General features: G+C 47.4%; 6 protein-coding genes across 8 annotated transcripts; 4 read left to right on the forward strand and 2 right to left on the reverse strand.

The window, feature by feature from the left end:
* The first annotated feature begins 15,596 nt into the window (after window positions 1-15,596).
* P2RX5 (purinergic receptor P2X 5) lies at window positions 15,597-31,156 on the forward strand. 2 transcript variants are annotated; one of them, XM_044249232.1, is made up of 13 exons: window positions 15,597-15,743; window positions 19,493-19,643; window positions 20,284-20,355; window positions 20,639-20,714; window positions 20,801-20,897; window positions 21,170-21,250; window positions 21,590-21,728; window positions 22,309-22,445; window positions 22,907-23,000; window positions 23,134-23,199; window positions 25,644-25,726; window positions 26,569-26,718; window positions 27,465-31,156. In XM_044249232.1, exons 1-13 carry the CDS (start codon window positions 15,607-15,609, stop codon window positions 27,532-27,534), a joined length of 1,353 nt encoding a protein of 450 aa, XP_044105167.1. In that variant the 5' UTR covers window positions 15,597-15,606; the 3' UTR covers window positions 27,535-31,156. The 2 variants fall into 2 exon arrangements, with proteins under 2 accessions (XP_044105167.1, XP_044105168.1); XM_044249233.1 differs by lacking the exon at window positions 26,569-26,718.
* A 2,120-nt stretch (window positions 31,157-33,276) lies between these two features.
* On the reverse strand, window positions 33,277-34,136 carry EMC6 (ER membrane protein complex subunit 6). The gene is made up of 2 exons (XM_044249235.1): window positions 34,019-34,136; window positions 33,277-33,846 (listed from the first exon to the last, which is right to left on the reverse strand). Exon 2 carries the CDS (start codon window positions 33,809-33,811, stop codon window positions 33,479-33,481), a length of 333 nt encoding a protein of 110 aa, XP_044105170.1. The 5' UTR covers window positions 33,812-33,846; window positions 34,019-34,136; the 3' UTR covers window positions 33,277-33,478.
* A 166-nt stretch (window positions 34,137-34,302) lies between these two features.
* TAX1BP3 (Tax1 binding protein 3) lies at window positions 34,303-39,173 on the forward strand. The gene is made up of 4 exons (XM_044249238.1): window positions 34,303-34,448; window positions 37,411-37,530; window positions 37,854-37,931; window positions 38,253-39,173. Exons 1-4 carry the CDS (start codon window positions 34,410-34,412, stop codon window positions 38,388-38,390), a joined length of 375 nt encoding a protein of 124 aa, XP_044105173.1. The 5' UTR covers window positions 34,303-34,409; the 3' UTR covers window positions 38,391-39,173.
* A 722-nt stretch (window positions 39,174-39,895) lies between these two features.
* CTNS (cystinosin, lysosomal cystine transporter) lies at window positions 39,896-58,299 on the reverse strand. 2 transcript variants are annotated; one of them, XM_044249237.1, is made up of 12 exons: window positions 58,230-58,299; window positions 54,994-55,073; window positions 50,924-51,002; window positions 49,544-49,628; window positions 46,229-46,332; window positions 45,977-46,108; window positions 45,098-45,197; window positions 44,886-45,005; window positions 43,742-43,834; window positions 41,638-41,755; window positions 41,215-41,329; window positions 39,896-40,874 (listed from the first exon to the last, which is right to left on the reverse strand). In XM_044249237.1, exons 2-12 carry the CDS (start codon window positions 55,052-55,054, stop codon window positions 40,793-40,795), a joined length of 1,089 nt encoding a protein of 362 aa, XP_044105172.1. In that variant the 5' UTR covers window positions 55,055-55,073; window positions 58,230-58,299; the 3' UTR covers window positions 39,896-40,792. The 2 variants fall into 2 exon arrangements, with proteins under 2 accessions (XP_044105172.1, XP_044105171.1); XM_044249236.1 differs by having other exon boundaries at window positions 43,664-43,834.
* Window positions 58,300-58,780: 481 nt separating this feature from the next.
* Window positions 58,781-86,754, forward strand: SHPK (sedoheptulokinase). The gene is made up of 7 exons (XM_044249239.1): window positions 58,781-58,991; window positions 64,097-64,238; window positions 70,200-70,383; window positions 70,926-71,078; window positions 72,067-72,242; window positions 75,617-75,817; window positions 85,981-86,754. Exons 1-7 carry the CDS (start codon window positions 58,824-58,826, stop codon window positions 86,391-86,393), a joined length of 1,437 nt encoding a protein of 478 aa, XP_044105174.1. The 5' UTR covers window positions 58,781-58,823; the 3' UTR covers window positions 86,394-86,754.
* A 12,097-nt stretch (window positions 86,755-98,851) lies between these two features.
* On the forward strand, window positions 98,852-126,348 carry TRPV1 (transient receptor potential cation channel subfamily V member 1). Its single transcript, XM_044249240.1, is given in 15 exon segments — window positions 98,852-99,288; window positions 100,057-100,223; window positions 100,300-100,452; window positions 100,932-101,072; window positions 101,206-101,504; window positions 102,050-102,229; window positions 103,670-103,828; window positions 105,192-105,287; window positions 106,856-106,926; window positions 111,572-111,737; window positions 112,168-112,234; window positions 114,947-115,269; window positions 116,703-116,830; window positions 117,378-117,493; window positions 125,463-126,348. Coding segments are annotated over 15 exon segments (2,526 nt in total). The 5' UTR covers window positions 98,852-99,001; the 3' UTR covers window positions 125,636-126,348.
* The last annotated feature ends 5,453 nt before the right edge of the window (window positions 126,349-131,801 follow it).

Here is a 131,801-nt window from a genome sequence, read left to right on the forward strand (position 1 = left end):
CTTGCATAAGACTGGAAGGTGGAAAGATAGAGAAGTCTTTCTTTTGGCTGTGGCTTCCGGCAGTGGTGGCAACTTCCTGCAACTCCTGACCTCTGGGTCATACCAACTCTCCTGTTTTTATTTTCTAGCCCTCCTGACAAATTTGAAACATAACTCTATTAAATCCCTTTCTGCTTGAAATATCTAGAGTGGTTTCTGTTTTGTTGTTGACCTTGAGTCTCATTATATTATTTCCAATGAATAATAGTTCATGTCATTTATTGAAATGGTCATTAATAATGTGAAATTCTGCTGTTACTCCTTGTGAAATTCATATACATACATATCAATTTTGGAAACTTAATTTTGTTTCACTGATCTGTTTGTTCTTGTACCAGTACCACAATTGAAGGAACATTTTCTAGCATTTTGCAAATGATAAATTCAAAAGAGCACAAAGGTGTCTAAAAAAGGAAAAGTAAGTCTCCCTTTCCTCTCCACCCCCAATTTCTTTCCAAATGCAACTACTGTTAATAAATTTTTAGCTGTTCTTTTAAAAATATTCCTATGAGGGCGCCTGGGTGGCTCAGTGGGTTAAAGCCTCTGCCTTCGGCTCAGGTAATGATCCCAGAGTCCTGGGATCAAGTCCCACATTGGGCTCTCTGCTCAGCAGGGAGCCTTGTTCCCCCTGTCTCTCTCTGCCTGTCTCTCTGCCTGATTGTGATCTCTGTCTGTCAAATAAAGAAATAAAATCTTAAAAAAAAAATTCCTATGAATATACCAACATAAACTTACTTTCTCTCTTCTCTAGATATATTTAGATATGTATCTAAATATATCTAATATATCTAAATATAACTAAATATATATATCTCTCTAGACATCTATATCTATATATATAGATATAAGTATATATATCTATATATATGTTTAGAAATAGAAATATATAAATGGAATTACATTGTATGTAGTGTGTAGTGTCCCACCTCCTGCTTTTTCATCTAGTAGATTCTACATACCTTTTAATAGCAATATCTGCAGATATATCCCAATCTTTTTGTTTTGTTTTGTTTGTTTTTGTTTTTGTTTTTAACTTTATTTATTTATTTGACAGACAGAGATCACAAGTGGGCAGAGAGGCAGGCAGAGAGAGAGGGGGAAGCAGGCTCCCAGCTGAGCAGAGAGCCCGATGCGGGGCTTGATCCCAGGAACCTGGGATCATGACCTGAGCCAAAGGCAGAGGCTTTAACCCACTGAGCCACCCAGGCACCCCCAGATATACCCCAATCTTTTTAACAGTTCCATAATACAATATGTTGTATTTACTTAACAATTAAAAAACTTAAAAAAATTAAACTTAAAAAAATTTTTAAAAAGCTTAACAAAGTGGATATTTAGGTTGTTTCTGTTTCCTTTTTTTATTACAAAGAAAGGGTATGATGAACTTCTCTAAACATGTATCTGGTCTAGTTTGCTTTTCCAGTATATTGATGGGTAAGTTCCTAGCACAATTATTGGCTCAGAGATTATGTGCATTTGAAATTTCGATAGATGAAATAAGTCACAGGAATGAAAAGCACAGAATGGGGATTATAGTCAATGGTATTGTAATAGCATCATATGGTGACAGATGGTAGCTACACTTGGGGTGAGCAAAGCACAACATGTGGAGTTGTTGAATCACTATGTTGTATACCCAAAACTAATGGAACATCGTCTGTCAACCTCCAAAAAATTTTTACCAGTTTATACCTGCACTTAGAGTATATGAAGTGCCACTGTATACCTTGCCTCCACTGTATACCTTGCTATCACTTGACACCATCAAACTTTTAACTATTTTGCTAACCTGATCATTGTGAAAAATGGTATCCTGTTTTTGATACCAGTTTTAATTCATATAACTTTGCAGTAAATTTTGATACCTGATAGGACATTTTCATTCTTAAGAAAAGTTACTGATTATATTTTTTCAGATAATTCTTAGTATCTGTGAAAGATAAGATTAAAGATAAGATTAAAAGAAAGCCTTTTAATCTAAGGATTAAATTAAGGATTTTAGTTTAAATGTACAGATTAGGTTGGGAAGAATTGCTTTCTTTACATTATCCTACTCAGAAATACATTTCCCCACTTGCTGAGATTTCTTTCTTTTCTATTTTTTTTTTAAAGATTTGTCAGCATGCCTGGGTGGCTCAGTTGGTTAAGCATCTGCCTTCAGCTCATGTTACAGTCCCAGGGTTCTGGGATCAAGTCCCACATCAGTCTTTCTGCTCAACAGGGAGTCTGCTTCTTCCTCTCCCCAACCCCTCTGCTCATGCACGAGCTCTCTCTATCTCTCTCAAATAAATCAATGAAATCTTTTAAAATACATTTATTTGTCAGAGAGAGAGAGTGCGCACAAGCAGGGGGAACGGCAGGCAGAAGGAGACGCAGGCTCCTCGATAAGCAGGGAGCCTGATGTGGAACTCCATCTTAGGACTCCGAGTCGAAGGCAAGTGGTTAACCGACTGAGCCACCCAGGCGTCCCCTGAACTTTGTTTTTTTAATTGATTTTTAGTTGATTCTCTTGGATTTTTAAAGGAGAAAATCCTATCCAGTAATAATGGTGATTTGGATTCTTTTTTATATTTATACTCTTTTCACCCTTATTTCTTTGACTAGAAGTTGTAGAGCTCTGAGAAGTTAATGGGATTGCTCTGTGTACCTCCACTGCCTGCCTCACAGCCTGCCCATGACCTGACTCTCTGCTATCCTGCCTTTGGGCAGTTTCTGGGGCTTGGTTGGAAAACCCATCCACTTCTCATGGAGCCTATTATTTTACCTCTGTTAAATCACTAGGCTCTTTGGTATGATCAACTTTTCTGTTGATTTGATTCCAGCTGCTTCACTTCTTTCAGGAATTCCTTCATATTTATAGTCCCTTTATTATATCATTCTCTCTTTCCAGTGCTACAGCTCTCAATAATTTTATTTATTTATTTGACAGACAGAGATCACAAGCAGGCAGAGAGGCAGGCAGAGAGAGGGGGTGGGAAGCAGGCTCCCTGCTGAGCAGAGAGCCTGATGTGGGGCTCGATCCCAGGACCTTGAGATCATGACCTGGGCGGAAGGCAGAGGCTTAACCCACTGAACCCCCCAGATGCCCCCTTCTTTATATTTCTTGAGTTATTTCAGAGGATAAGCCTTTGAAGGCAAAAAAAGAGGTAAGTTTGTTTCAATATTTCTCTGTTGTTGGGCTTAGAAGTTTCATCCAAATTTTCTGCGTTGTAGGTGACTTAGAGCCCTTGCTTTTATACTTTTTTATTACAAATAAGACCCTACTCTCATTATAACAGTCAAGCCCGATACTGTGTACCTATGATCTAGTGACTGACAGCGGTGCTGATCTGATTGGAGTTAAACCAATGCAAGTGTAGTTAAGAGACTACATAAGGAATCAGTCTGAGAAGGGAAGAGACTTATAAGGAGACATGATTAGATTTTATAGATTCATGTACTATAGCTTGGGCCAAGGCCTTGTCTTTATTCTAAGGACAGTGGGTCATGACCACTGTCCTGACCAGATAAGGACCAACATGAGGTCAGCTTGACACCAGCATGGGGAAAATGCCCTTTGTGATTTCTCTGTTTTCATTTCCCCTATTATAGTCTTTTTTTTTAAAAGATTTTATTTATTTATTTGACAGAGAGAGATCACAAGTAGGCAGAGAGGCAGGCAGAGAGAGAGAGAGGAGGAAGCAGGCTCCCTGCTGAGCAGAGAGCCCGATGCGGGACTCGATCCCAGGACCCTGAGATCATGACCTGAGCCGAAGGCAGCGGCTTAACCCACTGAGCCACCCAGGCGCCCTCCCCTATTATAGTCTTAATGAGTACAGATTCAAGTAACCTTTTTCTCTCGTGATAACATCGGAACTTTGAATTTGGTTGTTGTAGGGATGACATCAAGCAGATGTGAAAACCTAAATCTGCCAACTCTTTATGCCTAATTAAGTTTTGAGAAAGGGATGCTTCTTTTTTTAAATAATTTTTTTTATTTTTTATAAGCATATAATATATTTTTATCCCCAGGGGTACAGGTCTGTGAATCGCCAGGTTTACACACTTCACAGCACTCACCAAAGCACATACCTTCCCCAATGTCCGTAACCCCGCCCCCCTTCTCCCAAACCCCCTCCCCCCAGCAACCCTCAGTTTGTTTTGTGAGATTAAGAGTCACTTATGGTTTGTCTCCCTCCCAATTCCATCTTGTTTCATTTATTCTTCTCCTACCCCCTTAACTCCCCATGTTGCATCTCCACTTCCTCATATCAGGGAGATCATATGATAGTTGTCTTTCTCCGATTGACTTATTTCGCTAAGCATGATACCCTCTAGTTACATCCACGTCGTCGCAAATGGCAAGATTTCATTTCTTTTAATGGATGCAGAGTATTCCATTGTGTATATACACCACATCTTCTTTATCCATTCATCTGTTGATGGACATCTAGATTCTTTCCATAGTTTGGCTATTGTAGACATTGCTGCTGTAAACATTTGGGTGCACGTGCCCCTTCGGATCACTACGTTTGTATGTTTAGGGTAAATACCCAGTAGTGCAATTGCTGAGTCATAGGGTAGCTCTGTTTTCAACATTTTGAGGAACCTCCATGCTGTTTTTCAGAGTGGTTGCACCAGTTTGCATTCCCACCAACAGTGTAGGAGGGTTCCCCTTTGAGAAAGGGATGCTTCTTTTTTTTTTTTTTTTTTTTTAAGATTGTATTTATTTATTTGACATAGACAGAGAGAGAGAGATCACAAGTAGGCAGAGAGGCAGACAGAGAGAAAGGAAGGGAAGCAGGCTCCCCGGAGAACAGAGGGCCCGATGCAGGGCTGGATCCCAGGACCCTGGGATCATGACCTGAGCCGAAGGCAGAGGCTTAACCCGCTGAGCCACCCAGGAGCCCCAAGAGTACACCAATCTTGAGGAACACTGAGAAATGCATTGAGTTATTGAATCAATATATTGTATACCTGTAAACTAATATAACATTGATTAACCATACTAGGATTAAAATTTTAAAAATAAACATTAAGCAAGAATAAAATAAAATAAAATAGTCTATATAGGAGCAATGGGTGATGAATCTTTCAGTTTACAAACACAAAGCATCAAGAAAGGGATGCTTCTTATGGCCAACCCCAGCTGCCTTACATTATCCACAAATGGTGTATGCTCTGTGTACATCTCTTCCCCTGCAAGTAGGGATATTCATTTAAGATCAGGATCTAGGTATTTTGGGGTCTCCTAGCTATAATTAGTAATGAGAAATCTTGTAATAGTGCCAGAAGTCTACCATTAATTTTGTTTTTAAGATTTTATTTTTAAGTAATCTCTATACCTAGCATGGAGCCCAAGCCACAACACTGAGATCAAGAGTTGCGTGCTCTACCAACTGAGCCAGCCAGCCCTCTCATTACTTTAAGAACGTATTTAGCAAATGGAATCCAGGGAAACATTGAATCAGTTTAGGAAGAGTAGTTCCAATATCAGAGTTCAGGAAGTAGCTGGATAATTGTCTTAATAGACAATTCCCAACTTTAGTTAACTCATTTGATTGATTAATAGAAGGATATTTTGAAAAGTACATAAATAATAAGACTGTGATAGTAAGATCAGAATAAAAAGTGAAAAATTGGGGCACCTGGGTGGCACAGTCTGTTGAGCGTCAGACTCTTGGTTTCAGCTCAGGTCGTGATCTCAGGGTTGTGAAGCCCCCCTCGGACTCTGCTCTCAGCAGTGGAATCTGCTGGAGATTTTCTCTCCGTCTCCCTCTGCTCCTCCTGCGCATGCTTCCTCTTTCTCAAATAGATAAATCTTAAAAAAAAAAAAGGTGAAAAATTGCCTTTGTCACACATGGCCCCATCCAAGCCCCTCCTCAGAAGCTGGGATGAACTGGTTTTATTCTGTGCATTTGTAAATATTCATGTATATACAGATAGTATATAGTTTTGGGGTTTTGTTTTCTTTTACATAAATAGAATAATATATTCTGCCATTTGTGACCATTTTCAAGGAACCAGTGTCAGAAAAAGTGCTGCTGCCAAATGTGGGGAAGTGGATAGGGAGAGGTGACACCTTCAGATAATGTGTCTTTGGGGGAATTAATAACTTAAATTTGCATAGCTCTTTACAGCTTTTAAAGAGGCTCTTTCAACTTCTTCCAAAAGTGCAATTAAAGACATTTTTGTAATTGCTATACAGTGCCAAAGAGATTTCCAAAAGGACTGAGCTATGTTACATGTTCAGCAGCATGGACATGTTCTGGGATCTCTTTTCATTTAACTTCTTTGGTCGATGGGTGTATAATCACAGCTTTAGTTTACTTTCTTTGCTGGCAAGACCATGTATTTTCCCATGAAGTAAGATGACTTCTTCCCCCACTCTCTGCTTTATTTTTTCTTTCTTGTCTAGTTAAAAAGTGGCCCTGGTAGTTTCTCATTAGCTCTTCTGAACTGCACCATCTTCTGGGATAGAAGTAAAAGAAGTATTTCTCCCTCTGAACTCAGAAGCCTCTGGGCGAGTAAGGGTGATTTGACTCAGAATTGGAGCAATGTGACTTCCAGAATGGGGGAACTGAGTGATACAAATTTGCTGGTGGGCGTTAGGAAGCAGTAGCCCTTACTGGTGGTCTGTCCAAAATAGAAACTCTTCCTAAGAACCACAAAGAAGCCAAGACCATGGTGCCAACCTCCAGGAGAGCCCACTGGAGACTCTACTCCTCCCTCTCCCTCTATCCTTAAAAGAGGATTCTGGGGCCCTATAGCCAGTCAAAGTCCTCAGGGCAGAGCTGGGAGGGAGGTGATTGAAGATGTGGTCCCTGGAGATGTCTCCTCTCCTGTCCAGGGCCTGGGAAAGGGGCCTGGACTCACCCTGCCTAGAGAGCTGGCAGATGTTCTCGGGCTCTTGGCCTTGGTTTCTGGGTTTGACTAGTGTCCTACTCTGGGGTAACCTTTTTTCTCTTTACAGCTGTGAGGGCAGGGATTAAGGTTGGAGCACTGGGGTGGGAGAAAACACTGCTGAACCACTTTGATCCTGCAAACCTTGGAGATTTCGTAGCCTGGGAAGAAGCTACCAGCCTAACTCCTGCACTTTACACTGGGACTTGGGGGACTTTGCACAGTGATGAACTCGCCCTGTGGATCAGCTAGCTAGTGAAGGACACTAATACCTCTAAGTCAGGGGTTTCTAAATTTTTTCTGTGTCATAGACCCCTCTGGTGAAACACAGGGACCACTTTTCAGACTTTTCCCCAACATCATACTATGAAGAGTTGAATCTAGTTTCTTCCATTAACATTTTACACTAGGCTCGCCTTATCACATATTTTCCCATCTATCCATCCATCAGCTTGTTTTTGAATATGTACAATAAAAGTTTACACATAACCAATTATATTGAAATATAATACTCAGACTATTTAAAAATTCTTACGGAGATACATGTGTTTCCGTATTAAAGTGTTAAAGCATCAGGTCTAATATCTACCCTTCTTTCAAAGTAGTGATGAGCTTACAATGTATTTTGAGATATCTGCAATAATTGTAATGTGGAGGTGGTGGGTATTATAGAGGGCACGACTTGCATGGAGCACTGGGTGTGGTGAAAAAATAATGAATACTGTTTTTCTGAAAATAAATAAATTGGAAAAAATAATAATAATTGTAATGTGGAAAGGTAGCTGTAATTTCTATTGGTGCCAAGATACAGATATTGCTAACATTGCTATGGTTTGTTGCCTACATTCATAATTAAAGGAAATGTAAAATTTCAGTTAAAGAGCAGGAACAAAATATGTAACATATTTTTCATCCAACTTCATAGACCTCCTACGTTACATGTTCTGGTCCATTTAAGAAAAGCAGTGTTTTGGGCTTTGTACATGTGCAGCTAATTTTAACGATCACTCTGTTTTAGCTCTGTTTTATGGAGGAAGAAACAACCCCACAGGTCTGGTATATAGCAGAGCTGTTGGAACAGCAGCAGATCTCCAAATCTAATGACTTTTCCCAGAATATCTTCCTGACGGACTTGGCAAGGCTACGGTGAAAGCCCTGGGTGGAGTGGTGGTTTTCAGGCTTCGCTGGGCACAAGAGGTACAGGTGGAGCTCAGCATTTCAGGTTCTTTTGTCTTGTCCACTAAAGGCTCTTGATGCTCTGGTCCAGCTTGGGCCCCAAAAATCTGCTTTTTTGGCAAGCAGTCCAGATGATTTTCATGCAAGAGTCACTCCCTGGAAGATACTAGTTGTGAGAACAGAGCTTGTTCATCTGATTATACTTTGTCCATGGATAGGCCTTAAGACAGACTTGGAATCTTGATGATGAAGAAGTTGCTTCAGGAGACAAATTTAACTTAATGCTCTGGCAGAATTATCTCTGAAATCTTCTATGAATACGCACACAAAAATAAAAGCTGAGTCACTCTATCCTCAGACACTTCAAATATTCAGGCTAATGGCCAGAGGCAGGGTGATCAGGAATCAGTCCTTCCTTCCTTCTTTCCTTCCTTCTTGTCCCCCACCCCCTCTCTTACCACTCCACAAGGCTCCATGACCACCTACTTCATGAAGCCTGTGGTATAAAGAGTGCTAAAGCCCCTTCCTCCACTCAAAATCCTATATGACAGATATATACCCAGTGGTAACTCCCTAAATTGTACAGATCCTGTCCTTCGGGAATTTAGAGAACTCAAGGGATTGATTCTGGAAGACTTCATGAAGGAGACAGACCCCTTGAAGCCATGGAGGATTGAGAGGAGACCAGCCATGGGCAAAAGCATGGAGGTTGGAAAAAGAAGGAGGCGATAAAGCATGTGAGCCAATTCGGCTGAAGCAGAGTGTGTCTAATGGAGCTTGTGAAGCTGGAGAGCAGGTGGGGATAGTAATTGCAATAAAGAATAACTTAAGGAAGAGTTGTGTATAAGGAACCGTGGGAAGACACAACTACTCACAGTACGATTTTTATGCGAGGATTTCCTGCTCATTTTCATTTTGCTACTACTTTAGTTCTGTGAATGTGTGAGTGGAGCAGAGTAGAGCGGATGGATATGAGGAATTTCATGAAGGTATGTGGGAGAAAGCACTGTAGGGAGCAGGAGGAAGAACAAGATGAGCTTGCTCTAAGACATACCGTGTTCGAGTTGGTTGACTTGAGTTCGAATCTTTGTCCTTTTCGGTGCTCAGTGGACCAACATTTGAGTCTACTCCTTTTTTTTTTTTTTAAAGATTTTATTTATTTGACACACACAGAGAGAGAGATAGAGAGAGATCACAAGTAGGCAGAGAGGCAGGCAGAGAGAGAGAGGGAAGGAAGCAGGCTCCCTGCCAAGCAGAGAGCCTGATGCGGGACTCGATCCCAGGACCTTGAGATCATGACCTGAGCCAAAGGCAGAGGCTTTATATTTTTTTTCAAAGATTTTATGTATTTATTTGACAGACAGAGATGACAAGTAGGCAGAGAGAGAGAGAGGAGGAAGCAGGCTCCCCGCCAAGCAGAGAGCCCGACGCGGGGCTCGATTCCAGGACCCTGGGATCATGACCTGAGTCGAAGGCAGAGACTTTAACCCACCAAGCAACCCAAGCGCCCCAAGTCTACTCTTTTAAGCACTTGATATCTGCACAGAGTTTTCCCCCAGGTTGCATTTTGAAAACTAAGTAATGAATAACAACGCATCAATTAAGATGGGTCATGGGAGCCACTGATGGACTCAAAAATGCTTCCCACAGAGAGGATCTTCCTTTTCCTGTTGACCATACTGAAATGACATTAATAATGCATCTGCTACTTCTTAAATGGACCAGTGATGTCTATTAACGGAATGTGTTTTTCATAGCAGGATTATCAGAGCAAGAGAAAAAATTAAAGGAGAAATTTGTGGGACCTTTTCTTTTTTTAAAGATTTATTTCTTTATTTTATTTGACAGACAGAGATCACAAGTAGGCAGAGAGGCAGGCAGGGGTCGGGGTGGGGGGAAGCAGACTTGCTGTTGAGCAGAGAGCCCAATGCAGGGCTTGATCCCAGGACCCTGGGATCATGACCTGAGCTGAAGGCAGAGGCTTTAACCCACTGAGCCACCCAGGTACCCCATGGTTTGTGGGACCTTTTGTAAAACCCTTTCCACACCATGCCTTTCCCATTCCTGTCCCTTCTGTGCCATCCAGGATACTTGGGACTCTGAAGAAAGGCCAGGTCTGCAGATGGTCCTCAAAGGCTTTTCTTACATTGCTGTGATCTCCTTTTGTGCTCCAGCATAGACTCAAATATTCTACCTTTAGGCCCTGCATGAACCTTCCTCTCCTTAGGGGTGGGAAGCAGAAACACATTCACTATGTGTAAGTAATATTTGAACCTCCAAGGACCATATTATTTTATGGAATTTGTGAGGTTTTTAATTTCTCTTTGTCTTCCTTTAATTTTGGGGAGAACATTTTCTGGGTTTGTTAGTCTCCTCAGACTAAAGGAAAAGCTCTAATACTGGGAGAAGCCCTTACTAGGGCTGGAGAGAAAAGGAGGAAACCATGAGGCTGCAGGGTGACCAAGTGATACCCCCAGGCCTATGAGGGAAACACAGTAGTGCCACATACCTGCAGCCAGCCCATGGTTTCCCTCCTAGAAACTCCTTCTCATCTCCTGCAGAATGGGTTTTTCTTGATTAAAGGGGTGGGTGATTTCCTTGCAATTCTCCTGCCTCTAAGGCTCATTCTATGGCACCATGCTTCCTCCCTTATAATCTCTAAAATTCATAGGAGAAGGAAGAGAGAATGGTATGGGGAAAAAGTTGGAATCAGAGTGAGGAGGGCCTGCTTTCCACTAAGTCAACACATTTCTTTGGGGGGACATGTGGAGGCTCTGCCTGTTTCAATTTTAACACCTGAGAATCTGCCATTTTAAAAAAAAGATTTACTTATTTATTCTCGAGAGAGAGAACATAAGTTGGGGGATGGGTAGGAACAGAGGGAGAGGGAGAGAATCCTCAACACTTCCCACTGAGCACAGAGCCTAACACAGGGCTAGATCCCAGGACCTGGAGATCATGACCTGAGCCAAAATCAAGTCAGATACTCATCCAACTGAGCCACCCAGGCACCCTGAGGATCCATCATATTTTTAACTAGAGATTATCTCAGGACACAGAACAGACCAAGATGGCCACAGAAATGGGTTCAAACCACACAGAACAATAGGTTTAAAATGTTGGCAGGTCTTAGGAGTAAATGAGATGAAAGAAAGAAATTTAGAAATTAGAAATTTTAGAAATTCATTTTATAATTCCCCATCACTTTATTGCTGGTACCTTAGGTCACTGAGCTAGACAAAGTCTTGTGAACAAGATGAGAATAGATAAATTCACTCACTGCCAAGCCTTCTTTCAAGTGGACAACACTCATAATGAAGCATCATGTAGACACCTTTGGGAGAGGAGAGGGAAGGGATGTGGTGGTGAGGCAGGGAGGGGTTTTGGCTACTCTGAAGACAGGCCATTCATCCCTAACCCCTGACAGGAAGTGAAGTTTCAAGGCACTCAGTCAGTTCTTGGCATGCCAGAGTGTTCTCTGCCCCAGCAGCAGTGGGAGCTCCCAAAGATGATGCCCATTCTCTTGAATGGCCCCTCACTCTGATATGGCATCATGAAAGAGTCTGTTGTCCTTTGAGGAGCCCTCTATGACTGGGCCTCAGTAGTGACCCCCCTCCACAGTAGCAGGGCAAATGTGTGAGCTCCACAGTGTCATTCAGAAAAGCCACGGGTTCTAGAAGACTGAGCCTTGAGTGGATGGCTGGGAGATCCAGGACTGACTATAGCTTCTCAGGTGACCTAGGACCTTGTTCCATCAAATGCATAATAGGACTGAGAGTTACCTCTCTGGCTGGGTTCACAGAGTGAGTCACATGAGTTGATGTGGAAACTGTAAAGCACTGTGCTTACGGTGACAGTGGACATCATTGCTTGGGCTGCAGAACCAGATCACCTGGATTCAAATTCTGGCTCAGATGCTTACTAGGAGACACTTCTAGCCTCTTAGGGAAATGTAAAGATAATGATTGTACCAACCACGTAGGCGTTATGGTTGTGATGACTAAATAAGCCAACAAACGGAATGCATCCAGAAGAAGGCTGAGCAAGCAGTGGGTGTTGAGACACCTTTGCTGGGGAAAATCAGTGGAACAGGGTCCTTGGGGGCTCTTAAGATTGTGGCCATGGGGTTAGGTAGAAACTGGAGAATCTGTCACTCAAAAGCAACAGGCAATTTTCTTTCAAGTGGAGAATATGTCTTAGTTTTGGAAACATCCCTGACTTAGAATTTTATAAGGGAAATGTAAAAAGCATAGGCCCCTTCTCCCACTTCAGGTGTATTGAGTGTCAAGCTGAACTTGTAGGGGTGGTGAGCCGTCCTCCCTCATGGAGGACTGCAGACCCTTGGGTTTGCAGCATTCCAGAAGCATTTCACACAGTGTTTTCACCATGACCCCAGGAAGAAATACATTCCAAGTCATATGCACACACTCATACTCCAAACAACAGTTTCATGAAACTGTGCCTACACTTGCTTCTTTAATAAGCACACTGATATTTCTCTCTCTCTCTCTCTTTCTCTCTCTCTTTCCCTTTCTCTCTTCCTCTTTTGAGCAGGGGATATGCTGTTTGTGACCCAGTAAGTGGGTATCATGACCCACTGATGGGTCTGGACCTCGTAGTCCAAGAAGCTGTGCTATGAGGGAACCCACAGGAGGGGTCTGGCCTGACCCCAAGAGTGGCCCTTTCCTTTCCAGTTCTACCGCAGGTGGCCCCTAAAGCTTTATGACAGTTCTATCAGAAACTGCAGCCTGGTCTTCGCTGAGTCATGGGGGGTTCAGGAAGAGCTGCCCATACTGCAAATAAGAGCAGAGCCCCTTCTCTAAAGCAGGAGCAGCAGTCAGGACGAACCACATACAGAGGACGGGGGGCTTTGCATTTCAGCCTTAGCAGCAGCACACAGTACGTACGTACTCAGGGAGGGGCTGAGCAAGCAAGAACAGGGGCGAGTGCCCTGCACTGGGGCTAGCTGTAAGCTCTGACCAATGACCTGGGTCCTCAGTTACCCAACCCAAGAAATGAAAGCCTGTGTCTCTGGGGGTCTCACAGTAGAATAAATAGTCCAGGCCACAAAACCTGGAAATCAGTTTGGGGAGTGGAGAGACCCATTGGGGCACCATCTTTTTTTTTTTTTTTTAAGATTTTTATTTATTTATTTGACAGAGAGAGATCACAAGTAGGCAGAGAGGCAGGCAGAGAGAGAGAGGAGGAAGCAGGCTCCCCGCTGAGCAGAGAGCCCGATGCGGGACTCGATCCCAGGACCCTGAGATCATGACCTGAGCCGAAAGCAGCAGCTTAACCCACTGAGCCACCCAGGCGCCCAGCATCGTGGCACCATCTTATATGCAGCTTATGCAAGGATAAGGGGCCCTGTGGGGTTGTTTTTCAGCCTCAAGCTCTTCTTCAAGCCAGATCTTGAGACCCTGAAAGGCTACTTTCCTCGTGGGCTCAGGTCGATAGAATCTTCACAGGTGTGATGTCACTCCATTGAGGCTGCCTCTCCCCTGAGTACTGGAGAGCCATGTGAAAGGAGCGCTGAGGAAGAGGCTGGTAGGAGAGTGAGGAAGTGAGGTCTGGTAACAATTCCCAAACCTTCCCCCAGGACGATACCAGCTTCTAAAATCCCCAGTCATGACTGGGACAGGACAGCAGCTCCAAATCCCTCCCTGTTTAAAAAATCGGAGCTGAGTTTGTTCACACACTTGACAAATATGTATTGAGTTAATAAATGGCAGATACAGCAGAGGACCTCAGACACAGAGGTCCAAAGACAAGGTCCCCATGCTCCAAGAGCTTATGGTCTTAGCAGCGGACACAGTCAATAAGTAAACAAGATCCTAGGCAAGAATGACAAGTGTTTTCAGGGAATAAGAAGGGGAAACGGGGGGTGCCTGCGTGGCTCAGTGGGTTAAGCATCTGCCTTCGGCTTGGGTCATGGTCCCGGGGTCCTGGGATCGAGTCCCACATCACGCTCTCTGCTCAGCGGGGAGCCTGCTTCTCCCTCTCCCTCTGCATGTCTCGCTGCTTGGGCTCTGTCTCTCTCTCAAATGAATAAATAAAATCTTTAAAAAAAAAAAAGAAGGGGAAACGGGGTAGAAAGTGACTGGGGTAGCGGACCACTTTTGGTGGGATGGTAATAAGAATACACCTTTTGAGGAAACGGTGTTTGAATTTGAAGGAAAGGTTTAAAGATCTGTGCTTCCCAAAAGACAGTTTGAGAGCAAAATACAGATCCCCAGGCCCCATCCTAGACTTAGGGAATGAAAATATCAGAGGCAGGGCACAGGGATTTGCATTCTGCCTCCAAATGATTCCCATGCACACTAAAACTGGACACCCACTGCCCTGTAGCCTTTACTTTTACAGAGAATCACCTTGGTGAACTTTTGAGATCCTTCCAAGCCTGTGGTTCAGGGAAGGGAAGGTGTGTGAAGGGCCAGCGCAGAGAGGAGCAGGACTGCTTCTGGTCAGATGGCAGGATGCAGAAACACCCAGGGCCTGCCTTTCTGTGGCTGTCGCATGTTCTAAAACTGATCTAAAACTCCATCCCAGTGCCCACTCCCTCTTAACTTCACCTGTTGTGAGGAGGGGTGTGGTCTTAGCACCCTAGACTAGGCCCATCTCTTGCTCAGGGAAGGGTTCAGACAGTTGGTTTGAACTCTCTCCAAGCATACTTTGTGATTCTGCCTGAATCTTGGCACCCCCAGCCCATCTGTCTGTTCTAGGTACCCTGTGAGTTCTTCATGCTGTGGGTGCTGGGACCTGCTTGGCAACTGACTCCCTGGGAGCGTCTGGTTTTAAGTAACAGCAGCTGCTCCCAGAGCAACACCCACTTAATCACAGAGGACACAGGAGCCATGGGTCAGGCAAGTCTTCAGACTCCCTCAGCCTGTGTGGTGAGAATCAGGGTCCCCCCAGAGAGCAGGAAAAATCAAACCCAGGGTGCCTGCCTGCAAATGCTCTTTACCCCCCTTCACTTCCTACGCCGTAAGTCCCTCTTCCCCTGGCCTCCGTTTCCCCATCTATTCAATCTATCCAACACCCACCCCAGGATTGCTTTGGGAGGAGAAAAAGCGGGGTTGCTGGAGAAGCAGCCCCTCCTACTCTCCTTTCCTCGCCCCTGCTCCTCCAGCGCCCGGTTTCTGCTTTCCGGCTGGGGGGCCTCACCGGCGGTCCTGTGCCTCAAGAATGCCCTCGTAGGCGTGTGTCATCGTCACGGGAGGAGGAAGAGGGAGAGGCGGCGGCAAGGTCGCCACCCTCCACCCCCCGGCCCCCGGCCCTCCGCGGCGTCTTCCGCAGCGTCGCCAGCAGCGGCCCGCGCCCCCGCGCGCTCCCCGCCCTGCCAGCCTCCGGCCCCGCGCGCCCGCCCCGGCGACCCTGCAGCTTGGAGCCGCGCCCCCGGGAGCCGCAGTGCCCAGGCGCCCGGGGCCGGCGCGGAGCAGGCGGCGAGAGGCGGCTCCCATGCGGCACCCGCGTGGCGGTGCGGGCGGCGGGCGCAGGTGACAAGGCGCCATGGGGCAGGCGGGCTTCAAGGGGCTGTCCCAGTCGCTGTTCGACTACAAGACCGAGAAGTATGTCATCGCCAAGAACAAGAAGGTGGGCCTGCTCTACCGGCTGCTGCAGGTCTCCATCCTGACCTACCTGGTGGTGTGAGTTCTCCGGGGGCTTTCGGGGAGGCTCTGGGCCCGGGAACTGGATGCGCGGTCCCTGTGCTTGGGAAGGGACTCTTGGGTGTAAGAGGGGCAGGTGAAGAGGGAGCCCACTGTTTACCCCACTGGCTCTGGAGGAGATAAGATGCGGGTAGGGACTTCAGCATTCCTTCATTTATGAGGCTCTCCGCGGGCTGCTCCTTCTGGCTGGAACTCTGGGGGTTGGGGGAGGGGGGCAAAGATGCAGGGGGCTGCGCTCCAGCTGTTGCCCAGAGAGCCTCCTTGGTGCGTTGGCCTGGTGCAGGCCCAGGGCACCGGGTGGGTTATTTATAATAACCGAGCTCATGTGCCAAGCTCCTGGCTGGGGCAACTCAGCAGCCTGGCATGTCCCGGCACTCGCTTCTGTCAACTCACCCCACCCCTGGCTGGCCTTTCTCGTGTCCAGCTAGGAGTCCTGCCCAGAGGCCTTCTACCCCGCAACCGGCTGAACGGGCTGTCTCCCCTTTTCCCCCCTCTCACCATGAGGGGAGGGGGCAACTCCTGGGAGTTGCTCAGCGGGGCACTGTTCTGAGCCCTCCCCCCAAAAGGGAGGGAACAGGTGGAGGGAGGAAATGGCACCTCTTTTACTGCCTTAGTGAATGCGGGTGAGTCCCTCCTATTTCCTGACGGGGGGAGGAGCAGATGGTGCTCCTGAGAGGGCCACCATGACCCCACAAGGAGGCCATGTGCCCATGGAGCTTCCTCCCTAAGGCACCCGAATGTCTCCCACCTGAGGACCTTTGTACATGCAGGTCCACAGCCAGGCACACCTTTACTCCTCTACTTGGCTAAAGCCCACTTGTCCTTAGACCCAGGTTCTTGAATCATTCTCCTGATATATTCCATAGGGATCGTTTGCTTGTCTGACTCCCATCCAGTTTGGGGATGCCACGAAGGCAGGCATAGCCTGGCATCATCTAACCACTTAGAAAGTAGGTGTGAAATGAATGAATGAATGCATGTTGTTCCTTGGGCATTTGCTGAATGTTTCTGTCCAGGCTGGGTCCAGTGTGTCCCTACTAAAATGGCTGGTTGGCACAGCCCTTTCAGGTTTCCCGGAGGACAGGAGAGTCTAGGGCCTAGGATGTAGCAGGTCTGCCCCAGAGATGAAGAGGGTGAGCACATCCTGGTTGGCACCAAAGAACCCTTACTGGCACTCAGAGGTGAAGGACAAACCCCACCTCCCACTTGCCACTCCTGCATGACCTCAGGCAGGCTACTTCCTGCCCTTCCCTGGCCTCCGTTTCCCCAACTTTTTCTAAAGGATTAACCTGGACAATATCTAACCTTAACAGTAAACGTCAACTCTAGGTTGGTTAGATCCCATTTTGAGTTCTTCCATGGCTCAGCCCTCACTGTGCTAAGCAATTTATATGTGCCATCTGATTAACAAAAAAATTTTTTTTTCTTTGTATTTTGACATTTTAGACTTACAGAAAAGTTACAGAAGTAGTGCAAACTTAAAAAAAAATCCTTCACCTAGATTCCCCAGATGTTAACATTTTACTACATTTGTGTTGTCCTTTCCCCTTTTTTTCTCCACATACACATGTTGTGTGTATATATATGCAGTTTTTGCTGTTGAAGAGTAAGTTGCAGGGGTGTCCATGTGGCTCAGCTGGTCAAGCGCCTGGCTCCTGATTTGGACTCCGGTGATGGTCAGCGGGTGTAAGATGGGATCATCAGGGCATCTGCTTCTCTCTCTCTCTCTGCCCTCACTTGCATGCTCTCTCTCTAATAAATAAGTGAATAAATAACTCTTTTTAAAGAAAGAGTAAGTTGTAGACATTATGCCACTTTACTACTAAAGACTTCAGTGCATTGTTTTTTTTTTAAGATTTTGTTTGTTTATTTGACACGTAGGCAGAGAGGCAGGCAGAGAGAGGAGGGGAAGCAGACTCCCTGCTGGGCTCAATCCCAGGACCCTGAGATCATGACCTGAGCTGAAGCAGAGGCTTTACCGACTGAGCCACCCAGGCGCCCCTTGAGTGCGTATTTCTTAAAACCAAGGAATTCTCTTACTTAGCCAAGTACACCTATGAAAATTAGATCATTAACACTGAAACAATATTATTTTCTAATCTATGGATCTCTTGTAAATTGCTCTTACATTCAGATATATTATCTGTATATACAGATAATATACATGATCTGTAATAGCAAAAAAAAAAAATTCTGAAAGCTTGCCTTGCATCCATTCATTTTGTCTTCTTAGTCTCCTTTAATCTGGAATTATACCTGAGACTGTCTTGTATTTCATGACATTGATGTTTTTTGAAAAGTAGAGGATTTTTATTTTATTGCAACTTTTTAGTTGAAGTAAAATTCACCTAACACGTAATTCGTGATTTTAACTATTTAAAATTATACGATTCAGTGGTTTTTAGGACATTCACAATGTTGTACAACTGTCAACCACTGTCTTATTTCAGAACATTTCCAACACCCCAAAAAGGAACCCACATCTATTAGCAGTCAGTAAGAATTTCCCCTTACCCCCAGCCCCTGGCAACCACCAATGTACTTTCTATTTCTATAGATTTACCTCTTCTGGACATTTTATATAAATCAAATCATATGACATGTGGTCTTTTTTTGGTCTGGCTTCTTCACTTAACATAGTGTTTTCCATGTTTATCCATGTGATAGCATGAATTAGTACTTCATTCCATTTATAGCTAAAAAAATACCCACATTTTGTTTGGCCTGTTTCTACTTTTTGACTCTCACGAATAACATTATGAAGGACATTCATGTGCAAGTTTGGGTGTGGATATATGTTTTCAGTTCTCTTGGATATATATTTTTGTCAGTAAGTTGCTGGGTCAACTACCAAGCTGTTTTCCACAGCAGCTGCAACCAGCTGTCAGCGAGTCCCAATTTCTCTGCATCCTCACCAACACTTGTTATTTTCCTTTTTTTTTTTTTAATTACAGCTATCTTATTTGGTGTAAAGTAGTATCTCATTGTGGTTCTGATTTTTCATTTTCTTGATGACTAACGACGTTGAGCATCTTGTCATGGGTTTATTGGCTATCTCTAGCTCTTCTGTGAAGAAATGTCTACTCAAATCCTTGGCTCATTTTAAAATTGGGTTCTTGGTCTTTTTCATGGCTGAGTTGTAAGAGTTCTTGATATATTCTGGTTACTAGATCTTGACTCTATGATTTGCAAATATTTTCTCCCATTCTGTGCGTTATCTTTTCACTTTCTTGATAGTGTCCTTTGATGTACAAAAGTTTTTAATTTGGATGAAGCTCCACTTATCTATTTTTTCCTTTATTGTGTGTGTTTTGGTTGTCAAAGAATGTAGGATTTGTACTCTCATTTTGTAGAATGCCCCTTAGTTTGAATTTGTCAGTCTCTCAGTGAACAGTTTCAGGTTATGTATCATCTTCTTTAACTGGAGGGAGGCACTGTTACCCTGTGTTAACTCCCAGAATTCATTGGCTCTCCTGAGGTCACATCACCACTGCACAGATGAGCAGGTTTTAGCCCAGGCTTCACCATCTTCAGGGCCTCAGCCCCTGAGAGTAGCCATCTCCCTTTTCTGGGATTGCTTGCCACCTCTGCTGCTTGCAGAACCAGCTTTAAGGCAGCAGTGGAAATGTGCCCCCTGCCCAGGAGCTGGTGGGAAAGGTGAAGCCCCTGCGGAAAATTCCGAGGACAGCAATGAGGCTGATGTCCACCTGTTGACCCTTTCCCTACAGTTGGGTGTTCCTGGTGAAGAAGGGTTACCAAGACACTGACACTTCCCTGCAGAGCAGCATTGTCACCAAAGTTAAGGGTGTGACCTTCACCAACACATCTGAGCTTGGGGAGCGGCTTTGGGATGTTGCTGACTACGTCATCCCACCCCAGGTCTGAGTCCCATGCAGCACTGGGGCCTGGGCTGGCAGGGCCTGGCTCGGGGTGGGTCACATAGGAGCGTGCTCAGCTATCTAGGGACTCCCTAGGCCCAGGGTAGCTGCCAGGGTTTGGGCAGCGACCCTGCCCAGCTCCTTCCCCCCGATGCCGACCCCTGTCCTCCCTGACTGTGTCTATGGGACCACTCCCTTCCCAATAAACCTGAGCCCGTAGAAACCAAATGAGGCCCCAAGAACGCTCAGTGTGAGTCAGGTGGCCTGGCAACAGAGAACCGCTTCCTTGTATTAGCCACTGACTGCCCTTGGGAATGGCTCCCTGGCCTTTTCCCAATCGGCCTGGGCCAGGGCCTTGGCCACCCTGCCTGGGCCTCTTCTCCCAGATCTGGGCTTGGATCCCAGGGACTGAGCTCAGCATAGGAATTCATGGAGGGGACAGTTTGGAATTGTGGGCCTGAAAGGGACCTATCCAAGGATGTCCACTCAGAGACTTCAAAGTCAGTGGGCAAAATCTGCTGATTTTGTGGCCCCATTGTCCTCAACACCTATGCAGATACCCAACCCCTGCCAGGAAGCCTGGGAACGAGGGTCCCCAAGAGGGAAGGAGGATGTCCCTCAACTCCTTTTTGGTTCCTCAGGGAGAGAACGTCTTCTTCGTAGTCACCAACTTGATTGTGACTCCCAACCAGCGGCAGGAAACCTGTGCTGAGGTTTGATGGGGTGCAGAAAGCTGGGGAGGGGGTAGGAGAGCTTCCAGCAGTGGTTGGGGTCCACCCATCTCCTGAAGCAGAGGTTTCTATCTCCTCCAAATGCCCCAGGGGATATGTGTGCCAGAGTATGTACCTGCATTGCTTGGGGGAAAAGCAGGTTCTCAAAGGGTGTGTAGCCCCACTCAGGGGAAGAACCCCTGTCCTAATTCCTGGGGTGGGACCTGGTTCTGAACTGGGGCCTCTTCAGGGAAACCTCTCCACCCAGTTGTCCTCTTTCTGGCAGAGTGAAAGCATTCCAGATGCCTGGTGCTACGCAGACAGTGATTGTCCTCCTGGGGAGCCTGTTGTGGCTGGAAATGGTGAGGCCTGGAATAGCTAGGTCTGGGAGCAAAGTGGGGAACGGAGCCAGGAGGCTTCGAGCATTGTCTCTGTCCCAATCCTGCAGGAGTGAAGACTGGACGCTGCCTGCGGGTGGGGAACATGCAAAGGGGCACCTGTGAGATCTTCGCCTGGTGCCCAGTGGAGACGAAGCCCAGGCCAGTGTGAGTGGCTCTAGCCTCGGGACCCTGAAGAGCATCTGGGCAGGGACTGGTTCTCAGCCTGGTGGTGGAGACACGTCTACTCTGGATCCCCTTTCTGAGGACACCCGATAAAGCCCCAGGTCCAAGGCAACATGATCAAATTAATGGCCTTTGGCAAAGGCTCCAGGGGACCCAGGGGGCAGGCAGGCCTCGGCCCTGACACAGACCTGGGGGATGTACAGAGGGAACAGGGGCAGGGCCTCCTGGACAGGCTGACCTGGCTTGGTTTTCAGGAAGCCACTCCTGGGCAAGGCTGAAGACTTCACCGTTTATATAAAGAACTTCATCCGTTTCCCCAAGTTCAACTTCTCCAAGTACGTGGGACTTGGTTACTGGGGATCTGGGGCCTGCCTCCTTGTCACTGTACATGGGGCCGTGTGCCTGGTGTATGGGTGTATGTGACATTCCTGTGTGGGTGAACCACTGAGTGATGCTGGAGCACCCCTTCCCCTTGTTGTGGGAATGGGGTTCTGTCCTTGAGTGCAGAAGTTTTTTGGGGGGGGGCTACTGAGAGGGTAGTAGTCAGGATTTGAGGCTAAAATCAGGGACTCAACCTGGGCCAGGGAAAGGCCCAGTGATGCCTGGGCCAGGCTGTCTCTGGCCTCGGAATGGCCCATTTCAGCCTCATGTCACTATATGTTCATGGCCTCCAGGACCAATGTGCTGGACACCAAGGACAGAGCCTTCCTGAAGTCCTGTCAGTTTGGCCCCAAGAACCCCTACTGCCCCATCTTCCGACTGGGGTCTGTGGTCAGCTGGACGGGGAGCAACTTCCAGGAGATAGCCCTGCAGGTAGGTGCTGTGCACCGAGGGAGCTGTGTCTGGGGGGCCCGGGGGCCCAAGAGCTCTGGGTCTGGGCTCTGTCACAAAGACGGAGACTCCTGGAGTGGGATGGACAAAGTCCATCAGAATTAGTCTTCAGACTAATTCTTCAGAAGACTAAGTCTTCAGAATTGTCTTCAGAATTAGTAGGACACACAGCCTGGCAGAACTCAGGCACTCAGTGGCAGGCACACTGAGCACCTGCTGTTTGGTTCTCAGTCCTTGGGGCATCCGTGGAAACTGAGCCAGAAGAAGCCTCACTTGGCACTCCTGGCTCTTGGGTGCCCATTGTAGGTTCTCACTCATGGAAGCACGAGACAGGAGAGATCTGGGGTTGGGTACTCTAGGCAGTGTGCTTTTCTCGGCCGCTCCAAAAGTGGGGCTAGGACCCTGGAACTTCCACCTTCTTCCTGGAAGGACGCTCCAGTGGGCCTGACCCTTGGCCCGAGTACTTTCCCGGTCTTGTCCAGCTCCCTGTGAGGAGCTGGTCGGTGTCTTCTGTCCGCTTCCATAAAGTTCTGTGCACTGATTCTTGTCTCTTCTTTGTTAGGGTGGTGTGATAGGAATTCAGATTGAATGGGACTGTGATCTTGATAAAGCGCCTTCTGAGTGCAACCCTCACTATTCTTTTAGCCGTCTGGACAACAAATTTTCAGAAAACTCAATCTCCTCCGGGTACAACTTCAGGTAAGTGGGGCAGAATTGTTGTCTTGTTACCCTGTTCACATTTTGTCCTCTTCTGGATGTCAGCACTCTGACACCCCTTACTGGGCATGGGTATTTGAGTGGGAAGTAGAGGGAGAAAGAGCTGAGGCGAGATGAGGGATAGCAGGTAGGGGCATCAGTGGGAGAGGAGAGAAGTTTCTGTCCCCCTCTGGGCTCACTGGGAAGCTGAGGTTTGGCTTCTTAGCTGGGTCACCTTCCTCAGTGCTTTGGTGGCCCTGGGTTGGCCCAGCATTTAATGGGAAAGCCCTTGCCTCTTAGAGAATGTCTGTAAGGATTTCAAGTGTCTGGATGAATCTTTACCACAGTTTTAGCACGAGGATCCATAACCTCCCCCATGGCTGCTAAGAGCAGGGGCTTGGGGGTGCTTATAAATCTCCAAAGCAGCCAAGTACGCATTGCCAAGCAGGGAAGGTCTCCGCTAGGTTCGCCAAATATTACCGAGATGGAGCTGGAGTGGAGTTCCGCACGCTGATGAAAGCCTATGGGATCCGCTTTGATGTGATGGTCAATGGCAAGGTGTGTGCGGTGATCTCCCATCCTGAGGCTGGGCAGGTCTGGAGTGGGGCATGCTGGAGTCCCTAGGGAGCCTACTGTCTCCCCTCCATGCCCCCGCCCCATGTTCAGCCTGCTTTGTTTCTCTGTGCTCCAGGCAGGGAAGTTCAGCATCATCCCCACGATCATCAACATTGGCTCCGGGGTGGCGCTCATGGGTGCTGTGAGTACTCCCCCTCTTCACCTAAACCCTCTGAGCACTGGCCGGGGAGGGGGGAAGCTGCTCGAGAGGTGCCGGGATGCAGGTCAGGCTTTCTGGGACCCGACACCTGCCAGCAGCCCCCAGGTGGCAGTGACTGCCGGGAGTTTCTACTTCGAGAGCTAGAGAAGCACCTGCCTGTGGCTCGAGCTCAGGGCGGGGCTGGGCTCCTCTGGGATCCTGGGCCAGTCCCTGAACTTCCGAAGCCTCATCTCCACTGCTGCTAAAAAGAGGCAGGACCCAGCTATATACAGGGCTTCTCAGCTGTGGCCTTGCTGACATTTTGGGCCAGATAATTCTTTTTTGTGGAGGGCCCTCTGTGCACTGGAGGATGGTTAACAACATTGCACTAGGTACCTCTACTCGCTAGATGCCAGCAGTGCTTTCTTCCCCAGTTGGGACAACCAAAAACGTCTCCAGAAATTGCTTGCCTCTTGGGGAGCAAAATCCCCCCCCCACCCCGTTGAACATCACAGGACTGAAAGGGGAGCAGCAGGGAAGTCAGGCTGTAGTCCTTCCTCAGATCCGTTCCTTCAGCCAGGCCCCAGAGGGGCTCACAGGAGAGGAAGCAGTGGCTGGGGAGTAGGCAAAGGTTTCCTCCGAATCTCTTGTCATGTCCCCATGTTGTTCTGGAAGTTTTTTTAAAAGACATGGGAGCTGTCCGTGAGTGACTCATGCCCATCCCAGCTCCAAGCTCCTTGCCAGCGTTTCTGCAGCCTCGTCCTGTCTGCCCTCTCTGCCCTGTTAGAGGCTTCGGGCAGGACTGAGGATGGACTTTTTATTAAGACTGGGGAACTGTGTAACGGTATCAACGAGTAACAGTCTTCAACGAGGCCATTCTCCTGAGATGTGGTCGATGAAAGTGAGCCCCAAATGATTCCTCCTGACTGCAAAGAGCCACTGTTGGGAGTCTTGCGTGTTTGCTTATGTGACTTTCTTAAGCCGGGCCACTGTCAGTGATTACTTCCCTATGTTGTGGGTAAGTCAGAACACAAGGGCATGGGGTACGTACCTGTGAAATAAAGGTAACAGGGAAAGGGGGGTGCCTGGGTGGCTCAGTGGGTTAAAGCCTCTGCCTTCAGCTCAGGGATCAAGCCCCTCATCCGGCTCTCTGCTCAGTGGGGAGCCTGCTTCCTTCCCTCTCTGCCTGCCTCTCTGCCTATTTGTGATCTCTGTGAAATAAATAAATAAAATCTTAAAAAAAAAGAAAAGGTAACAGGAAAAGGGGGATAGATGCCAGGTCAGGTGGAAAAGTGTTCTTTGTGGAACAAGTGATAACATTTTCGACATCTCGGTGGGGCAGGGTTGGGGGAGAGTCACGCAGTACCCAGAGTCAGAGGCCCGGGTTCACCTGTGAGCCCATCTCTCAGCCCCCAATCCCCCTCACCCTCTTCTCAGCCCTGCAGAACACACACACCCCTTCCCCTGGGGGCTGTTGGGGGAGTGGCCCTCTGTGGCATTTACACCATGCACTCTGCTCCGAGGCCCCTGTGAACAGTGTGGGTGTGTTCCCGCTGAATGAGCTCTGTCCTCTTCCATCTTTCCTTGACCACCCCTGTTGGCCTTGCTCTTCAGATCCCCTCTGACCCATCTCTCACAGTGAGAGATGGGTACCGAAGGGACCAACCTAAATTTCTAAAATGCCACAATTCTGACTGCTTTGAGCCCCTGTTCAAGGCTCTTTATTTGTCTTCCCCTAAGGGATTAGGACCAAAGTTTCAAAGGCATTGTAAGAAAATTGACCAGCTCTTCCCCATCCCACCTCTCCAGAAGTGTCTCTCACTTTTGCAACAGGCCCTGTGGAATTGCCTTTGCTACCTGTACAGTGCCCTTCCTGGGTGGGCTTTTTTTTTTCTTTTTCCTTTTTTCTTTTTCTCTTTTCCTTCTTTCTTTCTTTTTTCTTTTTTTGCCTTGTATAAACTCCATTCAACCCTCAAGATTCAGCCCAGATAACCGTCCCCAGGCTGAGTAAAGTCCTGTCTTCTGCTTCCTTGTTCGGGTCCTTATCATAGGCTTTGTCACTGTCATCATTTACATACTTGTCTCCTGCACCCAAGGGACGGTCCCCACAGGGTCTCATTGTCTTAATCCTCCTGCATTCCAGCGCAGCGCCAGTCTCCTGGTGACTGCCCAGCAGACGTTCACTGAAGACATGACTGAATGGGGTCAGGGCAGTGCAGGGGGTGCTTGCCCTGATAGAACAGGCCTACGCTCTACCATGGACCGGCTTTGTGGCCTTTGACAAAGGTGCCTCTTGCTAAGCCCTTGTTTCCTCATCTGTTAACTGGGGACAATGATGTCTCTTAGGGGTTGGTGCAAGATCAGATGGGATGTACTATGTGTCATGTGCAGGGCACTTTCTGGAAGTCTAGGATTCTGAGTCAGGAACCTCAACTCTTTTGCTGCAGGGAGCTTTCTTCTGTGACCTGGTACTTATCTACTTCATCAAGAAGAGCCATTTTTACCGGGACAAGAAGTACGAGGAAGTGAGGTCAGTGACGCTTCCTCCCCAGCAGTGTGAGGGGACCCTTGTGGAGCCCCCTTGACCAGCCTCCCCCTCCCCAGCCTAGAGACTTTACACTGGTTGGATGGTGGCACTTGGGGTGTGGAGGGAGGCAGGGCTGAACTTCTGGGAGGGAGCTCCCTTGGAAGGGCTGCAGAAGGTGGGATGTTTTGAGAACATGCTTTCCAGAACCTGGCTGCCTGCGAGTGGCTAGTAGGAAACAAACAGGCCATGGGCAAGTCATCTGCCACTGTCTACCATGTGGTTTCAGACAAGTCCCAGCCTTTCTTGGGCCTCAGGTTCTCTCTCTGTGAGCCTTCTAGCACTTAAATTTTAGTATTCTTGGACATGGTTGTCCTGGTGGGCAGGGATTAAGGGAAGCTGGAGTGGTAAGGGAAGAAAAAGATGGATTTCATGTTTTGTACTGTGGAGTTCTATTTCCAGGCTCTCTGGGGCCCCGAACTTGGTGGTGTGTATTCATAGCTGCAGAACATAGTATAAGTGGGAAATTCTGATGTCTTTGGGAAGATTGGAAGGAGAAAGGGACTCTGGCCCAGCCATTCTGGAGGAGTTGGGATCAAAAGGGGAATTGCAGATTATGGGCTCCAGATAGGCACCTGGGCACCCCCTGTACCTCACCACATGTCATTCCCCAGACTGAACCAGCCCTGAGTCAGGCTGAGCCCTTGGCCCTGACCCTGACAGAACCCTCAAAGCTCTGCCACCACCCACCCCCACCCCACTGCTGTGAGCTTCTGGAGGAAGAGGGGTGCCTCCCAAACCCCGCTGGGCTGTGCAGGCCAGGTTTAACTGGGTCCTGTCCCGCCCAGAATCCTACGGGTCCCCCCGGGGCTTGCAGAGTCCTCGCAGCAGGGCGGGACCCCAAAGGCAGAGGAGGCCGAGCAGCCTGAGGTGCACCACGGAGGCGGCAGCCAGAAGGGGAATGGCTGCCCATGCCAGCAGCTCCTTGAGCCCGTCAGGTGAGGGGCTGTGGGGCAGAGGCCCCAGGAATGAGCCTTGCAGAGTTGGCTGGGCCCTCTCCTCTGCTCCCTGCTCCCAGGAGAGCCCATCCACGCTGGACTTTGTGGGGAGGTGGTGCTTTAGCTCTTCCATTTTGCCCGTTATTTCCTCCATGCCCTTAAGTCCCCACAGAGCAGCCTGCTTGCTGTGCTCTCCCAGCATTAGGATCATAGCAGTACCACTGTCTACTCGGCTCACTCTGCCTGCCACTTCTCTGAGCTCTTCGTATGTATGAACTCGTTTCAGCAATTTAGGGAGGTGGACACCTATAGTCCCTATTCTCCTAATGAGGAAATGGAAGCAAGAAAGGTTAAGTAACTTGCTCAAGTCACAAAGCTGATAAATGGCAGAGCTGGGATTTGAAACGGCCAGTACATCTCTAGAATCCAGTTCTTCTCCATCAGGTCTTTCTGCCTTATCAAGCCCTCCATTCCCCTGCTCCTCATCAGATGCCTTCCTTGCCTGTCGCTATGGGAGGCTCTGGGTGCCCCCCACGTACCAGCATGGTGGCTGCTGCTCATTTTGCCGGTACAGCTCCGGAGACTCTGAGCACCTGTGCGTGTCTGGGCGGTGGCCAGGGACTCGCTCTGTCTGCTGGGCTGTCCATGAGAGGCTGCTGTGGGTGGGGTCTGCCTTTAGGGTGGCCGTCTCCATTCACAGGGTCCCCAATTGTCCTCTGTGTGCCCCCTCACCCATCCACACACAGGTCTGGCCACCTGGGAAATGGAAAGGTCAATGCGGAGCAGCTACAGAACCTGCAGACAGTGGAGGCCTAGCCAGAGGTATCCGCTGAGAGCAGATTTGCTGAAGATGTTGGGCCCAAGGCACCTGCAGCCCTGAACTGAAAATTGTCTTTGTGTCTGCATGGGACAGGTGCTTCCAGGCACGGCCATCTCTTCTGCTCTTTGGGATCTTGCTATGGAGCTTTTTGTTATGTGTGTTGGGTGTGTGGCAGGGGTGAGGCAGCCTCCTAGTGGCCAGAGTGCCTCAGATCTACAAAAGGAGGCCTGGAAGAAGCAAGTGGGGGAAGGTCAGGGGCCTGGGTGGTACTAGAGTTCTTTTATTTTTCTGAAATGAAAAATGTTCATGCATTTATTCATGCATTTGTCTGATACATATTATTTGCTCTGGGCTGTGCCCTATCCAAGAGATGCTTAAATGAGATGCTGACCTGGCCCTCAGGGAGGGGAGCACACATGTAATTCCCTCCAGAGCCAGCAGACCTCACAGCCAGTCTCAGCCACCCTGGCCTTCCTCCAGCCTCTGGTTCAGACTTTCACAAACCCCTGTTGAGAATGGTGGCTCCTTGGAGAAAGACTCTGGCTAACATCCAAGGGGACATTTGGCCTTGCCCTCAGGGAAAAAATTTAAAGGTGGCCAAGGAGGCAACCAGGAAAGGACTGGACGTGTGTAAGGAGGCAACTGGCCCTTGGGGGAGAGGCAGCCTCTGAGGGTTTCCAGCTAAGGTGAGGAAGCAGAGGCAGGGAGGCCTCTGCTCCACTCTATCCACCCAGTCTCTGGAAGCTTTGGGCATTGTGTCTCACCCAAATAGGAAAGCATCTGTCTGTCTCTTGCAGTTCTGTGCAGCTGGGTGTCCCGACCTAGCCTCCCTCCGTTTCTCCTCCAAGGCTGGGTCTGAAGGGGTAAGGAGATACAATAGGTGGAGCTCACTTGGCCCGGAAGCAACTGTTAATAGGGCGGCCCTAACCCCTCACCCCAGCCTCTCCTTCCCCATCCTGCTCCATCCCATCTCCACCCTGCAGACCCAAGCTGCTTCCCTCCTAGTGGCTGTAAAGCCTCACTACTTCAAGTGTGGCCTGTAGACCAGCATCAGCCTCCCCTGGGAGGTTGTTGGAGATGGCAGTTGCTGGCCCCTCCCTTGTCCTCCATCAGAACCTGTGTTTCAGCAAGATTCCTAGGTGATTCGTGTGAACATTTTTGGTTGAGAGCACTGGTTAAAGAGATATGCCAAGACCGGGTCCAAGGCAGGAAAAGGCTGGCTTTGACAGGTGCTGCCTATTTCTAGGTCAGACTGATACACGTTGTACTTGGAGAGCAATAGAATTCCACCCCACCCCAGGAAAGTGGCAAGCTCCGTGTATTTCAATTAAAATATTTTGACTAGATAATACTTACATGATTCAAAAACTAAAAGGTACAAAAGATTATAGAGAATGAAAAGCTTCCCTCCCACGAGGCGACCTGTGTTACCCATTCCAAGACGCTCTCCTGTTTTGTGGAGTATCTACTCAGTGGTTCCTTGTGCCCTCACACAGGAAATGAACTTTGCCTGATGCTTGCAAGATCAGACCAAGTCTCCTCTGTCAGAAAGGGACATGATGGAGGACACTTTAAGTACTGGGCTGGGGAGTCTGCTAGCTCATTTCTCCCTCTTCCAGTATCTGAGGAGTCCCTGTGTAAACCCCAAGGGAGAGACCCAGAACTCATCGCTCACTGTTGTGTGATGGCCCAGGAGCAAAGGCCTATGGTGCTGCCTCTGGCCAGGCAAGCTCCGGGGCTTTGTTTGCACAGTTACCCGGACGGATGCTAGGCAGTGTCCTCTTTGGAAGTGCTCTCTCTGGGCCTCCCTCAAGTCACCAGGGTTTGGTTTTTCCCTGCACACAGAGGAGGACGGAAGCATCCTTCCACTGCGGGCCTTTGGAGAAGATCAGAGGGACCTGCAAGAAGGCTGTGCCCCTGGGGCAAAGAAGCATGGTCCCCCAAATAGCTCCGTTCTCTACAAGGAGCAAGCAGGTCCCTCGTTCTGGGCTGGTAACCTGTCAACAAGCCCCTTGCTCTCTGAATCGAAAGTGAATAATCCGGGTGATCCACTATGGTGTTCAATTCCTAAGGCAAACCCTAGGATTTGATAATCTAGCATGTTACTTTTAGGTTTGGGAGGAAGTAAAAAGGCAGGCATCATGGCTGCTTAGGAGTTAATCTAGTTTCTTTGAACCTATTGTTAGAATTGCTTTGGAGCAGCCACATAACTTGGCTGTACTATTTGTCTTACATGGAAGGAAGTGGCTCCCTACAGTATTCATTCAATTAGTAAATATTTATTGGGTACCTGTTGACAGGTGTGGGACTAAATCTGAAAACACAGTTGTGAGAAACACTAAAACCGTCCCTGAACAAGTGCTTACAGTCTGGGAGGAAGTGAGCCTTCATCAGTGGTCATGCCAGTGATCACAAACTGAATTTTCAGTAAGCGATAGCCAGAGGTTTCCCCAAGGATCGTACATATAAGCTGAAAAATGAAAGCAGTCTAACTAGGTGATGGGGAAGCATTCCAGATAAGGGAACCACACGTGTATGAACACCTCGATATGAAAAGGAGTAACTGAGGAACTGGATGGAGACAGTGTGACTGAATCTGGTTTTATGAGGCTATCTTAACATTTTCTGACTGATTTTAAGGGTCGCCCCATTAAACTTCACTGTCACAGAGGACTTAGCTTCCAGTCCAGCCAAGCTTTCCAGGTGACCTCCCCTACACTTCATGGGTTCTGTGGTCGGAAAAGCCAGTGATCCCATTCCAGCTTCTGGTTGGTGTTGCACACTGCATTTCCTTGCTTTTGCACAGCAACCCCCCCCGCCCCTTTTTATGTAATCTTGGTACATGAGTGGAAAGTTCATGAATCTTACAGAAACTGGCTTTGAAATGGGAAGTGAAGTGGGAACCCAAGCCCCACTGGGAAAGCCCCTTTCCTTCAGGGCATCAGTTGCTCTTAGGAAGATGAGCATGCCAACCTCTCCAGAGCTCCCTTCCATGCTGACATTACAGGCTCACCCAAACCATCTATTCTACCTTCAGGCCCTGGCCTAAAGCCATCAACCTGGTATTTTCCTAATGATTAATGTCATGCCTTGGGAGTGTCATCCTGCTGGCCAATGGGATTTGTAAATTGGGTGCTGGTCAAGGGGACCAGCCATTAGAGTGTAATGTCCTCTACTCCTGATATAGGGGTCACTAGGACTGACCAGTCATGGCTGCCTTTTTGCTCCCACCACCCCATCAGTTCTTCCTTTCTCAGAGCTGTAAAGGGGAACATGACTTCCTCCAGGAATCAGAGCACCCCAGCTAAAGACTACAGTGTCCTGCAGAGTCCCTAGATCATCCACTTGGAATGGCATCTTGCATGTCTGAAAAAGAGTTCTACTTGATTGTGATCCACCCTCCCCCACCCAAGTAATGCAGCTTTCCTCAAAGCACTCTCCAGTGTACCCTAGAGTACTGTCTGTTCAAAAGGCGCACCTTCTGGCTGTTTGTTTTCCCATAGGCCAGTGCACAGAATTAAAGGAGGAACGATGGCAACCATTGTCTGGGACCTGCCCGGTAAATGTATTCTGATATTTTTATTTGGTTATAAAACAATAAAAGGTTTTAACTTTAAATGTATCTTGATTTTTTCCCCTTTCATATCTTTTTGGTCACTGTAATTTAGAAGAAAATTTAAGGAGAAAGTGACACCAAGAGGCAGACACTGGAACAATCAGTGAGCAACAGATTATGTCCCTATTACTTGCAAAGAAATTCAAATGGAAGGAAGAAAACTCTTTCAATGAGCAAACATTAAAAGGCTAGGAAGGGACCATAAAACTGGTACTTTTTCATTCAATGAGTGTAATTTGATAAAACTCTGGAAAGCATTTGTAATCAAGCTTTTAATCTTGTTTTAGTTTATTAAGTTCCTCAAAATGATATAAAGACATTCTCTGCAATAGTTTTTTTATAATAGTGAACATTTCAAATAACTTTACTGCCTAGTGATAGAGAAATGGTTAAATCAGTTTATTCCACACTGCCCCCTGCCCCCCACCGCACCAACCTCCCAATCCAGTAGGACTGCCTCTTTACTCCACATCAGGAATAAACTTTCCCTTTCCATGCAGAGAAAAGCCCTGAGAGGACAGGGAGGTTGAGAAGGGTGAGTATGTGTGTGAGTCTCTTCAGTGGTGTTCTGAGATAGGGTTCAGAGGTCATTGAGTGAGGGAGGCAAAGCTGTGGCCTCATCTGTTTCTTTCCTTCGTGTGCAAGGATGTGGTCCAGAACCCCGAAGGATTCATGAGGCCTGGGTCCCAGATCAATTTCTGTTATTGGCCATGGGACACACAACTGTCTATAAAAGGGGACTTGGATTCAAGTCCAGATATTCTTCTGATTCTTTTGAAAAAATCCAAATGTGATCACATCATTTCTGGCTAAAACTTCCAAAGGCTTCCTCCAATTGCTCTAAGGATCAAGGCCAAAATCTCCACTGTAGCCTTCCATGATCTGGTCCAAGTCCTGGTCCTGGCCTCTTAACTCTCCAGATACAGGCCAAACTCCTTCCTGCCCAGTGGTCCTCACATGTGTGCTTTCTTGTGAAAGTAGCCTCTTTTTCATACTATTATTCAACTTTGAGGTCTCAAATATAATTTCCTCAAAGAAGACTTTTTTAAAAAGATTTATATATTTTGAGAGAGAGAGAGAGAGAGACAGACAGACAGCATGAGCGCATGTGCAAGGGAGGGGAGCAGGGAGAGGAGAGAAGCAGACTTCCTGTCGAGCTCCTAGCCTGAATGTCCATCCAGCGACCCCTGAGATCATGACCTGAGCCAAATCAAGAGTCAGACACTTAACAGACTGAGCCACCCAGGCACCCCTCAAAGACTTTATTGATCCCCACTCCCCAACCTGGGCTCAGTTTGGGACAATGTTCTGTCTTCCCAGCTTACCCTAATTTAAATATTTGTGAAATTAGGTAACACTGGTCTTCCCAGTTAGACTACAAATTCCACAAGCAACAAGTTGACTACTGTAACTGTAATACAATACGCATTTCTCAAATGTCTGTACTTTATTCTAGGATACTCCCGACAAGAAGAGATCACGGGTTAGCATATAGACAGAAGCATTACACTACAGTCTAAACATGCCCAAAGTTTAGCTTAAATGTCTTCTATTTAATCTCCATTAGACATATTCTAGAAAAGAGCTTGACCGTATTTAAAATGGAAATAACAGTTAACTGTAACTAGATGAAATGGAACTGTAATTCATAGCTGAAAGCAGCGGTTACTGAGAAGGACAGCTTGGATCTGAAAAGGTACACTCAGCAAGGACAGCAAGAGCAATGAAAAGGCCTGTATTTCAAACTTGGGTCTCTTTCTAGCTGTGCCTCTTACGGCAGAGGTATAGTTAACCTGGGCCTCTAATTCATTAATGAGGGATAATAATTATATCTACCCCATAGGATATTGCTAGAATTAAATGAGATAATGGGAGTAAAAGGTACAAGGCACAATGCTTGGCATATAAGAAACGCTTAATATTAACTGTTACTAGTTCTTGGGATGTTAACAGTAACTTCTCTTTCCCTGGGCCACAGTGGCCCTCTCTGGATGTCCTATGTGTAAATGCGAGGAAATTACAGAAGGCTAAGACCCAGCCCAACCTCTCTAGGAGTCAAAACTCAGCCTTCTGCACCCACGGCAGACATGGGGTATGAGTTAAGCGAGGAAAATACTCCACGGAGTGTCTCACGCTTCATTTAATCTGAAGAATATTACAGGCTCTTCGTCTTCAGATATAAATTATAACGTTACAGAACAAGCAGCGAATTCAACAACTTAAAAACTAAGTTTACACGGTGTTAATTTCTGGCGACAGTCCTCCCAATCTGTGTGTGTGTGTGTGTGTGTGGTTTTTTTTTAAAAAGTCATCCCTGCCCCCATTCAGTAGACGTGCACCATGCCATAGAGGAACGTCCAGAACAGGACGTAGGTGAAGAGGCCTCCGATGAGACCTCCTGTAAAGAGGGGTCTTCGTGATTTAAAGTATTTGTTCCACCTCCTTCCCGCTTTGAGAATTAAGAGCAGGGAGAGCAGGATGGAGGCAAGCAAGTAGAAGATGAAGCCGTAGAGGCCGGTGAGGCCGAGGATGCCGGCCGTGGCCCCCGACAGCGCTGACACTGAGGTCCGGCAGTAATCCAGGACGGCGGCGTTGCCTCGCACAGCTGCCTCGCTGATGAACGGCGGCCCTTCTCGCTTGGCCACCACAGCGGCCATCGCATTCGCCGGGCTCAGCCTGTTTTTTCGCGGAGCTGCGGAGGAAACCAAGTTACAAGTGAACCCCCAGAGCCTGGCGAGTTACGTTCACGGCGCCCCTCCCCCCGGGACTGCCAAGACCTCACACAACTCCTGGATCTCGGACCTTCAAAAGACCCAGAGAAGATTTGAGGGCTCGGGCCGGCCCACCCAGGCTCACCCAGTTACCTGCAACACGACGGCGGACACAGACACTTGGCGTTCCTTCAGACGGCCAGCGGCAGAGAGTCGGTCAGCGCCATCTTGCGCTGGAGGTTGCTGGGAGGATCTACGCTGCGCATGCGCCAAAGCCTCGCTCTCGCCCCCTGACGCGTACGCCGCCGGTACCCACCCCTCCCCCGCCTTTCTACGCTCCCTCCCCTCCCCGCCTTTCTACGCACGCACTGGGACTTCCGAAAGCCGAACAGCGCTCCGACCCGTGACTGGCTGGGACTTTGTTAACTATTCATGAAGGGGCGGCCCGAATCGGGGTGCCTTTGTTAACCGGGGAGGGCGCGGCTGCCGGGATTTTCGCTGCGGGCTTCACTGAGTTGGGCTTGGTCTCCAGATTGGGGTCGAGATGTCCTACGTCCCGGGCCAGCCGGTCACCGCCGTGGTGGTGAGTGCGCTCGCGGGCTTCTCTTGGTCTTGGCTTGCCCCCACTTTCCAGTTAGGAAAACTGACATCCCAAACAGGTTGACAAAGCGTTGAACCCAGAGCTGTTGCAAACCTGCGGCCAGGGTTCCGGTCCCGGCTCTGTCCCAGCGGGACCGCGGTCTTCCCCACCCAGGCAATAGAAATGGCTGGGACCCAAGCGCCCCGAACAGCCTGAATCGCGATCAGATCCCGCGCACTACCGCCACCTCGTTGGACTTCATCCAGCCCGCAGGGGCGGGAAGGACTGAGGAGAAAGTCCCCAACTGTGGGAGTATCGGGAGAGCGCCCCCTTCCCGACCCGAGTCCCCAGCTGGGTAGCTGCGGGGGGCGGGCGCCAGCCGCGACATCCGTGAGTCGAAGCCTCTGGAATGAGGAAATGCTTCCTCCCCTGCAGGAGACACCGCCGCCGCCGCCGCCCAGAGGGAGATTTGTGGGGTTGGAGGTGGCCGGGGCCTGACTAGCAGTCCCTTATCCCTCCCGTCCAGCCTTGCTTGCTTGGACCCCGCGCCGCCCGCTCCAGAGTGGAGGCGCCGCAACTGGCTCGCTACTGCTCCAAACTTTCCCTGCCTCCCCAGCCCCTGGGACAATATCCAGGTTCCCCGCCTGGCACTGAGGAGACCAGACATTTTGGGGGCTAGCTCAGGCCCCTGGCTCTCCCCACTGGCTTGTCTCGGGTGCCAAATGCTATTAGAAAAGGTAAGGGGAAGAAGAGACTGGGACATTAGATTCAGACACCAGTGCCAAAGCTGAATGGGGCCGGGAGGCAAACTCCGAGGCGGAGGTGGGGAAACTGAGTTCCGGAAAGAGGTCTGTTCACGTTCAGCCCAAAAGGAAGCCCTCAAGAAGAACCCAGATCTGAGAAGAGATGCCTGCTGGGTAGGCACTGTGTCATATGGAAGTCCCAGTCCTGAAGCCACGGGACAGACTGCAGTTATCTCAGATGGGTGTGCAGGGTAGTCAGGCGGTGACAGGGTGTGAAGCCACTGATTAGAGTGTCCTGTGAGGTTGACCTTAGAGAACCAGCTCTAGCCTTAGCTAGTAAGAAACATTTCTGCACCTGCAGACAGCTGTCCTACGCTTCACCCTGACTGCACCAACCTTGCTTTTCAAGATCCCTAGCTGCCTCAAAGAGGGTCAGGTTTGCTTCTTAGATTGGGGGTGGGTGGGCGTGGGAAAGGCAGTGTAGGGGAAGCACAAGAAAGGGGCAGTTACCTGCCTGATAATCACCTAGTAAGTCTGGGAGAGGGCCCTGTCTTCCAGCCTAAGGGCCTGTACTCCCCTCTAATCTTGAGGGTGGGGCAAAGGTGTGCAAAGATGTGTGTTGGAGGTGGAGCAGTCCTGGAGGAGTTCACACTTGGGCAAATGGACCTAAGTTTAGTGGGCTTCCGGAGTCACACTTCCTGCTGCCCCTCTCTCCTGTCCTGGCAGGTCATTTGGCCTTCCTCAGAACTCTAAGACCATGCCCACCCAATTCTTGTTAACACTAGGAATATGTCTGAAAGTGGTGGGTGGGGTCTGGCCTCTCTCTCTGGTGTTTTGGATTGGGGATGGGGTAGGGGTGGCCTCCTCCCTAGTCCCTGCCTAATCCCATGTGATAAAAGGTGATACCCACATTTTGAGAATGTTAAAACCATTTTGGCTTCTCTGAACTGTGGCTTCATAGGTCCATTTGCCTTCTGGACACTTGCCTGGGTAGCTCCTGGCACTCCAAAATGCTTCTCCTTGTGTCCCTAGCTGAGAGTTGTGTTCAGCCAGGCCACTTGGCTGGGTGCTCCCCTTGATTCCTCTCCACCACAAGCAGTCCTCAAGTCTGTTGATCTCACTTTCCAAGTAATCATGTCCCATGTCCTCCACATCCCAAGGCTGGAAGATATCCATTTCCTCCTGAGTGCCCAACTGGTCGATTGTTCTAGCATCAAACCTGACCATGACCAATCTTATCCCGGGACTCCTGAGAGCCCTAGTAGGCCCAGAATCAAAGTTAGGTGTCCAAACTCTTGTCATTCCTTTCAATGTCTGGTTGGTACAGGTCAAGTCACTTCGGGTATTTTTTTTCTTCCTGTTAAAACTCAACTTTTGGGGTGGGGTGATCTGGTCTAGCTCCTATACTCTGGTGATTGGAGGACTTCTGCTGAGGGCTTTGAAAGGAGCCTAGCAGTTTGGGGACCACAGCTGTAGAGTATGGTGGGAGAGCTCTAGAACCCTTTTCTGCCTCCTACATGCATAAGAGCAGGGTCTGGGCTTACAGAGAAACCCCCTCCCTCTTGCGTGTGTACTCCACAGCCTTTCTAATCCAGCCTCAGCCTCAACCTCACCTCACCTCCCAGTTCTAGTCCTGTAGGGTACACTCATTTCATGAACGTGTATCCATAGCACCTTCAAGCCTCTGCTCTTGTCCCTTGGCCAGGACTGTACTTCCTTTTCTTTCTGTGCAAGTTTGAACTTCTCTGCTTTTCTGGAGCATCTTTAGTCTTGCCCTTGACAGGGTTGGCTCAGCAATGAGCTGCCTCAACAAGGAGTACCTGCATTTTTTTTTTTTTTTTCAGGGCCTGACCCCTTCTGCCCTGTGTGGTCCCTCCCTGGGACACAGGCACCCATCTACAGCAGCCACAGCCTCCTGGCTCTTGGACCAGGAGCTTAGAGTATATGTTGACTGAAGCTGGTGCCTGAGACTAACAGGAAGGTCACAGAGGCTAGGACAGAAGGTTACGTAGGTCAGTTGTTGTGGCTGAGTTCTGAGTCTCAACCTTACTCCGCCCCAGTCTCCCAGTGTGGTGACCAGCTGAAATTCTGTAGATGGCTTTGGGCTCCACCCCATTGGCATGGCTCTGAGCTGGGCCAGCAGCCTGAGGCTGCTGCTGGACATAGACCAGATTCATTGTCCACATACCCACCTGCCCCCACCCTGTTTTTTCCTTTGCCAGCAAAGAGTTGAAATTCACAAGCTGCGTCAAGGTGAGAACTTAATACTGGGCTTCAGCATTGGAGGTGGAATTGACCAGGATCCCTCCCAAAATCCGTTCTCAGAAGACAAGACAGACAAGGTGAGGGGGACCAGGGTCCACCGGGGACAAAGGCCTGAGATGGTGGGTCTCTGCTTCCTGGGCCTTCATGGAAGGCGCAGAGCTCTGTCTTTCAAACGGTCCTAAGAAGGTTTAAGAAATGATAAGTAGGGATGAGGGTGGGAGATGGGACCTCCCAGCCCAGGAGGAACAGCAGCAGGGGCCAGAGCATGGTGGGGCAGCTTTGTCTTGGCACAGCCTGTGCTAGGGGCAGACTTGGTGCTGAATCAGTTGGATGGCTGGGAGTCTGCCGTGCTGGGCTTTGCTCTCTGGACTGGGGCTGGACCGGGGCTGCTTTTTTCCAGGGCATTTACGTCACACGAGTATCTGAAGGAGGCCCTGCTGAAATTGCTGGGCTGCAGATTGGAGATAAGATTATGCAGGTAACACATGTCCCAGAGGAGGAAACCAAGGCTTGGGCCAGAGGCTCTGGGGTGCCAGAAGCACTAGGGGTCAGGGGCTACCTTTGCCTCCTGGGGAACCTGGGAAGCTCACTGAAGCACTTTGGAGCACATGCTGGAGTTGCCCCCAGAAGGGAGCAGTCTTTCTCCTCTGTGTGCCTCCATTGTGGCGCTTGGGATCCCCCAGCCCAGAAACATCAGCTTGGGAGACTGTTTGGGTGGGCCAGGACCCCAAAGCCCAACCTGCTTCCAGATCCCAGAGGGCAGAGAGCTGAAGTAGGCTGTCTTTTCTCCTTGGGCCAGGTGAATGGCTGGGACATGACCATGGTCACGCACGACCAAGCCCGGAAGCGGCTCACCAAGCGCTCGGAGGAGGTGGTGCGCCTGCTGGTGACACGGCAGTCACTGCAGAAGGCAGTGCAGCAGTCCATGCTGTCCTAGCAGCCTGCCGTGGTCCCGGACTCGGGCCTGCCTGCCTACAGTGACCATGTCCACGCTCTGTCAGCACCTCATCCTGGCTTCTGCTAAGTACTGGCCCCTGGCTTGGAAGGGCCAGAGCTGGTCCCAGAGGCCTGTCCCTGGGACCTGACCCAGCCTTCTTTCCCCACCTCCCACCACTGGCCCCAGGCTCTGGGACCAGCTCTCATCCTCAGAACTATCAGGCTTTTGGCCTCCCCAGACCCTGGGGCTGTCTGGCCTTAGCAGTGCCCAGATGGGCAGGAGGCTGGGGAATGCTGGGTGGGGCCAGCCTTTCCCACACTGAGCCCTGGCTCCAGGGCTTGACCTTGCCCTGAAGTCTCAGCTCTGCAATGACTATACCCCATGTTTTTTTCCTGCTTTCCCCAGCAGGGACTTGACACACAGCCAGAGACACTACAGAAGTTCATCTGAACGGAAGCCAGGCAGGCTCACAGTTTACCCCATGGCTTCCCCAGGGTTCACCTGCTTCAAAGATTTAGATGAAGTCCAAGGCTGACATTTCAGGGCAGTTCTCAGGACTGCCAGTTCTTTCTATACCTGTGGGTTTAACTTTATATTTTTTTAATCACAACTTTGATACAGAAGCATTTTTACCTTACTATTTGGAGATGCCAATTCTACTTTTGAATTTAGCTTACTAAATCACATATGGGAACAGCGTTGCTTTGGTTCCTGTGGAAATGGGGTAGTATGAAATTGCCCCTGCCTGACATCTTGGGCCCAAATAAACAGTGCTGGAATTTACAAGAGGTTTTTGCTGAGGCATGGGGTAGGGACGTCTAGGGGTGGATGGCAGCTACTCCAAGTAGTCCAGTAATCCAAGCTTCGGTGGTAGGGCTGACCAGCTTGGCCCCCAACCACTTCTGAGATGAAACCCAGCTGATGCCAGGCCTGCCAGTTGCTGTGTGGCCAGGGCCACATCTGTAGGAACATCTGGGAGCCGCTGCACTGGAAGTGGGGTGGGGAACTCTTCACTTCCCCTAGCTTGTGCTCCATTTGGGGCGATAAGGGGTTCATGGGAGAAAATACCTGTCCTGTACGACTCTTGAGAGCATACAGTTTACCACAGACAGGAGTGCAGCTGCACATTTCCAGAGGCTGTGATCAGATGAGATGTGGGTAAGTTGGGAGATTACCAGGGCTTCTGCCTGGCCTAGCACAAATGCCCCCCCCCCGCCCCCGCCGGCACTGCGAGAGTGCCTGTAACCCATCCAACCCATGCTCACAACCCCAGCTTGAGCAACATGCCCTGTACAGACATGGTACCCACACGACCTACCTGGCCCTGAGCAGGCAGGCATCTTGCACTACCCGAGAGGCTTCTCTGATGAAGTGCCCCATCAGCATGCAGCCAGCTCGCCATCACTGTGTAACCCATGCGTTTCCCTACCCGAATTCTCCCCAAGTCCCAAAGATTGGTTCTTAAGCCAACACACCTGCCTCCCACATCTGGCAAATGCTCAGTGTGCAGAAAGGAAACAAACCAGGTTTTAATTAAGGATACAGGCACCTCATGTTAATCTTGCAGTAGGAAGTCTGAGAGTGAAGTGACAAGGCACATCCTGGGACCCTCCCCTCCTGCCACAGGAAGGACAGATGCCTGGGAGAAGAGGGAAGGAGGTTTGGAATAAGGGCTGGGCCCATGAGGTGTGTGTGAAGTGGTGTCAAGTTCTTAAGGGAGGCTCCTGAGTAGCCAAAAAATTGGTGAGTCTCAGGTAGGTGTCTGGGGTAAGTGAAGGAAGGGTCCAACCCCTCCCCGACATGGGAACTACTCTCACCATTTGGCAGGTCTTACTGGCCTCTAAGGCACAGACTGGTATGTGTGTGCACACACAGACGTGTCCTATACTCAGACACAAGATAAGGAGCAATTGAAGGGGTTTACATAGGGTCCCTGACTCTGGGGAAGTAGAGGTAGGCAGAAGGTGAAGAAATTTAGCCACTCACTTCAAAACATCCCTCCAAAAAATCCCAAAGGGGGTAGTATGGTAAAGATCCAGAGGGTCTGGGCGTAAGCCTAGCTCAGAACCAATCTGTTGGGCACCTCAAGGCTCCGAAATCTAGTTTCTTTACCAGACCCTAACCTGGGCCGCCTGTGATGTGGTTGTGCATGTTGAATTATGTAGAATGATGTCAGGAAGGTGGATGCTCAGAGCATGTGGCCTTCAGAGAAGGGACACCCCCCCCCCCCAAGGCCTAATCCCAAAAGTCCTGTCCCTCTGCCACCAGCACCAGCACCTCTGAGTCCATTGGCCACACCACCTGGCTGCTTGGGTCTCTGTGAACACACCAGTGGCAGCAAAGCACCCTTGGCTCACAACTGCGGGATCAGTCCTTCAAGCTGCTCCCAGAAACACTGGTCACTAGGTCAAGGCCTTCGGCTCCAAGCTCAGCACCCAATCCTGCCTGGGACGGCTGTCAGAACCCGTGTGTGCTGCCTGAAGCCTTAAAGAAAATAGAGACGGCGGCATCAAGATGCAGGAGGGCCAGACGCCTGGCCGGCGAGGCCTGGCAGGGGCCGTCAGTGGTGTGGTTTTCCATCTCAAAGCAGAGTCAGCCATCTGTCTCAGAGGGAGGCTCCTCCCAGCCTGGCCTGGGACAGTTCTGGCTGAGGGCAGGCTGGTTTGTGTGTCAGGTGTTTGGCCTTGAGGAAGAGAGCACTTGCAACACTGTCAGCACACTGAGCCAGCCCTGCGATCCAGGCTCTGCCCCAACCTTCCTGGTGGGCACAGGACCCGGGGCCATTTATGCTGGGGTCCCTGGGTGCTAGTTCAGTTGGTCATACCCTGGTTTATTTCTGTATAAGCAGAAGTGCTGAATGAAGAAGACCACGTCGAAGAAGATTGAGAAGATGCCGAGTCCAAACTTGGTTGGGTCTCCGAAGATCAGTGTCCACTGGTCTGTTAACAGCCATAGGGGACAGAGTTTGGTTTTAAGTTGGCAGCTCCCGAAGCAGCTGGATGGAGGATGTGGGGGCTGCGGGGTGATGGCAGGGGGCGGGGAGGAAGGTGTCCTCATCTGCCCAGGAAACCACAAATCCTCCCACTGTAAAGCCCCTTAGGCGAGTCTCACCTTAAGTGCTGAGATTGGATCAGATTCCTAGGCTGGAGGGCGGGGTGGATGGGGTGGAGAAGTATCCCAGGAAGCCTGGCCCCCACCCTGTGCCTTCAGCCCACCAGATGGGAAGGCAGTCTGCTGGCTGACTCACCATTGTTGTAGGACTGGAGGAACATCTGGAGGAGGCTGAAGCTGCCCCCAGTGAAGTCCAGAAGCACGTTACCAATGCTCCAGCCCTCGGTGCTTTTGTAGTAAAAGTTCATGTACGCCTGGGTCAGACAGAGGACGGCAGTGAGGGGGCTGGGTGGCCGCCTCTTAGACCTTGTGACCACCACTCCAAACAAGAACAGCTCTAATTCCTCCCACTCATGTGCTCAGGCCTCAGCATCAAGGAACACAGTGACCTTTGGGCTCTGACAAGTCCGCCAGCAGACGGAACAGTATGGGCGGGTCCCTGTGTCTCATGTTGGCACATAGCAAACAGCTCTCCTCCTCTCACCCCTGCACCTCACAACTGCAAGGAGGGGGAGATGTTGCTTCTCCATCTTTATCCTTCCCTGTTCTGGGATGAGACCCTATCCTGGTTTTCTAGCAATTGATTTTTCTTCTCATTTCCAGTGAAGGTGAAACCCAGCCTGGACTTCATGTTGTGCTTATGAATATGGGCTGGGGGTCAACTGCCTGGTCTGGGATCCCGGCTCCACCACTGGAGGGAGGTTATCTTGGGAATGTTATCTTGGGAAGTTTAACCTCAGTTTTTTTCCATCCGTAGAGTGGACTTGACTACCACCTCAGCTCTGGCTGGGCTCTGGAGACTGCATCTCAGGCTTCCTAGGTCTAGTTGAGGAGGTCCACTTGGACATCCGGCCACTTTCTACTGCCACTGCCCCACATCCTTCCTCCAACGCCAGAACCCTCTGGACTTCTCTGACTGGGGCAACTTCCCTATCACACAAGAGGAAAGGTGTGGCCTCCACAGTGGGTCTTCTCCCGGGTTTTCTCTACCTATTAAGTCCCCTTCTTCATCCTCTTCCATCCTCTTTCATGCTTGTGGCCACCTCTCCAGTCTTGGGACAATTCCAGACATCTCCAAATGGGGCTCCTGCCTCCTGGGTTGACTTGGCCCAAGCCTTCCCACACTCAGGGACTGTGGCCCTACTTCCCTCAAGACCAACCCCCCAACCCCAACCATTCTGAAGCCTTCTTCCTTAGCCCCCTAAGGCCTGTCCCTACCTTCTTTATATTTTAGAATACACTTTTTCTGGCCCTACCTTTTCAGCTTCAACAGTGCTTCTTGCTGCCTCCCGTACTTCTCTGCCCATGCTGCTGTGCAGGTTACCCCTGGCCTAAAATCCCCCTCCTTTCTTGCCCATAAAATTAAGTCCTGCTCATCCTTCAGAGCCTGGATCTGTTTCCATGCCCTCCAAGAGACATGCCTTGGCTCTTGGAGGGCGTGGATGGATGCTCTCTTTCCTGAACCCACGACATACAAGGTTCTCTGTACTGGGGATACTGAGAAGGAGGCTCCTCCAAGGGTAATGGGGTGAGTTACAGGAGGCCCTAGATTCAGGGGCGGAGCCCGCCACTGGCAGCTACTTCACACCTCCCCCTGTCCTGGGCCATTTGGGCTAAGGGGGAAATCATGTTGGACTCTTAGATCTCCGAATCTGAATAGGACCCAGTACTTGAGGGAGCATGCTGAGGGTCCTTAAGGTGTATCCTGGATGAGACCCCTAAGGAAAACCTCTCTGGATAGGATGCTGGGCTGCCTCCTCTCACTGGCTCTTTCCCAAGTCTCCTGCCACTGCTTGTCAGGGTTATCAGTTGTAGCAACGGCGGGCAAGGGTGGTGGTGGTGGGGGGGGTGGGGGGGGAAGAACTGATGTCCTTAGGAAAGATGGGGATGGAGAAACAAGGGACCTGAACAACCTGACTCTCAGAGCTGTGCAGGGGCTCAGAGAAGTCTCTACTGAGACTTTTGGCCCCAGGGAAGGGAGCAGTGCTTACTGCCAGCTTTCTGCTAGGCCCTGCTCTGGCTGGGCTCAGGACTTCCACTGCAACTTTCCATTCACATCTCCACACCCCAGCTACAAGCTGCCCCATGGGGGCAGAACCTGCACCCTGTCGTGCCTCCCACACTATTGGCCATGTGAAGAGTAAGGAAGGCCCTGGAGGCACCTGCGGAAAATACTTGACCAGCGTCACTGCGAGCTTGATGTAGGAGAAGCAGAAGAGAAACTGCAGCCATGTGATTACCCCAACTGCAGCCAAAATCATGGTGACGAGCACGAAGACCCATGAGAGCACCAGGAAGCTGATGGTAGGCCAGGACACATGCTGGTTGCCTTGCTGAGGATGACAGAGAGAAGCAAAGGGAGTAATGGTAGGGGCTGGGGTGGGGCATAAAGAGTCCAGTACCAGTCACACCCTTGTCACTCTCAGGGTCCATTTCAGTCCTTTTTAGGTTTTCCAGAGCTCATTTTCTTCTTGTTCCCACACTGCAGAGCTGGGTGCCTCTCGGAGGCCACCAGGAGCTGGGAATGTGGCCTGCAACACACGAGAGGCCTGTGCCTTATTCCATGATCCAGGTGGAGTCTGATCACTTCTGGAACCCATCCCTCACCCTATCTCGCCCCAAATCAGGCCTTCACCCAGCTTCACAGCAAAGGGTAAGAAAACCTAGAAAGTTCGTGAAGGCAAGAGCCAAGCAGTTCCTAGCTGACCTTGCAGGTGCAGAAGGAGCTCCCCGAAGGAAGCAATGTATCCACAGGCAAGTGAGACAAAACATACCTATTGGTGATCCCCTGAAAATTGCCCTAATGGTGCCTTTCCCTGCTGACTCACCTTCCAGCAATACAGCCCTCCAGGCAAAGTTTCTTCAGCATGGCAAGCAGACCCCTCAGGAGCCTGTCCCCTCTCTGGGACCCCGAGCCCCAGCCATACCCATTTGCTCATAGTGGCTCTCATTGCCCCTTGGTCTTCAGTTTCGCCCTCCAGCTGGGGCTGCCCCACCCTGGCCTCTTCCCCATCACCATGGCAACATCACTTAAATACTATGGACCACAACTCCACCCCACTTCCATGCTGCCCTCCTTCCCTGCTCCTCCCTGGCCCTGTCAGGGCCTCCAGGAGCCACCTGTGTCCTCCCCTCCTGCTCAGCTCTCCATCTGATAGGTCATGACCGCCTCTCTGTGTCCCTCACCCCAGACCTGGGGTCCTGAAGGCTCAGGTTCATGGGTGTCCCCGGTACACAGCACAAGGCCAGCTCTATTATCTCCATCTCAGTGAGTAGACACTGAGTTTCTACATCTTCTGTAAAACGGGAGGAGTGGGGAGCAGGTGGTGGGGGGTGTTGGCCTAGGCAGCCCGAGGTGGGGTGGGCACCGGATTCATCTCTCACCTCATAGAGGAAACACTGCACCATTACAACCAGGGTCAGGGCGACTGCATGCAGACTGAAGAAGACATCATTATTGTCCACAGGGTTCACTCCATTGGGATATTTGAGGAAAAACTGCTCCTGGTTGAGGGGTTGGGAGAAGCTTGGGGGTGAGGTGCAGCCCGGCTACCCACCAGCTTGGGCCGGGCTGCAGTGGGCAGGCAGTGCCATACCTTAATGGAGGGTACCCAGAGGAGACCAATGTTGAACACGCTGTAGGCCACAAAGCCTGTCAGGTTCAGGGCCACGAAGTCAAAGCTTAGACCAACGACACTGTGGCATAGGAGCAATGAAGAGAAATCAGGGCAAAGGGTGAGACTGGAGGGAAGAGAGGAGACAGAGCTTCCAGCACGAGGGGAGGAGGGCCCAGGTCTCCCAAGGACAGCACCGCCCTCAGGTCCCTCTGCATACCCCAGTCAATGCCACCCAATCTTGCCCTCTTGGGAAGCAATTTCCTTCCTCCCTCCCGCCCTCCCTCGTCTCCTGCCTCTTCAAGTCCTGGCCCCACAGGGAAAGTCTTGGAGGCCTCCTCCGGAGAGGAAGCATCTTCTTTCCTGGCTCCCAGCTCAACAGCCCCCTACGAGGCCCATCTGGTAGAGGTGACTCAAGAGAGCTTGGGTCCTTCCTGCGCAGAGACACAACTCTAGGCCCACTGTGTCTTTAAGGTCAGGGTGGGGCGGCTTCACCTCCAAGGCTGAAGGACCCAGCCTGGCCCTGCTGCAAGACTTGACACTAATTCCTCCAGGGCTGGGTGGACCAAGAACAGAGCAGATGTGATGGACTCCCCCCAACCCTGCCCATTCTCCCCTTCCTGAATAGCCCCATTTTGTTGCTTTCACACAGAGGAGCTGAACTGGGTCACAGACAAATGCCCAGAGCTTCAAGTCCTGCCACAAGCTCTTAGAGCTTTCACACTGGACACTTTCTAAAAAAAGGGCAAGAAGAGAGAAGAGCAGAGGAGGAAGTCTGAGCCCATGCCGCCTACAGCCTCTCTGGAATGCCCTCCCATCTTACTAGCCTCTAGTGACTTCACATCAAGCTTAGCAGGTTACCTTTTCCGCCTCCAGTTGGTGATCACCTGCGGGTAGAAGGAGATGGACCAAGCCACAAAGTAAATCCAGCCAATCACCTGGTTTATGGTGCTAATGATGTCACTGTGGATGACCAGGAAGCGGATCCTCGGGCTAGAAAGAGTTTAGGATTGAGATGAGCTGAGGCTGGGCTTGAAGGAAACATCCCTGTTCTTAACACTGCCAGCCTCCCGTCTCATTGCTTAAGGCCCACTTGGGCTAAGGTCAGCCTACCCAGTCTGGTTGGAATGATTTCCGTGTAGATAAACAGTAACTTGTCCAACATTTTGAGATGTCACTTGAAAAGAGGTATTTGTCACTCCAGGAGGCACCACAACCTGTTAAGAAAACTGAATTCAATTTGGTGCTACAGTTACTAGGACTTCAATGTCCAGCTCTAGGAATGATGAGACAGACCACACACAGTCCCTGCCTTCTAAGAGCTTACCAGTAAGAGGGAGAAACACTGGACCAACTACCTGCATGTTCCCCCCGCCAATACCTGTGTGTTAAGAGGGCCCTCAGGCCCCAACTACCAGGGAAGGTAGGATAGCTCTTCTCCTCTTCCTAACCATTAGATCTCAGGCAAGTTATTCAAGCTCTGACCTCAGTTTGCTCACCTGTACATGGGGATGAAGGGTCTACCTTACAAGGCTGCTATGAATGGCAGAATGTCCATAAATACTATGACTGCTATTACTTCCACTTCTTTTATAATGGAAGGCTCCTCAATGCCCACAAATGATGTCTGCCCCATGCCCAGTGCAGCTGCCAAGTGTTAAAACAGAAGAGATGCACCTTCAGGGAGAGAGAACGTTTTCCCCTCCTTTCTGACCAATACTTATCAAAAGCTCTCCTCTGAGAAACAGTACTTGGAGGTGCTTGCAATATCTGATCTCCCAGTCACCACCACCAACCCCCGACATTCTCAAATCTCTCAAGTGTAGCAGGGAGCAGAATGATACACCTTCCCTGAACCTTCTCCCCCACTTTGTTCCTTGGATATTGCTCTGGGCCCCAACCTCCACCCATACCACAGGCACTGTGAAGATGCAGCCATTAGAATTCAGTGGCTTTTTTATGAGGATCCTGGAAGGTGTTTTTAGCACTGGAAATCAGGGGGCTTTGGCAGAACAAGTGAAATGGTATAAGTGGCTGCCGCAAAGCCCAGAGTCCGATTCGTGGCCTGCCTCGTGCAAGCTACATCCTCATGCCATGTACTACTCTTGGCTACTTTTTCTTATTTTTTTTTAAAGATTTTATTTATTTATTTGACAGAGAGAGATCACAAGTAGGCAGAAAGGCAGGCAGAGAGAGAGAGAGAGAGAGAGGAGGAAGCAGGCTCCCTGCTGAGCAGAGAGCCTGATGCGGGGCTCGATCCCAGGATCCTGAGATCATGACCTGAGCAGAAGGCAGCGGCTTAACCCACTGAGCCACCCAGGCGCCCCTACTTTTTCTTATTTTTAACAAGTTTTTTGGGTAATGTTTGCATATTTGTTAAGTTGTCACTAAGTCCCTTTAGGAACTAGGCAGGAAGAAAACCAGTCAACTAAAAATCAACAGATACAAGATAGAAGGAAATAGTAACTATCACTATCTTTTTTTTTAATTAGTAAGCTTTATTTTTAATTAATTTTTTTAGAGAGAGCGAGAAAGAGCATGCGCGTGCCAAGTGGGGAGGGGCAGAGGGAGAAGGAGAGAAAGAATCTTAAGCAGGCTCCATACTCAGCATGGAGCTTGACACAGGGCTTGATCTTAAGACCTTGAGATCATGACCTGAGCTGAAATCAAAAGTCAGGCACTTAGCCGACTGAGCCACCCAGGCACCCCAAGAAACTTTATCTTAAGAACAGTTTTAGGTCTACAGCAAAATTTATCACTATTTTTTACTGAGTGCTTTCTTTCTACATGCCAGATACAATTCTAGAAATTTTATACTTGCTTTTACTCTTCCCAACCCCGTCAAGTAGACATGACTAATGTTACAATTATGTCTACAAATGAGGACTTGGCGCTGTATTGGGTGGATTACCTTATCTGAGATTCCTAGACTGCCTGACCCCCAAATTCTATCTAGTGGTTTCCAAAGGCACAGGGAGTAGATAGGAGTGCTTGAACTTGATGGGGGGCAGGGGGCGTACAGGTTGGCCCCTGGAAAGTGGGTTGGCGCCCATACAGATCATTCTGTAACTGGATTTGATTCCCACTATATAATTTTTAAAAAAAATTATAGTTGACATACAATGTTATCAACCATTAAAGTTACATAGAAATGAATCATAACATATGTGCAGAAAAGTACACACATCACAGCTTGATAAAGTGACAACCACAAACCAAGATCAAACACGCAGGTCAAGAAATGGAACACTTCCAGCACTCCAGAAGCCCTCTTCTACTCCTTTCCAGACTCACCTGATCCTCAGGGGAAACTGCTGTGCTGACCAACACTACAGATTGGTCTTGGCTGTGTGTGTACTTTAGGCACAAGGAAGCACACAGTGTGGGCTTCTCTGTGCCAGGCTTTCCTTGCTTAAGATTACGTTTGATTTTTACTGGCCCTAAACTAGGTGACTGCATCATTCCTCAGACTCTAAATTTGATCTGTGGATCAAACCAAACCTCAGCTGGGTGCCACAATCTGCTGTGAGAACCAATGGCTTTTCTTACCCTACAGCAGGCTTCGTGCCCCACGGCAGGGGAAAGTTGAGAGAAATGGCTCTAATGAGGTGTGCTGTTCACTAGAGGGTGAGACAGAACTGCCCTCCCACACAAGTCCCTTCTGGGTTGACGTCCTTTATTTGACCACATGCTTCAGTACTATTTTCATGCTAAGGGCCTCAGAGCCAACCCGTAGCCCATCTCTGCAACCACACAGGTCCTCATGACGAGCTATGTAGTTATCCCTGCATCTATCTTGTCTATTTTTTTTTAAACTCTTGTTTTTTCTCTACATTGCTCCCTTCCCTACTGATATTTTTAATCTAGTCAGTTAGTAATTGGCTCAAATGTTGGTAAGGTAGGAGCAATGTGTATATTAACAGATGAATACATAAGGGCTATGAACAGTTATCGTTAGCATTTGGCCTGTTTTTGGAAATAACTTTCAACCAGTAGAATCTCAGAAGAGTGCTCTGCAAACTTCAGTGTGGGCCTAAATCATCTGGAGATCTTGCTTATATGCAGGTTTTGAATTAGCAGGTTTGGGATGGGGCCCACAATTCTGCATTGCTCATAGATTTTCAAGCAGGGATAGTACTGCTCTTCTGCCAATGCCCTCTAAGCAGCCAAGTTTTAAGAAAGTCATCTTATTAAGAATTTCTTCTACATTCCCAGAACCATTTTTGCCTCAAATTTCTTGCTACCACCCTCCTCATTCCAACTACATGGCATAAAATGCCCATCCTCAAAGACAAACAAAGCCCAAATCAGAGATTTTGAGAATTATGGAACAGGAGCAGCCCACGGCATAAAAACAAAGTGGCCTATTTTGAAAAGCACTTACTTAAAAACTATTTTGTTACCCAGCAGTTAAAATTCATTACTTACTTCATCGGGGAGCTCAAGGATAGTAACATTTTTTGAACGAAATGTGATTTGAAAAGTGATCACCAAGGTTGCATTTAGCGGATGCCTGTGGAGGATAAAAGGCTGATTACTGCTGAGAAGTTGGACACTGTGAGATCTCAACCAATCCTCTGAACTTCACATCGGGCGTGTCACTGCTCAAGCAATTAGAGATTTTGGGTCTGTCCCTTCTCAAGCAATTACAGTTCAGTGCTCTGTGCTAGGCCCTGAGTGGTCGTGGTGGGGTTCTTGCTCCTAGGAGCTTTCCATCGGTATCGGGAGACAAGAGGCCCACAGGGGCCAGGTGAGAGCATGAGAAGGTGGGGAACGGGTTGTGACTGCCAAATGAAGTGTCCAGAGGCCAACAGGACCATGCCATCTGTTCTGATAGAGAAGGCTTTCAAGGGCTTGGGTCTGAACAGAGACCAGTGTGTCTCCAGAAAGCCAGGAGACATGTATGATGGGAGTAGCTGGTGGTGTCCTCAAGTGTGAATGTACAGACCTGGGGTTCATTTGGAAGGCCATGGAAAGCCACCTGAGGATTCTGGAGAGGGGTGATGTGGTGAGGGGATGGCTTTTCAGATTTATAAGGTTTCCATGTAAAGGGGTGGCAGGAGCTGGGACAGAATCCAGGTTCCTATCAAAGCTCTGGCTGGAGATCAGACTTCCCAGAAGAGGTGAAAAAAGGGGATAAGGGTAAAGAGAAAAGGACAGGGTTCTAGATCTCGGGGAATCCTCATGGCTGGGAGGCAAGAGGAGGGTGTAGCAGTGAAGGACAGGGAGGAGACAGGTTCTCTAGCAGTCTGTACTAGGTCGGTACCTCACAACTGAACCAGCAGATGTTAGCCAGTAAGACTCTCAGACAAGGCCAGGTGGGAGTGTTGCCATGAATGGGGTCTACCCAAAAAGGTCACTCCTGCTGATCTTAGAACAGCTCAGCTCCTTGACCCCTGACCTTCAGGGCTCTGAGCAAATTCTCAGAGCCTTGGAAGGGACCACTCTGAAGCATCAAATGCTGATCACTCAAGGTCACCTCAGCCAAGGAAAAGGTTCCTGAAACAAGGATTCATTGGCCGGGAGTGGAGAGACTCTAGGACATGAGTCTGCAGATCACCTGCTATCATACTATCACCTTCCTCTGGCTTTTTTTTTTTTTTTAAAGCTTATTTTATTTTTCTCAGGACAGAAGGGACTTGATGACCCCATACAGAATATCCACTGGCCCTCTGGTTCTCTGGCTTGTCTTAAAGGAAAGGGGCAAAGGTATCACACTTAAAATATGAACAGAGCCAGGGGTCAGCCTTGACCCAGCCATGGGGTGAATGAACTGGCTGATGACAAGAGTTAGGCCCAGGGACTTACTGAAGGGTGATGCTGATGTTGGCTGAGCTCCCATTTTCCAGCTTCACAGTGGGAGGAACAGTGAGGTCGACTGTCGACTCTAGAAGGACTCAAACCAATGACAAATCATTAGGTCAGAGAACTTAGACTCACAAGGAAGAACTGGGATGAGGATCCCCAATATCTGAACTCATGAGCTCTGACTCGGGACAACCCCCATCTTCTAGGAGAAGACATGGAGGTCCTGAGAGGGTGGGTGCTGGGCCTGGAAACCTGAGCCTTCGTTATGCTCTTTCTCCTTCTGCTGCCAGAGAGAGGCAGACATAGGCCCAAGCAGGAAACATTGTAGCTTCTTCTTCCCCACACTGAGAGGCTCTGAGGCTGAGTGACCCAGAGTTTTAGAATACTGGAGCCCAAAAATTGTCACACAGGAATTCAAGCATCAATCTGGGACTGAAAAATGTAGACTTGAACCCCCTCTTCAGATGGGAAAGCACTGGGATTTCCTCTGTTCATGGAGCTAAAATGGCCCTTTAGAACTGGTCCAGGCCTTTTCTGTCCTCTCAGAGATACACAGGGCCCAGCTACCTTGTTTCCAAAGATCCCCTTTGGACTCCGTACTAACTAAGCCATTCACTGATCCCCTTCCTGAGGCTGACTATACTGGGGAGTGGGGGGAAAATGGTGACTACCATGGTCTCACTATCAGTGATTTCTTTTTGGCACTAATTTGGCACTGTTGATGCAGGATAAGGTAGGCAAACAGGCCTTGGGAGTGACGGAGAAAGCAGGTTTAGGAGGCCAAATACCCTAGAGCAAATTGGCCATAGAACCCGAGTGATTTAGCCTCTCCCTGGCCTCTTCCTGTGTTCTTTGGGCAGCCCACACTCCCACCCCACCTTACTCCCAGGTGTACTCAAAGCCCCAGTCACCTGTCCACCTCACCTCCCTTACCTAAGGGCCTTCAGGGTTACACAAGGAATAAGGAGTGGTCATGAAGCTAGACTGGGCAGGAAGGGAGCCCATGGGAAAGGAGCTCAACTTGATTAAGATACTCCTTGTAGGGGGAACGGCTGTAGGCAGGGCCCAGGTTTCTCTCCTCCCGGTTCCCTCCAGACAGAAGATCAAGAACTGAGATCATAAGTTTTAGGTGTTCAGGTTGGAAGCGAACTTAAAAGTTCCGGATAAAACCTCTACTGTCTGATCCCCCTTTTTCATTATTCCTACCTGGAAGTTGCTCTTCCTCTGCCTGAACATTTCTAAGAACAGTAACCTCATCTCCTGCCAAGGAATCAGCCAGTCTGGAACTTTGTACTTCTGGGCCTGGCTCTGCTACCTGGGGCCTTGGAGGGCTCCCTTCCCCGCGACAACCCTGCACCATGAATGTGGACAGACGCAGGCTCTGTCATGTGCACTTGCAAGCCCTCAATAGGGAGAATCCCACAGTCTGAGGTCTCTAGTCTCGGCACTCTCCTCACATCTGCCTGGCTGGGCCCCACTGAGTGGGTATGTTCCCATGCTGGTCCTGGCAGAGGCCAAGCCTCTCAGAGCTGAGTGGGACAACCCCTCCTTCATGTGTAGCCTCAGGGCCTGGAGGCAGCTTTGGCAAGTCTGACCCTTCTTTTTCACACTCTTGATAGTAATGTTGAGGCTTTGTTCTGGGCTTGCACAGCTGGGAGGTGGTAGGACTTAAGGTCCCTGTTGTTATTTTCTACCTAGAGTTGAGGACCACACCAGATAAGCAAAACCACTGACAAGACAGTGCCCAGGACAGACAGTGATGCCAGGCAGCCCCCACATCTCTGGGGTAACCCATAATGGGCCCAAAGGTTCTACGGGGCTGTGGTCATGGCAAGCTAGAGATCCGCGTGGCCTTACTCTTCCATATTCTTAGCATTTTACAAGAAGAGGCTGTGAGCTCCTGAGAACCAGATCATGGACTCTTTGCTTTCCCCTCACTGAGAGTCCCTGGAGACAGCAGCACTCAGCAGCAGAGAGACTGGGCTCGGAAGTCACACAGTCTATCTGCCTTTGTCACTCCCCTGCTTCCTTCCTTCCTTGTTTATAACCTTATGTGGGCCTCTTTCTTCACCTATAAGGTGGAGGGAACTGCACTACGTACTTCACATGGCGCTGTGAAGATACAGTGTGATAGAGTTTGTGACACATTTCCTATGGGGCCTGAGTGACAAATAATTGCTGGTGACTGTTCTCATCAGGTCAACACAGCAGGACATTTTCAAGTTCAAGATGGCAGGCAGTTAAGAAACAGGCATCATATCCAGGGAAAGTGCATTCTAAAGTTTGCCCTGGGGCAACAGGTTCTGAAAACCATAAGAATCACCAAACAAGGCTTCATTAAATCACCCAAAGTTTCCCCTGAGGCAGGGTATTTTTAAAATTTTTTCTGAAGGAATACTTATTGGCACCTCACACTGTGCTTCCCATCCTACCCACTCTGCCACACTGCTAACCCATTCTCTAATTATTGTAACAGTGAGAGGTGGGTACTATCATTCCCAATTTGGATATAAGGAAACAGAAACCCCACAGGGAAAGTGTCTTGCCCACACAGCTCAGAAATGGAGAGGCAGAATTCAAACCCAGGCCTGTTGGGCCTGAGGCTGAGCTTATGACCACTAGGTGGCAGTGCCTCAAGATTCCACCCAGAGAAGTCAGAGACTCCTCTGCAGTCCTCGATGACCAACCCTCAGAGCAAATAGAAAACAAGCAGAGTAAGATTAGAACCCCAATTCTAGTCACTTGATTTTATGGTGTTTACATCATTCTTTTTCAATGACATTCAGGAAGGATGCAAAGAAATAAAACGGAGCAAGGATCTTGTGCAGGTCCCACCTTTGGGGATGACTTTTACCCTCTCCTGGGCCAAAGTTTCCCCTCTGTATAACTCAGGTGGTGGTGGCCAGACGCGCTCTTCCTTCCTGGGCTTTATGTAAAGCCTGACAGTGCAGGTGTGACACACACCTGAGCCTCAGGCCCAGAGAATATGAACCAGCAGGTCTGGAGTGGGGCTCTGGAATTCATGTTGAGAAACACCAGGCTTCATGGTACTACCTTTCCTTTCTTGGAAATTGTTTATCCACAAGCCGTGACTGCAAAGTAACATGGCTGACTATTTAACAAATCTGGAAGAGCCGTCAAGAGGCCACATGCACAGTATCGCCACTGTGCACGGCTCTCAGGAAGCTTCTGCAGGATTTGTATTGTGTGTACAAGGGTCATTTGAAATATTTAGTCAGGGATTTTAAGATATATTTGATTTTTTAAAAAAGATTTTATTCACTCGATAGAGAGGGAGAGAGGGCCCAAGCAAAGGGAGTGGAGAGGGAGAGGAAGAAGGAGGCTTCCAGGCACTCTGAGATATATTTTATTTTTGACAATAGCTAAGTTGATGATCAAAATAACTGGCCTGCCATCCTAGGAGTGTAAATACTTTCCATCCTTTTCATTGTTTTTCAGCAATGTTTTTGGCAGTGGGAGAACTGACAGAATGATACAGGCCTCTAATCTAAGGGCCCTGCTGCTCTCACAAACCTCATAAAGATGCCCAAACCCCAAGGTATTTTTTGACAACCAGCCTGTGTTACATGAGGCCCTTGCTGCACTTGGGCTGCTGCACCCTGTTTCTCAGTTTCTCACTAAGAGAAGGTTTTTTCATCTTACAAGAGGATGCTGGGAAGACTCCTTATCTGAGCCTGACAGAAGAACCAGGTGCAACAAGGTGGTGACTTCATTTGCTTCTGCAGCATCTCCTAGGACCTAGAATTCCTTCTGTGAGGTCCACAGAGTACAGAGTTGTTGGAGCGCCTCAGTTGGACTTTGGTGGTACGGGAAAGGTAACAGGGACCTCATGGAAAAAGGCCAATTATTTGCAGAATCATCTGGATCCTTGTGAAAGTCCTGAACCCCATACCTGCATCTGTTCCACCACCCAGTGGTCATTTGGTCAAGGAGCCGCAGACACATGCAGGCCGGACAATCCTAAACCCTTGGCTATGAACCGGTCTGGTGACTTACTGTGTTGCACCATCTCCCTCTTTACGAAGCTGATGACCCATTTCTAAACTCACCACACTTCTCTATGAGCTTCACGGGAAGAAGGATAAAAATAATCAGCCAACTCCTTATCATGTTCCTCAATTTCAAAGAACTAGGAAGAAAAACAAACAGCAAGAGTTCAGGTTAAGTTTGGAGCAACTCAGTAACAAATGGACAATATGCCAGCTGGAATCAAGGCACATAAAGGACATTCACCTCACGCTTGTGACCTCATCATGCGCTTTGCATCCCCAACTCAGAGGTGACTGGGGGGGCGAGGGGGGTGTGGAACACAGCTTTCTTTGATATGTGGAGCCATGGGCTCAGAAAGGCTAAGTGTGTTGTGTAAGGTTCCACTCTGAGGAAGTAGACAACTACTGATTTTTTCTCTCTTCACCTGCTTCTTGTAACTAGTTAACAAAAAGAAAGAATGCAGTTTCATTGCCCGTTTTTTTTTTTTATGTTTGTTTGTTTTCAAAAAGTTATCCAAACTGTGGTCAGATATTTGACTTGGTGAACCTACAAACCCCAAGGAAAAGAATTGCATTCCTTGTCCCGGGACAAAAGCAAAAGGGGCTAATGCCACCCAAGGACACCAGGTTAAGACTTTTTCATTTAACAAATGTCACCTCGCCAGGACTGGCAGGGATCACACATGATAGGAACCCAGTGAGGGATGAGTCCCAGATTAGTCCAGGGGAAACTCATTGGTTAAGTGAGGGAGATGCACTACGTAACACCTATAGCCCAGTGTACAGCAGATGAACCACAGGTCAAGATGGGGCAAGTCAGCATGGATGTCTCTAACTTGTCTGTACCTGCTACCTTAGCATGCAGAGCCTAGACCCTCCCACCTGACAGCCTCTGGGGATTCCCGCAGGCACAGCTAGGAGAGGGCTGTGTGGAAACACCTCTCTGGTTTGTTTTCCCAAAAGGCCTCAAGGTACCTCTTGATACACCCCTCCCTTCAAAGACGTCTTCCCAAGGGCTCCAGCCTGCCTGATCTATGCCTGTCCCTGTCTCCTCCAGGGGTCTGTCTTGTCTCAGGAGCTTTCACACCTGCTGGCACAGACCTCCTCTGTCTCTGGCCTCCTCTGGAGTCCTTGCCTTTGATGCTATATCTCTATGCTCTCTACCACCCACTTTCTTTCTTTTTTTTTATTTCTTTTCAGCGTAACAGTACTCATTGTTTTTGCACCACACCCAGTGCTCCATGCAATCCGTGCCCTCTCCAATACCCACCGCCTGGTTCCCCCAACCTCCTACCCCCCGCCCCTTCAAACCCCTCAGATTGTTTTTCAGAGTCCATAGTGTCTCATGGCTCACCTCCCCTTCCAATTTCCCTCTACTCCCTTCTCCTCTCCATCTCCCCTTGTCCTCCATGCTATTTGTTATGCTCCACAAATAAGTGAAACCATATGATAATTGACTCTCTCTGCTTGACTTATTTCACTCAGCATAATCTCTTCCAGTCCCATCCATGTTGCTACAAAAGTTGGGTATTCGTCCTTTCTGATAGAGGCCAATACTCCATAGTGTATATGGACCACATCTTACCACCCACTTTCTGTACCCTGACCTGCAGGGAATTGCTCTCTTTTTTTTTTAGATTTTATTTTATTTATTTGAGAGAGAGAGAATGAGCGAGGAGAAGGTCAGAGAGCGAAGCAGACTCCCCATGGAGCTGGGAGCCTGATGTGGGACTCGATCCCGGGACTGCAGGATCACGCCCTGAGCCGGAGGCAGTTGTCCAACCAACTGCGCCACCCAGGCGTCCCAGGGAATTGCTCTCTTGTGTCTGTGGAATGACCACAGGTCTGCCATTCACTCTTACCACTCTCTGCTCCTCACACCTCCCTGTGTCCCTGTCTCATAAGTTCAGAATTCAGAATGTCCCTCAGGGTAAAGTCTGGGTTTTCCTCCAGAAATCAGGTATGAATCAAGCCTAACCGGCTCCTCTCTCATCCTGCAGGAGTGGAATGTGGACCGAGAAACTTCAATGTTTGGTCAGGAAAAGTCCCCCAGCCCCAGGGGCTGAGATACCTTGGAGGAAAGACACCAGGACAGATAGACATTGAGAGGTAAGTTGATTAAAATGTCAGAAAAAGGTCAGAGTGATATGTATACACTAAAACTATGTCTTGTGAATGCTACAAGGTAGAAATGGGAGAATTTCATGACCATGGGCTCTGTCAGCATGGCCCTCTTCCTCTGTAAGTTCTATCTTCCAGGCTTTACTCAGATACCATTTTAAGAAGTCTCCCATTCTCAAACCACAAGTCCCAGGAGCAACGTGGGGTCACGGGTTTCCCGCTGCTGTCAAGTATCTCACTTAATCATGTCAACTGTTTTACAACCTGCAAGTCCTTGAGTCTCCTTCTCTTGTGAAACACAGAAAGTGGCAGAAATGTGTGCCCTGCAGACAGACTGCATAGGTTTGAATCTGGGCTCCCCAAATGTTAATTAGGGGTGCTACTTAACCTCCTCAATCTTCAATTTCCTACTGTAAAATAAGGGCAGTGAGACTACATCATGGGACTTAAATGAAATGAAATGCAAAACATGGCTTGACGTTCTCCAAAGGCGGACAGTACATAAACTGATTAACTCAATGTTATTAAAATTTCATGATGGTGGGAAGGAGTTCATTAGAAAAAAAAAGTTGAGAAGCAATGTTGTAAAATGATCATTACCGTTGCCTTGGGCACCTAGCAAGCTCTCATAAAGCACAGGTAATTATTTTTCTCAATTCTTTGAAAAGGGTAGGGCCCAGGCAGTTGTCCTCCTTTCCCCAAGCCTGAAAGCCCCTGAATGCAGGGCGGAGTCTCATTCTACCCAGTTCCCCAGAACGCAGACCGGCGCTCAGCACACCAACGCGGGTTCGTGGAATGGGCTTTCCAACATCGTCTCCGTCCAAAGTAATCTGCAAACTCTGCGACCCATATTCAGGTCGCAACTAACCCAAAGGCGGGAGGGGGCTTCGGACTTGCACTAGGGTAGAGCCACCCACACCACCGCGGCAGCCCCGTGTCCCTTGCCTCCGCTCACCACCACGCGGGCCTTTCAATCTGGAGTTTGTCTGGTGTCTCGAGGCCGGGATTCCTGGTAGGTGATGGAACCCTGGCGCGGCTGGAGGGGGAATTTGCGCGGCTGGAGGGGGATTAGACGCGCCGCAAGATCCTCAACCGACTTACAGTGCCGGTCTTTCACCCTCTGGGGTTCGGCTGGGTAAATGGAGGGAGGCTGTTGGGGCCGCGCCGATTCTCACCTGAGATCCTCTAGGATCAGGGAACCGACCACAACGGACGCTGGATCCGTTTCGGACTGTACCCGCTTCCTCCGGCAGTCTGACTTTGGGTGAGGGCGGGGCAGAAGTCACCTGACTCCAGCCACCTGATTCTCGGCGATGCACTCTGGGAACTGTAGTTTAGTCTTAGGTCGACAATTGGGCAGGATTGGGGCTTAGCAGAGGGGCCTAGGCGCCTTGGCAGGGATGGGGGCTCGGGTGAGTGGGTGGCTTAAACCACTTTTGGGGACACAGAGGCTCTTGGAGCCCCGAGTGCCTGTCGGAGAACCCTGCGCCACTGCGATGAGCGAGGCCGGGGAGCGAGGCCACTGTTCTAGAACGGCTGTCATGGGGAACAGGGCCCTCTAGATCCTGCCTTCCGCCGCCTCTCCGCCTATTGCCGGGGCTCGCCGCGAGGGTAGGCGGGGATGCGCCTTCTTCGACCAATGGGAAGGTGAGAAGCCTCAATGTTGGGTGTGGCTGAAGGCTTGGCCCCGCCTTGGCGCCTAGAACCAGTGTGGAGCGCGCAGGAGGGGGCGCCAGTATCCCATACGTCAGCTGCGCGACTCTAAGGCAATGGCTACGCGGGTGGTCACTCTGGGTATCGACCTAGGTACTACGTCTGTGAAGACGGCTTTGGTGGAGGCCGTGCCCCGCGACCCGTCCGGGTTTGTGGTACTGGCGAGCTGTGCCCGGGCTACGCGAGCTGAGGCGGCGGCCCAGAGTGCGGCGGCAGGGCACCAGGTGAGGCAGCGTCCCGGAGCTGCGCCGCCTCGGGGAGCCACTCTCGCTCCTCAAAGGAGGCCTCCTCGACACCCCTCTTCTTCAAAGAAGTCTCCCTGATTTTTCCAGCCTGTCCGACCTCTTCCTGCCTGCTGCAGCTCCCGGTGATCCGTTACTCTTCCTCCCAGGAGCTTTTCCCACCTGCTGACACCGTCTGGCTCTCTGGCCTCTGGGAGTATTGCTCATGGCGCTCTATCCCGGTGCTCTCTGCCCTCCACTTTCTGTACTTTGATCTGGGGGAATTGCGCTCCCCGTGTAACCTCAGGCCTCCCTCTTGTTCTTGACCACCTCACACCTGCCGGCATCCGGTATCTTCAAGTTCAGGATTCATTTTGTTCCCCAGGGCAGAATATAGGTTTTCCTCAGGAACTAAGATTGTAGAATCAGGGCGTAAGTGGCTTTTCTCATTCCTCAGGGATGGAATGTGGACTGGGGAATTGAAACACTTGGTCAGCAAAAGACACCAGGATCCAAAGGCTGAGACACTTGGAGGAAGGACTGAGCAGACACAGACAGGAGAGAGAAGCTAATTTAAATGTCAGGAAAAGATCGGATGGATCATTATATATTAAAACTAGTGTTTTGTGAAAGCTACGGGGTAGAAATGGAGAATTTCACCAGAGTGGGATCTGTTTGGAGATGTGGGTTCAGAAAGATCATCAGTTCTTAGAGCTGGATTCTGTTCCCTGAAAAAGGTAGCTCTATGTTCAGTTAATTGACAATAGAAATTAATATCCAGGAACTTTCTGTGAAACCTTAGGACTTTTTTTTTTCTTTCTGGATCTTTGCTTGTTCTCCCAGTTGAAATAGGTGACCTCTAAGGCCCTTTCCAGCCACGAACAAGCCTCATTCCCTAGAGCTTGTTTTTCACAATCTTTTGGCACTTATCTAAGTTCTTTAGGGTTCAGAGTCCATCTTGCTCAGAAACATTTCAGGGATAGAGAGTTCAGGAGCACTTTGCATTTTCATAGACTCCAAATTACTTTGGTTGGGGCATCAGGGTATTTGAAAATGCTTATTTCACTACATGGACTATGAAATAGAGCCATCTTCAGCTCTTACCCTGTGGGGATGAGCAGCAGAGTTGGGATTACAGGGAGTGGAGTTAGGTACTGCCCTTTTCTCTTGAAATAGATCCAGTCTTTTTTTTTTTTCCTTTTTCCCAAGTAGGCTTCCCACCCAGCATGGGAAAGCTGAACTCACAACCCTAAGATGAAGACCTGGTCTGAGATGAAGAATTGGACGCTTAACCAGCTGAGCCACCCAGGGGCCCTGAAATAGGGTCACTTCTTGAAAACTGCTTTCTAGGCTTCCCACAGCATGCAGCAGGCTGTTCTGTGTTTACAGGCACACAGTGTGCCACACCTGCCTAATGACAGTTTTAGGAGAGGCCAGGAATAGCCCCCTTGCATCCTCCACATCTGTGTTGTGCTCTGGGACAAACAGTATTGCTGTAATTTCATCTACAGCAGAATTTCTCAACCTTGGCACTGTTGATACTTTGGATTAGATGATTCTTTTTGTGGGGAGCTGTCCTGTGCATTGTAGGATATTCAGCAGTATCCCTGGCCCTAAGTACTACATGCCAGTAGATCCTTCTACCCAGTTGTGGCAACCCAAAATGTCCCCATCCTGACAAATACATCCTTGGGGACAAACATTACCCCTGAGGTGAGGACCACTGAGCTACAGAAATGCCTGATGACTCTGTCCTTTCCTTATGTCCGTACTTTTTACTCTTAGGAAGTATTGTATACACCAAAGTCAAGCTTGGTAGCTTTTAAGTATTTGTGACTTTAAAATACCTGATGTTTGTGGGAATTTCTGTCACCCTTTCTGAGTTACTACTTTCCCCTTTCCAGGCCTCAGTTTCCTCATTTGTAAAGAGGGGTTGGTGGGTAGGAGGGTTGAATGAGTTTCTGCGTTCTTCCTCAGATCTGAAGTTTTCGGATTTGATTTGGTTGTAGAGCGATGGATATTTTGAACCAAGGAAAGGGGGCAGCACCAATCCTGTTACATTGTGGGTATGCCCATTGTCAAAGAGCTACTCACTGATCACACGCACTATTGAAACTCGAACTAATTGCTGAGCACTGACTCCCCCCTTGTCTTCACTGCCGCCTGGCCCATTTCCCTCCTCCACCATCCCCACCCACACGACTCACCCACCCTGGGCCCGTTTTAAACAGTGGCTACTCTGTCTTGGGTTGATACACCTTCCAAGATCCTGTGGGAATTCTTTAGCACTATCCAAAAGAAATTCTAACCACAAATGTGATGCACACCTGTAATTTGCAGTTTTCTAGTACTAAAAGTAAAAAGTAACATTTGAAATTAATTTTAATTGCATATTTAATTTAGTCCAATGTATCCAATGTACTATCATTTCAATATATAATAATTAATATAAAATTATTAATAAGATAAATTGTGTGTTTTTTCATATTAAATCTGAAGTCTGGTATGTATTTTTATACTCCCAACACATCTCAGTTCAGGTGCACAGCCATGCAACTCCTCTCTGTTGGTCTCTCACTGCCTAGTCAGTTCTGCCATAGAGTCTTGTTAAAATTTGGGGCTGCAGCCTCAGGGAAATGATTTGTGCTCGCTTAGCACTCCTTCCCCCATCCCACCCAACCTCACCTTCCTTTTCTTCTGCTCCTTTGTTCAGGCTTGTTTGGATTCTTAGAACTGCCCCTGCCCAAGGCCAGCAGGCTGACGGGCAAGTGAGGGGTTTGTCTTAAGGAGGAGAAGGCTGCGTTCTGCCCTGGGTAGGGTATCTTGGGGCTTGTGGTCTTTAGATGCTTTTCCAAGACTGTGCGCTTTTTAGTTCTCCAGAGACCAGACATTTATTAAGAGCTGAGCCACATTTCTCTTCTGAGTTTTCCATGGGTCCTTCTAGTTATTAAGTATAAATTTATTTTGTGCCTTGAGATAATTTTTGTGTGCCAGAACATTTTACTTTGGTTGAAATAAAAACAAGTATTCAACTTATTAAATTCAGAACCCTAGTTCTTAAGTTTTTAAATTTAGCTCATAAAGCTGGTTCCATTTGTAAGTCAAAAAATGTAACTATCATTTTTGAGGACCTTTGAATAATAACACCATCTCAGTTAAGTACCTTAGTTATACATTTTATATAAATATATAATATAAAATATAACATTACACAATATTCTATTTAAGTATATAAGGTACTCTAGTTGCCTGACCCAAAGCTTTTCAGAATACCTAAATAATTCTTATAAATCTAATAAGTTGAATGGATAACGATGTATACTTTAAATGTTTTATATGTTTAAAATCCTTTTATAAATATACAGTAGTGAGATTTGAAGTTACAATTGCAAATCTACATCAGTTACTCAATTACAAAGGTAACCTAGGCCAAATTTTCTTAAACATGTAAATTTATCTAAAATACCAATTACTCTTAAGTTTCCTTAAAATGTTAATCAGATAGGCATAACTCTTTTAAACATGCATGTTTAATTCTTGATGATGGGACCCCTCGGTGGCTCGGGTGGCTAAGTGTTCAACTCTTGATCTCAGCTCAGGTCTTGATGTCAAGGTCATGAATTCAAGTCCCATACTAGGCTCCACACTGGGTGTGGAGTCTCTTAAAATCTACTTAATCATTGAGAAAACAATTACGTCATCTGGGTTGCTTTTCCAAGTGCATATTTTGTGGTGGCCTCCTTAGCTTTTTGAAACTTCTTACTGAATGGAGACATCTCCTGGGATTGATGGGTTCTTGGAGTCTGATTTCTAGTCTTTAACAGGGACTTCATAATTTAAAAGAAGAGATGGTCATGGAACCTACCTAAATTTTTTTGGTGTGAGTCACCTACTTTTAAAGTTATATTAGTCTGTACCTCCCACCCATTTGGATACACTGCTTAATTGGTTTTGGCATTTTGGTATCTCTAAGATACATAAATGTGCTTTTGCTTCTGACTCCAGAGACCTTTAACTTTTTTCAAATCCTGCATTCTATTCACATATTTGTCGCAAAGACCATTTGCTTCATAGATATTAGTATGCTGTTTGTTTACAGCTTCTTATTTCTCATGACTTTGGTTTTCAAGGTTATTCTGCCTTGAGAAGTTCTTAAGGAGGCAGCAGATCAGAAAAAAGGCAAATCAGGAAAGGATGGTCCTGACGTTCTTGAATCTCATTTCCACCCCCCACCTCCCCAAATCTCTCTATACTACCAGTCTCTCTCTGGGTAGCTTATACCATTGCCTAATTAACCTTCTGATGATGATACTGTCCTATTCAGAAAGCCCAAGGGGAGGGCTTTAGGAGGAGCCTCTCACCCTGGGTCTTGAGGTCCCCCACTGGGCTCAGCCTCTCTTCTTTTATAGCTTCATCTCCCACCAGCCCCTCATATGGACCATCTCCCTGGGGCTCTGCCCAGGTATTCTTGGGGTTATCTCCTTGCCTACCTTGCCTAGTGGGTGTTTTGTTTCCAAGTCTAAGGTCTGGCTCTAAAGGCACTAAGGAAATGTTTGCCATGTGGATGAACTAAAGTCCACATGGAAGAAAATGCTAGAGCTTGTCCTAAAGTGCTTAAGTCCATTAGGCCTTTCCTGACTACAACTTTCCTCCAGGTTCCTCCTGGCTATATTCCATCCTTCCCTTATCCTGAACCTCTGTGTCCCTTGTGATAGACCCTTAACTTCTACTTACATTATGGTCTTTCTTGTGTTTTCCTATCCTTCCTGTGAGACTGTCCACTCTTACAGGGCAGATACAATGCTTTCCTCAGCTCAGACTCACCTACAGCAGAGGCCAGAGCCTTGGCCATTTCTGAATCTAATTTGCGGCAGTACCTCACCTGTGCGGGGAGGGAGTAGCTTGCCCACCACATTCCTGCTCCAGGCCTTGCTGAAGGTGGTAGAGAACCCTCAGTCCCACATGTCCTCCCTGAGGCCAGTGAGCAGTCCTGGAAGTGACCCCAGTGGAATTAGCTCGGCAGATAGTACCCAGGAAATTCCTTGAGGCCTCTGCCCTCTTCCCCCTGTCTGTGTGCCCCTGCCCAATGTGTCCTGTTCTGTTTACAGGGGCAGGAGCAGGATGTGAGCAGAATCATCCAAGCCCTAAATGAGTGCCTTGCTGCTCTTCCTCGGCAGCTGCTCCAGGAAGTTTGTGGCATTGGAGTGTCAGGACAAATGCATGGAGTCATGTTTTGGAAAACAGGCCAAGGTATGCTGGGCTCTGGGGGTGATCATGTGCTCCTAGCAATCACTGTGGGATAGCAGAGTGCTGCGGAGGGCTCTCCTCTGAAGTAACAGGTCACCCTGCAGTGTGAACAAAATGGCTTATGCTGCCTCTTGCATTTTGTGTGTACCCTTTCTTGTACAAATGTGTAATGAGTAAGCGAACTCTCCACTCACGCTCTGTCCATAAACAGGGTGAGGGAAGAGTGAGTTCTCTCTGATTCTCTGTAGGATTCAGCAGAGTGGATTTTCCACAGCTTTCTCTTTATTTCTGTCGGTGTCTCAGAGCATCAGCGCAGACAACTAAATATTAGTGTAGTTGTGGGAGATGCCAAGACACAGGGGACACTTGAATTTGGGCATAATTTTTGTTGTTTGCCATAATCACGGAAGTTTGTGATTTTTAAATTTCAGGGCATCCTTATTATGGGCTCAGGTGCTGAGTATTTAGTTGGTCCTCTTCTATCAGGTCTCCCATAGTGCAGAGGTCAGTGACCTGTTCTGTTTGGCCTCCAGGAGGAGACTTATTAAGCTAGCAAAATAAAAATGCTTCCATGCTTGGTAAGGGTGTTATCTATATGATCTCATTGAACTTTCCCAACATCTTTATGAGGTAGGTTACATTAATGGCCCCATTGTACAGATGAAAAGTGGAGGTTCAGAGAGGTTCATAGGCTCAGGGTCATATGGCAGCAAGTGGTGACTCCAGCTTTTGAACCCAGGTTGGTCTGATTTTAGACACTGAGCTCTTAAAGGCCTCTAGAAGGACCAGTGTTGCAGGATGGTGCAGTTGCTCAGTGAAGAGAGGAACTTCCCAAAAGAATGTCCAACTTCCTTGAATGTTATGTGTTCCTTATAGCTAGCATTAAAAATCCTTTTTTAGGGCACCTGGGTGGCTCAGTTGGTTAAGCAACTGCTTTTGGCTTAGGTCATGATCCTGGAGTCCCGGGATTGAGTCCCACATCAGGCTCCCTGCTCAACAGGGAGTCTGCTTCTCCCTCTGACCTCTCCCTTCTCATGCTCTCTCTCTCTCTCTCTCAAATAAATAAATAAAATCTTAAAAAAAAGCCATTTTTAAACTATAAAAATTCTATATAGACATAAAAGTAGGGAGAATATTATTATGAACAGACACATACCCATCACCCAGCTTCAAAGCTGCCAACATTTTACTGCAGGTGTTTTAAGTACAGGATGGGTGGCTACTTTGGGGGCTGTAGTAAAGGGGATTTTTTTCACTACTTTTTGCCTGGAGAGTTAGTGATTCCAGTTCTCCTGGGCCAAGTGAGTGGTGACCTGCCTCTCAGCAATGTGACAGGTGTCTACTGAAGCATCCTTTGATCAGTCCCCAAGAGGGCCTGGGTGACTATAGAAGCCAGTGCAGTAGCTCTTGCCCCTTTCCTCCTCCTTATCTGCTTGTTGTCAGACTGTTTGGAAACACAGGAACTGCTTGGCTCTAATCAGTAGTTTGTGGAGAAGGCCGATTAGGGTGTTAGAGCTGGCCTCTCTGTGGGAATCTAGAAAAAGAATCTAGAAAAAGCTTGTAAAAGCTTTTTAAACTCCTTAATTTTGCATTAATGAGATAAATGTCCTTTTAATACTAAAACCCTTCCCAAAAAGGACAACAGAGATCTAAAGATTGTGGTCTGGTCATATACCTCCCTTTCTGCCCGTTTCCTGGACTCTGTAACAACCACACAAACCATTGCCCACATTGTTGGAGAGAGCTGCTTAATATTTCATTGAGACAACCCACATGCCTCCTTGTTTTGTTTTCTGCTTCTGGGAAGGAGGGAAGCCACTCTTTGACAATGGTAATACTTGCTTAGCAGAGTTGAGTGAATCATACTTGGGAGCAAGTCACTGTGTTTTAATGGTGGCCATAGATGTGTTTGGCTTCAGTACCTACAATATATAAGGCTCCATGCTAGACCTCATTGGAGACATAGAAACGAGCAGACAAAGCCCTCACTCTCTAGGGCACACTCAAGGCCGTCAACACAGACAGGCACCAGTTTGCTGAGCAGAGAGCTAATTGCTTCCACGAGGGCACAGGCCAGCCAGCGGGCGGAGAGGAAAGGCAGTGAGAGTGTCTTCTGAGAGGCCTGTGGTTATTATGCCTGTAGACTCCATTTCCAGGCTCGGTAATAGCAGGAGAGAAATGGGGATCGTAAAACCAAGCTAAAAGGCAAGCAGCCGACTAGGAGAAACGTTTGCTTGTGTGAATACGGGTGCATACTAAAAAACCAAGAACAAAGAAAGGACAGATGGCTCTGTGGAAAATGGGCAAAGGATACTGAGAAGGGCAGTTCCTAGAAGAGGAAATACAAGTGGCTAATAAGCATATGAAGAGATGCTCAATGTCATTAGTACTTAGGGTAGCACAGACGAAAACTACAAGAGAAATTACTTTCCACCCACTGGATTATAAGAAATCAAAGTCTGAAAATGCCAAGAGTTGGCAAATGGAATGGAAGATTGGTTCTTTTAAATATGACTCGTGGTAGTGTCAATTAGCGTAGCCATTTGGAGGGCAGTTTGGTGGGGCCTGTTAAAAATAAGGGAACTGCTATGACTCAGCAGCTCTGCTACTTGGAATCTGCTCAGGAAAATCACTTTCATATGGATGTGCATAAGGATGGTCATTCATGGTCGTTCTTTGCCCCCTTGTCATGCTAGTGGAGACTGGCATGGAGAAATAAATGTTGGCGTGCCCATGCTGCAGAAGGATATGCAGTAGTTAGCAAGAAGGAGGTACGTTCACATATCCTGACATGGAAGGAAGTCCAGAACATTTGTTGGATGATAAAAACAATGCCTAGAAAAAGAAATACAGTGTAGTGCTATTTGTTTTTAAAAAATAGACAAAAACAAAATGAAGTCAATGAAAGCAAACCAAATATGTTGTGTCAGTGTAAACATTTTATTTGGATGGTTACCCACAAGGGCTAACTAGGACAGGAAGAGGACTGGGACCCAAGCCTTTGGCTTTATGTGTAATATCTGAACATCTTATACTGAAAATCCTGGTTCTACCACTTAGTATCTATGTGACCTTTGACAATTTTTTTTAACTTTTCTGTGCTTCATTTTTCTCGTATAAAGGGGATAATTATCATACCTATGTGATAAGGCTACTATGTAGATTCAATGAATCAATATTTTTCAGGTGCTTTGAACAATACCTGTACATGGTAAGAACTCCACATTTATTTTATAATACAAACAAAATAAACAATAGTCCAAATTTGTTTTTGAAAAAGGATCAGAGTTTTGGAAGCAGATAAAGGTGTTGAAAAAAAGCTGCAGAGACTCAACTTTAGAGCTGAGATAATAATGCAGCTCGAAGTTTAAGTACAGATGTAGTATACAGTTGTGGGGGTACACTGCTTTGAGGAGCCCTTCACCCCATGTGAAACTGAGTGTGGTTTAGATGCATGGCTCTTTTGGCTACTGGCCGGGGATACCAAGCAGAGACTGACAAGATCCTCTAGATCCTTTGCTCTGACCCATCTACCTGCAGTATGTGTCCTTAGACATTCTTCTGGATCACTTCCTTACTCCATTCACATCCCTCCTCAAATGTCACCTCAGAGAGGACTTCCCTGATCACCCTCCAAATATCTGTCACTGCTGTATATTTCTTGACAGCAATTAAAAGTATCTGGTACTACATATTTGCTTGTTTATATTCTGTATCTCTAGCATATAAGCTTTCTGAAGGTAGTGACTTTTCCTTGTTCTTTGCTGTATTCTCAGGGACTAGAACCAGTGCCCAATACATATTAGATATTTAATATACATTTCATTCAATCATACATGTATAAGTGAGTGAATGAATGGATGTTTCATGGCCTGGAACTCAGGGGGAGGGGCAGTTAGGTCTCTTTCTTTGGTTCTTAATGAACATACTCAAGGCAATGAACATAATCAAGGCAGTGGAGAAAAGTGGGAGTCTTTCCCCTAATCACAGGGCTGGTGACCTATAATCTAAGGATCCTCAAAACATTGTTTCATCCTGGGAGCAGACTGGAAGCCCTGACCTGAGGAGATGTTTTTCAGGATGGGATGGGTTCGCTGTGGATTCACCCCAGGTCTCATCCATCCTCCCCAGACCTTTAGAGTGGACAGTCTAAGAATTTAAAATTAGCCTGTCATACATACTAAAATATGTGAAAGGTGAATATTAGCAAAAAAACAATAAGAAGAAAACATAAAAAGAACCAAGCAGAAACATTAGGCATAAAAAATATAATGGTTGAAATAAAGAGTGTAATAGTTGGGATTAATAGCAGAATGGATAGAACTTCAGAACAAATTAGAGAGTGAAAGATGCAACTTTAGGAAGAAGAGAAGGACAAAGAAGTAGAAAATATTAAAAAAAGAGAGATATTGAAAATACAAATAGAAGCACTAGCATCTGAATACTAGGAGATATAGAAAAGGAAAAATAAAAGCGGTAGAGGAGGAGGTGTGTGGAGAACTAATGGAGAAAATTTACCATAAGTGACAAAATAAGATGTAACAGTCTGGATCAAAGGGGCCCATGGAATGTCAATGGAGGGAGAGAAGGAAAACCTTACAGCTGGATATATTAGAGCAAACTTTTAAGGATTTCAAAGACAAAGAAAACTCCAAAAGCTTACAGAGTGAAAGACCAGGTGCTATATAAAAGAATAGAAGCAGATTGACTAGATAGTTTTCAATAGCAACATTCTATGTAAAAATGCAATAGAATCACATTTGGGTTTTCTATTGTTGCATAACAAACTACCTCCAAAACTCAGTGACTTAGAACAGCAACCATTTTATCATACCTTATATGAACTACTTCTGTGTATCAGATTGAGCTGCTCTATGTGGGTTTGACAGGTTGCTTGGGAGTATTCATCTAGTGGACAGACTTGTCTGGAGGGCTCAAGGGTGGTTCTGCCTGATGCTTTGGTGGGGAAAGCTGGAAGGCTAGACTCAGCTGACAGTGGCCTGCTAGATGCCTGCATGTGTCTTCTCCACCTAGTTTCTTCACCATGGTGGCCTCAGGGTAGTGGGACTTCTTACATGGTGGCTGGCTTCCTCCAGAGTGAGTGCTCCAGGAATCTCTGGTGGGAGCTGCAAATCTTATGACCTGACCTTGGCAGTCCTAGGATATCATTCCCCCCACATTCTCTTGCTCTCACAAATCATCAAGGCCAGCCTAGATTTAAGGAGAGAGGATTTGAACGCTACCCCTTAATGGGAGTAGTAGCAAGGAAATTGTGGCAATCTATCACAAGTCTACAAAGTATTTTTAAGTATTGAAGAAAGGGAACTTAGAACCTAGACTGTTACAACTGTCCTTCAAATATGAGGGTATGAAAAAATATTCTGAGCCATATAGGCCTCTAGATGCTTTGCCACAGGATGAACTTTGCTGGAACTAATTTGGGGTAAAATATTTAAATAAGAGCAGAGGGAAAAAAATCCAGATTTCAAGAGATAAATGAGATAAATTAAGTAAAGATGGCCAGATTCCCGAGTAAAGTTTGATGTCTAAAAATCAATTAGCTAAGACCAAGGGAAAAGAGAAAATATATCCATCATCATCCAGAATCAAGTCTAGATAATATTATCATGATAAGGGGTGGAAGGACAGAGACTAGGGGACTTGAGAGTGTGCTAAATTTGTTTTCTTACAGGGAGGGGGAGGGGTTATGCCATCAGTTTTAAAAAATGAATTAAGGGGAACGTAGAGGAAGTGGGATAAATGGAGGGAGTAGGTGACTTGGTGAGGGTCATGCAACCCTTGGTGGTGGAGCCAGGTGTTAAACCCAGGTGCTCTGATAGCAGAACCCACGTGCATATGTGAAGCATTATCATGCTGTGATCTCACTAGCAGAGTGGTCTTGAGGACATGCTGCTGCCGGTCAGTTGTTCTTTTCTCTGTTTTTGGTAATTTCCTTTGTTCCAGGCTGTGAATGGACAGAGGGAGGGCCCTCTCCTGTGTTTGAGCCCGGAGCTGTGAGCCCCCTGGTCACATGGCAGGACGGCCGGTGTAGCAGTGGGTTCCTGGCTTCTTTGCCCCAACCAGAGTCCCATCTCAGTGTGGCCTCGGGGTTTGGCTGTGCAACCATCTTCTGGTTTTTGAAGAACAGGTATGGACAACTGATTTTTGAATCGGGTGCTGGATTTCCAGGGACACGAGAACAGCTAGGAGTCTATCTCCAGCCGGTTGGTATCGTTCCACCTGCTGGAGCATCCCTCAGTGAGGTGGCCTGGCACAGGGGTGGTCACAAGACCTAGACTTTGTCTAGAACTGCTTCATTTCTCAGAGGGCTCCTTGTTGGTTATCTGATTCTAAACCAGAGTGGGGAAGAAAAAGGCAGAGAGGGCAAGGGACTTGCCAAGGGTTGCGTGGTAAGTTCATGGTGGGGTCAGGGCTGCTGATGTGCTGCTTTCTCAAGCATGGCATATTCTCCCTTGAAACCACTCCCTGAAGGCCAGTTCCAGCCAGCGTTGCCTTGAGTGGCTGGGAGAGCCTCCCCCTGGGAGGTTCGGCCATCAGGGAGCCACAGCATGTGGGATGCCTGCTGCCACCCAGCTATGCCATGTCTAGTCCGCTGCCTGCAGCTAGGTGAAGCACATGCTTTCAAGTTGCTATTAGACTATGTTGAACTGTTTTTGGTATGAAAACTAGCCCAGAGTTCCTGAAGTCCTACGATGCTGCTGGTACCATCCATGACTATGTGGTTGCCATGCTGTGTGGCTTGCCAAGATCCCTGATGTGTGACCAGAATGCTGCTAGCTGGGGCTATTTCAACACTCAGAGCCAAAGCTGGAACTTGGAGATGTGAGTATATCTTTGCAAGCTGGCTCCAGGGTAAAGGCCAGAATCTTGAATGCAAGCAATTTAGTGGGGCTTTCCCATTTGGGAACAATAGTGGAGGATTCCAAGAACCCAGGAATCAGGTTCCAAAGACCCTCAGCCTGTTCCAGTCACCAGGCAAGGGTGGGCCAGGCTGTGAGTGAACCCTTGGAGGGGGGGTACCCCATACACCATGCTGTCCTGCTCCCCCACAGTTGTCCAGACCTAGGTTGGGCTCCCTTGTTCTCTGTGACTCAGACCTAGCCTGCGGATTTCAAAGAACAACTGTCAGTGTAACAAATTCTTAAATAAGGTTAAGAAATGAAAGTAATAGTCTTGAGGGATGTCTTTCAAAAGTTCATTTTAAGGAATCATTTGCCTTTTCAGATCCAGAAATCCAGTGCCCTCTAAGTTCACTTCCTTCAGGGTCTAAATTCTGAGCTCTGTAAAAAAACAAAAAGCACCTGGTAGTTCAGGTAAAGGACTTTCTAGCATGTTCTGTAAAATTGATAGCCCCCTGTTTACTAACCCTGAGTGATGAATGCAGTTGGTGTTTAGGAGACTGTTGGGTTTGACTTTGGTATGGCCTGTGCTAACTGACTGTGACTGTGTGCTGAAATGCTGTCTCCCTTTGCAGAGTGTTTGTGTTAGGTTCAAAACACAGAAGGCTGGATGGCGATGATATCTGGCTCTTATCTAACTCTTCCTGATCACCCCCTGCTTAAACTGGTTGTTTTCTCCCCTGGACGGCCAATCCCCAGACTTTTGAAAGCCAGTGTTCTTTTTTTAAAAAATGCAAGTCTATTTTTAATGGTTTATAAAAAGCCGAAAAGGCCCTCTGTGAAAACACTGGATTCTACCCTCCCTTCTTGTGTGTGTATCCTGTAGTGTTTTCCTTCATTAAGTTTCCTGGAAACAACAAAGACCAAAAATCCAGCTCCGGGTGAATACATTGTCTGTTTTTGGATTGCAGATTGAGGGCCTCAGGCTTTCCTGTCCATCTTCTCCCAGACATCGCGGAGGCTGGCAGTGTGGCAGGCAGAACTTCCCATGCCTGGTTTGAAATCCCAAAGGGGACACAGGTGGGCGTGGCCTTGGGTGACCTACAGGCCTCCGTCTATTCCTGTATGGCCAAAAGGACAGATGCAGGTAAGTCTTTCTTTTATTGGCTCTTTAGACTTCTTCTAGTACCTCCTAAGCTCCAGCTCTGTGTGAGGGCCCAAGGGGCGCACATAACCAGCAGCCTTGGCATCCTGTCTATCGTTATGCTGTAAACATGAAAAACAGCCTCCTTCCTATAGGTGAAACCTCTCCTCTGGGAGCTTACAATCCAGCCAGCCAAGTTCTGTCCCTGACCACAGTCTGCGCTTTTCCTCTTTAGGGCCAGGTAAGGGAACTGTTGTTGGGAACTCTAGTTGGCTGATTTCTGTATAACTCCATGACCAAAAAAATAGATTAGTAGGTTTTCGGGTTTTGTGTTATTATGTGTTGTCAGTGGAAGTTCCATCCAATCTGATTAGGAGTGCTGTCTTTCTGTATTCAGTGTAAAAGAGTCACAGTAAGGTGGAGGCAGTCCACAGTCTAGGGCAGGGCTTGGTGAACTTTTTTTTGTAAAGGGACAGATAGTAAATATTTTAGACTTTGCAGGCCATATAGTTTCTGTCCTAACAACTCAGCTCTGCTGAAGCACGGAAGCAGCTATAGCCAATGCATAAATTTATAGGGGTATAGCTGTATTTCAGTAAAACTTCACTTATAGACACTAAAGTGTGAATTTCATGGAATTTTCATGTGTCATGAAATTTTCTTCTCCTTTTGACTTCTCAGCCATTTAAAGTATGGGAGCATGCTACTGGATAGTAAAATGCTGCAGCCCCTTTGGAAAATAGTCTGGCAGTTCCTCAAAAGTGAAATAGGGAGTTATTACACAGTTCTACTCCCAGGTACAGACCCAAGAGATCTGGAAACACATGCCCACACAAATACTTCAAACAGATGTTCTTAGCAGCATTATTCATGATAAGTCATAATTCCAAAAAGTAGAACCAATCCAAATGCCCACCAACTGATAAGTGGGTTTTAAAAATGCGATATATCCACATAGCTTAAATGCCACACATGGGAGTGAAAGAGAGGAATGAAAGAAGCCAGTTCCAAACGGCCACATGCTGTCTGGTTCCATTCCTAAGAAAAGTCCAGAACAGGCAAATCTGTAGAGACAGAAAGCACATGAATGGTTGCCAGGGGCTGGGCGGAGCCCCGAGTGCTAACAGGTGCAAGGTTTCTTTTTGGAGTGATGAAAATGTTCTAAAATTAGATTGTGGTGATGGCTGTACAACTGTGAGTATACTGAAAACCAGTGAATTATACCCTTTAAAAGGTTGCTGTTTATGGTGAATTATGCAAATTATATCTCAATAAATCTGTTATTTCAAACAAAATGTAAATGCTGGTCTTATCTCCTAGACCACACAAGAATACATGGTAGGGTGGATATGGCCTGTGGGCTATTGTTTGCGCCTCCCTGGACAAGGGGAGAATTGGGGCTGCCTGCCCAAACAGGATGGTTGCAAGATGGGAGTTTCATTTGATCTTCATCGCAGGCTGGCTGAGTGAGTCCACTCTGGGAGTCCCTTCCTTGTTATCAAGGGGAATGGAGAATTCATTCATCTTACCTGAATTCTCTTTGTTACCACATCTTTTTTCTTCCATCAGTTAGAACTATTACAATTCAACCCTAAGTTTAAAAATTCTGACCAGCTTTCTGCTCTATGCAGTTTGTTCCTATTTCATGACAGTCTTAAGAAATAACATTTCAAGGACTGTTTTTATGTTGTTTTGGGTAGTAATTCCTCTTAATGCAAAATTATCTGAAAGAGAAAAGGGAAATTCTGCCAATTTTGTTTGCACGTATTTTATGGAAAAAAGTCTTCTAAAGTCAAAAGTTGTTCAAAACCTTTTCTCCCAAATTTTCAACTAAAATCAATTCTTCAGGAAAATGTGCTGAATTTATTCTGTGACACTTAGTTATCCCAATACACCATCTCAGAGTGTAAATGTCAGGGAGCTCACATGGTCTTTGGAGTCCAGCCTACTGGCCTGGGTGAGAATTTAGCCCATCTTCTCCTTCTGGTGTCACCTTGTACAGGTTGCTTTTCTTCCTGAGCCCTTGTCCCCATCCAAAATGAGGGCAATGATATGTTTCTCGTGGGGCAGTTGTGACACACTGGAATGGTGCCTCTAAAGAGCCTGGCTCTTTCTACACTGGTGGTTTTCTAATCAAAGGCTATTCCCTTAACAACGGACTATCTTGTGCCTGGATGTAAATGTGCCTTTTCTATAGTAATTGAAGGGCTAGTCAGATGGGAAGAAAGTAGGTATTAGGTTCCCTCTTCACTGAGCTGGTTGTAGTCTCTGGTTCCAGATTGGGGCTGCTGGCTGTGCTCACTTGTTCTGTGTGCATGGTCAAAGTTGGTTGGCCTCCATCCTTGATACCTCCACTTGAAGGGACAGGTGGAGGACATGTTGCTTCTGGTAAAGGGTCATGGTGAAAGACTTGATATGGCAGAAAGTAAAGGTTATTGGTTTTCTAAGATTATTTTTAGTCTTCTTGCTTCCAAGCTCCCAGTAGGTAGGAAGGTTACACACTGACCTCCGTTATTTCAGATCCCAACAGACTGAGAAGAACAGGCTTTTTGGCCAGATCTTGTGAGACATGGAAGAAAAGAGATTTCTAGGATCATCCACAGGCCTTGGCCTCGATCAGGAAATCATCCTCTCTATGCTGAGTCTGTGAGCTTTTCCCCTGCTGGTGGAGGGAGGTTAAAAACACCGTGGATATAAGGAAGAGGTGGCACTTGCTGAGAAATGAATGACACCTCCACAGAGAGTCAAATACTTGGACTGAGTGAGGTCTTACTCTCTATATGTCATTGTCTATTGTTGTGTAACAAATCACCCCAGTGCTTAATAGCCTCCAGCAGCAAACATTTATTATTTCTCATAGTTTTTGAGAGTCCGGAATCTGGATGTGTCTGGATGGTCTGGTTTAAGGTCTCTCATGGAACTGCAATCAAGGTGTTGCTTAGCTGGGTCTACAGTCATCCAAAGGCTTGGCTAGGCCTGGTGGATCTACTTCTTAGCTCATTCACGTAGCTTTTTGGCAGGAGGCCTCAGTTTTTTGCCACATGGACCTCTCCACAGGGCTGCTTATGACATGGTGCCTGCCTTTCCCCAGAGCAAGTGATCCAAGACAGAAGCTGCAGTGCCTTTTTATGACCCTATATGACCCTTTTTATGGCACAGGATCCCTTCTGCTTATTTTCTCAATTAGAAGCCAGTCCCCCAAGTCCCACCCACATTCACAGGGTAGGGGAAATTAGGCCCTACCTTCCAAAAAGGAGGAGTCTCAAAGAATTTGAAGACGTATTTTTTTAAACCAGAATACTCTCCCCTTGCCCTGTTGTGACCTGTGCCCTCTGAGTCAGCCAACAGGCCTAACTTCTGCTTTCCTTGGATCCCAGTTCTCAACATCAGCACCTCAGTTCAGTTGGCAACCTCCATGCCTTCAGGATTCCAGCCAGCGCAGACTCCAGACCCTGCAACTCCAGTCACCTACTTTCCGTACTTTGACAGGACCTACCTGGCCGTGGCAGCATCACTCAATGGGGGCAATGTGCTGGCCACATTTGTCCACATGCTGGTACAGTGGATGACGGATCTAGGTAAGGTATTCCCACACAGTGATGTGTTCCCTGCTTGTCCTTGTGATGTGGCAGTATCTTGGTGCTGCCTGTGTTATTTAAGCTTCTAGATTCCTGTGTCAGATCCTGCCCAGATCCAGCACATTCCTTCCTTCTTTGGGGATCTGGGCCTGCAGGCTTTTTTCTTCTCATCTTCTGAGCTGCCGTCACTTAATTTTTTCTGAGGGAGCTCTTTCTCCTCTAACACTGACTAGTCCCCTGGCTTTCCTCTGCCCCCTGGTTGCTTTGTTAGTAGGTCACTGTCCCTTTCTGATGACTACAGACAGCTGAAAATAAAATGATCAAACATGGATGAGTGAAGAGTGTCTTGGTATTTTATATTATTATAAAATCCTTATAGCACTTATTCCTGGCAAGTGGTTCCTGACTCCCTTTCTTGGAACGGATCCCTGAGAACTCTGATGCCCTCCTGCTTTCGTCAGGATAGAGTAGATTGGGCCTTTCTCTGCTCTTCATTTGCAGAGAAACATGTAACCTCCTTCCAGGAGAGGTTCCCTTTCTAAGCACTTGAGGTAGAGGTGAAATTTCTGGTCAGCCATGCAGGTATAGGGAGATCACTAGTCCACGTTGGAGCTCTGAATCCGGTCACTCTGGGAAGCTTTCAGCATAGTAACAAGGTGAGACACAGGTAGTAGGGAGCACATGGGAAGGTCATACTGCTTGTGCAGACAGGTGTTGCTGACATGTCCTTTCCGGCTGGCTAGGGATGTCAGGATTTTAGGGGAATTCTGCCCCCTTGGCTGAGGTCCCCTCAGGAATGTGTCATTAAAAGAACAGAACTCTGATTTTATTTTGCCTGTGTCAGAAAAGGTTTTCAAGATGCAGAACCAGTTATCAGAATCTTTAGGCAAGCCCTATATTTACTGGTTGGCTCTATGAATCGTTGACTGAGTTGACTGGTATTTTCTTTACTCAGAAGTGACTTGTTATTTTTACCCCTGAAAGAGACGGTAATATTTAATTTCTCTGTAAGATCCTTTGAAAATGAAAAGTTTTTTGCATTGTAATGGTTCTTATTTTGGTGAAACTGAGGACTTTGAAGGCTAGTATTGGATGTAACTTAACCTTTTAAGAAATGTCTACAATTACGTCATTTGATTAAAAAATATATAGATACAGGGGTACCTGGGTGGCTCACTTTTTTTTTTTTTTTCCCAATTTATTTATTTTCAGAAAAACAGTATTCATTATTTTTTCACCACACCCAGTGCTCCATGCAAGCTGTGCCCTCTATAATACCCACCACCTGGTACCCCAACCTCCCACCCCCCCCGCCACTTCAGACCCCTCAGACTGTTTTTCAGAGTCCATAGTCTCTCATGGTTCACCTCCCCTTCCAATTTACCCAAATTCCCTACTACTCTCTAACGCCCCTTGTCCTCCATGCTATTGGTTATGCTCCACAAATGAGTGAAACCATATGATAATTGACTCTCTCTGCTTGACTGATTTCACTCAGCATAATCTCTTCCAGTCCCGTCCATGTTGCTACAAAAGTTGGATATTCGTCCTTTCTGATGGAGGCATAATACTCCATAGTGTATATGGACCACATCTTCCTTATCCATTCATCCGTTGAAGGGCATCTTGGTTCTTTCCATAGTTTGGCGACTGTGGCCATTGCTGCTATAAACATTGGGGTACAGATGGCCCTTCTTTTCACGACATCTGTATCTTTGGGGTAAATACCCAGGGGTGCAATTGCAGGGTCATAGGGAAGCTCTATTTTTAATTTCTTGAGGAATCTCCACACTGTTCTCCAAAGAGGCTGCACCAACTTGCATTCCCACCAACAGTGTAAGAGGGTTCCCCTTTCTCCACATCCTCTCCAACACATGTTGTTTCCTGTTTTGTTAATTTTGGCCATTCTAACTGGTGTAAGGTGATATCTCAATGTGGTTTTAATTTGAATCTCCCTGAGGGCTAATGATGATGAGCATTTTTTCATGTGTCTGATAGCCATTTGTATTTCTTGATTGGAGAAGTGTCTGTTCATATCTTCTGCCCATTTTTTGATGTGTTTGTCTGTTTCGTGTGGGTTGAGTTTGAGGAGTTCATTATAGATCCTGGATATCAACCTTTTGTCTGTACTGTCATTTGCAAATATCTTCTCCCATTCCGTGGGTTGCCTCTTTGTTTTTTTGACTGTTTCCTTTGCTGTGCAGAAGCTTTTGATTTTGATGAAGTCCCAGAAGTCTATTTTCGCTTTTGTTTCCTTTGCCTTTGGAGACGTATCTTGAAAGAAGTTGCTGTGGCTGATATCGAAGAGATTACTGCCTATGTTCTCCTCTAAGATTCTGATAGATTCCTGTCTCACGTTGAGGTCTTTTATCCATTTTGAGTTGATCTTTGTGTACGGTGTAAGAGAATGGTCGAGTTTCATTCTTCTACATATAGCTGTCCAGCTTTCCCAGCACCATTTATTGAAGAGACTGTCTTTTTTCCACTGTATATTTTTTCCTGTTTTGTCGAAGATTAATTGACCATAGAGTTGAGGGTCCATATCAGGGCTCTCTACTCTGTTCCACTGGTCTATGTGTCTGTTTTTATGCCAGTACCATGCTGTCTTGGTGATCACAGCTTTGTAATAAAGCTTGAAATCAGGTAAGGTGATGCCGCCAGCTTTATTTTTGTTTTTCAACGTTTCCTTAGCGATTCGGGGTCTCTTCTGATTCCATACAAATTTTTGGATTATTTGCTCCAGCTCTTTGAAGAATGCCGGTGGAATTTTGATCGGAATGGCATTAAAAGTATAGATTGCTCTAGGCAGTATAGACATTTTAACGATGTTTATTCTTCCGATCCAAGAGCATGGAATGGTCTTCCATCTTTTTGTGTCTTCTTCAATTTCTTTCATGAGTGTTCTATAGTTCCTCAAGTATAGATCCTTTACCTCTTTAGTTAGGTTTATTCCCAGGTATCTTATGGTTCTTGGTGCTATAGTAAATGGAATCGATTCTCTAATTTCCCTTTCTGTATTTTCCTTGTTAGTGTATAAGAAAGCCACTGATTTCTGCACATTGACTTTGTATCCTGCCACGCTGCTGAATTGCTGTATGAGTTCTAGTAGTTTGGGGGTGGAGTCTTTTGGGTTTTCCATATAAAGAATCATGTCATCTGCGAAGAGAGAGAGTTTGACTTCTTCATTACCAATTTGGATACCTTTTATTTCTCTCTGTTGTCTGATTGCTGTTGCTAGGACTTCTAATACTATGTTGAACAAGAGTGGTGAAAGTGGGCATCCTTGTCTTGTTCCTGATCTCAACGGGAAGGCTGCAAGCTTTTTCCCATTGAGGATGATATTTGCTGTGGGTCTTTCATAGATAGATTTGATGAGGTTCAGGAATGTTCCCTCTATCCCTATACTTTGAAGCGTTTTCATCAGGAACGGATGTTGGATTTTGTCAAATGCTTTTTCTGCATCAATTGAGAGGACCATGTGGTTCTTCTCTCTTCTCCTATTAATTTGTTGTATCACATTGATTGATTTACGAATGTTGAACCATCCTTGTAGCCCAGGGATGAATCCCACCTGATCATGGTGGATAATCTTTTTAATGTGTTGTTGGATCCTGTTGGCTAGGATCTTGTTGAGAATCTTAGCATCCATATTCATCAGTGATATTGGTCTGAAATTCTCCTTTTTGGTATGGTCCTTGCCTGGTTTGGGGATCAGGGTAATGCTGGCTTCATGGAAAGAGTCTGGAAGTTTTCCTTCTGCTTCAATTTTTTGAAACAGCTTCAGGAGAATAGGTGTTATTTCTTCTTGGAAGGTTTGGTAGAATTCCCCAGGGAATCCGTCAGGTCCTGGGCTCTTGTTTTTTGGGAGATTTTTGATCACTGCTTCAATCTCGTTATTAGATATCGGTCTATTCAGGTTGTCGATTTCTTCCTGGTTCAATTTTGGTAGTTTATATTTTTCCAGGAATGCATCCATTTCATCTAGGTTGCTAAGCTTATTGGCATATAACTGTTCGTAGTAACTTCTGATGATTGTTTCTACTTCCTTGGTGTTAGTTGTGATCTCTCCCCTTTCATTCATAATTTTATGAATTTGGGATTTCTCTCTTTTCTTTTGGATTAGTGTAGCCAGTGGCTTATCGATCTTATTGATTCTTTCAAAAAACCAGCTTCTAGTTTCATTGATACGTTCTACTGTATCTCTGGTTTCTCCCTCATTGATCTCAGCTCTAATCTTGATGATTTCCCTTCTTATGTGTGGAGTTGGTTTGATTTGTTGTTGATCCTCCAGTTCTTTAAGGTGTAGAGACAGCTGGTGTGTTCTGGATTTTTCAATTTTTTTGAGCAAGGCTTGGATGGCTATATATTTTCCCCTTAGGACCGCCTTTGCTGTATCCCATAGGTTTTGGACCGAAGTGTCTTCATTCTCATTGGTTTCCATGAATTGTTTCAATTCTTCTTTGATCTCCTGGTTGATCCAAGCATTCTTAAGCAAGGTGGTCTTTAGCTTCCAGGTGTTTGAGTTCCTTCGGAACTTTTCCTTGTGATTGAGCTCCAGTTTCAAAGCATTGTGATCTGAGAATATGCAGGGAATAATCTCAGTCTTTTGGTATCGGCTGAGTCCTGATTTGTGACCCAGTATGTGGTCTATTCTGGAGAAGGTTCCGTGTGCACTTGAGAAGAATGAGTATTCTGCTGTTTTAGGGTGGAATGTTCTGTATATATCTATGAGGTCCATCTGGTCCAATGTGTCGTTCAATGCTCTTGTTCCTTTATTGATTTTCTGCTTCGATGATCTGTCTAATTCTGAAAGAGGCGTGTTAAGATCACCTACGATTAGTGTATTCATATCAATATGACTCTTTATCTTGATTAACAGTTTTCTTAAGTAATTGGCTGCTCCCATATTGGGAGCATAGATATTTACAATTGTTAGATCATCTTGGTGGATAGTCCCTTTAAGGATTATGTAGTGTCCTTCTGTATCTCTGACTACAGTCTTTAGTTTGAAGTCTAATTTATCTGATATGAGAATCGCTACCCCAGCCTTCTTTTGAGTCCCATTGGCATGAAAGATGCTTCTCCACCCCTTCACTTTCAGTCTGCGTGTATCTTTAGGTTCGAAATGGGTCTCTTGTAGACAGCATATGGATGGGTCCTGTCGTTTTATCCAATCTGCAACCCTGTGCCGTTTTATGGGTGCATTTAGGCCATTCACATTGAGAGTGATTATTGATAGATACGTTTTTATTGACATCGAGTTACCTTTGAAGTCTTTCTTTCTGTAGACTGTCTCTATATTTCTGTTCAATGCTATTCTTGGGATTTTTCCTCTTTTATAGAACCCCCCTTAATATTTCCTGCAGTATCGGCTTGGTGGTTGCATAGTCTTTTAAGTCTTGCCGGTCTTGGAAACTCTTTATCTCTCCATCCATTTTGAATGTCAGTCTTGCTGGATAAAGTATTCTTGGCTGCATGTTCTTCTCATTTAGTGCCCTGAATATATCTTGCCAGCCTCTTCTGGCTTGCCAGGTCTCTGTGGACAGGTCTGACGTTATTCTGATGGGCTTCCCTCTGTAAGTAAGGAGCCTCTTTGCCCTGGCAGCTTTCAAGAGATTATACCTACAATTATAATTTCTCAATTTGACTATCAGGTGTCGTGATGTTTTTTTGGAGTGTATAATCTTGGGTGGAGACCGTTCAGCCTCTAGTACATGAACGCTGGTTTCATTCGCGAGACTCGGAAAGTTTTCATGAAGGACTTGTTCCACGACATCTTCTAGACTTCTTTCTTTCTCCTCCCCTTCAGGAATTCCAATAATTCTGACGTTGGAACACTTCATGGCATCACTTATTTCCCTAATTCTGCTTTCGTGGGATCTAAGCTGTTTGTTCCAGGCTTCCTCCTGATCCTTTCTCTCTATCTGTTTGTCTTCCAGATCACTAATTCTATCTTCTGTCTCAGTTACCCTAGCTTTGAGAGAGTTTAGATTGGATTGGAACTCATTGAGAGCATTGTGGACCTCCTCCCTGGTAGCTTTAAGCTCCGCCCTAACATTGTGAACATCCTGTCTGGTCGCTTTCAGTTCGGCTCTAATCAATTCTGTTTGGTCATCCATGGCTTTCTCCAACCTAGCTATTGCCTGGATAATTGTTAGCCTGAATTCTCTTTCCGACATATTGTCTATGTTGATAGCCGTTAGCTCTGTTGCGGAAGGTCCATCCTCTGTATTTTTCTTCTGTTGGGCATTCCTCCTCCTAGTCATTTTGGTGGGAGAAGACTGAACAGATGTAGCTGGATGTATCAACTCTGGTGCAGTCAAGGTGCACCCTGGAACACTTCCTGATCTCCGTCTCAGAAGCCTCAGTCTGGGTGCAGAAGCTGAATAAATTCCCCCTTGGACGCTGGCAGTGCAGGTTCCAAGTTAAAGACCCTGGGGGCGCAGGATCTTTTGCTCGTCCCCAAAGCCAAGGCAGTGGCGGCTGTCTGGGAGCTCCTGACCGCCAGAGAGGTTCCAAGCAGCGATCGCACACTGAGATTTTGCCGCTGGCCAGGGCTGGGAGTGCCCGGCTTGCGCGCACCTCTTTTCAGAGGCGGCTGTGGGTCGGGCGCGCGTCTGGGGCACTGAGAACGGGGCGCTGGTCCATAAGCCGCAGGCTGGGCTTTTGCGTGCCTCTGTCCGGGGAAGAGTTTCGCGGGCGCGCGGCTTAGACTTTGAAACAATGGCCCGGGTCAAGAAGCGCCCCAGGGCCTTAGAAACCCAGGAGAGCTGGAGCGACGTGCACGCGCATCTCAAGCTTTGTGGTAGGGCTAGCGCGCGTTCTGCAGACCGGCTCCCATCCCCTCACAGGAGCCGGAACCCCGCGCTCTGGGGCACGCTGGCGGCTTAGGGACCAGGAGCCGGTTTCTCCGCCGCACTCTCTCTGCCTCCGCGCCGGGGAGGCCGTCTGGGACCGGGGACTCAAGCCCCTGTCCCTAGCCGCCCCGATTCCCACAATTTGCCCCCGCGATCCTTTGCTCTTTTGGAGTGCTTTCAACCAGTCTCCGAGTTAATGCTGGTCCCCAGACGCAGGGCACTCTCGCTCGTATCGGGGTATTACTTTTGCACCTGTTGCCTCTGGTGGCTCCCTCCCCCTTTTGTTTATCTTCCGATATCAGTCCGCTGTTCCCATTCCGCTTTACCTGCTCACTGGCGTCTTCTGCCCCTGTAGAGATCCAGACGTGTATAATTCTGATCTCAGGCTGATTTCATGGGTGATCAGAGTTCTTTGGTAGGTAATCAGCTCACTTTGGGGTACCAGCTGAAAAGACGCCTCTTCCTAGTACCCCGCCATCTTGTCCCCCCCTGGGTGGCTCACTTAATTAAGCATCTGACTCTTGATTTGGGCTCAGGTCATGATCTTGGGGTCCCAGGATCAAGCCCCACATAGGACTCTGCGCTCCACATGGAGTCTGTTTGAGGATTCTCTCTCTCTCTCCCTCTGCCCCTGCTCATGTGCAGTCTCTTCCTCTCTCTAAAATAAATAAATAGGGGTGCCTGGGTGGCTCAGTTGGTTGTCTGACTCTGGATTTTTGGCTCAGGTCATGCTCTCAGGGCTGTGGGATCAAGCCCAGCATCGGGCTCTGTGCTTAGCAGGGGGTATGCTCAGGATTCTCTTTCTGTTTCCCCCTCTGCTCCTCCTCTCCTCTCTAAAATAAATAAACAAATAAATAATAAGAAATATATAGATACAAATACAGTAGGTTGTTGAGATAAGAGACATTATACTTATTAACCAGATATGGAAATATTAAAGCACAAGATATAAAAATAAAACTCTCTCTCTATTTAGAATACCCTAGATTTGCATTATCTTACAGAAGTTAAAAAACATGAGTTCCACCCTCATGTGGCTTAGAGCAGGGACTCTGAAGCCAGGTGGTCTGCGTTTGAATCCGGGCCCTGCCACTTTCCTGTGCTTTAGGGAAGGTTACTAAAACCCTCTGTTCTTCACTTTCCTCATCTGAAAAGGGATTATCCCAGATCTACCCTGAAGGACTGTGAGGATCCAATGAGTTATATTGCAAAGCACTTAGAATGATGTGTAGCCCATAACAAGTGTGATATAACTGCTTGTTAAATAAGCATCGTGTGGTGGTGCGACCTAGGAGAGTGGCATCAGTTCTCTGTTCTGTCAAGTTATTACGTGGCCTTGGCAAGTCCCTTCCCTTCTGTGTTTTTTCAGCTCTGATCGTCTGTGATTCTAAGCCTTTGATGTGAATATTTGGTAACTCAGCATTTGATCCCCCCCAGTAGATTTGAATAAGGTGGTAAGCCAAGGAATGGAGAGACAGGTCTAGAAACCAGGTCTCTTGGGCCTTCAGCTAATCTGTTCCTTCCTTCAGGTGCCTCTCATGGCCCAGATGTTTCCCAGTGAGGAAGAACACTTTATTTTAACATTTCTTTAGCATTCTTCAGGGAATTTTTATTAAGGACATGCAAGCACATGGCTCATTGTTTTCTGCTTTTAACTATAGACTTTCTTTGGGTTTTGGCAATTTTCCACTGATGTCGTTTTTCTGTTTCAGGATCCAATTCAGGATACCACATTGCATTTAATCATCATATCTCCTTAGTCCCTCTGCTTTCTATTTTTTAAAGTTTTTATTTATTTAAGTAATCTCTACACCCAATGTGGGGTTTGAACTTGACCTTAAGATCAAGAGTCAAACACTCTCCTGACTGAGCCAGCCAGGTAGCTTTTCTATTTGAAAGCTTTCTATTTGATTGATCGTTTTTTTTTTCTTTCTTTTTCATCTCCTTTCCCTTTTTTCCCACTAGTTTCATGGTTTTATATTATTTTTTTATTCTTTTCGAAGTTTTCAGTGCACTGTGTTTCCTATGATATGGAGAGATAATCCTTTTCTACATTCAGTAGTAGTGTAAATTGGTCCAACTTCTAAGGGAAGAGTATGATGTGCATATCTTTTGAACAGATTCTCCAAGGACTCAGTCCTACAGATTTGTATACTTGTACACATGTGCTAGGTTATTCATCAAGCATGTGATTTTTCTTAGATTTTAGTAGAATTTCTAGAGGGAGGTGAAAGACAGTAATATTCATTCTGGCATTTTTTTTTTTTTTTAAGTAGGCTCCATGCCCAACATGGGACTTGAATTCACAACCCTGAGATCAAGAGTCACATACTCTACTGACCAAGTCAGCCAGGTGCCCTGATTTTGGCATGTTGAACCAGAGTTCTGCTGATCACATTTTGACTATGATATTTAAATTATTTCTCCCTCTTTCTCTCTCTGTCTCATTCCCAAGTGTATGTAGTTGAGTTTGTATGAGTTAAATGTGCTGCTGAGGAGACTTTCATGGTCACACTGGGGTGGTGGCTTTCAGCATTGGCTGCACACTGGATACACTTGAGGAGTTTAAAACATTGTGGAAACAATGTTGATGTCCTAGTCCTGCCTGCAGAAAGCTGATGATTTGGCCACAAGGTGGGGTGGGGTAAGCATTTTATAAAAACTCCTCATGTGATTGTTACGCCCTTAAGTGTCAGTAAGCACCGGTCTAGAACCTTCTACCTCAAAAGTGTAGTTTTGGGGCCAGCAGCACTGGCTTCCTCTAGGAGTGGGTAACAACTGCAGAATCTTAGGGCTCCCCCAAGGGATACTGAATCAGAAACTACATTTTAATAAGATCCCTAATTGATTCATATACATATTCAAATGTGAAATGCATTGGTCTAGACTGGTGGTTCTCAGCCTCTGCTGAGTGCTGGGCTAGACTGTGATCAGCACTGTGGTCCTGGGTTTTTTTGGACTCTGCTGATAAGTCTAATAGTAGCTGTGATGATGCTTTTTTGATCAGTGAATGCATTTGCCTCCCTTGGGAGCATAGTTATGGGATGCTTAGTTGTTGGATGCTTCGTGTTCACAGCAGCACCTACAAGATCTCTCCCTGAAGTCTGGGCTGAGGTCTGCAGTGAGAGAGCCAGCTGGTGTGTGGAGCAGAGCATAGCTAGCTGCATGAGTCACTGAGCCAGGAAACAGCCAGCCAAGTGAGGGTGAACAACAAGTAGATCTACCCCTGCTCACTGGGAATTCTATACTGTCTCAGCCTACAGCAAGGGTGCATGAACTCACACAGGTCTTTTCTGTTCTTGGAAGGTCTAGAGGTCGAAGAATCCACTGTGTATTCATGCATGATCCAGGCAGCTGCACAGCAGAGAGACACCCGCCTAACTATCACTCCAACGGTGTTGGGCGAGAGGCATCTGCCGGACCAGCTGGCCTCAGTGACCAGAATCTCCTCCTCTGACCTCTCCCTGGGACATGTGACCCGGGCTCTGTGCCGGGGCATTGTTCAAAACCTGCACTCCATGCTTCCATTTCAACAGCTCAAGGATTGGGGTGTGAAACGGGTGATTGGCAGTGGGAGTGCACTGTCCAGGAATGAGGTGCTAAAGCAGGAGGTGCAGAGGGCTTTCCCCTTCCCAGTGTCCTTTGGGCAGGATGTGGATGCAGCTGTGGGGGCAGCGCTGGTCATGCTCCAGAGAAATCTTAACCAGAGGGAGTCTTAGTGCATTTTTTGGCCAAAAGACTATTGCAGATTTTATCTAACTAACATTCATGACATGACCTTGGGGTCATCCTTGAACTGGACAGTTTTGTGGGCAGCTTTTAAGCAAAGCTCATTTTCGGGGAGCCATCTTGACCAAGTACCTATCTTCATACTCTAAAAATGCAGGCAGGACTCATCAGCTGGATCTCCAATCAGTGCTTCCCAAGAGACTCACTTGAGAATTCGTTGCAAATGTACATGTGGAGAAAAGAGGGAAAAAGAAAGAAAAGGAACAGTAGCCCAGCATAATGGTCAGCAGACTCTTCTGTGATTCACCTGTAGACAAAGAGAAAATAAATGTGAACTTCAGACACCAAAAAGTCTCCAATTAAGAAAAGAAGACCTCCCCACCCTGCCCCCAGCTCCAGCTTTTGGAATGATTGTTTTTTGGGACATGAAGGCCAGACTTGGGTCATATGCATTGTTGGAAAAGTCCTTTCCTACTGGATTATACCACGTGTTCCTAAGGCCCCTCTTCCATTCTTGTTCTCCCTTGGCCAGAGCTGGTTAGCTGAGGCAGGGCGTGGCCCAAGATAGTAAAGCAGACTGGCTGAGATGGAGATGCATGGCGCATGTGCATGTATGTGCATGGTGTGTGTGGTGATGGGCTTCTCCTTCCAAGTAGAGCCTTCTGTACTGGAGCTGCTCCAGATCTTTAACACAACTCGCTTGAAGTCACAGAGCACGGAAGTAAAGGCGGGTGGCATGACTAGCAAGGGAGATGGCTGCTGTGTGGCCCCATCAGTCAGGCATATTTTTCCCAAGAGTCTGGGACCCTTTTTCAGAGGTGTGTCTGGGCAGCAGTGTGTTTTTGTCCCTGTACAATCTTGGGAATCTTTCCAAGGGAAGGGATGTGGCTGGGCATGCTCCTACCAGAGCGGCCAATTTGATCAGAGAGAACCTCTTTATCCTGCGGGTACAGGCCTTGGTGGGCCAGTGTGTTCCTGGCTTGCAGAAACATCCCCCTGGACTCAGCTTCCCTGCAGGGATCCCAGAGCATCTAGGAGAAAGCTGTCATTGCTGCATCTAACTCCAGACTCCCAAGAGTGATTCTAAGGCTCAGGCAGGCCTGACTCTGAGGCACCTGGGCAACTATGAGTCTGGTTAACAGTCATGTTGCCTCTTTGTAAATGTCACAGTTATGTGATTGTCTGAAGCTCTTAGATTAATCTGCCTGGCCATGCTGATTGGATTTTACATACTAAAGCTCACTCTTCCAGAGGCTTGCACCTTTAATAAGACATACCTATCTTCTTTGGGATTGTTGTAATTTATGGCACAGCTGCAGAGGGAGGGTGGACATAGCCCTGAGGTTGTGCTGTAGAAAACCCCTGCCTGTTGCACAGTTCTACCAGGACAAGTGGCTGAAGATCACTCAGGAAAGTCATGTGAGTTTTCTCTCAGCTAGAATGAGTTGACCCCATTACTTTGGAGCCCCTGTGGAAGGCCGATGAGAGAGAAGTCACCGCGGGATAGGCTGAAGGGTAACAGCCCTGTCTGCTGGGAGGAATCGGCCCTCTGACTTCAGGAAGGCAGCCTGTCTTGCCTTCTCAGAGCGCTGTGGATGGAGTCTGTAAATGTCGGATTAGGACCTGGATGCAAGGCCCGGAAGCCCAGCCCAGTGCCCAGTATGGTGCTGGAACTTTGTTCACTTCCCACATGTCCACTCTATCTCCGAGGGCTGAGCTTTGCCCTGTCCAAGCTCGTCAGCTCAGAGCTCTGCTGCTGTTTTTATTGCACATGGCCTAGAGCCTCTGCAGGGGGTGGGTTGAGGATGGCTCCCAGGGCCTCATTTCTTCAGCCTGAAGTCACAAACCACTCACTGCTTTTGCTGTCATTCCCAGAAGGTACCAGGAAGGGTTTGATACAAGCATGATCCCGATATGAGCCACTGGCCTTTAGGACTGTTTGCCTGTGTCCCGATCTTATAGGCACATGGTCGGCTTGCATTCTCCCACCTGATTTGCTTTCACCAGTAAAAGGTGATGAGAAGAGTGTCCCTTGTTCTGTGCCTTCAGGCCAGTTTGTGTAGCCTTTAGGAGCTAGTGCGTGATTTGTCACATTCCCTTCCTTTTGCCACCAGTGACTGGTAATGTCCCAGAGAAAGGTTCTGTCAGCGTGGGTTCCATGTTAGGACAGTATGGCGTAGAACCCTCACCAAAGAATGAGCAACATGCAGTATGATTGAGAAATAAACCCCTGAGGTTTGGAGGTTGTTTGTTACCGCAGCATAACTAGGTGTATCCTGACCACCGCAGCCACAGTAGAGACCAGACCTAGGAAGCCTCAGCTGCACCCAGCACTGACCCAGACATTTGTTGTCACCCACTAGGAGCTGAGTTTACTGTTAACACAATGATAGTTGCTGAATTTCTATCACTAGGGAATGAAATTAACACTAGCACAGATTTATGTGTGTGCAGAAGGAGCAACAATTCATTCTTTATGTAAGTGACATTGAGCTAAACCTTGAGAGTTTCAGTCCATCAATACCAACAACAAAGAGTTAACATTTTTTGAGTACCTGCTTTGTACTAGGAGCTAATCTAAGCTCCACTTGTTTGGACCTGTTGATCTTTACGGTGATCCTAAAAGATAGGTACTATTATCTTCATTGCTCAGATGACGAAACTGAGACACAAAAACGGTAAGTAACCTACCTAAGGTCACAGCTCTAGGATTCAACCCCAGAGCCCACTTCTTTTGGCGTTCTAGGCTGAGAGAGCAAATGTATTAACATGAAAGACTGCCATGAGCAGGCTGTGAGGAATTGTCTGGTGTTACTTGGTCATAGGGCATATGAAAGTGTATGTTAGGACTTGTGACTGGAAATGTTGGCCAAACTGTGAAGGATCTTGGATGCCAGATGGAGGGGTTTGGACTTTCTCCTATGGGCAGTGGAATGGAGGACAGGCTTCCTGGGGGCTTTAGGAGTATAACTGCCAGTGGGCAGACTCTAGATTGGAGAATGGGTGTTGCAGAAGGCAGGAGCCTAACTGGAGGGGCCTAGAAAGCAGCCCATGAGAGAAGGTGGCCCGAACCAACCTGGAGGCAGAGACTGCCACACATACCCTTCTTTTGGCTCTTGACTGTGACTAGATCCATATTATGCTTATACGGTTTTCATGTTCTCTATTTTTCTTCTCAACTGCACTGAAAGCTGTTTGAGGGAAGGGTTCCTTTTAATCTGTTCTCTTCCCTGTCCTCCTCCTTCATCTTAGGCTGATGCCAATGTTTGGAATGTTCTCCTTCTAGGGCAGAACATTATACCTTGTCCAAGGCCCAGCTCAAATGCTATCTTCCTGCTACAGTCTCCCTGGCTCCATATTTGTCCCTGGATTATAATTGCAGCTGGCATCCAGGACAGCTCTCAGTGTTTGCTGATGGCATGGCCTGTTGGCCTCTGGCTTGTGCCTATTACAGGGCTCCCCACCAAGTAAAGCATCAGAGAGAGCCTAGCAGGTCTTCCTCCTCATGCACCCTGGCCTCCTTTAGGGCAGAGACCATCTTATTCACCCTACTCAATTGCTGTGGGTTTGCTAGTGCCCAGTGGTCTCAGGAAAGAGGGCAGTTTGCCTCTGACCTCTTGTCTCAGCCACAGTTAGATGGACAGATCACGTCTTTGAAATTGAGAGATTCTGGGTTTAGAGATACTCACTGTGTGAGTCATGAAACATTAAGCAAATCTTGTTCTTTTTTCATTAAAAAACAATTAGTCAGAACCTCGAGCTAATGGCCGGATATAGCTCAACAGTCAGCAGATGCGGTTCTCATTTGAAATAATGAGGATGAGAACCATAATCCCCCATGCCTGTCCAGAGCTTTACCAGCCCACAGAGACTATTCACGCCCAGTATCCTTATTAATCCTCAGAAAAGCCCTGTAAAGCAGGTAGGGCAGATGCTTTTGCCCATTTTGTGGATGGAGGAAGCAGGCCCAGAGCTTCAGCTGTCAGCCCAAATTTATGCAGTGGGCATCTAGGACAACTGGACCTCCTCTCCCACCTCCATTCTCTGCCCATGCTCCCGACCCTCCCTTCTCTTCTCCCTTTTGTTCCCAGTCCCCATCCTGGGTCCCAGCTCTACAGAGCAGGGCACTGAGTGGATGCCTTATCCCGCCCTGGCTTAGGTGGCTGCTCCACCCACTTCTGGAGTACGCTGACCCCCCTCAAAGAGCTGTGCCCTCCTCAGAAACTGACTCACATGGGTACCCGGTGATGCTAATACACAGACCAAAGGCAGAAAGGAAAGTCATTTTCTTCCAGGCTTGCTGTTTGCCATCTGCATCTGGGATCTCTGAAGCCATTTAAAATCTGGGAGGCGGGGCGCCTGAGAGGCTCAGTGGGTTAAGCCTCTGCTTTTGGGCTCAGGTCATGATCTCAGGGTCCTGGGATCGAGCCCTGCATCAGGCTCTCTGCTCTGCTTCCCCCTCTTTCTCTACCTGCCTCTCTGCCTACTTGTGATTTCTCCGTCTCTCTCTGTCAAATAAATAAATAAAATCTTAAAAAAATAAAAATAAAATCTGGGAGGCAAGACACAAAGATCAGGGAAGTGAAATGTCAACACAAAATTTAGAAAGCTCAAGACAAGACAAGACTAGTAGAGTTGGCACTGTCCTTGGGTGGGGTATAGGTACAGGTTCCCACCTGGTTCCTCCCAGAAATGCCAGGCTGACAGTTTTGGTAATCAGGCTTTTTCAGCACAGGAGAGTGTGCTGGTCTCTAGCTGTACCAGTAAGTCTGGCTTCAAATCCAGGACCCAGATGGATGAAGAAAAGAAATGAGGATTCTCTCATCAGAGTCAAGGGCGCAGTTTAAATCAATGTGCCCCCTGGTGGTAACTCTAGAAGAACAACCATTGCGACGTGGGTTCCAGCTGACTAGGCCCACACTGGCTGGTGTATCCTTTAGTACTTTCCTCGACTGCTCTATCATCATCAGACCTGAGCTTGGAGTAGGTGCCCCCTCCCCAAATGCATCATTTAGACATGATCTACTTAGAAAGAATTTTAATGGGTACATCATTACATAGATCCAAGAACACTGGATCTGAATTATGGAAGCTGGGGGGAGGGGAGTGTTGTTGCCCATTATGACCCAGAAAACTAGGCTGATGACCACAGTGCTCACCTCTAAGGCGGTGTCTGTGCCACCATTTCATGAGTTTTACTAGACCCACTCAGTGCAGATTTTGCTCAGATAAAACAATGCTAATAAATACAGTGTGCTACCCTGGGTAAGGCATGGAACTAGGCTTAGAGAAGGAAAATTGAGGGGAAAATTGAGGGGGCGAGAGCCCTGTCATCCTGAAGCCATTAAAGTCTGTGAAATAAGACACAAATATCAGAGATGTTCAAACTCAATACAAGCTCTAGGAAACTTCAGACAAGACTGGTATGGTTGTCCCTGTCCTTGGGCAGGTTACACAGCCTGTCTACACTTCATTTCCTGATCCATAAACTGGGGACAAAATCACACTTTCCTCCTGAAACTGTGAGAGTCTGATGAGTTAATGCTCAAAGTGCTTACCCCATGCACACTGCATGGGCTCAATAAGGATCTCCTGCTGTTATTGTCATTGTGATCACAAGCTCCAGTTTTACAGGAAGGCATATGCTGAGATTTCTGTAAGAGTTTAGAGGTGAGTACTTAGACTGGGCCCTTGATAGGCTTTTTGGAGGATGTGGGAGTTGAATGATAGTCTCAGTAATCACAGGTCTCACCTGACACCTGGGCCTTAAAGACGTGTTAAGTGGATGCACAGTGCATATTGGGCCAAAGAAGGGCAGGGGAAGAGCATGGAGGCAGGTACAGTTGGTGTGACTAAGGAGGAGATATGTCCGGGTGACAGGAGAGGCTGGGCTGCAGTGGGAGAGGGGACCGGGGCTGTGGGCTCAGGGTGTCAGGCTGAAGGATAAGGCCTTGTTACGTACAGTCAGGAGGATGTTCCAGGACTGGGATTGGGATGTGGTAAGTCGGGGTGCTTGGCCAGGGAAGGAAGGTATCTCTGGAGCCTTAGGTGAGAGGAAGTAGCTGCTAGTTACAGAGAAGGATAGATGTGAGCTATGGAAATGTAGCCCAGATAGGACAGAGAAGGAGAGGCTTGAGATGACAGAGTATATCAGGCTTGGTGACCACAAGAAAGTTGGTGTCTCTATAGGCAGGAACATTAGGAGGGGGGACTGTGAAGGGCAGAGGAGTCGGCTTGGATGTGCTGAGTAGAAGGGATTTGTGGTCTTCATCTGGAGATTTCAGGAGGTAGGGATGGAGCTCAGGGGTGAGGGGAGGGCTGAACCCCTGCATGAGGGAGTCCCTGGCTTGGGAAAGTCAGATGGGTCCTTGGAGGAGTGGAGTCTCAGAAAGGGGTAAGAGGTTGGAAGTGTCAGTCATGAGGAGGTCCTGTGTGTTGAGAAAAAGCAGTCAGAGAAGGATGAGAAGGGCCACGATTTCCCCTGTAGCCCTCACAGTATGCAGGGTACCATGCAGACTCTGGGAGATGTTGTCAGCACCCAATGGCTCTGTTACAAGGGGACACATTTAGTGATGTATATTGTCCTCATCGGAGGCAGAAATCACCTCAGTCAAGGGGACGGTTCTGGTGGAGAAGTGCAACCTGCCCCTTTCTTGGACTTTGCCCCTGAGCTAGCCGGTTGTCTTGGTGCCTTTCTCAGATGTCTCCCACCTGTTCCCCAGGGCTGCCTATGTCTGAGACCTGGCCCTGGTGAGCCCGAGCCTGTCCCTAAGATAGCATAGGCCTGTCTCCATACCAAGGGGTTCCCCGCAGCACCTCTGGCCCACACATTTGGTTAGAAGGAACAGTGACTCAGAGAACTTGTAGGCTGGGGTCACTACTGGGGAGTTTTTCATATATAGGTAACAGTTACGTATGATGAAGGATGAATTTCATGATCCAGCAATCTCACTTCTGGAATTGAAACCTAAAAGAATTGGAGGCTGTGACTCAAAGAGGTATTTGTACACCCCTGTTCACAGCAGCATAGTTCATCCAACAGTTAAAGGTTGGAAGCAATCGAAGTGTCCATTGAGAGATGAATGGCTAAATAAAATGCAGTATAAACATATGATGGATTATTATTCAGCCTTACAAAGGGAGGAAATCTGCGATTTGCTACAACAGGGATGAATCTTGAGAATGTTATGGTAAGTGAAATAAGCCAGTCACAAGAAGATAAATACACTCTGATTCCACTTACATGACAATTTTAGAGTAATCCAGTTCATACACAGAATGTAGACTGGTTTCCAGAGGCTGTGGGAGGGGAGAGGTTGGGATTTAGTGTTTAATGGGTATAGAGATTCAGCTTTGCAAGGTGAAAACAGTTTTGGAAATGGATGGTGGTAATGGCTGCCCCACATTTTGAATATACTTCATGCTCCTGAATTGTATGCTTAAAATGGTTAAAATGATATTTTTCCTGTTATATGGATTTTATGAAAATTTCAGAAAAGGGATGAATTCAAAGGTTCATTTTAATTGCAGCTAAAGTGGCATATATGGAAAGGCACACAGCTAAGAAGGTGTCCAAGCAGGGGGCATGGTATGGCGTGCTGAGATGGGCCTGGCTTCCATACCCAGACCAACAGCATGACCTGGGCAGTCAGCTAACTGCATGGACTTCTCACATGTGGAATAAGTCTGGCCATCTCTGCCCTGCCACTGCCCAGGGTGTTGGGGGGCCTGGGAGAATGAGTTTGCACAGCCTCTCTCTAAACTGTCCAATGGCATCCAAAGTCCTCTCAAGGCTCAACCTTGTGAGCTACTCCAAGTAGGGCTATGATGGGGCTTTTGGCATGTGGCTGCTCATTTCAGGCTTGTGGGGCCTGTGGTTTGTGGAGGTATGTAAGGTTCCTATGGGCAGCTGCCAGGTTGGGTTCTGCAGGACATTTTGGGCTGCAGACTGAATGCATACTCAGAAGGACCTGGCAGCTTTTCTCAGTCATATTCTGGGAGGGAATTAAGCCTTACTGTATTAACTTTTCTCCTGCGCAGTTAGGATCATACGTAGAGAAACAAGGAAGTAGACAAAATAATTTCCTGTGTTCTGTGGTTCCATGAGGAATCCCAGCTGAATGAAGCTGGGACCTGGCAGACCCAGAAGCGTCCCACCTCAATCCCTACACCATGGTTCCATAGGGGATGAGAGGCCTGAGAGAGGCAAGGACCCATCCAAGGTCACACACAGCTGGTGGCAAAGATGGCATTCAAAACTAGGTCCATAGATGTCAAGCCGGGACTGTATGATGGGTGACATGATCATTTCCATTCCTCTACATGGTGCTGGGTTTGACATTTCTGGTTGTAAAAGTGAATTCGTGTCCCCCCCCCCCCCCGGACCATGCTGTCTGTAAGGGTAGTGGGTTTGGGAGGCCTGAGCAGTGCCCTTCTCTTCCTTGTGAGCTGAGGTCACAGCTCTGGCTGGTTCTGGGCTGTGTTGTGGCTAAGTGCACTGCAGCCCCTGGCATGGTGGGAGGCGGGGCAGCAGCTAAGTGGTTTCTGAAAAAGGGCAAAAATGATGGGAAAAGCTCTGGGATCCTCTGGGAATCAGCCACGGCAACAGCAGCTGCTGCCATTGCTGGAAACGTTTTCCTTGAGTGCCAGAGCGTACCCACAGCTCATCCTGACCCGCGCAGAGCAACCGCGACCTGGGGAGGGGCCAAGGACCCTTACAGAGTCAGGGAGGCAGCTTTCCTTCCCACACCATTCCAGCTCTCCCTTCAATTAACAATAGCCTCGGAGCTTCCTGGTATCTGCTGTGTCTGGGCTGTGCCTGCATCTAGCTGGTGAGTCCTTCTTGTTGTTTGATGGCCAGTGTCGATGTTAGTTTTTAGAATGGCATAGTGAGCTGTCAGAAGCCAGGCTTTACCTCTGTCCGGCTGTGTGATTATAAGTAGTTCAACTAGCCTCTTGGCACCTCAGTTACCCCATCTGAACATGGGATAACCACAGTGACTGCCTCAAAGGTCGTGCGGGTGTGTTAAGTGATGTGTGGGGATGCATATAGAGCATTTACTGTGACTAATTATAAACACTTGGCAGGTGATAGGGGAGGTTGCCATGGTCAATGTGTATTATTTGTACCTGAGTCATCCTGGACCCTCATCCTGGAGCAAAGAGGCCATGGGTCCTGCAGAGGCCAGTGGTTTGTGGGTGGAGGTTTCAGCACATTGCCCTCTCTGTGCTAAGAGGGTGTTGGGCTGGGAGAAAGGAGCTCTGGGTTCTTGTCCAGGCTCCAGTCACTCTCTGTTTTGGGTAGAGTTCCTCTGGCTCTTCATCCATAGGTTGGGTAGCCCCTCAGGTCTGCATTCCTCTTTAGGAAATGCTCAGATAGGCCAAGAGGGCAAGAAAGGTATGGGCTGGGTCCTGGGCCAGCTCCTAAGAGCCTGCGGGGAGGCCAGAGACAGACATACTTTGAGCAGAGAGGGAGCAGAAGAGCTGCACCTCAGTATGTCTCATCTAGATTGGGAAGAAAAGGGAGGCTTCTCCTAGGTGGTGGCCAGTGTCCTCCTTGGCTCTGGAGTTGAGGAAGGCCCAGAGGCCAAGCTAAGTTTTTGCTGAGCAGGGTCATTTTTTCCAAGACTATCCTTTAGTCCAGACTGGTTTTGTGAATCTTGTAGAGATCAGAACCACTGTCTCCATCAAACACCCCAAGTAATGGTTGGAAACACCCCATCATTGCAGAACATTCAACTGTGGCAGGTGCATTGCCATGGGACTCATGTACTAGACACACCCAGGCCTGGCAGTGGCAGGCTTTCCTGTCTCTGTCTACCCCACAGCCCAAAACAAATAGCTTCTTAGTCCCTGTCCTTCCCTCTGCTCTTGAAGAAGCTTGGCTTCTGGTAGGGAATCAGGTGTGGGGCATGTGGGGCAGACTTGGGGTTTCTTGACCTACTGAATGATGTTACTGTGTAGGCTGCTTCATGTTTATTGGGTTTGATTAGATTTGGACCAGTCAGAGGAAGAGGCAAAAAGAAACATTGCAGAACGATTTTGTGGATGCTCCTGCTAATGGGTGCTCTTATTGGGCTGTTAAGAGCTGTGAGTCAGGAAGTAGGTTTATTCTTGGTTTTGTTGCCAGGCCTATCCAAGGGGATAGCCCTGGGAGAGCCACGCCTGGCATATGGCCTGGATCTTAATCATACTTCATTTTGGGCTTTGAGTTTCCTGGGATACTTGTTTGAGCAGGAAGGTTGTACAGTTTGGGGCTTCTGATGGGAAGGGTGTTGTCCCTGCCTGATTGGCCCCAGGGCTGGGAAACCCTGATCTGATCAGCCCCCCACTCTGGGATGAGATCTGGGGCTGAGTCTGATGCCTGAGAAGGGCCCCGAGCCTTCAGAGAGGTGGTGGAGTGCTGGAGACGCTTGAGAGTCAGGCTGCTGCATATCAGATCCAGCTCCCTCCTCTGCCTATGTGGCTTCAGGGAACCACTGTGTGTGCATCTCCTCATCTGTCACATGCTTACTTCTCAGACAAGTGAAAATGAAGTGAGTGCATGTGAGGTGTTCAAACAGCACCCACCTTTGCATAGCACATGCTCAAGCATGTCAGTTATTCTCATTCTTCCTAGCCTCCTGTGCCTTTTAAAGGTGACAGGCTCCCCACAGTATGAACAGTCCTGAACAGGAAGTTACCTTTTGAAAGTATAGAAGAATGCCAGTCTTCATGCTTCTGAAGCTTCTTGTGGCTTCCTACCATCCACACAATAATGTCCACATCCTGTTCCTTGACATCCAAGGACAGCAGCCATCTGGTTCTGACCCTGCTGCCTGCCTTCCAGTCCCACTGGCTTCCTCTCTTTCAGCTAGTCTGGGGTCTGTATCGTCTCCCCCAGTTCCAGACCAACCCTGCTCTTCTTCAGGGCCCAGATCCTCAGTCACTTCCTCCCTGAAGCCTCCTTCAGTACCCTGGCCTCTCCTGCGATAGCCCTGCCCCAGCCAGCACCTAGGTTCTGTCTCACTTGGGGCCTGAGCACTCTCTGTGCCCCCAGCAGGGACCTGGGTTCCCACTGGGATTCCGTACATAGGTGTTGAGTGATGGAATGAACAAATGGGTGAGTGGTCAGGAGTGGGATTCTCTGGCTGGGACACTTCCTGCTGCAGGGTTTCCATTTAATGGATGACACAGAGAAAGACTCGGTCCCTCCTAAAGGGGGAACAACAGGCAGGAGGGAAAATGGATCTGTCTTACAGGATGCAGAGAGGTGAGGCAACCTCATTTTCTTCCTCCAAGGATCTGGGCATCAGATGGTAGCTGATTTATTGCCAAGGCCCAGCCATGTGCTCTGAGTGTTCACTGTCTGAACTTGCACTTGAAAATGCAGGCCTAGGGGGCACCTCCCTTTCCTTCAGTGGCTATTTTCTGTAATCCAGCCACTGCTGGAACATGAATCTCAATTCTATGCAAACGGGAACAAAAAGGGCTGTAACTGATCTCTTTCATGTCCTCCACAGAGACCAGCCCAGCGTTTTTTCATAAGGGGGTGGGGGATCAGGCAAGCTCCCTGCTCAAGAGGAGGTCACAGGTTATGGGGGAGATAAGGCAGTACCAGATAGAAATTGCTAGACTGAAGGATGATAGACCACCAACTGGGCCACTCTGGAGCGGGGAGGGGTGCATGACCAGCACAGAGCTTGGGGGTGTGGCGGAGGCAGCATCCATGCTGGACGCCAAGGGGAGTTGGCATCTTAAAGGTGGTAGGATTTGGGCAAGAGGAGGAGAAGGGAAAAAGCACCCCAGGTGGAGGCCCTGAGATATGGGAGAGCCCTGGGTATTAGACAGTGGGGATTTCCTGCTTGGATGGAGCAAAGCATGGGAGAGGAGATTAGAGAGTGAATGGAAAGCAGTATCAAAACAAGTTCACAGCCATATGTGCCAGAAGGCCTGAACCAGCCCTGAATCATTTAAAATTTCCAAGTTCAGGGATGCTTGAAATATGCCAATTTCACAGAAATGACCAAAAGTGCAAAAAATCTACAAACTCAACAGTTGCGGCCAACCAGGTCAAAGAGCAAAGGCCCAGGAGTATATGGCTGGTGACAGGGACACGCCGCTCACCTTGTTCGTGAAGATACAGCCTGCCCTGCTTTTCAGGGTTGAGCCATCCCCAGCACTTTGTTCTCTCCTGAATGCGCAGTCAATAACAGCTACTCCCATCGTTCCCTTACTTTGATCTTGGAGGGAGGCAGAGCAGTGGTTAACATTCTACTTTGCAGAAGAGGCACCTGAGGTCCAGAGAGGAGAGCAATACATTCAAGACCTTCAGAGCCTGATGACTCCAAGCTAGGCGACCCATTCACCCCTGAGCCCCATGCCCATGGGTCTACTAGGCCAGCTCACGCCTGGGGTAGCAGGTACAGCACCTCTGGAAGCTTCAGTTCTAGGGGGCTAGTGCCGACAGCTATTGGACCTCTGGGGTGTGCTGCTTCATAGGGGCTTTTGCAAGGAGGGCAGATATGGGCTAGAATCATGCTGTCTTTGAGCTGGGAACAAATCTCATCTTGGTGGCTGCCTGCAGGCTGTCTCTTAGGCCACAAAGGATCTGGCAAGGATGAAGAAATGGGGGAGCTCAGATTCAGGGCAGGCCGAGGACCCATCCCAAGAGGACTCCTGCCCAGACCCCCTGGATGAAGACCCTAATTCCAGGTCAGCTCCAGCCAAGCCCCACTTCTTCCCCACGGCTAAGAGCCGCAGCCGGCTTTTTGGGAAGTGTGACTCAGAGGAGGCTTCACCTATGGATTGCTCTTATGAAGAAGGCCAGCTAGCCTCTTGCCCAGCCATCACAGTCAACCCTGTTGTCATCATCCAGAGGCACGAGGATGGCCCCACATGTGCCAGGTAAGCTGTACCTGGAGCATGGACCCCCTTCTTCACCAGGAGCTGAGCTGGCTCCTCTGGCTGAGGCCCCAGCTATGGAGATACCACGTGGTGCTCTAGCTTCTGGGCCGTGGGTCACAGAGCCAGGGAGCTGGGGACCCTTCAGAAGTCATATGGTCCAACATCTGCCCTCAGCAGCTTTGGGAAACATGGTCATGGATGCTGGTGTATATGCTTATCTTAGCTGCCGGCGGATTTCCAGGTGTCCAGTCCTCAGTGCTCATCAGCCCCAAAGATTTAGACTTTAAGTTGAAAAGCTCAAAGCCGGGAGGCTTTCAGACAAAGAAGGCAGAACCATTCTAGTGAGGAGCCCACCAAGTATGTCCACCAATGCAGGTCAGGGAGGGCTCATAGACTAGCTAACCCCCAGGCCAGTATAGGGACATTTTTTACTTGGCAGTGGCCATCCAAACCCTTCAAACCCCCGTCTCCAGCCCCCTCCAGGACACTGCCCCTAGAGCCCCAGCTCCTGAGCAAGCGGAGAAGTGAGTGGCTTGGGTATTGGAAGTGGTGGCAGTAAAGACTTTCCAGAGGGTGCCTACTGGTGGGCTGGGGATGGAATGAGGGCACTTGCACCCCCACAGTTCCTTGTTACATCAGTTTCCTGGACAGTCACCTAGACTAAAGCATGGGTTTTGTATCACGTATTTTTTCCCTTTTGGTTTGCCTTGGGCTTCTATTGTGCTCCCTGGTCAGAATAGTTCGATGAAGGGGTTTTCTGGCCCCCAGGCAGCCGTCCCAGGATTCTGTCACTGCTGGATCTGAGAAGAGCCTCAAGCTCTACGATCGCAGGAAGATCTTTGAAGCCGTCGCTCAGAATAACTGTGAGGAGCTGCAGAGCCTGCTGCTCTTCCTGCAGAGGAGCAAGAAGCACCTGATGGACAGCGAGTTCAAAGGTGGCCCTGGGGAGCCGGCTTCCTGGAAGGGGCCCCGGCCACTGTGCCCAGCTCTGATCCTCCCTTTGTCTTGCAGACCCAGAGACAGGGAAGACCTGTCTGCTGAAAGCCATGCTCAACCTGCACGAGGGGCAGAATGACACCATCCCACTGCTCTTGGAGATTGCCCGGCAGACAGACAGCCTGAAGGAGTTGGTCAATGCCAGCTACACAGACAGCTACTACAAGGGTGAGGAGGGGGACGGGGTCTGGCATGGCTCTGTCCACCAGCACATTTGGAGCCAGCAGGCATTGTTGTGCCTGGGCAAGCCTCTCGGCTCCTTGCTCCCTATACCAGCCACTGAGGTGGCATCTTCCGAGCCCAGGGGGTCCTTGCCTCCCCTGCCTGCTGGACTTGATTTTTCCTGATGCTGACAGTCCCCTCCTTCCCTCTGTGGACTTGGTGTTCTTTGCCTCCAGAAGCCATGACTACTGTCTCTGCTACTGTTCCTTGATGTTGGGCAGCTTTGACGACTCTAGTTCCCAGTCTGGTATTCCCCTGTGGGTCTCTGCTTCTGCCAAGGAGACTCCCTGGGTCCCCTTTGGGCATTCTGTCCAGCTCTCCTGTTTTGCAGGGGAGTCATCTGGCATTTTCTGCCCAAGTCTTCCCCTTGTACCTGCCCAAGCACAGGACTGTGAGTACAAACCCAACAGCACCCATCTCCACAGGCCAGACGGCCCTGCACATTGCCATCGAGAGGCGGAACATGGCACTAGTGACCCTCCTGGTGGAGAATGGGGCAGATGTCCAGGCTGCAGCCAACGGGGACTTCTTTAAGAAAACCAAAGGGCGGCCTGGCTTCTACTTTGGTAGGGACATGTGGCTTTTTGACAATTGCTAAGGGGAGGTTTGGGGTGGAGACAGAGGGATTTGGAGGCTGGGTGGTCCAGAGACCATGCTACTCTATTCCTGAGGCCCATCATATGCCTGTGTTGGCCACAGGTGAGCTGCCCCTCTCTTTGGCTGCATGCACCAACCAGTTGGGCATCGTGAAGTTCCTGCTGCAGAACTCTTGGCAGCCAGCAGACATCAGCGCCAGGGACTCCGTGGGCAACACAGTGCTGCATGCGCTGGTAGAGGTGGCCGACAACACAGCAGACAACACCAAGTTTGTGACAAGCATGTACAATGAGATTCTGATCCTGGGGGCCAAGCTCCACCCGACGCTGAAGCTGGAGGAGCTCACCAACAAGAAGGGGCTGACACCACTGGCTCTGGCTGCCAGGACTGGGAAAATTGGGGTAGGGGGCAGGCTTCATGGCTGAGCTGGGCTATGACTTTCAAGGGTGCTGTGGGAGGGAAGTGCCTACATTGCTGCATACCTGGGATCACCACCCTGCAGAGCCCTGCTGCCGTGGCACTAGGGGCTATTAGAGGAAACCAGAGGAAGTGTGAGATGCTAAGCAGAAGCCAGGCACCACACCTGTCCTTTTCTGATTTCCACTTCTGAGCAGCACCAACCAAACATGGAGTTGGAGTGAGGTGCTGGCACCTGGGCATGGGGGTAGGTTGAGCCAAGGGTGAAATGGATGTGACCAGGTGTGGTCCTCCAAGTGTGATCAGGCCACCATGGGTCTGATGTGGCTGCAGCTGACGTCTGAGTAAGTGGGCAGGTTGGTCAGGAGGCTGCTTGGATAGAAGTGAGCGCTTTCCTGGGGCTGGGTTTGGTCTCCAATGGGGCTAGGAAGCAGACTTATCATTGAGGTAGAGCTGGGGGCGTAGTGGGGATGTGCCTGGTGGGGGGCTCCAGGCTGGTCTCTCACAAGCTCTTATATCCCTGTGGCAGGTCTTGGCCTATATTCTCCAGAGGGAGATCCAGGAGCCCGAGTGCAGGCATCTGTCCAGGAAGTTCACGGAATGGGCGTATGGGCCCGTGCACTCCTCGCTCTACGACCTGTCCTGCATTGACACTTGTGAGAAGAACTCAGTGCTGGAGGTGATTGCCTACAGCAGCAGTGAGACCCCTGTGAGTGGGCCTGGGTGGGGCCTGGGCAGGGCGGGCTTCTGGCCCCAGCCCTTGTCCTAGCTCCCATCCAGCTTTGCCTGGAAAACCCACTGCTTGGGGCCTAAGCCCTGATGCTTCATCTCCCCATTTATTCTCACTGGATGTTTTCCTTCATCATACAAATAATGTAAGCTAATTTTCCCATAAAAAATATTTCACATAAACAACAAGAGTCCTCTTTTTTTTGAAGATTTTATTTATTTATTTGACAGACAGAGATCACAAGTGCGCTTGAGAGAGGCAGGCAGAGAGAGAGGGGGGGAAGCAGGCTCCCTGCCGAGCAGAGATCCCAATGTGGGGCTCTATCCCAGGACCCCGAGACCATGACCCAAGCCAAAGGCAGAGGCTCAAACCACTGAGCCACCCAGGTGCCCCAAGAATCCTCTTTTTATACCATATAAAAATGTGTGCCTTCTAACTTCATATAAGGCATAATTTGCTTGTAAGTTTTTTATTTTGAGAGTCAGATTAGTCTTTTTCCTTTATAGCTTCGTGTGACCTGTGTCTTGCTTTGCAAGGTCTTTCCCATTTCAAGATTATACACATATCCTTTAGTACTTTTGTTTCACTCCTTTGTAGGTATTTTATGTTTGGCTTCTTAATTTACCTAGAATTTATTTTTGTGTAGGTATGAAGTAGGCATCTTACTTAATTATTTTGTTTCCGAATGAGCATCCCAGGGCCACTTAATGAAGTTAAGTGCTTTGTTAACTACTTTGAAAGGCCACCTCTCCTGTCCATTCTTTCTAAGGTGATACCAGTCTCTGAGGCAGACCTAGGGGGTGGGTCTGTGCTGTCAGTGAGGAGGGCCTGCCCCAGTATCTCATGAGACAGGGGCAAAATTCAGGGGAGAGAGCAGCCTAGCCTGCTTTGCTCTGCCCTATTAGCCTCTGTCTGGGCTGCCATGATGATTCAGGGCCTAGACTCAGAATCCCAGAGGGCTGGCCCATGTAGGAAATGTCTCCAAAAATGTTGGGGTGTTAGATCTAGAGAGGAGAGGGCTATGAGGGCATGGCTGGCATTTTCTTGTCTCCAAAGGCTCTCTTGGGCAGAAATTCAGTACTGGAGTCCCTAGGTGCAGAACAGGGACAACTGGTAGAAAGTAGAGAAGACCAACTTAACTCCAGAGGATAGATCTTCCTGACAGTATTTCTCCCCAGGTTGCGTGAGGCCAGGAGATTCCTATCTCCAAAGGTATTGAAGAAGACATTGAACAGGGACCTTGTTGAGGGAGCTTAAGCTTGGACTGGGGGTGGGGCTTGATGGCCAGCAAAGGTTATGATGATCTGATTTTGGCTCATCCATCTTAGGGATAGTGGAACTTTAAAATAGATCTCTTGGATATGAGATTCTGTGGTTTCTGGCTGGGGAGTGAGTCTTACCTCTCTCTGCTCCCTTTAGAATCGCCACGACATGCTTTTGGTGGAACCGCTGAACCGACTCCTGCAGGACAAATGGGACAGATTTGTCAAGCGCATCTTCTACTTCAACTTCTTCGTCTACTGCTTGTATATGATCATATTCACCACAGCAGCCTACTACAGGCCTGTGGATGGCTTGGTGCGGACTGGGGTTCAGCCTCACGACAGGGAAGTGGGGAGAGGAATGGGCATTCTTATAAGATCGTGGACTCCTTCCCAGTGTGCTGAAGAGATGAAAGGGTTCTGGGATCATGACCTGAGCTGAAAGCAGACACTTAACTGACTCAAGGTGCCCCTTGAGCACATCTTCTATGCCAGGCCCTGGGCCATCCTTCAAATCAGCTTAAGACCAGACTTCTTCCTCTGCCAGGAGCTTTCGACTCCTTTGAGTTACTGAATTGAATCCTTTCCATTTGCTACCCAAGCACTTCCTTTGTTGCCTTTATTTCCAGGGTACCTTGCTTATAAATTTGATATAAAATTCCACCTCCGGGGCACCTGGGTGGCTCAGATGGTTAAGTGTCTGCCTTCAGCTCAGGTCATGATCTCTGGTCCTGGGATTGGTCCCCACTTCAGCTCCCAGCTCAGCAGGGAGCCTGCTTCTCCCTCTCCCTCTCCCTCTCCTCCTGCTTGTGCTCTCTCTCTTTTCCCCAAATGAATAAATAAAATCTTTAAAAAATGAAAAAAATAAACTTCTACTTCTGAGTTAGGTAAAAACCTGGCTTCTATCCACTTAATAAGCCATTTAATAATTTCATTTTATGACAAAAGAGAAACATGCTAGTGAGACAAGTAGTAAAGCAGTATTTTACATACCATTGATGACATGCAGAAAGGAAACCCACAGGAAAGGGTCTGACACACAAGGATGACACACGTGTGTGGAATGTCTCACCTTCCACCAACCATGGAAAACCTTGATGGGTTCACCATGGCCATAAGAGCAGCAGGAAGCATATGGCATTGAGTCTATAGGAGCGTTTCCACATATGCCATCACCCTTCTCCCAGCAGAGCTCTGTGCTGGGACAGCACAGCACTGTAAGGATACTCTGCTTGGCACCTAGAGTCTGCCCCCTTGGGAATCAGGTCCTGCAGAGGGGCCTCCTTGCAAGTGTCCCCAATAATGCACTGTCTTTAATTATGCCTCTCTCTCTCTTTCTCTCTTTTAAAGATTTTATTTATTTATTAGAGAAAGAGAGAGACAGACAGACAGACAGAGCCAGAGATAGCAAGAGAGAACACAACAGGGAGGAGAGGGAGAAGCAGACTCCCTACTGAGCAGGAAACCTGACTTGGGGCTTGATCCCAGGACCCTGGGGATCATGACCTGAGCCAAAGGTAGATGTTTAACCAACTGAGCCACCCAGACGCCCCTATGCCTTTCTATCAGTAGAGGCTGAGCCTTTTGGGCAGGGGTGGCTCTTAAACACAGGGCTTGGAAAATGTTTGTTGAATGAGTGAATAAGTGAATGGAGTCACTAACTTCTCTGCACCTTGCAGCCTCCCTATAAGCTGAAACACACCATTGGGGACTATTTCCGAGTCACTGGCGAGATTCTTTCTGTATCAGGGGGAGTCTACTTCTTTTTCCGAGGGGTAAGCATTCCTTCCCACACTGTGAGTCTCCATTATCACCAAAACAAAAAGCCAAGAGACTCACCCAGTGCTCACTCACTCTTTAATTCATGGGAGAGATATACAGGTGAAGAAGAGAGCTCTCCAGACATTCATGACTGGGGGTTGAGGGTCTGCCCCATGGGTTCCTGTGGACCCAGGATAGTTACATTCAAGGACAGTCAGGACTGAAAGTACAGTTGACCCTAGAATACTACAGGGATTAGGTGCACCAACTGCCCCCACAATCAAAAGTCTACATGCTTACACTTTTGTTTTGTTTTGTTTTTTATTAGTTTCAGGGGATGAACTTAGTGGTTCATCAGTTGAATATAACACCCAGTGCTCATTTTGACTTTTGACTTCCCTCAATTTAACTACTAATAGCCCACTATTGACAGGCAGACTTACCAATAACATAAACAGTCAATTAACATGTATTCTGGATGATATATGTATTGTATACTATATTCTTACAGTAAAGTAAGCTAGAGAAAATAAAATGTTACTAAGAACATCATAAGGAAGAGAAAATACATTTACAGTACTATCTCGTGTTTATAAAAAGAACCACCCAAGTCCCTGCATGAGTGGTCCCTCACAGTTCAAAACCATGCTGCTCAAGGATCAACTGTAATATTTAATTCCAGAAATAGAATGGATCATGACTGTTGTTCATTTGATCCAAACATTCTGTTAAAGTTCAAAATAATGAAAGAAATGTACACATATACTGGCATCATTTTATTTTACCTGAAAATACATGCATCTTACTTGGTACTTCTTCTAACATATGAACAGTCTTTTCTTTGAAGTTTGGACCAATGTTACATGTTACACTGTTACAAATATTTGGAGATTGTTTATGATTTTTCCCCTTAATCTTTTTGATCTAAGCTACACCCAGTATTTCTTAGTGACTCACCATTAAGGAGTCTTTCCAAATTGTTGGACTTTGTCTTTACAGAAGCGACTGTCTTTATTTTGTACTCATATTTTAAATTATAATAAAAGACAAAGCCACAGTAGCAAGTGCAGTGGGCAAAAAGCACTCTCAGCAACCAGGATTCACCAGTGGGAGGGAGTGGAGGGTGTGGGTGTCTGAGACAGGATCTCCTAGCCACCAGCACTCACTGTGGGCATTGGTCAGAATATTTTCAGGGAATGGAGAGCACTGGCTAATCTGGTGACTTTGTTCAGTGGAGGCTGATTAAAGAATTTTTACTAGAATGCACAGTTATTAAAGAAAACTAGGGGAAAATGCACATAGTAGGAAGAAGGAAAAAACTCTCCATCTCATCATTCAAATACAGCAATTAGTAATATTTTGATGATTTTCCTTCCTGTCTTTACTTCTAGGTATTGTTAAAATTCCACTCTCTATTTTAAAAAATCTCTCCTGACCTAGTTACCTGTTAGCCTCACTGTTCTACCCTCGTCGTAATCTGCTTTGATCCCCTCCTGTGTTCCATTTTAGGCCATTTAGAAAACATTGCAAGTGCTCACCATTTAGCCTTTCCTGGGAGCTTACTCTCTCTGTTTGCTTACAGATTCAATATTTCCTGCAGAGGCGGCCATCACTGAAGACCTTGTTTGTGGACAGCTACAGTGAAATGCTTTTGTAAGTGACATTTTGATTCTTATGCCTCCATAACAGACAGCATCTGTTGGCCCAGTCCTAAGATTATAGCCATCCTTCTCACCCACCCTTTCACTCGTGCTGGGCTTGGAACACAGTAGGACCTCACAAGCATGTTGAATGAATGGTGGAAGGCCCTCAGGAAATGTGTGTCGAATGAGCAGATGCCGAGGCTCTACTCTGTCAGAGATGCACCAGGTGCTAGGGAATGACAAAGGTGGGCTCATGGGGCTTAAAGTCTGAGTTACAGTCTGAATACTCTTGTTCATTTTTTTCACAAGTTTGTCCGGCCATTTGGCATCCAGTGAACTGGCACTGGGATACTGAGATGAAACAGATATGATTCCTATCTTCAAGGAATTTCCAGTTTTTAGGGCAGGGCTTCTCAGCCTTGGCACTGTGGACATTTTGGACTGGATGATTCTTAGCTGAGGATTCTAACCTGGAACCTTAGGAAGTTTCCTTGCAGGACCCAGGTTATAAAGGGGGCCTTCAGATGGCAATGTGTTCTTCTCCTGGGATCTCTTCCTTGGACTTTACTCTGATCTACAGGTTTCCCTTATTCCTGAGGCCTCTCTCTCTATTCCTGGCAAATGCAAGGAGCTGATTCTCATCCAGTTGTAGCTAGCTTTTCCCTAGGACTCACAAACCCGACGCTTTTACTATAATCTTGAGATGCTTACACTTTTGTTTTATTTTGTTTTGTTTTTTATTCGTCTCAGGGGATGAATTTAGTGGTTCATCAGTTGAATATAACACCCAGTGCTCATTACATCAATTGACTTCCTTAATGCCCAACACCCAACTAATTACCCTTTCCCCCCACTCACCTCCCCTCCAGCCACCCTCAGTTTGTTCCCTAGAGTTCAGCATTTCTTACGGTTTGCCTCCCTCTCAATTTTCATCTTATTTTATTTAGGAGTCCTATGTTCACCTGTTTTGTTTCTTAAATTTTACATATGAGTGAAATCATATGGTATTTGTCTTTCTCTGAGATACTTAAACTTTAACTTCAAAGAGCAAGATCTGTAGGGTTAGTGCAATGCTGGTTTGCTTTACTAAGAGAAGCAATATTTTCCTACATAGCATTGTGCCAATAGAACTTGGTTCTATTTCTAGGAAGACCCATTGTAGGCAGGTTAGAAATTTATTTTATTTTAAACTACCCATGCACATATGGAAACATTGATGAGTACCAAAAAGCTTATAACCAGTATATGAGTTCCTCATCTTAACCCTTCCCAGTCCTTGCATTCCTCCTTCCCAGGGACAATCACTTTTCATTCTCAAAACTTTTCTTCTGATATTTACTCACCCAGTAGATGAGGATTTAGCATCTTTCTTTCCTTTCTGCTTCCACTTCTCTAGCCTTCTAATATGGTTCATAGTAGTTTTTATTTTACTGGATATTGAGTAATTTACATTCTTTTTTTTTAAGATTTATTTATTTAATTTGACGGATCACAAGAAGGCAGAGAGGCAGGTGGGTCGAGGGTGGGGGAAGTAGGCTCCCTGCTGAGCAGAGAGCCCGATGCGGGGCTCGATCCCAGGACCCTGGGATCATGACCTGAGCCGAAGGCAGAGGTTTTAACCCACTGAGCCACCCAGGTGCCCCAGTAATTTACATTCTTATGTCTCTATAAGTAGTATTCACAGTTAAGCTGCAAAATATACTCTATGTCATTTTTCCCTCTTTCTCCTAAAGTTAGTAATTGTCTTGTTTTTATTTGTTTAGTTTTCTTTGTATCCACTGTTAACTCATCCCACATATCTTGAAACCCCTCAGTACAATTTTTCTCAAACTCAGTCACCTAAATTATATGATTGGAATCCCCTGCTCCTTTTTCTTTTCTGGAGGGGTTTCCTCCTAGAGTGCTGTCCTCTCTTCTAACTGAGCTCTTTGCTCTCTGGGCCTCCTGCTTAGCTGTCCTCCTGGGACTCTTCTTTGCTGCCAGCCTTGGGACGCTCACTGCTTTCCTCTTGGGTTAGACTTACTATCTCTTTCATGGTTTTACTCCTTGTTTTACTTGGGCACATCCTTCAGTATTATCATCTGGTGAAAAGGATGAGCTCATGGTGGAGAGAACACAGTGATGACAGCTCTCACCATACCTGGTTCTTGAATTTCATTGCTGCCACATACACATCCAATGTGTTATCCCTTCACTAGCACCTTGGAGATCCCTTTCACTTCTCTCCTGATTTGGATCCTTTATTTTCTTAACCTTCTGTCTTTCTCTTTACTGATTCCCCTGTTTGGGGAGAAGGCATCCTTTAGCCAAAGAGAGAAGACACATAGTAGGGCAAGGGGGAATAAAATGTATTTCAAATCTGGCATGTCTGAAAATATTCTGCTATACCTTCAAGTTTGGTTAATAGCTTGGTTGGGTATATAGTTCTTCTAAGAACTTGAAGATATTTCTCCATTGTTTCCTTGCTTCCAGTATTATAGACAACAAGTGCAAAACCATTCAGACTCTGGATCCTCCTTTAAGACCTGGTTTGTTTTTTCTCTTTGTAAATCTGTAGTATCTTCTATTTGTTCCTAGTGTTCTGAAACTTAATGATGTGTCTTGATGTGGATGTGTTTTTATCCAATGTCCTGGGCACTTAGGGGGCTCTTTCAATCTGGAAATTTATATATTTTATTTCTTGATTTCTCTTCTGGAACCCTGTGGTATGTATATTGAACTTCTTGACCTAGTCTGAACCAGTTCTTATATTTTCTCACTTGTGTTTTATCTTTTTATCTTTGGCTCTTCTTTCTGGGAGATTCAAATCAACTATAATTTCCAACCCTCCTATTGAGTTTATTATTTTTTATAATTTCCAAGTTATAATTTTTAACTTCTAAATTAATTTTTAATTTCTAAATACTCTCTTTAATTTCTAAATACTATTCAAAATTCTTTGTTCCTTCTTTACGGCATTCTATTCTTGTTTCATTGATACAATCTTCTTTTGCCTCTCTGAGACTGCTAAGAGTTTTTGGTAAATTTTTCTTCTTTTTGTATAGATTTTATTTTCTCCAAGTTGCTGTTTCCCATTTTCTTGTTTTGGTCTATCTTTCATGTTAAAGGATACTTGGAATTTTTTTATATCTGCTAATGAATAAGAGTGGAGGACTGAAAAACTGGTTGGAGGCTCTTTTTAAAATTAAAAATAATTTTTATTTGACAGAGAATGGGAGAGAGAACAAGAGAAAGCACAAGCAGGGGAAGCAGCAAAGGGAGAGGGAGGAGCAAGCTCCTAGCTGAGCAGGGAGCCTGGGCTTGATCCCAGGACACCAGGATCATGACCTGAGCTGCAGGCAGATGCTTAATTGACTGAGCCACCCAGGTGCCCCTAGAAGCTCTTAATGCATGAATAGGGCTTATCAATTTTGAGCTTCACTATAAACTAGTCTATGTAAGCTATTTATTGGAGAATATACAAAGTTAGTCAATTGCATCTTTTCAATCTTCTACCTGAAGGGAAAAAGTCTGGATGCGATATTTCTGAGAATTGAGTGGAAAAGAGGGATTTCTGTAATCTGTATTATATAAAAATCCTGTAGTCTCCTGCTTTCACGTTGTTTGATGAAAGAGGATCCAAAGATCCTCTGTTTCATCTTCTTCAGAGACAAAACCTCCACTCTTCTTTATTTTAGATCTCTTCATCTCTCCTCCAGAGGTCCCTAAGCCTTTTGAGACTCCTTGATTAAATGAAATGGCTCTCAGCTCTCCCCCCACTACAGATTGGAATACGGTTTTGTTGCATCTGCTAAGTCCATTTCCATTTGTCCACCGCTTCCCAGATTCATATGTGAGGCCTCCATTTGCCACCCAACTGGTGTTTTTACCTATCTCAACTGGTGTCAGTTCTTATTTTGGCTAAAGTTCTGCAAATACAGAGGAACAGTTTTTCTTTGCAGTGGAATTCCAATTGATGAGCCAGTCTACTGATGTTAATTTACAGTAGGCTCACATTAGCACAATGGTAATTTTTTGCTGGATTCTCTCATACAAATGGGGTTGTCAGTGTGGTCCATAGTGCAAAGGTAGCTGGGGGACTTTCAGGAGGAGGCCATGATGACAAGGAGACCTGGGATGAATATGTAAAGAAGGGACCACTGGACAGACTCTGACATAGGATTATCAGACTTATTCTACCTTATCCATGGATCCTACTTGGGTAGTCCCCAGCAGGCCAAGTTGCTGAGGGACGTCTTCCCTGGCTCTGCTTCTGAGTTTGAGGGTGTGACCAGCAGACGCCACCTGTGATTTTTCAGGAGTGCATGGCCTGCTCCTCCTTACTGCTTAAGCAGTGTTTCCCAGCCCTTTTTCTTTTATGCCTTTTTAGATGTTTTCTCCCTAATTGCCCCTTCCATTATCTAGTATCACAAATACACTGTATAGTTGTCTGTGTACTGTATTAATATTTGTACTTTCTATAGAGAAAAAGATTTTGTACCCCCCTAACCAACGTTTGCCCTCTTGGGGTCGCTCTTGCTCACACTGAGTATCACGGGTGAAAAGAGGCATGACAGCCAACCCTAGCTCCTACCACAGCTATGGTCTGTACTTCTGAGAGGGTGGCAGGTCTCCTGGGTGCTCACAGACAGAGCTTGCTATCCCTCCACCTCCAGTTTTGTGCAGTCACTCTTCATGCTGGGGACCGTGGTGCTGTACTTCTGCCACCACAAGGAGTACGTGGCCTCCATGGTGTTCTCCCTGGCCATGGGCTGGACCAACATGCTCTACTACACCCGTGGCTTCCAGCAGATGGGCATCTATGCTGTTATGATTGAGAAGGTGGGTGTCAATGTCCAAGTAGGTTCTCCATAGAGCCTGTCTATACCGTGGGCATGTGGGACATGGTCTACAAACTCTGTCCATCCTCTGCAATGTCTGGGAGGCGCTTGTTTAGATCAGGACCCACTTTCCCAGCGTATTCCTCAAGAATCAGGCTATCAGACCCTGACCCAGGCTTGGGGACTCCCCTAAAACTGGGCCCTTCTACATACCAGGCCCCCCTCTCCCACCAGAACCAAGACCAAGGGTGGGAACTATGGATGAATTCCTCATGACCCCAGAACTGAAAGTCACAAAACCAAATCCTCCTGCATGTTCTCCAGCTCTACTTGGGCTCAAAAGTAACTCCTAGGTTGACAATAGTCCTGACCCCTCCCTTGGCCTCACCTGGGACTGGACTTGGTTCTGACAGGCCTGCTCTCTCCTGCAGATGATCCTGAGGGACCTGTGTCGCTTCATGTTTGTCTACCTTGTTTTCTTGTTCGGGTTTTCCACAGGTAATGGGCTTGCTCAGGGCTGGTGGTGGGCAGAGAACCTGCTCACCTCAGCTTCCTGAGGACTCTGCAGGGGCAGGGTGGGGAGAGGCCCACTGGGGTATGTCTGTAGGTGAGAGAGTTGGAAAATAAAGAACACAAGAAATGAGCAGGTGAACATGGAAATGTAATTCATAGAACATTGTAAGCAATTTTAGAGGTATAGCTCCATTTGGCTTAGATTTTTTTTTTACATTTTTACTTTTAATTTTTAAATTAATTAATTAGATTAATTAATTCAGTAAGAGAGAGAGAAAGAAAGAGAGAAAGCAGGAGAGGAGCTGAGGGAATGGGGGAGAGAGAATCTTAAGCAGCCTCCATCCCCAGGGCAAAGCCTGACCTCACAACCCTGAGATCATGACTTGAGCTAAAATCAGGAATTGGCACTTAACTGACTAAGCCACCCAGGTGCCCCTTTTTAAATTTTAATTTTGACATTATTTCAGATTTTCAGAAAACTTGTAAGAATAATGCAAATAACTTTACTTATTACCCCGAATCCCCAAATTTTACCACATTTAAAAATCACATTCTGCTACACACACTCACACACGCACCCACACACGCACGCACACACACACGTGCATGCACACCACCACGACCACCATACTAAAAAAAATAGTAAGCTGCAGACATGATCAGCCCTTTACCACTGGATAAAGTCTGCATTTCCTAAAAACAAGAATATTTTTCTTACATAAAACAGTGTATAATGATCAAAATAAGGAAATAAAACACTGATACAGTGCTACTAGCTAATCTACCAGCCTTATTCAGATTTCACCAGTTGTCCTAATAATGTCCTTTACAGAAATGAAAATCCCAGATCATGTAGTTGTCAAGTCTCTTTAGTTTCTTTAATCTGGAGTGATTCCTCAGTCTTTCCTTGTCTTTTAACCTTAGCATTTTTAATGAATAAAGGCTGGTTTTTACAATGTCTCTCAGTTTGGGTTTGTTTGATGTTTCCTCACTATTAGATTCAGGTATGTATTTTTTTAAATCAGAATATCAAGGAAGTAATGTGTGTCTTCCTCAGTCCATTGTATCAGGAGTCCCACAATGTTCGTTTAGCCCATTTCTAGTGATGTTAACTTTAATTACTTGGTTTTGATGGGTCTGCAAGTAATTATCTTTCCTTTTGGAATCAGTAAGTCAGTAAGTAATTTGTGAGGAGATGCTTTGAGACTAGGTAAATATCCCATTTCTCATCAAACTTAAAACAGATGATTCTCACTTGAATCACTTAATCCTAATAGTTGCCAGATGATGATTTTTTAACTCTGTCATTCCTTCTACATTTATTAGCTGGCGTTCTATTGTAGGGAGGAGCTTTCCATTCTCCTGCATTCATTTATTATTTACATCATCGTGGCCTCACAGATTCTCTTCTGGTTTTTCTTTTTCTTTTTTTTGTTTCATTTTCATGGATTCTCACTTTGTTAAATGAGTCATAATCTTAACTATTACCATCTATCTTGATGCTGAGATTGTCTGAGCAATCATCTTTGGGAGCTTCTCCAAGCTGGTTCCTGAGCTCTTGACACATCTGCAGCATTTCTGGGCATCTGGTTCTGCTTTGATCCTCATCTGAGTCCTGCATTTACATGGCTCACATGCACACCATCCTCTGTCCCCATCCCAGAGCCTGTTTTGGAATCTCTGTCTCAGAGTTATGGACAGTTTTGCCTGGGAGCTTTGCCTGATAGGGATGGGTGTGGGCTCCAGCACCTGGTCTGAAGGCCCTGGTCTGTCGGTACCCATGGGAAGGGATTTGGCCAAGTGGGTTCATGGCTACCAGCTATGCAGGAACCATGGGGCACAACTGTTATGGAAGCTGTCAGACTTCAGATTATTTTTCCCAAAGAAAGGTGTAGTGTGCTACAAGAGGCTATTCTGCTCTGAGCTGCTTAGTCCCTATCATTCTGGAATGAGTTAGCTCTGGGTCACTGACTAAGGTACACAGGCAGACAGAGTGTGATTGAGAAGCTGGGTGTGGATTCAGAACTGATATGTAAAGTTAGGCAGGTTGTGTGCTGTACAAAGGTGATTATATTCACATTGTATATATAGATTTGCATATTTATTTTAACAGTTTTTTTTTCCTAGAAGATGATGATAAAACTCTTAGTGTAACAAAATAGTATACAGTTGACCCTTGGACAACAGGGGGATTAGGAACACCAACTCCCTGCACAGCTAAAAATCTGCAAATAACTTTTGACTCCCCCAAAACTTTAATAATAGCTGACTGCTGATTGAAAGTCTTACCAATAACATAAACAGTTGATTAACACATATTTCATATGTTATATACATACATATATATAAAACATGCTGTATTCTTATAATAAAGTAAGCTAGAGAAAAGAAAAAGTTATTAATAAAATCATACAGAAAATACATTTACAGTACTATACTGTATTTATTGAAAAAAATCTGTGTATAAGTAGACTCATGAAGTTCCAATCCATGCTGTTCAAGGATCAGCTATACTACAATAGTTGGCTGATAGTTCTAAAGAAACAGGTGGTTTTTCTGTGTTTAAGTTCATAAAGAAGTGTTCCATGGCCAAGCAGCATTCCTGCTGCAGACCCGTCCTGGGATATGGGGTGTGTCTGTTGGTGGTTCTGTCTTGGCTTCCATTCAGCTGCACCTGTTCCTCCCTGTGCCCTGTAGCGGTGGTGACGCTGATTGAGGATGGGAAGAATAACTCTGTGCCAGCTGAGTCCACATTGCACAGGTGGAGAGGGCCAGGCTGCCGGCCTCCTGACAGCTCCTACAACAGCCTTTACTCCACGTGTCTGGAGCTTTTCAAGTTCACCATTGGTATGGGTGATCTGGAGTTCACAGAGAACTATGACTTCAAGGCTGTCTTCATCATCTTGTTGCTGGCCTACGTGATTCTCACCTATATTCTTCTGCTGAACATGCTCATTGCCCTCATGGGTGAGACTGTCAACAAGATTGCGCAGGAGAGCAAGAATATCTGGAAGCTACAGGTGGGTCAGTGGGTGGGCTGTGTCCAGCAGGAGGATGTCTGCTGCTCTCTTTGCTGCTTAGCATAGTTAGGTGTGTGACCCCTTGCAGGGTTTGGGGAAGGGCAGAGACCCCAGGCAGCCCTGGGGAATCAAGCAAGAGCATCTCCCCCAGTCGACTCCCTGCTGGCCCCTCCTTCTGGGGTTCACTCCCAAGCATCACCAACTGGTGTTCACAGACACTGTGGTTAGACAGTCCCCAGGGGCAGGAGATGGAGGGCTCATCCCCAGGGGGTGCCCACCTCACAGAAGCTTGGTCTAGGGTGGGCATCAGAGACCATACTTGGGGGGAGCAGCTAGAATGGGGGGAGCTCTAATAACTGCGTTTTTGAGGCACCTGATCCATATCTACTTTCCCGCCTAATAATAAACTGTCATTCTTATTAAGTAGCATTGACTCTATACCAGGTATTGTTTTAAGTGTTTTACATGCTTTCATTTAATTCTCACAACAATGCTATCAAGTGGCTACCATTATCGTTCCCATTTTTGGATAAAGGCACTGAGGCATAGAGAAGTTGGGTATCTGTGTCCAAGATAACTACAGATCTTCCTCAATTTACAATGGGGTTACCTTCCAATAAGCCACCATAATTTAAATATGCATTTAATGCACCCAACCTACTGAACATCATAGCTTAGCCCAGCCTACCTTAAGTGTGCTTAGAGCACTTAACTTCAGCCTACAGTTAGGCAAAATCATCTAACACAAAGCCTATTTTATAATAAAATGTTGGATGTCTCATGAAATTTTTTGACTACTATAATAAAAGTGAGAAGTAGAATGGTTATATGGGTACAGAGTGGTTGTAAGTATACTGGTTGTTGACCCTTGTGATCGCGTGGCTGACTGGGAACTCCCAGCCTCACGAGAAAGGATTGTACTATCCTTTGCTTGCCTGGGAAAAGATCCACGTCCAAAACTTGAAGTATGGTTTCTGCCAAATACATACTGCTTTTGTATCATTGTGAAGTTGAAAGTCATTAAGTTGAACCATTGTAAGTCGGGGTCTATCTGTAATAAGTAGCATAGTCAGTATTCGACCCAAGCAGCCCCATCTTGTGGCCCTGCTCTTAACTACTACACTATGTGCCCCTTTGTGAGCACTTCAGGGAAGAGTCTGGGGCTGGACACTCTACCTCACTTATGGGAGGCCCTGCCCCGACTGGACCTGGCAGGCAGCAGCCGTCCCTGGGCAGGTCTGGGCTGGAGGGGCTGAGCTTGGAGTGTGCACCTGCCAAGCTACAAAAACAAGCTTGACGTAGAAGGCACTAGAGGTCCCGTTCAGGGGCACTGGGACTGGGACTGGAGAGGCTGAGCTTGGAAGCCCCACTGACAGCCAGGGGAAGCCCTGGGATAAGCCCTTTGCCCCTCTGTTCTCTGTGTCTTCTCACAGAGAGCTATTACCATCCTGGACACGGAGAAGAGCTTCCTTAAATGCATGAGGAAGGCCTTCCGCTCAGGCAAGCTGTTGCAAGTGGGGTACACACCTGATGGCAAGGATGACTACAGGTGGTGTTTCAGGTAATGCCCAGGCAGGAAATCAAACTTAGGGAGCTCAGGGGCTTAGCTATAGATATCAGGGATCTACCCAGAGCCAGCTATGGGTACAGAGGACATTTTGGGGCTTTGTGGGCATAAGGGACTCATCTGGAGCCAGCTGTGGATACAGAAACCTGCCTCAGGCTTCCTGGGACCAGTCATGAACATAGGGGACTCTCCCAAGGCCAGCTATCGGTAGGTATGTGGGCTACCCCAAGGCTCAGCTGTGGGCATTAGGAGACCTACAGGAAAATGAAGTGTCCAAAGGGGTCATCCAGTGATCAGGGTCAGAACCAGGAATCCAGCATTTAAAGTCCCTGGGCCTCATGATGTGGTCAAGAGAACAGAGCTTTGGGGGTGGTGTCTAAAAAGCAGGCCCCTCTCAGCCCTCCCACGTACCAGCTATGTCTCCCCATCCTGGTCGATGGGCTTCTTGGGATTGGCCTGTGGTACTAAGCCCTCAACCTGGGAAGCTAGGCATGGTTTTTAGGCCATAAGCTCCTAGCTCTCTTGTCTCCTTGCCCTACAGGGTGGATGAGGTCAACTGGACCACCTGGAACACCAATGTAGGTATCATCAATGAAGACCCGGGCAACTGTGAGGGCATCAAGCGCACCCTGAGCTTCTCCCTGCGGTCAGGCAGAGGTGAGGCATGAGGGAAGTATGCTGTGACATGGAGGGAGCCTGATGTTGGGCAAGTGAAGCCTTGGGGTTCCTTGCTGGCCTTCTTCACCCCACAGCCTGGATTCTGGAACAGCCCCAAGGGTCAAGCACCTGCATACGCTCTGTCACAGGCACTCTTCTGTACTCTCACGCATTCCCACACAGCTGACTGTGCCACATGCCCATGCTCATCAGGTTTGCCAGTACCCTGCCCCAGGCATCTGTCCTCAAGTGCCCCAGTGGAAGCACTTGATCCCACATACAGCCATCTGGGACAGCAGGCCTTGTGGGCTGCCCTGTCTCCTCTTCTTGATCCTCACACCCAGTGTCTATGTTCAGCTGTGTGACTCTTAGGGACACGAGCAGGTACAGGCAAAAATTCACCTTGCATGAACACAACCAGGGAGGCAGAGGAAGAATGGGAAGACTAAAGGGTATATACACCTTGAGCAGAAATGCTCTGCAGAAAGTCACTACCAGGAAAAAAAAAAAGTCCTTTTAACAGTTAATGGTAAACATTGAATAGTACTTGTTAAATTATAGGTCTAATTGAGGACATTTATTTAAAAATGAAGCAAACGTGGTTTGTACTGAACAGATTTTGAGTTATAATTGTGCACTAATTCTTCGTTTTTAGCTTTTAGGAAATTGTGGTAAAATATGTGTAATACAAAAGTTGCCATTTTAACCATTTTTAAGTATATAATTCATGGGTGTTAATTGTGTCCACAATGTAATGAAATCTTCACCGCTTTCTATTTCCAGAACATTTTCATTATTTCAAACAGGAAATCTGTATGAGTTCCTGTTTGAAATAATGAAAATGTTCTGGAAATATAAAGCTATTTCTACCTATTGATTACTCCTATTTCTTCCTTCCCTCACCCCCTGGTAACCTCTATTCTGCTTTCTGTCTCTGTCTCTTTTGTCTCTGTCTCTGTCTCTTTTGCCTAGGGTAGGTACCTGGTATAAGTGGAACACACCTTTTGTGTCTAGATCAATAATATTCCATTGTAGGTATATACCACATTTTATTTATCCATTCATCTTTTCAATCAACATCAGGATTGTGTCCACTTTTTGGCTATTGTGACCATTGGTGGACATAATTCTGTTTGACTTCTGGCTTTCAGGTGTTTTATTAATTAATTAATTAATTAATTAATTAATAGAGAGGCAGAAAGGGGGTGTGGGGCAGAGGAAGAGAGAAAATCTTTTTTTTTTTCAGGCTTCTCATGAATTTTTTTAGTCTATTCTGTAAAAAAATATGTCTTACAGTTTATTGCTGAAATTTAGGAACATGAAGATTCCCAGTCCATAGTTTTAAACCTAACAACTATGAGAGAGAATCTTAAGCATACTCCACACCCATTGTGGATATGGGGCTCAGTCTCATGACTCTGAGGTCAAGACCTGAGCTGAAATCAAGAGTCAGATGCTTCAGTTCTTTGGATAGAAATGAAACTGCTGGATCCTATGGTAATTCTGTGTTTAACTTTTTTAAGGAACTGCCAGAATGTTTTCTAAAGTGGCTGTGTTTCTGTACACTCCCACCAGCAAAACATGAGGGTTCCACATCCTCACCAACACTTGCTGTTTCGTGGGTTTTTGTTGTGGTGGTGGTGGTTGTCGCCATCCTAATGGATATGCAGTTGTATCTTATTGTGGTTTTGATTTGCATTTCCCTAATGACTAATTATTTTGAATATCTTTCCAAATGCTCATTTGTCATTATAGGTACTCTTTGGAGAAATGGTTATTCAAGCAACCTGCCCATTTAAAAATTTGTTTTGTTGTTGTTGAGTTATAGAAGTTCTTTATACATTTTGGATATTAATCCTTTGTCAGGTATACCATCTGCCAGTGTTTTCTTCTATTCTCTGAGTTGTCCTTTGATATAAAAGTTTTTTTTTTTGATGAAGCCCAGTTTATCTATTCTTTTCTTTTATTGCCTATTCTTTTGGTGTAATATGTAAGAAATTATTGCCAAATCCAATGTCTTGAAGATTTTTCCCTACTTTTTTTTATAAGAGTTCTATAGTTTTAGTTCCCAACCATTTCCATGTTGATTTTTTAATTGATTCACGATTTTCTTTTTTGCTATAAACCTTGGACTGTTTCCCAGAGTTGTGACAATATTGGTTCCAAAGTTTCTGTTTGTTTTTTTGTTTGTTTGTTTGTTTTTTGATATTGTGGGGGTCTAGGTTTTGGGAACTACCTACTTTACCATTTTGCTGGTAATTCTTGAACAAAGAATGAACCAGATGTTGACTGTTCGGGGTTTTTCTTTGGCAGGGTGGGAGAAAGGGCACTATTTTCAGATCAGCTTGCCTGATAGAATGATACTGCATATTTCATATTTGATATTGCTTCATAGACTCTTTTTTTTATTTTAAAAATTTAAAATCAACTTTATTGAGATATAATTTACATGCAGTAAAATGCACACATTTTAAATGTATAGTTTGGTAAGTTTCAGGAAATATCTACTCAGGGAACCACCACCCACTCAACATACAGAACATTTCCATCATGCCAGGAAGTACCGTAATGCCTCTTTGTAATCAGTTTTGACCTCCCCATCCCAGGTAACTACTTGTCTAATTTCTATCCCTGTCAATTAGTTTGATATCAGCTTTTGTTTACTTGAAAATGTGAATTTCATTCTCATGTTTGAAGGATATTTTCACTGGATAGAGAATTCTGGGTTAACAGATTTTTTTTCCTCTTTTTAAAAAAAATTTCCAACATTAACTTTTTCTCCACTGTTTCTGGCCTCCATTGTTTCTGATGAGAAGTTGCTCATTATTTGCATTCCTGTATGTAATTTGTCTTTTTCTTTTTGGCTGCTTTCAAAATATTCTCTTCATCTTAGGTTTTCAGCAGTTTGAGTAAAACGTGCTTTGGTTTATCCTGTTTTTTGCTCTATCCTGTTTAAGATTCACCTGCAATTCTTGGATCTGTACATCAGAGTCTCTACATATATTTTGCTTCATTGTCCCTATCTACTTTGGGGGGGACTCCAATAACATATATTTTATTTTATTTAACTTTATTTATTTGAGAGAGAAAGAGAGAGGGAAGGAGAGAGTAGGGGGAGGGACAAAAGGAGCAAGAGAAAGAGAACCTCAAGCAGACTCCCTGCTGAGTGCAGAGCCTGACACAGGACTCTATCCCAGGACCCCAAGATCATGACATGAGTTGAAATCTGAGCTACCCAGGTGCCCCACAAGTATTTTAATTTTTTAGATTTTATTTATTTATTTGACACACAGAGAGAGATCACAAGTAGGCAGAGAGGCAGGCAGAGAGCCTGATGCAGGGCTCAATCCTAGGACCCTGAGACCATGACCTGAGCTGAAGGCAGAGGCTTAACCCACTGAGCCACCCAGGTACCCCACCCCTACATGTATTTTATTTTATTTATTTATTTTTTAAAAAACTTTTTATTTTTTATAAACATATATTTTTATCCCCAGGGGTACAGGTCTATGAATCACCAGGTTTACACACTTCACAGCACTCACCAAAGCACATACCCTCCGCAATGTCCATAACCCCACCCCCCTTCTCCCAAACCCCCTCCCCCCAGCAACCCTGTTTGTTTTGTGAGATTAAGAGTCACTTATGGTTTGTCTCCCTCCCAATCCCATCTTGTTTCATTTATTCTTCTCCTACCCACTTAAGCCCCCATGTTGCATCACCACTTCCTCATATCAGGGAGATCATATGATAGTTGTCTTTCTCTGCTTGACTTATTTCACTAAGCATGATACGCTCTAGTTCCATCCATGTGGTCGCAAATGGCAAGATTTCATTTCTTTTGATGGCTGCATAGTATTCCATTGTGTATATATACCACATCTTCTTTATCCATTCATCTGTTGATGGACATCTAGGTTCTTTCATAGTTTGGCTATTGTGGACATTGTTGCTATAAACATTCAGGTGCACGTGCCCCTTCGGATCACTACGTTTGTATCTTTAGGGTAAATATCCACTAGTGCAATTGCTGGGCCATAGGGCAGTTCTATTTTCAACATTTTGAGGAACCTCCATGCTGTTTTCCAGAGTGGTTGCACCAGCTTGCATTCCCACCAACAGTGTAGGAGGGTTCCCCTTTCTCCACATCCTCGCCAGCATCTGTCATTTCCTGACTTGTTGATTTTAGCCATTCTGACTGGTGTGAGGTGCTATCTCATTGTGGTTTTGATTTGTATTTCCCTGATGCCGAGTGATATGGAGCACTTTTTCATGTGTCTGTTGGCCATCTGGATGTCTTCTTTGCAGAAATGTCTGTTCATGTCCTCTGCCCATTTCTTGATTGCATTATTTGTTCTTTGGGTGTTGAGTTTGCTAAGTTTTTTATAGATTTTGGACACTAGTCCTTTATCTGATATGTCGTTTGCAAATATCTTCTCCCATTCTGTCGGTTGTCTTTTGATTTTGTTAACTGTTTCCTTTGCTGTGCAAAAGCTTTTGATCTTGATGAAATCCCAATAGTTCATTTTTGCCCTTGCTTCCCTTGCCTTTGGCGATGTTCCTAGGAAGATGTTGCTGCGGCTGAGGTTGAAGAGGTTGCTGCCTGTGTTCTCCTCAAGGATTTTGATGGATTCCTTTCTCACATTGAGGTCCTTCATCCATTTTGAGTCTATTTTTGTCTGTGGTGTAAGGAAATGGTCCAATTTCATTTTTCTGCATGTGGCTGTCCAATTTTCCCAACACCATTTATTGAAGAGGCTGTCTTTTTTCCATTGGACATTCTTTCCTGCTTTGTCTAAGATTAGTTGACCATAGACTTGAGGGTCTATTTCTGGGCTCTCTATTCTGTTCCATTCCTACATGTATTTTAGATCGTTTGATATTGTCCCACAGGTTTCTGAGGCTTTATTTTTACTTGATTTTTTTTCTATTTCTCAAATTTGAGAATTTTATTGTTCTGTCTTCAAGTTCAGCCATCTGCAAACTATGATTAAGCTCATCCAGTGACTATTATATTTCAAGTATTATGCTATTTGGTTTTCAAGTTTCTATTTTTTTTTTTTTTTACGGTTTTCATTTCTTTCCTAAGATTCTCTAGCTGGTCTGTCACCAAGATCCTATTTTCCTTTTTTTTTTAAATTTTTTTAAACATATAAATAATAGTTAATTTAAATTCTCTGCCAACTACATCTGGGCCATCTTTTTTAAAAAATATTTTATTTATTTATTTGACACAGAGAGAGAGAGAGATCACAAGTAGGCAGAGCATCAGGCAGAGAGAGAGGGGGAAGCAGGCTCCTTGCAGAGTAGAGAGCCTGATGTGGGACTCGATCCCAGGACCCTGAGACCATGATCTCAGCCGAAGGCAGCAGCTTAACCCACTGAGCCACCCAGGCGCCCTGAGTGCCAATCCAATCTTATCTTGGAGACAGTTTCCATTTTCTCCCTCCTTACTGTGAGTCACATTTCCCTGTCTCTTTGCATGTCTAGTAACTTTTAATTATCACCTGGGCATTGTGGATAATATATTTTAGAGGCCCTTGATTGAATTTTTGTTTTAGTTGGCAGTTCAGTTATTGAGCAAATCACCCTGAACTTGTATAGGCTTAGTTTTAAACTTTATAATGATAGATCTGTGAAATGCCAAGGTATTTTCCAATTCCATCAAACTTGTGGGACTCAACCTCCAAACTGTTTCCACTGAAGTTCTTGCCAGGACTTGGTTTTAGGCTTTGATAGGGTGGGTCTTGGGTAGACCTTACTCTAGGGCATGTAGAGTAAGTAGGGCATTTCTGTGTTTTAACTTGATCCTCAGAGTAGAAAAAAGGTATTAAGGAGGTCTCCCCACTGAGTACTGGTCAGCTTCCAGTGTTTCTATCCCACTGTCAGCCCTATAGTGGCCCCCGTCTGGTAGGCCTTATGCAGTCTCACATTGTGCGGGTACACTCCAGCCCTCAGCCCAGAGACTTCTAGACCTCCACCATTACATTTCTCTTTTTCCTCTTCTTCTGTGCCCTGTCTCACAGATTCTAGCTGCTTCAGCTGTCCAAAACCCCAATCTCTTCTTCCTTAGTTCAGAGGTACTGCCATGGTCTGCTTAGACTCCAGCTCACTACACCACAGTCAGAGAAATTGTCCCTATGCAAACCATCAGGGAAATCATGGGGCTCAGTTTGTGGATTTCACTTTTTCTCAGCAACTGCAGTTTTCAGTCTGTATCCTATGCCTGAAAACATTTACTGCAAATACATTTTCATGCTTTATGGTTGTTTACAGCAGTGTGGGTAGCTCAGCACTACATACTCCATCAGGGCTAGAAGTAGAAATCTTTTTTATCAAGAGCTTTCTTCAATCCTGTAATTTTCCCACTAGTTTCATTAGAAGCACTTCCTGTGTCATGCCATAGTACTTACTGATTATCTCTACAATTTTTATTGATCTAACTTTACCACAGAGCCATTCAAAGATGATTTTGCCTATAATTTGAGCAGTCTTCCAATATCAATCTTATTGACTTCATGAAATCTCCCATCTTTTAAAGATTTGCTATTGTACTTTGTGGTTAATTTGCATTGTGTTTGCATGACATTGTTGGCTGTTTATAACATTGCACATTCACTGTGTATTAACAAAGATATTGTTGAAGTAGCAGGGATATACACATTCTTGTTACTTGGATTGGGGTAGGAGATGGTTAGAGGTTCCCTGATTTCACATTTATAATGAATTAGTGAATATTTCCTGAGGATTTTGATTTTTTTGTACAACTTTGTAGCAGTGTACACTTTAGTAATGAATAGTCATACAATTCAGATAACATGGGAACTTTCCTACCTACAAAGTGTATATGATTGGGAAGGGGCAAAGGAATACATTAGAGAAAGGCCAGGGAGGAAATCAGGTAATAGCTGAGCTGGGGAGAACACTTCAGAGAGTCTTGGCATCAGGGCTGTGGGAAGCGGGCATGGAGAACCCTGTGCCTCCTTTCAGGGCTTTTGAGCTAGGGCTGGGCCAAGCAGTCTCTGAGGCTGCATGTTGCCAACACTGAGCCAGCTAGAAGATTGTGTCTCAGTGAGACCTGGCCTATATCCCCATGAAGTCCTGCTTCAATGCCTGGGTTCTTATTTAGCAGGTGATGCTTGGGAGCAGGCCAACATCAGCCTGCAGGCCTGGGGTAAACACCAAGACCTGGAGAATTTGGCTGGAGTGGTCATGGTGGGCCTAGCTTCCCATATTCCTGATGCCTTTGACATGTGGTCAGTGTTAGACACCAGCAGAGGAACCCGAATTACGGCCTGGGGGTTAGAGGTATAGAAGGTATAATCGAGGCTGGTTTTCTACAGAGATTAGATCCAGGGTGGCCAACCAGAGGGCTTCGCTGTGGGAGGGGAACATGTACAGCTTTCCCTCTTGGTTGTCAGTTTGCCTAGGTGGCTGGGAAGCTGGAGGGGCCTAGGGAGTGAAAGCTGGATTCTTTTTAGGAGCTCCCTGTGGACACAGTAGAGCCCCATTTAAGACCTAATGTCTCCATGTTTTCTTTGGCATTGTTCGCAATATGCTATGCTCTGGTGGGTCCTGGTCCCCAGATCCTGATTCTCTGGCTGGTTCATCAGCCTACAGCTGACCTGATGTGGAGCCACCATGGGCAGACCACAGTGTTGCTCTGTGGAGATCTGTCCTCCCTCCCATGTGGGCAGGGAGGAGATGGAGACTGGGAAAGGCAAGCAATAGACTCTGATGAGGTCGCTGCAAGTCAGGGTGAGGGGAAGGAAGAGGATTTAGGATTTTCCAGAGTGGAAGAAGCTCCTTAAGCAGGCAAGGGAAGAGGAAATGGCAGCTATCCCTATGTCTCAGGAAGGACCAAAATGTCTGGGTCTCCTTTAAGAGAACTACAAGTTGGTAAGGCCAACAAATAAGTGTTCATTTCTGCGTGCTGCATCCAAGGCAGTAATGATGTTTTACCCTTTAGTTTCAGGAAGAAACTGGAAGAACTTTGCCCTGGTTCCCCTTTTAAGAGATGCAAGTACACGAGAAAGGCCCTCTGCTCAACCAGAGGAAGTTCATCTGAGACACTTTGCAGGGTCCCTCAAGCCAGAAGATGCTGAGGTCTTCAAGGATCCTGTTGCTTGAGGGGAAAAGTGAGGGACCCCTCTAGGGTACTTCTAACACTGTTGGGCCTCAGAATATCTCACTGTGGAGGGAACAACAGGGCCCTCTCAGCAGCCTGGCTTGGCCTGTGCCTGTCCAGGCACTTTCCTCACCTGCTCTGCACAAGCTACGGGAAGCATTGTTGGGTGCATGGGGAGAGCTAGTCATCCAGCCTCACTGTCCCCAAGGGAGTCTTCCACCAGGAAATTATTTTGCTCTCATATTTTTACTAACTTTGTTAGGTATCATGAATGATGAATCTTGTGTGGACATATGTGATGCCATTGTTTTATTTTATATGACTAGAAGTGAATGTAAATGAGGCCCAGGAAAACACCTCTTGGACCAAAACAAAACATGTCCTTTGATGTAAACTGCTGCAGCTGTTCTCTGTGTTGTGTTTAATACCTCCTCCGAAACAGAGTGGGCTGGGGGGGGGTGGTCATTTATATCTCAGAGAAGGTGGGGGAAGGCTGGCCCTATTTCCAGCTCTGCCAGAATCAGGTTTTGCCAGAGTGACTTCCTCGTTCTATGTGATACATCATGGCCCCCCCCAACAGAACTCTTTTGCTGTCCAGATGAAAGTACAGCACGTGTCTTAAAAGCATGTGGCAAGAATTTTTTCATGGTCTTCCATTTGTAGCAACTGTAGTCCTACTCCCCCGCAGTGGTCCTACTTCCACCTCCATGCATCCTGTCACTCATCACATAAATAAATAAATAAACAAATATCACATCCAGTGTGAACTTTGTGCCATAGCTAGTTGGCTATGGTGTGTGTGTGTGTGTGTGTGTGTGTGTGTGTGCTGCTATTGAGGCTGGGACAGTTAGTAAGGTTACACAGCCAGTAAACAGCATTGCCTGGGTCTGACTCCAAAGCCTGGAACTTAACTGTGGCACAAGGCTATCTGGCAGAGAATAGAATGGGCTAGGGGCATTCCAGTCCCTCCCTGGGGAGCAGAGACATGAGGGCTTTTTGCTTCCTGTTGTGGACCTGGCACCCCTCTCTTTTCCTGGAGGCCTTCCTAGGAGATGTCATGTAGATAGATGTCAGATATTTGCAAGTTTCTGCAGATAAGATCAACTTTCAAACTTAACCCGAGCTGGAAGGAATCTTGTGGTTGTTCTTTTCTAAAATGAATGAGTGTAATCTTTTGTGTAAACCTGTGTTCTTTTTTTTTTTTTTTAAGATTTTATTCATTTATTTAACAGAGAGAAAGATCACAAGTAGGCAGAGATTCAGGAAGAGAGAGAGGGAGAAGCAGGCTCTCCACTGAGCAGGAGCCCGATGCGGGGCTGGATCCCAGGACCCTGAGATCATGACCTGATCATGACCCAAAGGCAGAGGCTTTAACCCACTGAGCCACCCAGGCGCCCCTAAACCCTTGTTCTTTAAAGAAGGACACACGTGTAATTAGCTCATTCTTTGCTCTTTTGTATCTGTCACTGTCTCTTTAGCTCCTTTTGTCCCCATGTCCCTCCCTCCAACACGTGGAGGTGGGAGGAGCCACAAACCAGAATCCCAGGTGGGGAGGCTGCCCAGCTATCCTAGCCTGGGGTGAGCTGTGACCTGCCAGGATGCAGACAGCCTCTCTTGACCACAGTCTGGGGGGATCAGTCTGCTCAGGCCTGAGAGTGTTGATGGAGATCTGCCTGGCTGCCAGGCCTCCCTCCTTGTTCACTGCACTACATGGAGTGTTTCCTGGGGCAGATCAAGGCATTGGCCCATCCCTGCATGCACTCGTCCCACAGAGACCACTTCTCTTACTCCTCCTTCTTGAAGGGAGAGCTTGTGCACTTGCCACCAGGGTCTGATATCTGCAAGGCCTGGGAGGTGTGGGGAGGAGGTAAGGGTGTGCTTGACTCCTGTCTAGTACGTACTTTGGGGGTGTTTTATAGTCCAGGGCAGAAGGTCTGGTGAGATGGGGGCCATGTAGGGTATGCTGGCAGATGTCTAGGGGCTGCCTAAAATTTGGGCCTCTGGGAAGCAGGCTTGGGGCAGGAAAGTGTAGAAGCTGCCCTTTCCCTCTCACTGCCACATCCCTTCCAGGCCCCAGGCTGCATCTGCTCTTGGCATTTTGCTTCCCCAAAATAGCCCGTTTGGATGGTTCCTCCTGTCACTGTTGTCTTTTAATTTAAACTCCTGTTTCCTGCATGGTCACAGAAGGAGCTGAGGTCACAGAGGAAGGGTTGGCACAGCAGGGCCCATGGCTGCTCCAGGGAAAGAGGAGCTGGACTCTGGAGGCCAGTTGGTCTGTCCTCCTGGGTGCCCAGGCACTAGTGCAGCTGCGACCAAGCACTAGAAGTCAACCATGTGGCTGCCAGGGCTGAGCGGGCAATGCTGGCTTCTGTGGGGCTCCAGGCTTGGTAGGAGGAGGCTGGACTCCTGGCTCCACACTCCTGCCACTGTGCCATGTGGGCCCCAAACACAGGGTGGGGATCAAGCTCATCTGCGGCCTTGGCAAGTGCGGGCAGGGGATCCGCTGGCCAAGATGCTGCCTTTGGTTTGAGGTGCTGACTCAGTTGAGCTAGGGCACTTCCCTCCCTGACCACATGGGTACGAGCGTCTTCAACAGGGCCCTGCACCCCATAAAGCTGGACGGGTGCAGCCTCCTGTGATGAAAAGGTCAGAGCTGACTCAGTGGCTTGTGGCCCGACTCACAGCTCCTGTCTGACACTCCACTGAGGCTGTGCATCATTCACTCAAGCTCGTCATGGTTCCTTGAATGTGCCAGGATCTTTTGCCTCCCAGTTCTGCTCCTGCTGCTCTCCCCGGGTACAAAGTCCTCCCTCATTCCCAGTGTAGCCCAAATGCTCTCCCTTCCCTGAGCCCATCCCCCACTGCCTCATGGGCCAGATTTCTTTCCTCCTCAGTGACCCAAGCCCTTTTTGTCCTTACAACTTGCTGAGTGGGGTTATGGTTCTTGCCTGAGCCTGTGTCCTCTGTGGCCCACAGTTTCTTGAGGGTGGAGACCACTTTCTCCAGTACTGAATCCTATGCTGGTCCTTGCTTGCCTCCTTGTATCCTACTGTGGGATCTCACGATGTGCTGCATTAAATGGGATTGAACGTAGGCCAGCTCAAGGGGCAGGAGCTGCTGTTTCCTTGTATTTGGGGTTTGAGTAGGGTGGGGGTTATGTAGTGGCTCTGACTGCTGCGATCTGGTCCCTGATCTCACGAACAGCAAACTCCCTGCCGGGCACAGTGTGGGACTTTGGGTGGGGACAGGGGTCTTTTAGAGAGGTTCCAGCCTGGCCTTTGAGAAAAAGTGCCATCACCAGGCAAAATGTAAATGCTGAAATTTGACAACAGCCGTGTCCCTAGGGTTCTGAGGCCACGAGAAGTAGAGCTAAGAGAGACAAGGGGCTGATTCAGAAGGGGAAATTAATTGAGTATTAGAAGGAAGGCTATGATTGATCCAAGGTCAAGCTAACATGATGGAGTTTCAGGCAATGTTTGTGGGAACTTCAGGACCACTTGATGTAAAACCACCAAAGCAGCCCACATTTGTTGGTCCTAAAGCCAGGTTTCCTGTCCCTTACTGGCATAGGTCCTGCTGCCCTATGGTCAGAAGACTGAGTCTGCCGCTGGCCTCTGCCCAAGCTGGAAGGTTGTGGTGATGAGTGATGGAGGGACTGGCCCCGAAGGGCAGCTGGGGAAATCCCTGCTGCATCAGTCATGGGCGCCCTCCCTGTCAGCAAGACTTCCTGCTCCCTCCCAATCCTGTCTGCCCAAGGGGACAGGTGTGCGATTCCTGAGTGACAAGAGACAGTCAGGGCTGCCCCAGCCTCGCTCCGCCCCCTTCACAGCCTTGGCCTGCTTGAGGAGGGAGGGTGTAGAATATTCCCCAACATCTGGCCTGGAGGCAGGTGGCCCAGGTGGTTGCTGGGGGAGGGGACCAGGATGACAAAACCAGTCAGAATTAATGACTATTGCTGTTTATTGAGTTATTTCTGTCCTCTGGGTCTTGTTGAAGTCCATTCTATGTGTTTTCTCAAATAATTCTGCAAGGCAGATTGATTGATTGATTTAAGCTTTTTTTTTTTTTAAAGATTTTTATTTATTTGTCAGGGAGAGGGAGTGAGAGTACAAGTGGGGGGAGTGGCAGGCAGAGGGAGCAGGCTCTTCACTGAATAGGGACCCTGATGTGGGACTTAATCCCAGGACGCTGGGATCACGACCTGAGCCAAAGGCAGACGCTTCACTGACTGAGCCACCCAGGTGTCCCTGCAAAGTGGATTTATTATGCACATTTCACAGACAGGAAATGGGAGAAATGACTTGCTCAAGATCATAGAGCCAGAGAGGGGTGAGGTTGTCTGACACCAAGGTCTGAAGTGAATAATTTCTGGTGGTGGTAAGTGGTGTTTTGTTTTGTTTTGTCTTTAAAGATTTTACTTATTTATTTGAGAGAGAGAGAGAATGAAAAAGGGAGAGAGTGAGAGAACGTGGGACGGGGTAGGGGGTGGGCAGGGCCAGAGGGAGAAGCACACTTCCTGCTCAGCGGAGGGCCTGATGTGGGACTTGATCCTGGGACTCCAGGAGCATGTCCTGAGCCGAAGGCAGACGCTTAACCAACTGAGCCACCCAGGTGCCCCTGCTGGTAGTCTTTGAATGGGGACTTCCTTTGTCTCTAAAAGGATCTGATGCCAGACTTTGAAGGACAGATACCAAGTTTTGGTCCTGGCTACCCTGGGATCGATCGAGCCAGTGCTCAGCTGTGGCCTTTCCTCCCAGGGCTCAGGGTAGAGCCCTTGACCATTCATGAGGCTTTCCCACCAGCATGTTCTCTTTGACTCTTCACAGCATCCTTGGAAAGTAGTTGTAATTCCCATTTCCCAGTTGGGGAAACTGAGGCCCGTGATGGGAAGCATCAACTACAGCAGAGAAAAGAGTTGGGACCAAAACTTTGGCCTTGGCACCTGTTGCCTCCCCTGCCTTCTCCTAGGCTGGGCTGCTGTGTGGGTGTGGGGTGACTCAGGCAGGGCGTGTGGGTGGGCAGGCGCTGCAGCTACGGCTGGTGGGTGTGGCCTGCCTGACGCCTAGGGCGGGTGGCCCAGCCAGTTCTGCCTCTGACGCCTCATTTCAACCCTCTCTCTGCCTAGGATGAGAGCCTCCCGCCGCCTCAGCCGCAGTCCCTCCGGGGGTCCCTGGGCCCAGGACATGCGGTGATCTCAGAGCAAAGGCAGTCAACCACCACCCAGACCTCACCAGGTGAGTCCTCACCACACATGGCAGCCAGCGCTCTCCAAGGTCCTAGGGGACCCTGGAGTGAGAACCCAAGGGGTCCTTTAAGTCGCATCTGCCCTTTGCTGACAGGCCTTGGGGGAGGGTTTGGGAAGAAGCTTGGATTTCTAGCAGGAGAAACAAAGTGAGGTGTGAGCTCTTGGCCTGGGGAGTAAGTGCAGAGCCCAGGTTCTGATGGACCCAAAAAACTTCCCTGAGGTTTGGAGATCTTGGGAGAGGGAAGGGCTCACAACCACCTAGGGGCGAAGGCGAGGCTCTTGTCACCACTAGTGGGTCTCGGGATGTGGCTCTCCAGTGCAGGAAAGTGAGGGGGGGCGTTCAGGATGAGATGAGGTAGCCCAGAGCTTGAGAGAGACAAGGCCCAGGCACCTCACAGAGGGGGAGCCCGCAGCTCCAGGGATTCCCTGTGGGCCCCAGGCCTGGCCTGTCTCCCGGGAAAGGCCGTTCAGTCAGTATCACGGCTTGGGAGCACTTCTCCAGTGAGGAAGGCCAAACCCAGGGAGGGAGGGCAAGGCAGTGAGAGAGTCCCACAGGTGAGAATCCCGAGTTTATGGGGTGACTCAGGGAGCTAATTATCACCACTAATTATAGCTCCAGCCCAGAGTTTTCTTGACCCTCTCCTGCCCCAGCTTCCCCATGGCTGCCCCAACTCATGGGCCCAGTGCTGGGAGGATGGAGCAGCTGAATGTCATGGGTGAGCGCTCTAGGGTCCTGGGGTCCTTTCAGCTCATTCATCAGAAGGGAAAACAGAGGCCCAGGGTAAGAGACATGCCCTCCACCCCACCCGCCCCAAACCCCCTGCCTCAGTCTTGGTTTAACTTGGCCTTTCTGCCCTATCTGTCCATAGACCACTCCTGGCTGAGGAAGGAGTTAAAGCCCACCCTTCCTCATCCTGTGACTGTGGATACAGTCA

The sequence above is a fragment of the Neovison vison genome, chromosome 5, assembly GCF_020171115.1.
Source record: "Neovison vison isolate M4711 chromosome 5, ASM_NN_V1, whole genome shotgun sequence".
NCBI lineage: Eukaryota > Metazoa > Chordata > Mammalia > Carnivora > Mustelidae > Neogale > Neogale vison.

Excerpts from the sequence above, each read along its gene's own strand:
- P2RX5 (XM_044249232.1), top strand. The coding sequence starts at position 15,607 with ATGGGGCAGGCGGGCTTCAAGGGGCTGTCCCAGTCGCTGTTCGACTAC. Across the intron at positions 22,446-22,906 it reads TCCTCCGGGTACAACTTCAG|GTTCGCCAAATATTACCGAG; the intron begins GTAAGTGGGGCA and ends GGTCTCCGCTAG. Across the intron at positions 25,727-26,568 it reads AAGAAGTACGAGGAAGTGAG|AATCCTACGGGTCCCCCCGG; the intron begins GTCAGTGACGCT and ends TGTCCCGCCCAG.
- EMC6 (XM_044249235.1), bottom strand. The coding sequence starts at position 33,811 with ATGGCCGCTGTGGTGGCCAAGCGAGAAGGGCCGCCGTTCATCAGCGAG.
- TAX1BP3 (XM_044249238.1), top strand. The coding sequence starts at position 34,410 with ATGTCCTACGTCCCGGGCCAGCCGGTCACCGCCGTGGTG. Across the intron at positions 37,531-37,853 it reads CAGAAGACAAGACAGACAAG|GGCATTTACGTCACACGAGT; the intron begins GTGAGGGGGACC and ends GCTTTTTTCCAG. Across the intron at positions 37,932-38,252 it reads TTGGAGATAAGATTATGCAG|GTGAATGGCTGGGACATGAC; the intron begins GTAACACATGTC and ends TCCTTGGGCCAG.
- CTNS (XM_044249236.1), bottom strand. The coding sequence starts at position 55,054 with ATGATAAGGAGTTGGCTGATTATTTTTATCCTTCTTCCCGTGAAGCTC. Across the intron at positions 46,333-49,543 it reads TCCTTGAGCTCCCCGATGAA|GTTGTGGTGCCTCCTGGAGT; the intron begins GTAAGTAATGAA and ends TTTTCTTAACAG. Across the intron at positions 46,109-46,228 it reads AATCATTCCAACCAGACTGG|CCCGAGGATCCGCTTCCTGG; the intron begins GTAGGCTGACCT and ends AACTCTTTCTAG.
- SHPK (XM_044249239.1), top strand. The coding sequence starts at position 58,824 with ATGGCTACGCGGGTGGTCACTCTGGGTATCGACCTAGGTACTACGTCT. Across the intron at positions 58,992-64,096 it reads GTGCGGCGGCAGGGCACCAG|GGGCAGGAGCAGGATGTGAG; the intron begins GTGAGGCAGCGT and ends TTCTGTTTACAG. Across the intron at positions 71,079-72,066 it reads CAAAGCTGGAACTTGGAGAT|ATTGAGGGCCTCAGGCTTTC; the intron begins GTGAGTATATCT and ends TTTGGATTGCAG.